At 40.7% G+C, this 132,699-nt stretch overlaps 1 protein-coding gene across 2 annotated transcripts; it reads right to left on the bottom strand.

Annotated features, from left to right (window-relative positions):
• Positions 1-45,722: 45,722 nt before the first annotated feature.
• On the bottom strand, positions 45,723-126,531 carry PTCHD4 (patched domain containing 4). Of its 2 annotated transcripts, none has more exons than XM_069008643.1 (3): positions 125,932-126,531; positions 101,597-102,077; positions 45,723-47,356 (listed from the first exon to the last, which is right to left on the bottom strand). In XM_069008643.1, the coding sequence occupies exons 1-3, from the start codon at positions 126,529-126,531 to the stop codon at positions 45,723-45,725; spliced, it is 2,715 nt and encodes a 904-aa protein (XP_068864744.1). The 2 variants fall into 2 exon arrangements, with proteins under 2 accessions (XP_068864744.1, XP_068864745.1); XM_069008644.1 differs by having other exon boundaries at positions 126,106-126,531.
• Between the last annotated feature and the right edge of the window lie 6,168 nt (positions 126,532-132,699).

Here is a 132,699-nt window from a genome sequence, read left to right as displayed (position 1 = left end):
TCTGCAATGTTTTAACAAAAGAAGTTTGAATAAATACTAAGAGAACTTGCAGAGGTACAAAGAGTTGCCCTTTTACCTATACATTGTTTTGTGCTAATTTTTCCCCAGAAGTTGAGTTCTTTCATTTCTACAGACCTTTCAGCATAAGACAAATTTATCTCTTAACTATGGTTGCAAATTGTGCCCACAAATTGATCCAGAGCAGAAGGCATCTTTTACAGTATTTGCAGACGTGGTTATGAAGACATTAACAACTTTGCCTGCATCTTCCTGCAGCTTTTATTATTTTCTTCATCCAGGCAAACTTTTGTTTGTATCTATAGGTGTTTATCATAACTAAGGTGTGATGTAAATCAGACATACAGTGGCCCTATAAATGAGATTAGCTGAAGCAACACTGTTGGTAAAATTGTAGGAATTACACACTAGTCAGGCCAGATTTAGGGGTAGATCAACTCATAGTTTGTGTATGAACCCTTCCTCTAATTTAAATTGGGGAAGTTTTTCCCTTCATTTTTTTAAAATTATGTACTTTCCTCAGAACTCCTGTTGGGTCATCCCAGGAGTGGATATCCACTTGTGGTAGGGCTAAATTTTATATTTTTAAAGAATGCAAGATATTTTTGAATTCCACTATAGAGAATGTACTAGATACACATGCTACCTAAAGAGTTCAGAGGTTTAATAAACTCTAAATATGAACTTCCAGAATAATGATAAATGTGTTCCATATGACTTAAAGATATTTATTTTCATATTATTTAAATTTATTTATTTTTTATTCAGTGCCATAATTATTTTTGTCTGAAAACTCAATTTTGCCACGACTGAACAGTATCTTGCACTAGAAGAAACTTTAGGACTCCAGCTTGTGCAGGAGTTAAAGACAAGTTTATGCTGAGCATGTGTTCCAGTGAAAGATGTTCCCCTGAATCAAGCAGGACATGCACACTCCAGCATGTGGTGCTTAATTTAAATGCAGAATCTGAACCTAAGAGCAAATGGATCTCATTGGATTCAATGATGAAAGAGAACTGGAGCACTCTCTTTGTTCACCTGTATATAAAGCAGCTCATACAATTTGTGCTCTCTTTGGGATCACAGTGGTAGAGGAGTGAGTGGTCTTATTACGGATTCGAATTTTCAAGGTCAACTTTGAATTGATTGGAAGGTTGTAGCCAGATGGTTCTAAAGATAACACTTTGCCACTGATGCTCAGGACAGAGTTTCTTCCTCTCCCTGTGTTGAGGCTGATAATTGATTATTCCATAAAACTGAGATATGTAACCTTGGTCTGAGAGCATCAAAAGACAGTGAATCTCTCACTTTGCTGTTCTAGAAATCTAAATGTTTTACAAATTTCAAACATACTATTTTGTGATCTGGGCCTTGTCAAAGCACCAGGAGTATAAAACCTACTCAGTGTGATGGATGAGTAAGGAATGCGACTCTGAAGGAAGATTTCTTTATTGCGTTTTCAATATTTCATCCTCCTTGTTATATTAAGAATTTTCCTCTTTTTATGTATAAACATTAAACTAAATGTTTTTCAATGAAAATAGTGCCATCAAGAACAATAACTATAAATGAGGATCTTTTATTATGTAACCTTTGTGTGCATTCAGACTGAGCTGCCAAGAAGCAAAATTCTATTTGAATTCACTGTCCATGACTTGAAGGAAGTAATTGACATAGGCTAAGACTCCACTTAGATAATGAGCTGACCTGGACAGTAAGATTGAGAGTAAGAGAGTAATGAGAGCAATACTGTATTTTGAAGTGATAGTGAAATTATGCAAAGCATGTGGATATGGAAATTTTTTATTTGTCATTTTCAGTCATAGATGAAGAATGACTATAAACCTTCTTCTGCAGACTTGGAAATATGTTGACAATGAAGAAATATCAAAATTTGAAATGCCTGAAGAGACTCTTGAAATAGGAGATTTAAACAAACTCTTATGACAGAAGCTGAAAAAATAAAGTACTAAAAATGTAAGTTATGGTTGTGAGATGTTAGAAGAGAGTAGAGAGCATTTGCATTTGTCCATGCAGGTGAATGCAGCTGTAGCAAATTTTATTTCTAGACCTGTAATAAAAATGAAAAGAACCCAGCAAGTGATTTGTTAAAAATATTTATCACCCACAGCAAAAGACTGCTGATAGCAGAAGATTTTTGGCTTTGTGGCATCGAAAGCAAAAGAGGAAATTGATGTGCCTTCATACAAAGAGAGTGTGATTAATGAATGACAGGCACAATGATAGTGAATTGGATTCCTTGGTGGAACTTTCCTCTTGGCTGACAATGTCTTTTGGAGGTTGTCCCACCTCCACTGTGCAGGGTGATCTTGGTCATGAGAATAAATCTGAATAGCTGCTAAATGACCAGGCACTTATTTCTCCCAGAATTCTACATTATTCATTTTGTTATTGTGTTTGTACCTCTTCTTCCCACCAGGGAACTTTCAGATATGTCAAACTGCATCCCTCAGGAAAGTTTCTTTGGCATCTTTTTAGTCACATTTCCCAGTTCAGGATTTCCCCAGATGAGTTTCACCCTGGGTAAGAGGCTCTTAAAAAATGATGTTCACCGAAACACCAAATTCTCTTCTTCCCTCCTCCCAAGGAAGGTCTGGTTGGTTCCCTTCAGATCTGTATTTTCCCAAGTTTAAGAAGCCTTTGCAGCTCTCTGGCCCCAAGGAAGAACATTTAACTGCCTGATCTAGATTTTCTAGAGAGCTGCTGATATCTCCAATATCATCACCATGTTCTTGAGCTCTTGTGCATCCCACACCTTTTTCTTATCTACATGCTTTGCTTTTCAGGATGGCTCATATTCTCCTTCACTTGGAACACGTTGCACACGGTGAGGGCTGTTTTTGTAACTGCTTGGAATAATCTTCACTTCCCCAGTTACACCTCTTTCACTTTGTAGCTGGGAGAGTGGATCTTGGACCTGCAAGCCAGAGCAAAACCTTTCGAAATACAAGACTTAGTTACATATTGTCATGCTTTTGTTACTTCTGAGCTTAAAGGGAGCTTCACCAGCCACGAATAACGAGCCTTTCCCAATACTAACTGCAGTTTTGTGTGTCAGTTGGGTAGAAAAGAAAACCCATCTGGTTTGTTAGAGATCTATTCTGAGAGACACATTCACTATCAAATCAAGTGACTGCAACAAATGAATGAAAGTTGCTGATAAAGGTTTGGTAGGTTCCCTGAGTCAGTAAGATAGTCATTGGTCTGTATTTTGGATGTAGCACCTAAAGGGAGTTTTGGGAGTAGATTTCTTAATATTTGTGGAATATAGCTAATAAATTTGTGAAATATCAAGTAAACTTTGTGCTGACCAAAACCTGATGTTGCACAGAACATATTTCAGACTTAGATGATGGATACATGTGTGGTACACAATAAATTTTGTTTACATTGCATCAAACATAATCTTACATTAGTGAAAATATGAAACATTTAGGAAATATGTATGTGTAGAAAATAGGTACAAAAATAGAGATGGGAAGACCTTTTTGGGTTCTAAAAGGGCCTACACAGAGGCTCAGCATCCTAAAATCAGAGGCTGGTGTGGAAGTCTTGCTCTTTCTGCACAAATCTTGCAAAACATATCAAGGAAGGGATTTTATCTTACGGCTTTGCATTCATGAAGGCAGTCTGCAACACTGAAAAGTATTTCCCTGGAGCACCTAAAGACCCTCGTTCCTTAATTACAAATCAATTTCTCAGACTGAGAGGTGGAGAACCTGCCTATGTGTCTGCAGTTCTGGTCCCCAAAGCTAAGGGAAGCTTTAGAGAAAGTGTAACAGGGGGGGAAAAAAAATTATAACATATAGGTAACAGAAACTAAGGTGAGAGGGTGACAGGGTTAAGCAAAGTAGTCTAAAAGAGGAAAGGTCTGAGGGTAAATTATATCAGTGTATAAACAACTTTGAGGCAATAATAATGTAAATGAAGGAAGAGAGTTATTTGCAGTCTCAGAAGGTGATAGAATGAGAAATCAAAGCTGGAAGCTAAGGCAGGAAAAACTGGAATGGAACTTTCTGAACTACAGGAACATTCAAGCTTTGGAAGAGTTCTCAAGGAAAGAAGATGGGGTATGATCTACCAGCTATTCAAGAACAGATTTTTTAATCTACTAACAAAAATTGTTAACAATTGGCAGTATTTCTAAACAGCCATTTTTAGTCCTGATACCTGGATTTCTGAGCATTTTCCTAATTTAAACACTAGTAGTATCTCACCTTAGAATCTGCCTTTGCTGCTGAAGCAATGAGTGCTGACCTTGCTGTACAGACAGCTGGATTGTTTACACTGGAACTGGCTTCAAAAGACCACTCACATAGTGAAACTTCACTTCTAATGAAGTGGTTTCAAAATCCAAAGTTGGTGCAATGCAGTGGCATGTGCAGATACCGAGTTAAACTTTATAATGAAAGAAGCAGCTCTGCTTTCACAGTTATTAGATGAGCTTTTCAGAGAGGTATCATTCTGCAACACTTGCAGTTCAAGCTGAAATAAAGTGCTGTAATTACTGCCATGGACAATTTGTCGGAATAAAATATTTTCAGCTGTGCTGTTGAGCTTTTGAGAATACGATAATAAATCTGGAATCCCAGAGTCATTAAATTAAAATACACCAAACAACCACAGGGAAATTACATGAGAAAATTGCCTTCAGAAAAACATATATTAGTGGTTTGTGAGCTACATTTTCATTCTTAGGAATTATATTTCTAATAGAGTTAAATTTACAAAGACACCAATAGACTTTTAGTGATACTGACTCAAAATGACTGAAATGTGATTGTTATCTCAAAGCTTAGGTGTATTAATTGTACAGAAATATATTTCTACTACTGATGGTGTGTCCTATTAAGAAATAATTTCAAGTGTAATTTTTTGTGTATATGTGCTGTATTTATTGTTTCAGTTTGTTGGCAGTAGGATTGTAATCACATATAATGTCCTGATACTGGTCTATGCTTAATATTGTAGAACAAGAAATCACTGGCACGTATTAGATAGATTTCTGTTCTGTTTAGGGGATCAGACTCCTTCCTGCTGAAAATATGTGCACATCTGCTTGGAAGTCCATGGTCTACATCTCTTTCCAGTTTCTTATGCATAAAAAGGATCTTGTGTTTCCTTTGCCTTGCTCATCTCCCACCAGAACAGCCTCAGCTGCCTGGTTGGAGTTGCATCTGGTTAACAACCCCCACACCAGGGAGTCTGGGTCCATAGGGAAAAGGGAAAGGGGGCAGAAGGGTGGGCTTCTTTCTCAGTTAAAGATGAGATTAACCAGGAGCAACCCCACCAAAATCAGGGTACTGCTCTGAGACTGCGACAGAAGTAAAAGGAGAAAATGTCTTTTCAGTTTTGTGAGACCCAAGAAATTCCAGATGTACTGACGACTGTCTGGGAGCTGGTTCTCTAACTCTGATGTAAACACTCAGACCTTGAGCTAAGAGGGTCCTTTTTGCTGAGGAGACTTACTGACTGCACTAAAGATTTAACTTGGCTGGTAGCACAAAGGTGAGGAAGGCTGAAGGCCACTTTGCTCCTGGCTTTGAGTGATTTCAGCTTCCTCCTGTTCTGTGTCATTATAGCCCTTAAAAGATGCACTTGACCTTCCCAATGACCCATTGGAGTACACAGCTGAAGTGTCAGTCATAGCATGTTGGTGTTACAAGCAACATTCAAAGCTGTAAGAAACTAATACAAAACTTCCTAAAATATTTATTACTGAATTTTTTCATCATGTTGGAGCTCAAATCATAATGGAGGATCTAAGTATGGTGATTAATGAACCTCAGAGGTCAGACCAGTAGGAGAGTACATTAACTACTGATTTTGTAACTCACAGTATAAAATTCAATTGTTTGTGTCCATCAATGTTTCCAACACGTTGTGTGTCAGTGCAATGTCCTGGAACTGCAATCACCAATGTAAGAGAAAATTCATGGAGCGAGCCTGTAAATAACTGTGTAAGTTCTCAAGTGGCGTTGCTGAGTTAATATGTTGTTAATATACAATACTGTGTTATGAAGCAGTAAAGAACCTTACTTACTGACTGCACTTAACATCAGGGGACACTTTACTGTCACTGTGTTGGAACAACAGTGGTGATTATCATTTTTCTCTGCCGTTTTCAGTCCCCTAAACACCCCGCCAGATAGATGACATCACAGGCAGACTTCATTTTCTGCACTTTGTTATCTGAATGTGCTTTCAAATAAAGCAAGAGAATGGATCAATGCTGTTACCTGTGGTTTTGTCTTGGGTTTTGATCACAAAATTGTATGTTTTCACATCAAGGCTGCTTTTGGTGACATTTAACTGCAATCCATAACCTGCACGTGTCTGCAGTAAAATGCTTTGTTCTGAGTGAGGGTAGGTTTACATTGGATATTAAGAAGAAATTCTTCCCTCTGAGGGTGGTGAGGCCTTGGCACAGATTTTCCAGAGAAGCTGTGGTTGCCCCATCCCTGGAAGTGTTCAAGGCCAGGTTGGATGGGGCTCGGAGCAACCTGGGATAGTGGAAGGTTGTTCCTGGCCCATGGTAGGGCGTGAAACTGGATGATCTTTAAGGCCCCTTCCAACCCAAGCCCTTCTGTGATTCTATGACTTGAGTGGCTGCAAAAAGTGTGCGAGGACCATTTCAGTCTAATGAGAAATAAGCAAAGCCTACACTTGAGAAGATATTTGAGGATACTCTGAATAAAATGACTCTAAATAAAGAAATAATACTGTCTCCACCTATTTTCTCCCTGACCCCAAAAGACAATTGACACCTCTGGTTAAGGGATCCTACAAATCAAGATCTGGGAGTTGCCATGGTTTGGGCATCCTGACCCAGTGCAGTGGAGTGTTACCTGGAAAGGCTTTCAACATGCTCTTGCCTGAGAGGACATCAAAGTGAGATAGTCTCCTTCTTACTAGTAGCTTTGTCCTGTTCTTTGAGGCATCTGAGGAAAATTGGAAACTGGGGAGAGGGATTTGTCTTCTTTTCTCTGTTCATGTGACTACAGGTACACAGTGGAAAACCCTGCCAGGCAGTGCTGGCATCAGGTACAGAGATACAGGCAGGTGGAGGCTTTTCCTCCCAGACTCATCCTCTCCCCCTTATCCTTACCTGTCTGTAAATCTGACCAGCCAAGGTTCAGAAACCGCAGATTTCCTCAGTGCAAAACTGAGTGCTGGATGCTATTGACTGGATTTGGCAGTGTTTCAATCCCATTTTACTCTGCCCACACAGTGAGCTCAGATACAGCAAAAACTTAGTAGGGGGAACTAGGATTGAGCTGGGAAACGGTGCCAGGCTGCTGCCAGGAGTTCTGGCACACCACATCTGCATCGGTCATGCACAGCTCCAATGCACTGTCCCAGGAAATGTTAGAAGAGGGAAAGAACTGGTTAAGGGCAGCAAAACCTTTTTAAAAAGTGTGGAACAGATTCTGTACAATGTCAGGTTAAATGGACTCATCTTGGAAGAGGGGGAATCTGATGGGATATAGTAGGGGCCACAAGTAGCCAGGAAAAGATGAAAGGATCATATTTACAGGTTTTTTTCATGAAGCAGGAGTTGGAAGGCACCAAATAAAATGTGCCAGTGTAAAACATCAGGCACGAGGCAAAGGGAAGGACAGGCTTTGTCCTGACAGCACATCATTAAGTGGTGAGGAGCATTCATCCAGCAGTGGAATTTGGGCCACTGGCTGACTGTGCAGAGGCGCTTCGCGATCACACAAAGGCAAAGGAACAAAGTGACTTTTCTGTAGGAGCCACAGGAGTTCTTCCTGGCAGGGTCTTGTCCCACAGAGGTGACATAAAGAGTTTCATCTGAAAGAGTGTAAAAGGATTCTCAAACAGACTGGTTTTAATGACCCCAGGGAGGGATGGTCCTGCCCACATCCTATGGGTCCAGAAAAACAGAGCACTTTGATTTCATTGAGGCAGGTTGAGATCGAATGACAGGCACTGAAGAAGGCGTTTTGTCTTTCTTTGAAGGTCGTGCTTATAAACGGCTTAAAAATAGTTCTCTGAGTGAATCAGGTGTTACTTCTATTAGCTTTCTTCAAAGCCAGAATAAAAGAGCAGATTTTTTTTCCTTTCTTTCATAGACATTACTCTGATATCCTGAAAAAGAAACAGGTTTTTTAAAATAAATTATGAGCAAATATTTATTTTTAGATCAGTAGAAAAACTATAAGATCAGAGGGAGCACCATAACAGATGTGCTCTCCTTGGAGATTTGGAGATTAGTGAGGAGCTTTCTGCTTATGGTAAGCTTTTTCTGGAGTTGAAGCTGAAAATAAAAGAAGAATTAAATGAGGATTTAATAAAAAGAAGTGGTTCTGGTGCATCTAACACCTACACATGGATGTTAAAACAACCACAGTTTGCAGTTAGAAATGAAACAGGGGTTTGAATCCCAATATGAATTACTGGTTTTACTGTTGTATTAAACTAAGACTTGTTCTTTATCCGATTTTGATTTTCAGATGTAAAATACTGTGAACCATGAGTACTTCTATGACATGGTGCTGGAGCAGCCCTAAGTCTCACTGAGTCAGTTTGGGCTACCCCTGAGATTTTACAAGCCTATCTTGGCTATAGCTGCAGTCCCTGAGGGTGCAGGGCTGTGGTTTGTGAGAATCTGGGTGGGCCAGAAACATGTTCATAAAATTGCTGTGCAACAAGAAAACAAATTTGTGTGAACCCACCTTTAGTTTTACTGCCATTTTTCCAGGTGTTCAGCATGTAGAAAGGATGGTAGTGTGGTGAAGGCAAGATTTCTCCTACAGACCTAATGTTTAAAGCAGATGGATATTCACCTTGTGGAAGGCAATTCCCTTTTAGGATGTTTCAGGGCAGTCAACAATAATTAAGTTTTGTGTTAGATTTTTTCCCCTCAATTTTTTCTCTTTAATTTTAACTGTCAAAAAGAACAAGAATTAAATTGGAAAATGGAATTACTCAATTGGACAAAATTTTAAGTGGGTTACTCACTGATCTTGTTCATCTGGATCATTATATTTTATATCTTGACTTCTCTAATTTTGATTTTGTGCTGATGGATAGGGACAACTTTTGATTCCAGCTATACTGGTTAAAAATAACATTTCAGAATTTTTTCCTTCTTAAAATATGACAGTCAGAAGGATAACTGTGGTGGACTTAAAGGCTGTACATATCCAGTGGGAATCAAATGTCAGACTTTAGTCTAAATACCTCACTTAAATAGCGAGTGTAATAAAGATGTTTTCCCCATTTTCTATTATGACTTTTGAAAGCTTTACTTGGGATCCGTCATGCTGAGTAGTGTAGGGTGCACACAGAACAAGGGGATGATGGAGGTCCAAGCATCCTTTCCCTCCCATTGGGAAAAGGGATTTTAATCAGGTACTACTGTATTTCAAAGAATCTGGGTCACATGCCTGTACCATTAGTTTCTCTATTTTTCTCCGGTCCAATCACTCCTTAACTGTTTAGACAAAGTGTGCTGCCCATCTGGAGAGAGTGAGAAGGAGAAGTTGAGGTGGATATCCATATCTTTCCATTAAATATTTTTGTGCAACAAGGGCTCTTGTCCAAGGAACTAGACTGTAACCTTGAAAGCTCTACCCCAAAAATCATACACAAACTTTTTTCATATGGATGTGAGGCTCAATTTCTACTTCTCTGAATGTTGTCTTTGCCAAATTCACTCTTAGGGACCAGTATCTTAAACTGTGAAATCAGTCTTTGCTGGAATTATTTCCTAGAATGGCTCTTCCTTACCACGGTGGAAGAAAAGTCTTTTAGCAAGACATTCATTCATTTAAATAGAGATGAATCTTGCAGTACTTAGAATTTCTCCTGGAATAACTGTGTGGGTTTTGAAATCCCTTAGTGGAGTGCCTGGAAAGGTGTTTAGGGTTTTGTATAAATCAATAGCCACGGGATGTAGTTTTGTGCCTATCTCAGGAACCCACATGAACTACTACTATATGAAGAAGAAAATCATCAGGAAAAAGAAAGAAGAACAAAGAGGGAAAAAAAAGAAGAAAATTATACTCTAGGTGAAAGCAGTTTGCTGCTCTGTCCACATGTACAGTAAGGTACATTTGGGGATAACAAAAAAAAAAAATTTAAAGTCTTGATGATTATTGAAAGGAAGTGGAATAAAGGCTAAAGACACCACAAATGACAGAGATAAAACTCCAGCTTTAAATAAAAGAGTTTAAAGTTTGATAGCTTTGAAGTTTTCTATTCCTCTTCCATTCTCATCCAATTCATAATCTTCCAGAGGTGAGAAATGCACACTGGATTTTACTCATGTGGAGTTTTGCATAGAAATTGATAGGAATTAGTGCTCTAATGAATCACAGTCATCTTTGAGCAGACAGTGAGCCATGTTTCATTGGAAAAGAGAGTGAGAAAATGATGATGCCCACTTCCATGGTGTGTTAAACAAGACTTGAAGCTTAAAAGAGCAAAATGAAATTGTTTATCCACTGGTCACACCAAGCTCTTCCTCATGATCTACAGTGGGGCACGAGTGCATGTGCAGGAGCTGCACACTCACTACCTGCCTCTTTCTTCTGATGCCCCACTGCTGGGGCACTGCACAAGCAGAGAAACCTGGATATGGTCTGGCTGAACTCTGCCAAGCAGAAATAGAAGCACACCAAGCTGGCTTAACATCTGTTTTATTCTTGCCTTGTGCATAGAGGGGTGGGACAGCTTCATGCCATTGCAAACCCTTCCAAGGTCACAGTAAATCTCAAAGACAGGCAAGCAAAAATATCTGCAGCACACTAATATTCTGGCTGTACTCCAACACCCCTAGTTTTTTTGTTGGCTGCCATTTTCTCTGTCTCCTCAGGGAACTGCCTTCATTCCAAAGGTTCCTCTCAGTTTCAGTGCCAGTTTGACTTGTCTATATAGCTAGGTTGGGCAATAGTCCATTGGCTATGTTGTTGAGTAACTGTGCAGATTCCTATCACTCATTTCTCTTCCATCTGTATAAAGAGATTGATTAAGATGAACAACCCTGCTGAGATGCTGCTGGGATTGATGCCAGGAAGGACTGCATGGCACAGAGGCATAGCATAGCATAATAAAAGTCATGTTGAGTATCAGAAACTTCACCCACTTTTGGTGGTAGAACCTGTTGCTTCCAGAGATTATGCTTCATGATTTGAAGGAACAGAAGGAAGAAATCAACCTGTGGTGCTATTTACAGAAAAGCTGTATCTCACCAAGGAACAACAACAAGAGAAAGGTTTGCACCTGAATGGCTGAATAGAAAGAGACATCATCAAGTAACAGTTTTGTTTCCACACAGGTGGGCATACAGGGACCTGTATTAAGCACTGCCACAGCCCTGCTGGGAATACATCTTCAGTCTGCCACATTTATTGCTGCTAACATCAGTGGCAGGGACGCTTTCAGGGAGGAATTAAGCTCTGCTGTTTGAAACATGGATGCACCATTCTGTGGAAATACAGTGGACATGTAACTGTGCTTAAGCCCTTTGAAGAAAAAGGGTTTAGTGGGTAGCTGACAAATCACTCAGGTTTGGCATGGTGAGTGCTTTCACAGAGGATGCACTGAGATAAGAAGAGGAGCCATAAATTCTTGTAGTCAAACATGGCCTTCTCGGAAGGTTTTGCCTTGTTTTTCTCTAGCTCGACTTTAATTTTTCCCTTCTCTGGAAAATTCTCCAAGTTCTCATTTGTCACAATATTTCATTCATTTTCTTATTCCCTCATCAGACATGAGCCAGGATAATGTTTTCATTACATTATAGTCTCATTTTTGAAATGTTGCTGTCAACCTGTTTTTTGTAAATAGCTTATATGCTTTACTTAAATATTACAAGCCTGTTAATGTCAGTAAGTAGCATTTTTCTGGCTTAGGTAAATGCTGAAATATATACCAATGGGAAAAAAATGTTTCAGACAAATAAAAAGTGACAGGAGATATCTTATGAAGTGCTGTTTATTAGAATTTCAGTCTTGAAGACTTACGGGAAGAAAAAAATAAAAAGAAGATGCAGTTCATCTTCAAAGAAATTGGTTTATTCTATTTGTTTACCTCCCTGTAGAGTTCCTTTACTTATTAGAGGACGGCAACTGGATACAAAGAAAGTTGTGGGGCAGGTAGGGAAGGACAGGGTGTTTATCTGTTTTCAAATACCAAATGAGCCTTGTGCTCCTGCAAGGTCAGGTTCAGCTCAAGTCAGGAATGGTGTGACACCTCTGATAGATTTGTATTAATAAAAGAAGGATACTTGGCAAAGCAGTGTTTCTGCAAGAGAAAAATCTAGACTCCCAAGCCTATGAAAGTACTTAAGAATGGAAAGTTATTGTCCAGAGAAAAATCCCTTTGCTAGTCACAACTGAATTTCCTTTCTCCTCTGCTGTTAACAGGGACCATGTGTACACCAGCAGTGAAGGAATCGTAATTAAACTTTGATGAATATCATAGTGAAGACTGTGTTCATTCAAGCACTGATATTAAAAGTACTGCCAACTTGGTGGGATCAAAGCTGAGTTGGAATACCCACATTCAATGCGCATGTGTCCTTTGGGATGCTTGCTAGAAGAGTAATAACCAGATTAAGTGACACCAATTCGCAGTAGATGTTTTCAGGGTCTCCATGAACATGCCATTTCTTCTTGTGGAGGTTTTGCTGCAATATCTGCAAAGTCAGAACAAGTCTCCTATACTTTTGGGGCTTCCAGAGTTGAACTGATACTGATAGAGGAGGCCATGGACACATGTCCTGGGCAAACTAACCCTCTTCAGCCAGTCTGAGCTGCCTCCTTGCTTTGGACTGGGGAGACACCAACTCACACCAGCAGGTTAAACAATGGTAGCTGGCTCTTAACTGTAGGACAAGGTGGCAACAATCACCTTTTTCCAGGAGCAGCTGAGTAGGAGCATTTTTCCTCCATCCCAGAAAAGAAGTCACTGTGTCAGATTATGGAGTCTGGCAGGTGTTTCAGAGGAGACTGTGTTTGCAGTGTACAAACAGAGAGCATAAATAATAAGTATAATAAATAATAAAAACTAGGATAATCTGTTTTAAGCACAACTCTTGACTAAGGGTTGAAACAAATTATGGTGGGAAGGGGTGGGTTCCCCATTCCTTGATGTCTTTAGTTCAAACCTGGAATTTTTATATCAGGAAAACAGTTTTTTCTACAGAGCGTCAAGAAGGGAAATAATGGCTTTAAATACTTTTTGTTAGGAGTAGTAATGAGAAAGCCTTCAAGGTTTCAGAAACTGGGGATTATGATTAGGAGCAGAAGAGGTTTGCTGCTTTCTCCTCTAACTCAGTATCTCAGGAAAATTCAAAAAAGAAAACCAGGAAATTTGTAAGGTGGGAAAAGCCTCTTAGAAACAGCAACAATAAAGCTAATGAAACAAGTAGAACAATGTAATTATCTGGAAAATAGAAATGCATATGGATCAGGCCAGCTGAATGGAATATAGCCTAGCATGCAGCAGGGATGAGATAAAGACATTCCTGAGGCCATGCACATTATTTTAGACAGACAGAGAATCAAAGAATTTACCACAAAGCTTAAGAAAAGACAAGGGAACAGCATTTTTCTAGGAGTGAGTGTGATGTTGCTTCTGTCTGTAGCAAATGCAACAAAACTAAGAGGGAAAAACCAAGACCAAGATCTTGGATGCCATTTTTCCAGATGTGTAATACCTGGTTCCTCAAACAGAAATGTTGATGAATGGAGACTCTTCAAAATGTTGGGGTATTTTTTTTTTCAATTTTTTTCTGCTACTGAGTTTAATAAATCATCATTATTCATCACTGCTTCTTTTGTGCAAAATCCTTTAAATTAACCTGTTGGTGTGACTATTCAATAGGCAGCTTATCCATACAGACTTCAGCTCCACTTTAATGATGCAGCAATGGCAAATATGCAGTTTGTATAGAATGTTAAATTGCTGAAAATGCTTATTTTCAGTAACTCACATTCTTAAACGTTCCAAGTTTTCTGTCTTAAGCTGAATCCTGGAAAGCAGCAACTGCTCAGACCTTCAGGTGTGATGTTGTAGCTGGCACAGCTGTTGGACTGCCTTGCATCACAGGATAAACAGGCAATTTGGGGGAAACAGGTTTGCCATGTCTGAGATAAAAATAGGTAATAACTGGAATATGGCAATGCTGGCTTGGATGGAATGAAAATTCAGGATTGAATACAAAAAATCTCTTTGGTTTTGGTGGATTTTTCAAAGACAATTTGTACAATCTTGTAAAATCAGCCCAAGTTCTGATGCCAGGCACTGATTGCATTGTCAAAGGAATGTGAAGGGTTTTCATCTGTAACCCCAAATTCCAGACAATATGTACTTTTCAACCTACATATTTAGCATTAGAAAAGAAGACAGCCACTGAGTGAATTACTCTTTTAATTAGGACTTAGAAAGAACAACTGAAAAGAAAAAGGAAAGAAAATAAAAGAATTTTTTCGAGTCGCTGAACATTACTTTGTTTCCTTTTCCTTTGTGTCAGTTGTATTCCCTTTAGAAATTCCCAATGGGCATGTGATTTGAAGACACACACTCTGCCTCTTGGCTGTAAACTAATACATGGGATATACCCAGACTGACCCAGTGATGGGATAAAAGGAAATTTTCCGTTCCATTACCCTTTATCCTGGCTCTTTAAAAGGCAGCACTGTTGACAACGTGCCAAATGTAGCACATAATGAACCTTATGAATCACAGTCATTGTTCCTTGGTGGTAGAGGCACAGTACAGGGGTTATTGTATATATTAACTAGTTCAGTGATTCAGGTCTTAATTAGGAAGGAAAAGACTTGAATGGTCACTTGGATGTGTGTCTTCTCATGTACATATGGAAGAATTTACTGATCCTTCAAGCATTAAAGATGAGGTACACATGGTAGTCCAGCTGTGGGAGATCCAGCTGTGGGAGATCCAGCTCTCCCCTGGGAAAGCCAGTGAGAATTTAACATTGATCTCAATAAGAGCAAAGAGGAAGAGGAAGAGGAACACAGGAGAAGAACTTTACCATGGCCATCTGTACTCAGCACTGGTGAGGCAGCAGCTCGAGTACTGTGGCCAGTCCTTGGCATCCCACTTCAAGAAAGACAGGGGCTGGAGTGAACCCAGGGAAGGCATCATGGATCTGGGGAAGAGTCTGGAGCACAAGTATTCAGATTTTGTGTTTTAATACTTTATTTTAATATTGTAGACCTGCTCAGATTGTGCCAGTTGACTTCTGCAACAGAAAATGGTCCCTAACACTATTTAATCCTTGTACAGATGTAGCTTTTCTGCTCAAAATTTTGGGCACTGGGTGTCAGAAGACTTTTTTCCTTCCATGTCTTCTGTGGCTATTCACAATGCTTATACATGGGACTATATAAATATATAAAGTATAAATCTGCATCAACAAACCTTTGTGTGGAACAGGAAGGGATTTTTACATTGTTAGGCAAGGCTTTTTCTATTTTTATTTCCTACTGAAAACTTTGATCACAATTAAAAGGAAAAAGAAAAAACCACAAAGGCTTTCATAAGTGTTGCTTTCTATTTTAGGAAAAATTAAAAAGAATGAAAAATCCAGAATCTCACACTATCATCTTCTTAAATATTCAATATGTGTGACCAACTTAATTTAGAAAAAGTCATGAAAACTCTACTGTGTTTCTGACATTCCACTTTTAATTGGATCAAGGTCAGCTAATTGGTATCAAAAGCTACGGTATGTCCAACAAATAATATCTCAATGATAGCAAACATAGAATAATTCCGAGTTACAAAAAAATCTTTCTTATACTCTGTTTTGATGTTGTACACAAAGTGCTTTTCAGGACTTGAGTGTTCTGAGATCTCTTGCAGTTGATCTGTTGACATACAGGCCATGTGGTAAGGGAAGGAGAGCTCCAAATCCCTTCCAGAGAAGTCCTCTCCTTCATGGCACTAGAGCTGATTAGAGAAATCCAATAAAGTGTCAGTGTAGGTCAGGCACATGCTATATGTGTGTAGCTATTTCTTTATTTTCAACTGAGTCAGCTTGGGAGACCACAGTATCACACAGAACCATAGAATCTTTTAAGCTGGAAAAGACCTTCAAGATTAAGTCCTGCCTTTGACTGACATTATCTTGACAACTTAGTGACACATCGAGTCATTTCTTGAACACCTCCAGGGATGGTGAATCCACCACTTCCTTGGGCAGTCCATTTCAATCTTAAACAACTCTTTACATCAAGAACTTCTTCCTGATGTCCATCCTGACACTCCCCTGGCACAGCTTGAGGCCAGGTCCTCTCATTCTGTCCCCTGTTTCTTGGGACAAAAGACCAGCCCCAACCTGGGTTCAACTGCCTTTCACGGAGCTGTAGAGAGCAATCAGGTGGAAGTCAGGTAGTCCAAACCTCAAATAGGGTTGTCTTCAAGGCCATTTGGGTTTCACAGGGCAGCTCCATGTTCAACTGAGCTTGAGTGTTTCCAAATATGGCAATTCCATGACTTCCCTGATCAACTTGTTTCCATGTTTGACTACCCTTATGGTGAAACCATTTTTGTCTTTTTTCTCATCAAAATTTCCTTTGTAATGTTTCATGCCCACTGCCACTTGTCCTCTCATTTTACTTCTCTGGAAAAAGTCTAGCTTTATCTGTATTAAGTAGCCCAAATTAGATTATGGAAATCTCCTGTGAGGACCTGACATTTCTTTTTAATAATCTGAAAAACCCCCACTCCCGCAGCTTCTCTGTGGATATCATGTGCATCTCCACCTTCCTGAACATCTCAGGGACGTTCAGCTGGAATCTCCCCAGTTTGGCAATGTCCTTGTTGAACTGGGAGGGGAGGTATGTAATTCCATACTACACCACAAAATTTGGACCAAATGCATCACATTTTTATTCCTGAGTCCACTTTATACCCATCACAGTGTGCAGCCATAGAACTCTTATGGTGCAAATGGTTCAGGCAATGGGCTCTGCTACTACAAAGAGAAAAACATGAAAATATTTTTCTGTCAGAATTTGGGCCACTGCAGAATGTCAGCAAGTTTAATCCCAGGTTATGAAAGGTATGCATACTTTTTTCAGGTGAACAGAAAACTTGTGAAATTTACCTTGGGTGTGATTTTTATGGAAAACCATAAGTAAATAAATAAAACAATAGGTAAACCAAAATGGTAAAACTATAAAACAATAGGTAAATGGGTAAAAATTACTCTGGTTTATCAACTGTGTAGCTCTACATATTGAGGCAGAAAGAAAATTATGTGTTAGTGAAAAAAAAAAAAAAGCTATAACAACAATCTGGAAAGAAGGTTCATCTTCAGAGATAAAAAGTATGTAATAAAAGGAAAAAAATGGCACCTAGATAACAATAGAAGCAAAGAAATGAAGATGTTAAGATAATTCCTTCTTTTTCTTAATGTGGAGCCATTTTGAAGGTGGAATCATGGGTAGCATACTCTCAGGGAGAAGTGGTGTTTTCCATCCTAAGTTATTCTTTTTGTAAACACTTAACATAAAATATTGTTGGTTGATTTACCAGTCACCTTCACACTTCACTACTTGAGAACATTTTGTTTGTACTTAACAAAGGCAAAGAGCTCTCTGCTGTTTGGGCTGCCTGCTTTAAATGTAAATATGAAGACATATGTTTGCTTTTGGTTTTGACCTTTCTTGGTGGCTTCTGCAGCTGATGAATCTGAAATGACAAGAGGCTCTCTCCCCAGCTGATATTTCTGCTAAAACTATGGCTAATTGTAAAACATGAAGGAAAACAGAGGAGCTGGCTGTAAAATTGCTGTACTCAATAACTTCAGTATGGGCCATTGACGTCAAAACAGGATGATCAATTCCTGGAACAAAGATTTAAAGACCCACTAGAGAAGAATCTCAGTTTTTAAGAGAGCAGAAATCTATTTCTTACTAACTCAGGACTGTTCTATATATACCAGAAGGAGAGTGCATATCTTGATTAGAAATTCATATTTATACATAATGCATAGCAGAAAAATGTGGATTTTAGGGTCCTTTGGAGATCCCAGAGAATTTAGTCATCACAGCAAAGCTGTGCTGAGCAATCTCATTGAACAGTTTTTTGTTTGGAACCCTTATTACTGAAGGCACCGTGATTTGGTGTGCTGAAAACAAATGCTCTGTATCAATTTTCCCTACATTTACTAATGCTGGCACTAATAAATGCAGACCACAGAGCACTGTATGAGGAGAAGATCCCATTTTTGAAGAACATACATTTCCATCAGTGTCTCGGCTGGCAGGGGAGTCTGGGCAGTGGCTGTGTCCCTCTGCTTGTCCCCTTGGCCTCGTGTCCAAGGCAGATTACAGATGCAGGATTGCAACCACTGCAAAATCCTTCCTCACAATGATGCAAAGTGACTGACTTATGAAACTTCAAATGATTCAAATATGACTCTCTTTGGGTACCTTCCCCCATCGTTACACTGATGGGAACCAGTTCACTTGACTTAGGGAACAACTTAGGGAGTTCATCACACCAAACTTTGTGTGGGGAAATCATCTCCTTTCAGACTCCTGTCTGGGTGTTTATGGAGCTGCACCAGAGGTTAACTTTGCATCAGCCATGGCACAGCTGCCTGAGGAGAGAATTCATGCCACCTTTGAGAACTTCTCTTCCCCACAGACAGAAGTCTGCTGGTTACAGTCACTGTGTGGATCCCAATAAAAATTCTCACCTTTATTCACAAATAATTGAAGAAAATTGGTGGGCTCTGCAAAAGAGTGATCTGTTTGGGGTGAAAGCCAAGACAACATCAAACAGGCAACATAGGAAGTACCAAAGCTTAAGTACTATGAAAAATGGCTGAAATAATGCTGATTTTGTAACATTATCTCACATTGGCTGCTGTAATTATCATGTAGGTATTAATTTGGAAAGGATGTCAGAAAACTGATCTTCAGCATTGCAGCTGTTATAAACTGTGGCCCAGAAAACGTGCTGTGACCACTGCTTGGTCATGCTTTTACAGAGATAAAGGATAGTAGGTGTTCCAAAGTGGGGTTAATGGACTGTGTCTGCAAAGAGCTGCCTTTCACATGAGGCTGATCCTGTGGTTTCAAAAATGAAGTAAACCGGAGTAGATAGAGGAAGGAAAAGTGAAACAGAAAATAGAAAATGGGATTAACCTTTCTCTGAAAGGCCAAAAATGCCAGTGTGTCCAAGACTCCTAAAATAAACAGGTCCTTCTGAAAAATATATTTCTGTCTCAAGAGTCCCAGGAGTGAATTTTCTCTCCTTGTGAAAGGGAAGAAAAGAATAGGAATTGGAGGGGTTATTTTGATTAACAGGATCCCACTGGAAGGCTGAGTTTCTGACATGGGTTGTCAGTGACTGATTTTGGGGTAGCAAAAGAGAAGTCTACATCACAAGGACAACGAGATTGTCAATGAAATCAAATTGTGGCAAATTTCACACCCTGGAATAGAATATTTCTTTTCAGATGATTTATGGTCTGTGGAATTCCTGCTCTCAGCAGTACTATGTGGACCATAGTGACCTTCAAAGACGGAGTGAATTATTGCAAGGATAGCAAGAATGGCAAGAGAAATTCTAATAAATAAGAACAAAAAAGCCCTTTGCCTTTGTTAGGGGTTTTGAACCTTGTCTTCCAGACATTTAATTTGCACCTTGTGGGCATTCACTTTTTCTTGATGGCATTGACAAGTCCCTGCCACAGAAAGAAGCTTATGTGGCATGTCTGTGTTTTCAGTAGGACTTGATAAGGAATTTCACCTCACTCATGGAAATCCTGAGCGTGGATTCATCCCATCTCTTATAGAGCAAAATTTTAAGCACAAACCTTGTCTCTGGTTTCCCTGGGCAGTCAGTGGAGGGAGATAAGGACAGGATAATCTGCCATGCACCAATGTAACAGTGATATAATCCCCTGGCACAGCTCTGCTGCTTTCAGAACATCAGGCACATGCATCAAAAAATGGGTAGGCTAAATTTGAATTTAATGCCAGGTTAATCATTTAGAGAGATGGGCCTGTTCTCTGTTTTATCCACATGCACTGACAACCACTTTCAGTGCAGGGCAGTGGGAATGGATGTGCACAGAGCAAGGAAATGCATTGTCACAGCACTTTGCCAATGCAGCCCAACGATTTTATTTTACATGACTGTACCCCAATGACAGAAAATACATGCACACTTATTTTCTTTATTTGATAAATCTTTAATTAGAAAACCAGTCTTTTCTTTACTATAAAATTTCACAGGCTGATAAATCTTGGTATGTTATAGAGAGAATATTTTTTCATGAACCTAATATAAAAGTTAAAATAAATAAAAGCATTCATCAGATTATCTCTTCCCCCTCCCACTATGTTCCCAATTACAAAAAAACTTATAGTCATCAATTTGTATTTAAAAACAATAAATGTATATTGCAGCCTTTTATGACTTGAAGGGATGATATTAATATTTGATGATTTATTAATCATTTTCTGTGACTTAATGGCAGGAGTGGAAACACAGCAAGCTTAGATCTTAACCCATACATGGAATTTTAATGTTCTAAACTCAGCAAAACAACAGCCTGCAGGGGGCACATAGCGAACTTGATGATTATAACACTGTCTTTTTAAAAGGAAAACTCCAATGCTAATTAGCATGAAAACATTGAATCAATTACACAGTCGAGCTTGCAGTTTCACATTACAGATTTGGCACCAGGGTGCTGCTGACGTGGTGCTGGTGTGCTGTGCTGCCATGAGCTGTGGGCATGCCTATGGATGGGGATGCTCCAGCTGAACGCGGCGGGGCTCCAACCACACGGGACTGACACAAAGAGGCTTTGACTGAAGGTGCAGGACTGAAACCTGGACATTTTTATGGAACTGCATCAAAGGACGTGACCACTACTGAACTCACCCATGCGCCGACATGCGAGGGCACTTGGAAACGGCCCAAAGTTTGCTTACAGCATGTTTACAAAGCTGTCTTCCCTGGAAAGAAGAACCCAAGCACTGGAATGAAATCTCATATGAAAAATGAATATACAGTATCTATATCGCCTTATGTTCCTCATTAAAATGATGAACAGTTTATCATTCATATCTAATTAATAGAACAGAGTCTAAAGTCTGGGATTTTGTATCTATTTTGCATAGTCCATTTAATACCCGGTATTTTCTCACTTGCATGATTAGTGTCTAAGAGAAACAGTTAAATAAATACACAGTCATTTACATAATGTCACAGTTTATTTAAAGCATTTTGAAGCTGAAATGATGAAAAGAGGACTGGGTAAATTACTTGGCAAACTGTACATAATTTATTACTACACTGAGCAAGTATATTGCACTGTCTAAAATAGTCACTGTTAAATTACCAACTTTTAGATACTGTCTAGATATTTTTCTGTGATTTTTACCCCCCTCCCCCCAAGCTACAAATATACATACAGTTTTAAGACTGGATTGTAATGGAAGCCCTACTGAAAATAATTAATTGTTGTCACCCCAAGATTGGCATCAGCAATGAACACAGCAATAATGCAGCTCTTCTTGGTAGATACCTCATTGCTGATTCCCTTGTACATATTCAGACCTGTTCTGAGGTGCATTTGTCAACATAGTCTCAGATTGTTCTCTCAGAAGGCTTGTTCTAAAAGCCCACTGATGATCATAAAAATATTCTTGATTCTAGGCTTCAGGCAAGTCTCAGAATGTGCCTTACTTGATCTTTGTAGTTTTCCTGTTATTCCCTGGGAATAAGTTTGTTGATGTTTGGCGGCTGTGCCCATTGTTCCATCTGTTGGCTGTCACCAGAGGAGGTTCACTCCAAAAGAAATCCCTTCGGAATCACACTCACCTCACCTCACCTCTGCATCTATGCATGAACTAGAACATCTGATAGTTCACCTGTGCATGAACTTGAGCTCCCATGCTTTCTTCCTCATCAGCAGAAAGAAGTAGGTACTTTTAGGGCACAATAATTTCTCCTGGTTTTTTTTGACCTTTGTTATGACACAATGGATTGTGCCCAGGAAATGCCTGCTCCTGTCTTTTGGCCAAACATGGACTCTAGAAATGTCCCTGTTTTGGCCAGAAAGATTCCAGGGTCTCATGTTGGAGTCTTGGTTAATACTTATAAGCTTGGTTTGGAAGTTTAAAACCAATCATGATTTACTTGTCAACACTGATCAAGGTCAGACAAAGTTTAACTGCAGAAGCCATGAGGTTGTTTATCTTGAGCATACTGAAAAGTCTGATTTTGACACTTTTCAGGAAACTGCCACCCTGAAGTTGCACAGAGGTTCCTAACCACGTGTTTTGCTGGAGGATGAATTTGTCTTAGCTAAGAAAACACAGTTGGATCAGAGATTCTATCAAAAAAGTAGAATGAAATTGAGTTATCTTTTTTTTTTGGTCACTAATCATCATCAAAAGAATCATCATTATGATGTGCAGGTGGTTTGGCTGAACACATGGATGCATTTCAAGCCCTTCCACATGTTTCAAAATGCTGAATGTTTCATAACTGCAAGTACTGTATACTTAAAAAATGTAAGACAAATTTTACATATTCAAACTTTTGATGTTAATGAGACTGAAGTTTGGACTTCATTGAGCTGGTGCTCAATTTCAAACATGAAATTAAGTTCAGAAGGTAACTTCGTACAACAAATGCAACACAGTCTCCCTTCCTAATTTATGTCCTGAAATTTAAAAGCAGCAAGGAAAGGTCAAAATGAAACAGCTCACAAAGCATGGCATTATCTCCTCTTTGTCCTGAAAACATCATTAATAACTGAATGGATCCTGGGAAAGATTTGGACTAAAAATATAAGGTTGGTATTACCCTGGGTATTATTCTAACATCTGTTCTTGTATTACTGCTCAGTCCATTAACCTCTGTATAAAAGGCTGCAGTCACTTATGTTCCAGTCAAGTTGTACCAATAATTTTGGAAACAGCCTTCTCTTGTCCCCCTACAACTCATGAAAAGCCCTGCAAAAGTCAAAGGAAGTATTTCCAACAGTTCCAGGAGGCTGTGGAACAGCCCTCAGTACAAGGAAGTGAAATATAGAATGAGCCCAAGTGGGAGCCTCTTTCCAAAAGGAGTCAAGTCTCAAAAGCTGTCACATAACAAAGCCTCTTGTAAGCTTTTGCAGTACCCAAAATGTTTGGTGTTCATCCACTCTAGTGATGGCCATGGCACAAATCATGCAAAGAGTCTCTCAAATAGCTCTTTAGTAACACTGCCCCTAGGAGAGTATAATCTAAATGATTTCACCAAAATGCTGTACCATTTAATGCTCAATGGTAACTAATATTGGGAAATGCTGGAGCACAGAAACAGAAAATGAGGAGTTTTCTGTTTGAAATGTACACAAAACATTGCCCTTGCAATGCATGAGCTGAGAAAGCAGAACCTTTTGCTGATTCATACTGTAAATTTTCATCCTCACAGACCATGAACTGAACTCTGGGTCATGAGCTAGTAAAATTTATCATTTGATTACAAACAGCTTTTAAAAAATATATATACACACACATAAATTAATCATTTATTTACATTTGGCAATAAAACATGAGGTTTCTCATCCATTATTTATCCCTGCAGCAGAAAACAAGAATAGGGATGCAAAATTTCACTGAAACTTTTCTTGCTTGTGCTGTACAACATTTTGTTCTGAACTAAAATCCCTGGAGTCCCTCCTCCCTTAAATTTTGATCCAGAGCAATAAGAAAAACTTCTGCACAGATGGGAAAACACATGGTACTCCTTGCCCAGGCTTTCAAGCAGAGAAGAAATGGCATCTTGCTCCTTTATTTTTGCTGTCTTTTTGGGCGCTTTTTGTTGTTGTTGTTGTGGGGTTTTTTTGTTGTTGTTTATTTGTTTGTTTTTGTTGGGAATAATCTAATTCCACCTGCCACAAGAGAAAACTGAAGATAATTATGAAAGTAAGAGGAAGATGTGAGGGTTGAATTCCTGCTTACTTTTTGGAACAATAAATCCACTGCAAAACTGTTAAATTTTACCAATAGTGGACCAATATTACATAGGTAAGATAGTATAGGAATTTTTATAGGAAACTATCACAAGGACTTTCTCATTATTTTTTGACCTAAATCTGTGTGTCTTTTTCCACCTCCCCTCCTCCGAGCTGTAGCAACATGGGTGCAATCTTTGAGCACTTTTGTTTCAAGAGGCATCAGAGCCCTGCGAGTTCTACCCTGTCCTTGTCCTTGGAAAATGCTGTTTTATCAACACTTGCTTTTCTTACAAATGACATGAAAAGTTGGGTTTTACTATTAGTTTTGACTATTTAGTAATTATTTTTATAATTAATTTTATTCCTAAATCCTGAAAGAGATGGATTTATAAATTATTCCTTTTCGTGTGTTTGAAATGGGATCAAGCATTTCAATATTTTTGCCTGAAAATATTACTTTTCTATTTGTTGAACTTAAATTCCTTCAGTCCTTGTCATTGCGACATCAAGCTATATTTCCCTGTCATGGCATTCTGTCTCCTCTTAGGCCTTAGAGCTTCAGCATCCTGACTGGTTCAAGGCTGGGCTGCTGCTCTTTCAGTGCCAACACAATTCCCATGGGATTCAATGCTCCCACGGCCCCTTTCTTAGGGAGATTTATAGACCCCCCACCTCGGCAGCTCACGGGAGGTGCTGTTTGGCTGTAGAGCCTGACCAGTATAATATGTGGTGAACAGATAGACCTTTGTGCAACAGCTCCTCAAGGTACTGAAAATCATCAGCAAACGGGGTCTGACATCGAGCTGATGCTGAAGAGTCAGCTTATGGCATGTGATTTGGGAAACCTTACCAGCTCATGGTTAACAACCTCGAGGGGAGCAGAAACTCCACTGCTGCCTTGAGGGCTTGACAACAGCTCAACCACGGAGTCTTCCCACCCTTGGCTCCTCAGTTGCTTGACATTTTTTCAAAATGTACACAGAAAAACCTTGATAGATTTTGTTGCTGTGTGCAATGGGATCCTAGAATGGCTTGGGTTGGAAGGGACATGGTAAATTTCTCTTACACAAAAAACTTTACTGTCAGCAACTCTTTACACAAAGAATTGACCTTGGCCATGCGCAAACACACACACAATGTTTACATGCCCCTCTCAGGACAATAGATATCCACACTGCCAGTAGGAAAATAACTGCATCCTTCTCTGCAGAAAAAGTTTTCAACAGGTACCAAAGCAAACCTGCTTTGTCCAGGAGAAGCTTGTTTCAGAGTCAAGCAGAGTATTCATGTACTTACAGCCATGCAAAAGCTTTCACACAAAGTTAACACCCTAGGCAAGGTGTAAGAGCAGAGGGATGTGCACACTGAGAAGCACATGGATATCTTTCAAAGAGACAGAATCTCTGACAGGACAAAATAATTCCATGAACTTCAGTGCAACGCCTTACAGAGCCTTCAAGAAGCTGCTCATGCAGATTAACACATTAACAATGTCCTTCTATTCTGTTCTTATCTACTGTATCTCCCTCCACCTCCTCAATACACTCTTTATTGCCTTATCTTACATTTCATGCTTTATCTCTCTCTCTTGTCAAGGAATTATGTTTCTAGGAATGTCAGTCTGTCAGCTACTAAGATGACATAAAAAGAAATTTCTGGTATGCCATTATCTAAAGCCTCAGATCTGGCTCCTCACACACTCCAGAATTTTTGAAATCTTTTGTTCCTATTGATCTTAGGGAAATTAATGGTGTCCGGACATAATAATCCAAGAGCAACACACCACATAAAAAGTTTTCTCTCTGCCATTCCTGACGACAGCATGGATGTATTTATTGTGGCATCAAGTTTCTCCATTCCATGTGGTCTGCACAGTTCCCTCATTTTTCAAAGGTTTTCATTTAGGATGCAGTAAAAATATATTCTTGACAGTGGCCCTTGGTGGAAAAATACTTTGTCTCTTCTGTCTGCTTTATCTGATTAAAAAGTTCCCATTTTGCTTTGCTCTACTTAAACTTTATTGAGTTTTGGGTCACAGGGAAAAAATTGCTCCATTTCTTGGCTTACTCAGCTAAAATGTACTCAGTGACTTGACATTGTTCTGCTTTTATTTATATGGTTTTCAGCTCCTGACAAAAAACATTCAGGTACAGCTGTTCCCAAACCTCCAAACAGAAGGCAGAGGAACAAACCATATGAGGGCATGGTTTTATACCAAATCCCAAAGCCTGTTGTGGATGAAGCCAAATTCCCAGGTCCAGATTGTGTCCACTTGGGAATGACCTAAAATGACAGTATGTGTATGAATAATCTCTTGGATAAACAACTCTGTCATTTCAAGGTGTAATGTTGAAGGATGGTTAGAGGATCAGGGACATGGATCATTGATAAAACCAGATCAATAACAGAACTGTACAAGCAAAGGCCTGCAAGCAAAGGCCTGCATGAGAAAATGTCTGCATGAGAAAATGCCTGCGTGAGAAACAGGCCTGAGAACCAAAAGGGAGTTTTAAGGAGGTACAGTGCTGTGCTGATAAGATGTACTGACCATGAGAAGGGAGGAAGATCTTTGATTTCTCAAGTCAAAACATAAATAATAGAAGCTTGCCAAATGTAGTCTTTTATCTAACCCAATTATGTAGAAGTAAGAATGCGCTTTTGTAAGTTTAAACTAATTAAAGAACTGATAAGCATGTACTCTCACACTATATAAGTGCCTTTGTATTGCCAATAAACGAAGCTTGCTTTATCAATCACATTGATTGTCTGCATGTCTTCCCCCGCTGAAGTCAGCAGTGTAATCCAAAGATTATGGCTCATGCTGAATGCTCTTAAGACAGTGAGATCTGTGAAACAATTCCAGATGACCTGAGACACAGCAGGACAGTGCAGGCCACCTGCAGAACAGAGGGGAGGAGGGCAATTTGCTGCATCAATATTAAAAACCCCTTGTCTGTAGAGGTTCTCTGCTTCCTTCACAACTGTGTATTGTCCCTTGCCTCTGCTCCACCTACATCCAATTTCCACAGAACTGCCCAGCACATTTCCCAAAGTATTTTCTTTTTGAGCACTTAAACTGTGACATATTAAGGATTTAATTTTTGCTTGGATTTATCTTGCAGAATACAGACTTATTGTTTTTGAGGAGCTGATCATGCAAGTGGGTCAGCCTGGGGAGAGCTCTATACAATGTGACTGATTTCACTGGGCCTCTGTCTGGATCAAGGGAACAGAATTCAGGTTTTCCTTCTTGTTGATGAAGGTAGAGTGTTAAGACATCAAAGGGATTCTGGCAGGATTTTAGCAAAAGCTTCTTTAAGTTGACTTTACCTGCATGAATAATGGAACCTATAACTTACGTTATTAAAAATGAATGACTTTTAAAAAAATTAATGCATTTTTAAATGGCTTTGCTTCCCCTTTCCTTCTGCAATACACTCTTCAAAAGCAGTGAAATTTATTTTCTCTATTTCAGTTCTATTTCTAGGCAATTTCACATTTTTGGGTTCTCCCATTAACACTAGGATGGCTAGGATATTCGATTACATCTAAGGATTTTTGAGTCCTTGATTAGATATCCCTTACTGAGTACAAAAGTGATGAAAGTACAAGCTCTGAAAAATAGCCTCCTTAAAGTTCTCTGTCTGGGGAGCTCCGCTAACAAGGCAATCTCAAAGCTGCTGTACAGCCAGGGTTTTCAAAGCCTTTGCAATGATAAAAGTGCATTTCTACCAGATTTTTAAAAAATCCTTAGCACTGAGCCTCAACAGGAACCAGGCACCATCTTTAGGAATCTCTTAAATATTCTGCCTTGTTTCCTGACTTTTGTAGATGTTGGCCACCTTGGGTCATTAATGCTTTGTGGAGGCTGCTTATACTTTTGGAACTGTTTCAAGGGGGTTTCTGTCACATTGGAACCTTTATTTTGGTTCAGCCACATCTGTTTTTAGCAAGTCAGCACATGAATCACATTTTTCAGGAGCCAGCTGTTAAGGGACTACTTGTTAGATTTTATGAGCAGGAGATCCCTTACAGTTCTGCAGTCTTAAAAGAGCTATTCCTCTGGGAATTCCTCTGAAGAATTAAAAATAGAAAGTTGGCTGATTGAGAACATAAGTGCAAATTTATGCTGAGGAACTATTTATAACAGGATGGCCAAAATGATGTGGTAAAACTATTTAGAGAACTTGATGTATAGTGTCACATTGAAGTCTTAGGGAAAAACGCTGTTGTTTGAATGTCAGGGGTTGAATTAAATGCTTGAAAAATGAGGGAAAAATAACATACAGAAATACAGAAAATTTATGTGCTACCAAGCTGTCAGTTGCTACCAATTACATTCTCTTTAAATCCAGGCTTTTGCATTATAGGGATGTCAGAAAAAGAGATGATGGGATAATCTTATTTGTATTCCATCCATGTACAAATTGATTTGGGGAAGAGTTTTAATGTTACAGTGCAGAAATGGATACATTTCTATTTAGAAAGGTCTCTGTCATCTCCATGGCTGAATATGGACAGAGAATATGTGCCAGTGTAACTGCATTTTTATTATCACAGTTATAATCTTAATTTACAGCAAAGGCTGAAACATTGCTGAGAGCAGGAAAAAGGATTTCAGTGAATGACTAATTATTTTGCATGGTGAATGTAGGACAGTACTTGGTCTGAACTGCCTGTACGTATAAACACTTGAATTTAGCTTCATTTGGAGTTCTCAGAGGTCAAACCCTGGTCGCCACTGATTTAAAAGACAGGGGCAGTGTGGCTGAGCACAAGCATCACTGATGACAGCCATTAGATCTGCTGCTGGTGCTGCATTTCTTACCTCCACTCATATTTCAGAGCTGTCATTAGGAAGAAATTCTTGGCTGTGAGGGTGGTGAGGCATTGGATTGCTCAGAGAAGCTGTGCATGCCCCATCCCTGGAATGTTCAAGGCTGGGCTGGATGGGGCTTGGAGAAACCTGGTTCAGTGAAAGGTGTCCCTGCCCATGGCAGGAGACTGGAACTAGATGATCTTTAAAGTCACTGCCACCCAAACCAGTCTGTGACCCTGTGATATGCCTCGGGAGAAAGGGTAAAAGAAGGCAGAGAGAGGTAAATGAAATATGCAGCTCACCCCCGGAGACAGGACCTTCACATCTCCATCCATCACAAGGCTGTGGTGTTATCCAGATGGTGTGGGGTCCTTGTGGGAAAGGGTGACTTGATGAGCTTGGGGTGCTTGAACTTCTGAGTTGGAAGGACAGGTAAGAAGGATGTAGAAGACACCAGGGAAGTGGAAGTATAAAAATACATTCCCAGAGTGGGAATACAATCCTGAAAAGGCCTGTGGGAGACTTCTTGGTTTGAATCCAGAGAGTAGAGGGGACTTTCTTTGAGCCAGAAAAGCTGGTCCCTCCTGCCTGGAAGCTGTGCCTTTCACATGCCTCATAGATGAAAGAGGAGGATACTGAAGAAATAGCTGAATTCTTTATTGATTTTTCCTGCCAACAGAAATGACTGCAACCTCCAAAATACGGATAATTAACCTTTTACCTCTTTTACCTCTTTTTTTTTTTTTTTTTTTTACCGGTGTTAGGCATTATAAATGTGGGAGGGGGGGTGAATTTTCCCTTGCCTTCTGCTGTTACAGATTTACTAATACTCTGAGGGCTGTGGACTCCTTCAGAGATGCTCTCTTTTAAGATGTACTGTGGGAAAATGATTAGGACTGCAAACTTCTAACCATTTGTTAAGAGATATTTGCAAGCATCTTCAAAAGAAAATTCTGTATAACTCTGAAACTATTCTGAAAACACTGGAGCCTGGAGAGGTTTTCTAGAAAAAAGGTCTGTATTGCCACAGGTACACAACTTATTGGGTAGTCCTAAAAAGCAAACGTTTAGCAGTATTTTTCAGTGCTGTTTTTGCTTACCTCTGCTAACCCCATTACCTTCCCAAAATCTCATGGTGCTTTGACCAAGAACTAAAGAAATCAGGTAAAATTTGAGCTGGTCCACACACACTCAAGGGATTACATTTTGTCAGCTACTTAGAAGACACTGTGATCTGCACAGCACAACAGAACAGAGAGATATGAGCCATATTTACCTTGTCTGCAGATAGAAGAAATAACAGCCTTATCTATATGATCAGTCATAAGTCACTAGCTTCAAATTTACAACCATAAACTCATTCATTATATTTGACATTATTTCTTCAGCAAAAAATACACCTTAGATACAAATTTTCAAGTCTACCTGAAAATCTGGTAAAACAGGCTACAGCATCTTGTGAGCTGCAAAGATGGCACTTTAACAAACAGAAGCATTTAGTCTTCTAACAAGAAGCCAAGAAGAACCAACAGCGTGGCTATCCTGTGGCAGCTTCTTTGCATCACTAAATTTAATTTTTAGCTTTGTAGCTTTTTTCCTCAACCAAGAACAAAGCAAATCCCATTTGCAACTGGTCTTTATTCCTGCCTTAGATGAAATTAAACACCCAGCTACTTACATTTAAATAAAGTCTTCAAATCCTGCGTGAACTAAATGAACAAAGCTCATAAGCACGTGTTCTCTCCTACAGACACCAGCAGGATGGGAACATTACCTGGAAGGTATGGGTGAAAGTGGGAATATTTATGCCTGTAAAGCTGTTCCAGGCTATGGACACCAGGGTTAGTTGTGGAGCATCTGAGCCAAGGTACGGGTTTGATTTTGAAAATGGCATGGTTGTGCTGGTGTATGTTACTCCCAGGACAGCCTTGTTTCAGCACTGGAGGGATGAGCTCCAGCACGGGGCTGTGCTGACACAGCTCTGCATCTGTGCTTGCAAACTGCTTTGTTTCCCCAGCACTACTCAGTGTAGAAAATCCCTCTGCAAGGCTGTAGGTTGGCACAGATTTGGAATTCAGTAAGTAAATTCCCTTGCACACTATAGGATGAATCCAAGTAAACTATGCTTACATTAATCAGTGAATTCTTCTACTTTATGCCCTGATTTTGCTATTTACAGCTTTTTCAAACTTGCATGAAAAGCCAAGGGGTTGCAGCCAGAGAGACAAGCAGCAAACCCATGGCCATGCAGCAAAGAGGATGTTTTGGGGCCCTGGTGTGAAGCCTTGAACTGTTCAGAGTTACTCCAGGGAAGTGTCAGTGCTGGCAAGCCCCTGAGAGCATCTGCAGGAACCTTCACCTTCACAAAGTGGTGGGGAGAAGCTGCTGTAGGCTGTGACACAGCATTGATTGCAAGCTGCAATGACTGTGTGATGAGACTGAGTCTACTTGCTCCTGTGGCTCAAAGGGAGCCTTGAAATTCTCAGGGGAAGAATTTCCAGTCTGCATCAGTGATTATGCTTTCAAAATGCCATGGATTTGGACACAGAGGAGCAATGAGGAGAGGAAGATAATGCCTTGGCTTCTTCCTTCCAGCCCCTCAGTACTTGCAAATCTGGTTCTCTCAAATCACACAGAGCAAGGGCATCTCTAGGCTGAAAGCAAAGGGATTGTGCCTTGGATCCTGAACTCAGTATATTTGTATTCCTTTGGAATCAGCTGGATGCTGAATGTCTTCAGCTGAAGAGTAGGAGATTGCAATGGTTCTGAATGAAAATGGCCAATATTAGCACAATATCACACAAAGATAACTTTCAGAATAGAGATGACCTCCTTGTCTATCATAGAGCAAGAAGCATTATGGGATTCCAATTTAATGTGATAAAATGTCATCACAAACACAAAATTTTAAAGCCATCACTCAATAATTATAATTAGCCTATGGCAAACTGCTCTGAATACTAAAGCAACTATAAAAGGTGAAAATTGTCTTAATTAGCAAAGATGCAGAAAATGTGTGAGACTGACTCACGTCAGGGAAGGCTCCAATTAACCTGGCCCAGATTGAGATAATTAAGAGGGCAGCTCCAATTGTGTAAAGAATGAAAAACTTCTGGTGTGGTATGAGGTCTTGTATTTTTCCATCCCTGGGCCTGTTCTTCAGTGCTACCTTCAGGCACATCATCTGTTTACATAAAATTGTTTCCTGAGCTGGCTGCTGAAAACCAGACCCAAATCCAGCAAGCCCTGAGGATACTCTGCAAACCCTTTTGGTTATTAACTCTTTCAGTATTATCTGTTCAGCAAGCTTTCTGCCTGGATGCTACACACCCCTGTCCAAGCTCTTGTTCAATACAGGAAAGTCTAGACCAGAAGGATTCATAAAATTACTACCCCAGACTAATAAAAGGCAAGAAATCATTTCTTTCTATATAGTGGAATTTTGTGGACCCACCATCTCACAGTGGGTCTCTGATCATTGCATTGTAGCTGAAAAACTTCGTAGTCTGGACCATGCTACGCCTAAAAAATTCCTCTCAGAGAAGAAGTGAATGGTCTTTAAGTGGTCAATGGTGGTTAAGCTGTTGGTTGTCAAGGGAAGATTGTGCCAACTCCTTCAGGTCCAGATCACAGGAATTCTGTTCTGACCTGTCTTGCCCTGCTGATCACTGTACAAACCCAGGGTGCTACAATGGGTGTGGGAGCCAAAGGTTCACTCAGTTTTAAGAGCAATAGCAAAGTTACTACTGATAATGAGGGCAGCAGGGATTTCTGCATGGGCCATTCACTCAGGCACTTACACAGCTTCTCATAAATATTTTGTTTGTATCCCATACTCTAAAATTCAGAAATGTCTGTGTGAGCTGCAGCCATATATCGAGATATATGCTAGAAAAAGCACTAAGTTAAGGAGAAACAGAGAAAAAGCCACCAGCACAACTACATCATTCCCAAGTGAAATGTAAATTACAGCTAGAAATCCAAAAGTGGTCATGAATGAAACAGCAGAATATGCTCAAGCTTTTCCAGTCTCTGATATTTCTACAGGCACTAAAATCAACCAAAATACAGGTCATTTCTTGGCAGGTGATGGGCTCTTACGGCATACCTCTGGGACACTCCATTTGCTGTGAGAAGCTGTGCCAATCCTTTGAGCTGAGGAACATATACATTCCTTTTGTTGCACTACGAGCTCATAGAAACTTCAGTCCTACCAGCCACTGCATCCTTTGTCTATCTGTGTGGTGCAAGGAAAGTGCCACCTGACTTTCACACTGTTCATGGGCTTCCGAGGTGCATGGGAGAGAATCAGCAACTCAGAACAGATCTAACATCCATCCATCAAAACACCAGCAAAATCCAGTAGTGTGAGTAAGCAGGAGCTGTTTGCTTAATAACAACAATGAACATGGATTTTTTTTTGGAAGAACTAAAACTAAAATTTCAATCTCTATCTGAAAAATTACTTGACGGAAACTCTCATTAACTGTGATAATTTAACTTTATTAGGTCAAAAATTATGTATTTATGGGTGTTTTTTCACATTTAAATCTATGCTACTTTTTTTTTTATTTCTCACATTAAGTTGATCTGCATTTGCTTTTAGTTTTTAAAAACCTACAAACTAAATTAACTGGACCTATATTATTATTACTTTTAGACAAGAACTGGCTAAAATTCTGAATGAGAACTGCAGTTTTCAGTGCAAATTGAGCAGACCAGAAATAAAATGCTACGGAAGTCTAGAATACAGGTTGGAACAACAGTCTTTATCACTGGAGGGCAGCATAAGTACCAATATAAGCTAAAATAGCAAAACCCCAGTATCTTAAACTGTGACTTTTTCTGCCAGAACAGTAATTGCTGCTTCTTTATAGTGGCCAGCTACAAACAAGAGATGCTGCAGCCAGCAGGTCAGACCTGCCTCTGAAAGACAGATTTGTTGTCGTTAATTTTAGTTAATTGTTGAAATTTTCCAGAACAAATCCAGGTTGGGGGGAGGAAAACTACCCATGGCCAGACAACTCCCGGCAGTGAAATTTGTTTGCAAAACTCATATTGAACTTCTTTTCCCCTGTAATTTTAATAGAAAGTATATTTGCCAAAGCCCTCATCATATTATGGCTACTACCAAACTTGCATGCAGCCTCAAGCCCTTGGGATCTCTCTCTTATAGCCAGACATAGACTACGCTGTTTCTAGGAGCTCAGCAGGTTTAGGGCCTTGCTGGTTGGAATGAGACTCTAATTGTTTTATTTGCAACATGCACAGAAAACTTGGTCAAAGTTTTCCATGTCCTTGGCAACAAAGAGGAGAATTTCATGTCATAGTTCTGGGCTGCCTTTTCTTATTCATAACAATTTATGGAGTTTCTGAACTATTCCTTGGAATACAGTGAAAAAGCCTTTTTCATTCTCTAGGTACTTCTGTAATTTTGGGTGAAATCTGCATCCTCCCTCATGAAAATGAAACTAGCACAGAATCAATATAAGCAGAAATGGCAGGACCTAGCTCAGGACAGGAGAAATAGAATCATAGAATCATGGAATGGTTTGGGTGGGAGAGACCTTAAAAATCCCCTAGTTCCAACCCCCCTGCCATGGGCAGGGACAACTTCCACTGGACCAGGTTTCTTCAAGCCCCATCCAACCTGGCCTTGAACACTTCTGAAGCATCACTGGCTCTCTGTTTTATTCACCTTGACAGGTGACAACACCTTCTCCCAGGTAAAGCTGTGTTAATAGCTATGATGTAATAGAGGAAAATTCTTTTTCCTCTTGAGATAAATCTGTTAGAAGAAGAATAGAGATTTTGTGCTTTATGCCCACCTAGTTAAATGAAACAAAAATGGTTCAGATTGGAAAGGATAACTGAAGGACATCTAGTCCAACCTCCCTCAATCAGGGTTCCTTAGAGCATATTACTCAGGATCATGTTCAGATGACTTTGGAGTATCTCCAGAGAAAGAGATTCCAAAACGTCTCTGTGGACAATCTGTTTCAGTGCTCAGTCACCCTCACAGTAAATAGGTTCTTCCTCACACTCAGGTGAAACTTGCTGTGTTCTGTTTTCTGCCTGTTTCCATCTGAAAGGAAGCCAGGCACATAATCTTAGCCCAGTACGTTCCCTCTTGATGGGGTGCCACAGACCAGGACTTCAGGATACAGAGACTTGAAGGCAAAGCCCAAAGATTTCCATTTCCACTGGGTAGAGGAAATGTAAGTGAATGTGTGAATGATTTCAGGTGTCTTTAGAAGCTCTCTGTTAACTCCAGGGCATGCTCATGCACCTGCACTTTCAAGAGCAAGAGAAGAGGTAGCACAGAAGCAGGGGCAGACCTCCAAGCCACGGCACAGCTCTGGGTGCAATGTGGGCAGATCCACTTGGTCTTCCCAGAGATGGTCAAGAAATCCTGGGAAGGATATCCCCACACCTTTGCACTGGAAGGGCTTGAAATTCCAACTCTGCCACTGTGGGAAGAGGAGCTGAGAGCTACTGTGGGAAGAGGAGCTGAGAGCTGCTGGGGTTGTGAGGAGCGGGGAGAAGGCTGAATGAGAAAGAAGAGAAATCTCAGTGAGAAAGGATCTGTTGGCAGGAGTGTTTGGAGAGGAATGGAACCTGGTTATGTTCTGGGGAGACCATTATGTCGCCAGCTCTGTCTGGGAAATTGAAACATTTGGTTGCATTTCACACAGCTTCAGGGCACCTGTAAATTGCCTATCTGCAGATAATCAGTGAGGGACCATATGCCAGCTCAGGGTTGCCAATTCCCTGGCTCTGACCCACTCTTCCCAAGTCCTGAAATGCCCTGTACATCTTGTGAGGACAGAGGTGCCAGTTCCTGCTGCTGCCTAAGGTCTTAGCTCCACATTTGCTCTTAAAAGAAACCTGTTCATTTCCTCTAAATCTAAATGTAAGGCAACAGGCACCTGACAAAATGGTCCTGTAATATGGATTAATACTGAATATTTTCCTATTGAAGAAAGGGGAAATTCTAATATTTATGAGTAACATATTTTATTGAAGATTTCAGTCTTTAAAAGACATAAGTATTTGGTATAGAATTTCAAGCTCAGTAAAAGGCTGTTATACAAATATGGCCATGGTAGAATGTTGAAAAATGTTAACAGTTTTCAGCAACAAGGGAGCTTTACAAGGGAGGAAAATCAATATTGACTTATGCTGTTTATCAGTAGCATAGTAAAGTTACCTACACTTGAGAAATCTCAGTAATTAAACATCTAATCTAAATTCATACCAAAAAAGAAAAAAAAAGGTTAAGCAAATTCTGCAGCTTAAAGGGAGGTAGAAAAGCTGACCATTATGGGCTTAAAAAAAAAAACAACACACAAGAATTGCATTAAAATAAAAGGGCAAGTGGAAATAAACAATGGGAAAAAATGACTTGTATCTTCCTTACAGAACCTGCTTAATTCAGGCCTTGTTTTAGTGACTCTTGGCTGCTCACAGCTGCCTTGTTTGTGCTGCTCCAGTCACTGAGCTGCCCTCCTGGAGCCCCAATGGCCCACCCTAATTCCCACCAAACAAATAGAACACTCAAACTGATTACTGCCCATCACCCCAAAGCTACTTCTCAGCATTTTCATTGCAATTACAATGAACAGAGATGTCTCAGAGGGATGAGTCTGATTTTATGCCCGTGCCCTCAAGTTTATGGACTGGTTATCCCAAACTATTCCCCAGCTCCGGCAGCTGCTGCCAGACTTGTGCGAGGGCCCTCATCCTAAAGTATCCACCTCAGCTCAAGGAACTGCAGTGCATGTTTCTCTCCTTTGACTGTAGCCTGGGAAGGGACATCTTTAATATCTGAATTTTACATGTCCCTTTCCATCTTTATGGCGCTTCCATAAAGTATTTGCTACAGACATCCCAGGGGAAGAATTACTTCATGAAAGGACACTGTTTGTCATTAGACTCTTAAATGCTTATAGAGACTGTGTACCTACTGAGTTTATGTTTTCAGGCAAAGTTTTTAAAAAAGCATTGTTCTTGGAAGAAACAGAGATTAGTTACACTGAATCTTTCTAAGGGTTTTGAGGAAATGTCTACCTTAAGAAGTTCTGTTTCCTTTTCAAGATCAGAATATCAGTTTATTCCAGTCCTCAGACTGGCAAAGACTTATGTGCATGTTTATTCACCATGTTTATGGCTTGGCAGTTGCATTTGTTTTTTCACATGTAGGGACTTGATTTCTTTTCCTGGTGTACATAACTGTTCCTTACCAGATGCAGCCCCAGGACATGTGATTCCCCACTTCTGTCCTATTTATGTCATCATTCATATTTCATTAAAAAGCAACAGATGATGTTGTGACAAATTTTACACTGGGCACAAAGCCTGCTTTTTTTTTTTTTTGGTGGGGGGTGTTATCTTTTTTTTATTTGCAAAGCTGAATTTAACTTCACTGAGCAATTCCTGTCTTATTTGTAATAGAGGCATATCCAGCACTTCTCTAGTGTGTCACTTGAAAGAAACAATTAATTACATTAAATGAAAAGTTTAATTTTTTCTTTAAGAAATGAGCTTTAACATCATAAAATACTGTATTCTCATTCTGAGTCAAAGATCTTGCTATTTTTTTTTCTCGGAAAAGTGCTCAGCAAGGCTTTGTTCTTGCCTGAGTGTTGTATGACTGTAACAAATCACTAAAATGTCCCTGAGATGTCTTACATCAGGGAAATTGAAACCCTGAAAAATATATGTGCTTGGCACGGTTTTTCTACATATTGTGAAATTGCTACTATAATTGTAGAATTTAGTACGTTATGGGAAAAAAGGCCTTTTCTTTTAAGGCCTCTTTTTCTGCAAAGCTCCTATTTAACTTGAAGCACAGACATAAGTGCATCCTTATTTAGCTCAGTATTTAAACATATGCTTAAATTTAAAGATGTCTCAGTCCATGAGACTCTAGAATTTGATTAACTAAATCATTTACTTGAGTACTCTGCCAGATGAAGATCTTCAGAAGTAAAAGACCACTATGAGCATAGGCTGCATTGCTGTCTAAAGTTATAACTTTGAGAATAAATCAAGCAATGTCAGGGTTGCTCTGCAGCCCTGAAGGAGGCTGATGTGGTCTGTCACTGTCCATACTATAAAACAGTCCTGTAGTCTAAAAATTGGGTAACTGTAAATAAATTGTCTGGTGGGAATTGTCCCTGGCATATAGCAGCAGCCAGACTGTACCCAGGGATTGCTGGGGAGAGAGCTGGTTTTCTGGAGCAAAGCTGTGCCAGGGACTTCTCTAGGTACTTAATAGCTTTGCAGATTAAATTCAATACCTGTGTCATTGCAAAACCTGGAATCACCTGGTCTTAAGAACGTGCACTCTAAGTTCTGTGCTTCAACTTTGTCATGTCCAGGACTTAGGTCAGGCTCCATGATGCTGTTCAGGAGCAGTGTGGCTCTCTGAGGTAGCAAGTAGAGAACAATTTCTTGTTCAGGGCATGATACTGTCCCTGTTTAAGCTTTCAGAGATGGATGAGCCCTCTTTGAAATTCTCACACAGGTACAATAACTAAGGCTGACTCCTTGGACACTCTTTGCTTTTCCACCTCATGGTGAATTCAGAACTGAATTTTGCAATGACCTCTTCTTTTTCAGTAGAGGCAAAATCACACATCCCACTAATCCTACATATTTAGTATTTGGGTCTGCATGTTGGGAACGAGGGCTTACGCCTGGGGAGGTACATACTAACACCACTGCTTGGCAAAATCCCGCAAAATCTCCCTTGACATGGAGCTGAAACCAATGGGATTTCCTCCAAGAGAATGTCTGCTTCTGGCAGACAGGGTGTTTTTGTAGGTCAGGGATTAACTTCAATGTGATAAGTGTGAAAAAAGTTCAGTCCTTATTGATGAAAGAAAATAAGATCAGAGAAGCATCAAGTCAGAATTGCAAGATGTTGTGGACTAAGATTTCTCTATTCATGGAGACTTTTACTCTATTTGATTGACATCTCTATTCAAATTCCCAAGTAAAAAATATCTATCCATGACTAAATCTAAAATAGTTCATGTCCTTTTCTCAAACTGCTTATGGAAAGAAAAGTGATGCTTCTTGCTCTTTACAGAGGAACTCAGGCAATATCCAACACACAGTTGGGGAGCTGAGAATCAGTCTTAGAGCAGAGGGCTGCCATATTGCCTTAGCCTGGGATATTTCCCTGCTCCAGCAAAAGCTGGGCTAATCTCTTCATGATTTTGCTATGTAAGCAGGGTTGACACTGACATGCTGATATTGCCTATGTGGTGAAGAAGACAATTATCAATCCATGTTAGGAATACTGGCTGGAAATCCAGCAGGCTGGTGCAGAGGGTTTGAAATTAAGCAGGACACTGGTGAGGTACCAATCATTTTTCTGTAGTTAAGGCTGTATCAGCATTTCCACTAGAATACTTGTTTCCAGAGGTTTGTACAATTAGCCAGGAAAATGTGCTCTGGACAGAAATTTGACAAAAAATTGTTCCAATTGGGGGCAATAATTTCTTTTTGAGGACATGAGGAAATATTCTTTTTTTTTTTTTTTTTTTTTTTCTGAGACAGAAAAGCAGAGAAAAACTAGGCATTTCTATGATAAAAGTGTGCTGAAAAATAAATGCCTAGAGTAAAGGAATCACAAGAAGTAGAAGTTTATGAGATAAAAACCTCATAAAAATGGAAATATAGACTTAATTTTTTTTTCTGAGTTTTCTTACAGACACTTTTCTGTCTGAAGAAAGTATTTAGCTATTTGGGCTCTGTTATAAATTAGTTAGGTCTGCACCACAGGCTGCACTTTGAAGCATTGAAGCATCTTCTATTTACTTCAACAGTTATGCTCCCAGAATTTTCAAAAATAAATAGGGAAATTTTGAAGAGGTTGAGAGCACACAGAGAAGAATAAAGTACAAAATAAGCTGAGCTGTAAAAGGAAGATAGCCTCAGAGAGTGGGGAGAAGAAACTCTGTTTTAATGAGGAAGCAGGAAGAAAATGAGAATAGTGTTGTGGACACACTGGTATGTCAAAGAGGGAAACAAAGAGAGCTAGGAAAGATGAACTGCTTCACATTTACTTGTTTTCAGCAGGGTTTTGATTGCCTGTGCGGGCAAGAAAGGCAGCTCCTTGTGCTTGATCTGAACATCCATAACCCATCTCAAATTTGTGGTTAATGATATTTTGCATCGCTAGGGGTAGGATGAGCATCCAAGTTTCACAGTGGATCCTTTGCTTTTCAACCATGAAGGAGGTAGAAAGAGATGGAGAAGTGACTGAGTGAAAAAAAAGATTGCATTTGGGAAAAGCCTCTAAGATTAAAAAGAAAGGCTTACAGAAGATTTTCTTTTACCTGACTGCCATATCAGAAGAAGAATTTCCACCTCTCCATTGTTGGGCAGGTGAGGTGATGTGTGGGGCTCTGTAGTGAGAAGTGGGAATCTCTCAAAGAACACCTTAAAAAAGCCCCTAAAATCTTGGTCGGAGTTGTATCAGCTTGTGTCAGCCTGTGAGCTGCTGTGATCACAAATTCCAAGTTACTCCTGGGGAAATGATGAATTCCAGCACTCAACGTGGGGTTAGTACCAGGGGTTCATGGTATTGCTGCTCATGAGAAGGCAGAAAGAGAACAAGTGGGGCATGAAATACCTGTGCTTGCATATTTCAGCTCTCACCCACACAGCTCTGTCAGGTAAGGACACAGCTCAGAATCTTCTCCTCAAGAGTTTGTGAAAACAAACATGGAATCCCTCCCTCCCTGTCCGTGGAAAACAGGCCATGGAGAGGCCCATACTGAGGTGGAACAACCTGTACTAACTCAGTCTGTGGCATGGTTCATGCAAGACTACAGTGAAAAGAATAATTTTAGGTGATGGGTGAGCTGCTTTCCATATCAAGTTTTCTTTCCTGTTCAAATTCCTTTTGCCTGTGTGAGACATTATGAAAGAAGAATAAAAGTCTTATCTGTCTATAATAATTTGGTTACAATACTCTCTAAACAATGTTTCACTTGGTTTCCAGGTTTCCATTTCACCTTAATTTTCTCAGATATCCTGATCATCAGTGTTTAAAGCCTTGTTGGAGGAGAAGCTGCCTCTTTGCGGAGAATCCCTTTTCCCCAGCAACACTACACATCTTTTGCTCACTGACTGCCTAACTTTGCTTCCTTACAATGTTTCCTAGGAGATCAAATGGGAGCTTGAAGTACTCAAAAACCTAGTGTTGCAATGAAAAATAACTTATTAAAGTTTATAATTACTGAAAAATTAATCAGAGACTTAGCATGGTACTTGCATAAAGACAATAAGCCAGGCTCTTGTCATAGTGAAATATGGAATAACTACGTTGAAATAAATCTTAATTATGCTAGAGTTACTACTCAGTGTGACTTAATTAAGAGTAGAGCAGTGAAAGCCTTTGGGGAAAAAAAGAACACTGATTACACAACCACTTAACTGTATATTCTTCCTTCCCCCCTGGTTCTTTTCCTTCCCATCAGAGAAAATTTCAAAACTAAAGTTGTTCAAGGAACTTGAAATAGACATTAATACGTGGCAGGTTGCATTCTAAATAGAAATTGTTTGAAGTAAAAAGTTGAGAATGATAACCCTGAAGATCATCTCTTTAAATTATGCATGTAAGGTGCCATGCATCTGTACCTACCTTGACCTTAAAAAGTGCACTGCTTTGTTAGGAAATAAATTTGTGAAACATTGAATGGTTTGAGTTGGAAGGGACCTCAAAGACTATCTAGTTCCAACCACCTGCAATGGGCAGCATGCTGTCTGCTGCTCCAAGCCCTGTCCAACCCAACCTGGGACACAACCAGGGATGGGGCAGCCACAACTTCTCTGGGCAACCTGTGCCAGGCCCTCACTACCCTCACAGTAAACAATATTTTCCTAAAATCCAATTTAAACCTACATCAAGTATGGACTACAGAGGAGAAGACTTAACTGTAATAAAAAAAGGAAAGACAGAGGAATAGATTAAGGTTAAAATAGCCCACAAAGCAAGGTGTAAAGAAATAGACCTTCACTGCAGCCGCCCGAGTGCAGCATGCAACTATGGCTATAGAGTATAGATAGATATATTGTTCAACAAGCACACCGACAATGTAAGAGGCTCATTTGTCATGGTTTCACTTCTTACCAGACAGAAGACATGCAAAGTCAAATATATCATGGCAATAAATCTGTTGACTTCAACAGAGTTATCTCAACAATGAATTCAAAGCAATATACTTTGAGGGAATGAAACCAATCCAAGCAGGAGATACACACAGGGTTCTTGGAAGATTATCTGGACCATATATAAAATCAGACATTAAAGGAATATGCACTGTATTGCAGGGGATTTATGGTAACTGGGCAAAAAAGCGTGTAATGAAGATCCAGTATGCTGCATGTATCAGTGTCAAATTGCTTGGCATGAGCTATGTTGCTTTCTTCACAGGTGCTTATGCAGCTCCAGTTGAACTGAAAAGGTGCTGTAGAAAAAGGTATAATGTCCTGAAAATAATTGAAAGAAAAAAGCAAAATCAAGTGGAAGAATTAAAATATGTGGATTCTCCATCCCAAAATTATTCCAGTTTTCCTTGCTCCGCAGAGACTGATGTATCTGCAGAAGTAACAGCTGCACTGGTCTTTTTTGGTGGATGTGGAAATTGGTTGACAAAAATAAAAAAATGACATCCATGGAAGATCTGGTTTGTTTTCTGCTTTACTCCTGTATCAACATAGAAATAAAAACCTTCTAGTCCCAGTGTGTGATCAATGTATTTGGTACCTGTTATACAAGTGCTATTGCACATGTGTGACACTGAGAGGAGTTGGTTTGACTCCTCATCAAACTCTAGTTCATTTGTGTGAGCCCACCTTTAATATTGACATCTTCTGATGTCTTGGCTCACTATCCTCTGCTAAGGGAATTCCAGATTTTTAAACAATCTGTTTTGCATAAAACTTCATAACCAAAATATAAAATTTGAGCTGAATTATTCCTGGGATTTATCTCTAAAATTGAAGCTTGGAAGGCATGCTTATAATCTTTTTCTCTTTCTCTTGATATTTTGTCATTTTAAGTGGGGTTAATCTCCCCAGGTCTGGATGAATCTGCATTGCTGCTGTCTGTGTTTGGACTGATTGTGCTGAGCTTCCTTGATCACCAATGGACAGAAATCTGCATTTAAAAAAATTTCATTAATTTACTCCTAATATACAACTACAAAATGGATCAGAAGTGTCTGTCACTCTCTTATGGCCATAAAGGAAGTTCAGATATAAATATCTGCATTGCTAATATCTGAAATTAGATGAGATGAATCCTGGCTTTGATGGCTTTGGAAAGTGCTGTTTCCCTCAATACAATGCATGACAGACATCCCTGGGATACATCTGGCAGTACAAGAGAAGACCAGGAATTTCCCAGGTGACACCCCCAGAAGTGATAACCAAGGGTCACAGTGCTGCAACAGCCCAGGTTTTGTGTGGGCAGTGGAGGAAATCTAAAAAGAGGCACGGGAAGCTTGACATTCACAATGGAGTGTTCAAAATAGGATGGATATTGCACAATGCCATCAAGATGCAAATCAAGGTCAGTAAAGCCTTCCCAGTTAGAGACACATCTGAGCCATAACCCAACATTAAAACATCTCCTGCTCCTAAACCTTACTGAACTATTTAGATCTCAATCCTGTGTCTGGCCCTCGAATATTTTGGGTCAAACCAGCAACCTTGATCCAGCTACCCCTGAAGTTTAGGCTTCAAATTCAAACTTTGGAAGCTTTGCCTGTTTAGAAAGTTTCTCTAAGACATGTTGCACTCAAAAGTTTCCTCAAACAATCCAGAGTTTTGACCACTCCTAAAACACAGAGGTCATTTTTGGCTAATGATAAATGGCAAAGTACAGGAAGTATAGAGAAGAGGTGAAATTGCATTCCTTGGAAACAGAAGCAGCTCATGAACATTAGAACTGGCATTCAAATGGCTTTTTTTTTGTACCGCAGGTGAACTTTTCTGGCTCTCCATAACCATGAAACATGGAAGATGTGAGACGTCACGTAGCAAAGAATTAACATCTTGCAGAGAGCTTTTTAGTAAAACATATGTACACACCCTTGTCAGCAAACTCTGCAGTTTTGAGACTGAGTTATCAGCCACAAATAGACATGTATACACATTTTGGAAGGCAGACAGCTTCCAGATTATCTTTTAAACGTACCCACAAGTAAGACATACAAAGTAGACATAGACGCTCCATATAGTGATATCTTTACATAGTGTCCCCATGGATACTATAGGTTCAGGAAGACATTGCTCATGGAGGATGCTATACATACCATATTCCAGAGAGTAGAAAGCAAGCCCTTTTAAAATACTGAAGGGAGAGATTGACATGGCAAGCTCCAGTGCAGAACTGGGCCAAGAGCAAACTGAAATGGCTAGATCTGTTTTCATCCCTTCCCTTGGGCTACTGAGCTGAGTAGTTTACAAAGCAGAGAAAGTCATTCATAGTTCTTTACAGTACAGTTTCTAGTGCCACATAGTAACTGCGGATTTACTGCACTCTCCTGTGAAATTTCAACTGCCATAACAAAGCTTTATGTTGCAGATGATCAACACTCAAATATTTAGGAATAATAATAACAATAAAAAAGACATTTCACCCTCCCCTCCCCTTCCCACAGGGGACCAATCTGTCTTCTTACAGCTAGGTGTTGATCCAGCCCCATGCAAAGCTTTACAAGGTGGGGGTTTTTTTTTGTGTGTGGCAAGTTGTTGAATAACGTTTTTCTTAAAGAAGGGGAAAATCCCACTTCCTGCAGCATATTGCAGGGACCAGCAAACATATCCCTTCGTCCCTTGGACCAAATATATAATGATAATACTGTGCAGGTGCTCCAGAGCTGACTCAGCTGCTACACGGTCACGTTGTGCCTGTGAAATGCAATCCATCATTACATTTAAAGCGCCTGCTTGATTAATATTCAGTATTTAATGTCAACACCGATAAATTAGGATTCAGAAGTGTTACACTGCAGGAACTGCAAACAGTGCTGCAGTGGCGATGGCCTGGGCTAGTTTTGTGAGATCTGTTCATTCAAGGGGAAATTCACAATTCAGAAATACCAAAATATATGTATGGTGTTAACTACCAGCTGTGACCTCTTGGGGTAACAGTGATATGTCTCAATTGAAGGAACTAAGGGTTAAATTTCCAAATGGCTATGATAATTTCTTCTCCTGTATAAACAGTACCTCTATCCCTTAGCTTTGCCACCCATATTTGCAACAATGCTCTAATTGTGGTGTTACAGGTATACAAGGTATACTGGATTTGGGAAGTACTTTGGCTTAAATAGTTTTAAACATTTACTTCCCAAGTGCATAGGTTTCTTCTTAATTAACTTCCTCAAGAAAATAAAAAATTACCATGGCATTTTCAATCTCTCTTGGTCTTGTAACATTTTCTGATTTGAAATATTGTTTCTTTCTCTTCCATGGACAATTTTTTCAAACAAATCTGCCTTTTCCCCTAATGTTTACTTAATGGTAACTCTTTTTTTTCACCTTTGCTTCAGTCCTACATATGACATATTAAGCAATTCCCTTTAGAGCTACAGTTTGAGACTCAGGAATACTTAATGGCCAACAGACTCTTCCCTGGTGGAGAATGAGGATTCAAAGGAAACATTTGAGATTATTTCACTTTCATTATTTTTGTTAAAAAAAGTTTGCACCTTGAGGTGTCATGAATACCCCTTCTTGATCTTCCTTTGCCTTGTCAGACCTGGCCAGCACAAGCAGCTGAGATCTTTGCTCTATTTTCCCTGCATCTCTGTGCAACACTTTTTTAAAAAGAGGATATACTATTATATTTTTCTAAGCCTTTCAGACTGCTGTAACATGATCAGGATTCTCCTGAATCTCTATGCATTCGATCTCTTCTCGTTCCTTCCTTTTGGCCCTTTTCTTTTTCTTGTGGTGCTTTTTGGAAGGTGGGAAAAAGGTTAGAAAGACTGGCAAAATAACAAAACAGTGCAGAAGTGTGCAACTGCCGGCAAGCAGCAAGCATTTGAACAGTGTGAAGGTCAAGTTTGAAGGCACAAAGAGAAGGGGGACCAACCCAATAAGAAAGGAAGAAACGTTCTGCAAAATGGCTGTCCCATGCTCTTGGAGGGAGTTCTTTATACACTGAGTTCGGGTGTGCTCAGTAGCTAATACAAATGTATAAAGCAGGGGTGCACAGTGATCTATGGCAAAATTCAAAGTGTAGATAAGGCACAGTATAGAAATGCAATCCATGTCTACATTCCATAAGGTCATCAAGCCAAGGACACCCAGCTCTATTGAGGTGACACTGAGAATTAACCAGAAATTTCCCAGAGGGTGGATAACCAGGAAGAAGGTCAGTATTAACACCAGCAGGATGCCAAAACCAGAAATCAGGACAGGCATAGTTACTGATAAACCATAGTGGTCCATGAAAACAAAAGTAGGGTTGAACACAATGAACTTGATGCTCTGTATAAGAGAGAGTGGCCTCAGCTTCTCCAGCAATTCCACCGCTTCCCTCTGTGTGTTTTCACTAGTCCTGGCCACAAGGTACAAACGAGAAGCAATTATGTTGTTCTCATCTCCAGCTTTGGAGAAAATGATGTCATTTTTGAAATGCTGGAACTCTGGCTTTTTTAGAAAAGAACTCTGGAGGATGCTGATAAACTCACTTTTGTTGGTTGCACTGATGTTATCCACTCGAAGGTATTGGTAATACTGTTCAATCCAGGACATGGTGTTGAACCCCTGGCTGAGTGTTTTTAGGTCTTCTTGCACAGTACCATTCCAGTACTCCAGAGGTTCGTAGATGTAGAAGCCTATCACAGGGCTGTAGTTGCTGAAATACTTTTGCTGTATGAGGGCATAGGAGACGCTTGGGGACTCACTGGCAAGAAGGTTGATGATGTTAGCTCCATCATTAATCTGTAAGCACCCCATAAAGGAGAAAGAGGCATAGATGAGATACAGTATCACCACAAATGGCTTGACGTAGATGTTGGTAATCCACTCATTGTAGTGCTCTCGGAGGAAATGCTGGATAAAGTGGTGCTGGTACGGGTTGGTCTCGTGGTGAGAAGTGTGCTGATGGCCATCATTCATCATGGTCTGGAACCACACAGGTTTCCGGTCCAGGTATTCTGCTGAGGGGATTTTACAGCAGAAGATGCTGTGGTACCGGTTCTGCTCCAGCTGGCCAGCAAAAACCAGGCAGGAGCCAAAGAAAGAGAAGATGTAGAAGTAGTTCAAGAGGATGGAGACACACATGTTCTGGCAGAAGACTTTTACAGCTTCGATGTTGGTGAAGGGGCTTGCACCCATGCCAAAGGCTATGAAATACAAGGAGCTCGTCATCGTGTAGGAGACCATGACGTCTGAGTAGGCATCTGCTACTCTGTCCTTGAAAGGCAGATTCTCTCTGGTCCGACGCCATCCTGAAAGGAGTTCAAACACTCCTTTGGTTCCATGACCTAGAATGAGAAAATGAAGTTTATATGTCTGCATATATCAAGAGGGGTCCAGTCATCCCCCAGGTGTTTCATGCTCCAGCAGTAAAAAAATTTTGTCTGCTGAAATTTGTTATGTTTTTGTCACCAGTTAAACAAATGGAAAATTGTGAAGTGTCTATCTAAAGCTAAATACCAGATTCATCTGCAGGTGCCTAAATTAACAGGCCTGATATTCTGAGACTCTCCATGCTCAAAAAAAAAAAAATGAAGACACTAATTGATTTTAATGGACATTGAATTAGTTCCCAAATGGACTGCAAATAAAGGAGAACATGAAGTTTGGTTCAAGTCCGGGGTTCATTCTAGAAATTCTTTGTGTCATCCTACTACATCTTTCAAGGTTTAAGGGCTTCAACTTGAAACAGTTAAAAATATAAGTAACATTTTCTTCCAAAGAGTATAAAGATTATTTGAGAAATGAATGGGTATGACCAAGAATGGGACTACTTGGCTCTTCATACAGGACAAAGGAAAAATTATGCTGTAAGTACAAATAACCAGAATAATTTGTGTCATTATTCTCTGCCTACTGAGTGAAATTGGAACTTCTCAGTGATAGTACATAACTTTGCACACTGTATGAAAATTGACATGTTGGTGGAAGTGATGGAGAGAAGAATACTGGCTAAGCCATTGTTCCACATTAATTGTCTAGAAAATGTATGGGTTTATTTTCTCTGGTTGTCTGTGTTTCTCTCTTTACTATCCAGAGCTCCTCCTGGTGACAAGGAATTCCCTTAGCTCATGTGAGAGGACACTCAGAAAAGTCAGATGTGGTCAGTGCTCCATGACAGGTTCTGGCTTTTTATTCCATTCCTAACTATTTTAGGGGTATGATTTTTTAATAAACTAAAATGTAATACAGACTCATTTTCATTTTACTTGTCACAATCACACTCTAGGAAGTCTACAGCTATTAAAATTTATGACAGAACAGTAAAACATAAGCTAATCTTACTGGAAAAGGTTAACAAACAAAAGTTATGTATAATGTATACATATTCACATGTGTATGTTGAAAAGAATATATGCACACGTGCACATTATTTTCTTTTTTTTTTACCATTAGAGAATTTCAACTTGGGGGAAAATAAAAAAGCTAAGATTAAAAAAAAAAATCCATCCAAAATGGTTTGGTTTTCAAATTACAATTAAATTTGGCTTTCAAATAATAATTAAAACAATTAAAAGCACAAATTTGAATTTGGATTAGGAAGTGCAAAATTCTCTGTGCATTGGATCTAGCCCTGGGAAAATTCTGGCCAATGTAAGGAGACATACTACTGAGCAGAAAAAGAAGTAAAAGTAGATTGCAGATGCTTCTGCCTCTGTCTGTGGGCCTTCACCCTCTGTAGTAAAAGAATTGCATGAACCAAAGCAGGCACGAAGCAAGTTTTCTTTTATTAAACCCAGAAATATGACAACAGGAGATTTGCAAATAATCAAGTGTGTGCAACGAAAGGTCTGTTGAGCTTGTCCTTAGATTCAAATTTTTTGGATTCATACAGCTGCTTATGTTGCCCAAAGCAGACTCCTGACAGCTGTTCTAGACAGGGAAAATTACAGCATAAACTGTCAGGTTCTGTGAATGTTACCTGCTTTACTGCAGATCCATGTCCCCAGTGAAAGATAAACATACAGTATTACAGAAGTCTTGCAGTTAGCAAAAGGCCTGTGTGGAAATGCTGCTTTCTTATGAGCCAGCATCTCAGTTCAGGAGGGACCTTGAATTCCCTGGTAAGTTTAGGGTGAGTTGTTCAAATTCTCAAGGCACAGCTGTCTTGCACACTGTCATTTTTGGGCCATCAAGCAGAAAGAATTGGCTCCTTCAGCTGAGCAAATCTGCAGAACCAAGTGACTTGAAGGCAATTTTTACATGTTTATAGCAAGTGTTTAAGTGTCTTGCTGGGTGTGGCCCAGGCTGGCTGGTCACCACTTCGAGTGCATATGTCCTGGCATGGCTCAATTTAATGGTACAGGAATCACACCACCATTTAGGTTGGAAGTGACCTTTAAGATCATCCAGCCCAACCATTAACCTAGCACTGCCAAGCCCGCCACTAAACCATCCCCCTCAGTGCCACATCCGCACAGCCTTTAAATTCCTTCAGGGACGGTGATTCCACCACTTCCCTGGGCAGCCTGTTACAATGATTGACAACCCCTTCTGTGAAGAAAATTTTTCTAATACCCAATCTAAACCTCCCCTGGAGCAACTCGAGGCCATTTCCTCTGGTCTTATTGCTTGTCACCTGAGAAAAGAGACCAACCCCCACCTGGCTGCACCCTCCTGTCAGGAAGTTGTAGAGAGTGAAAACTAAGCCTCCTTTCCTCCAGGCTGAGTCCCCCCAGCTCCCTCAGCTGCTCCTCATCAGACTTGTGCTCCAGACCCTTCCCCAGCTCCGTTCCCTTCTCTGGGCATGTTCCAGCACTGGAAAGAGTGAAGCAATGTTCTACCAGTTCTATCAACAATTAACAGTAATATGGACTTTTCTTATTCCAAAATCTCACTTATCTACCCTCTTGCAAGTTCATGTTCACAGTTGCACCTTTGCCATTTTTCAATTGCTATTACTTTATAAGTGTTAGCATATCACATTCTCAGTGATGACTACCAGGGTGCATTTAGCCTTGGGGTAGGTACACAATGATTTATAGAGAGGGGCTTTATTGCCAAACACGTGTGGAGAACTACCCAAGAGTATGCACTAATGTGTGTGCCCAAACTCATGATAACATTCAAAATTAAAACCCTGTAATCAAGCTCTAGGCTTTTTTTGCAAATAAAACAAATAGTGTCTTAAGGGAAAAATTATTGATATTTTAGTTTCTTTGAGTATCAAAATTGGCACTGATTTTCTCATGATTGTTATTATACCAATGTCAAATTTCCCCTTATTCTCCTTTTACAAGTAACTTCAGTTCTATCACACAAACACGGGTATTGGGGAATACAGTGCAGTAATTCCTTTGCTGACACAAGAGGAAATCTTTGCCTGATCAATTTCCCCATGTCATTACTCTGATACCAAGTTTTCCAGTCAGCCTCTGTTGCTCTCCCCAGATAAGCAGGTCTATTCCTTTCTCCCAACAAGGATACATATCTATTTTTCATGAATGTTTTCTGGCAGTTCTCAAGATTCAGACAACACAGTCACTCTATAAAATTCTGTTCCTTCAGCTTCATTCCTAATGCCACAACAACATTGACAGTGGAGTTAAGTTCACTGACCAGTTCTACGAAGGTTCAGAGGGCCTTTGGCTCTGGGTCAAAACTGCCAAGTTTCTCTGGTACTAACATGACATGAATGAGGTACAGCAATTTTTTATTTGCTGGACAGGCAATGGCCTATGACTGCTTTGAAGGAAAGGAGACAAGAAATTTTTATCCCGTCGTTTGTGAGTGTAGGAGAGCAAGTAAGGGAGGCTGCAGAGAAGACGGAAATAATAATGCATTTTCTGCCTCAAATTTAAAAACAAAAGATTAATTATTAGCAGATATTTAAAATAAACTGGAAGAGAATAGGGATAGAAACAAAAACAGTGAAATGAGAGATTAAAGGCTACTTGATTGAGTTAAATTCATTCAACCTGGAGAAATGAATCAATTAAAAGTTAAGCCAAAGCAATCTCTGAACAATTAGCAATCATCTCAGGGGATAAATGTAGATGGGACGGTCCAAGAAGAATGGAAAGAAGCAGCAAAGTATCTATCTTCAAAAAGGAGGACTGGGGCACTGTTTTGAAATGGGGCATGATTTTTTTAAATTGAATCATAGAAAGATTTGTATGGGAAAGGACCTTTAAAATTACCTAGTTCCAGACTGCTGCTGTGGGTGACAACATTTAAAAAAAATTGGAAAAAAATAGGGTGAATGCCCTGGAGAATAAAACCAGCAAACAATGGCCTGTTATTGGTATGTGAAAAGCATAAAGAGAAACTGAATGAATTGGACTTTTTCCCCTTATAGACTGGAATACAAGTGAGGACTCAACAACATTCAATATAAAAAAGGTATAATAAGGGCAGCAATCAAGTCTATCTCATTTCTACTTGGAGAAAGAGAAGATATCACTAGTTTCATTTTCAAAAAAAAATATCCCAAAAACCATTTAGATTAGATATCAGAGAAAACAACTCTCTTTAAGCTTCATTAAACTTTGGAGCACACTATCTAAGAAGGCCGTAAAGTCGCTTTCATTGCAAGTCTAAAGGTTAGATTAATAAATGTTAATGTAGGTGCCGGGTGCAGGTAGAAAGGGGCTGGGGGTGTTGGTCGATAGCCGACTGAACACGAGCCAGCAGTGTGCCCTGGTGGCCAAGAAGGCCAAGGGCATCCTGGCCTGTGTCAGGAATAGTGTGGCCAGCAGGACCAGGGAAGTCATTCTTCCCCTGTACTCGGCACTGGTGAGGCCACACCTCGAGTACCATGTCCAGTTCTGGGCCCCTCAGCTCAGGAAGGACATTGAGACGCTTGAACACGTCCAGAGGAGGGCAACAAGGCTGGTGAAGGGCTTGGAACACAAGCCCTATGAGGAACGGCTGAGGGAGCTGGGGGTGTTTAGCCTGGAGAAAAGGAGACTCAGAGGTGACCTTATCACTCTACAACTTCCTGGAAGGTGGAGGTTGGTCTCTTCTCCCAGGCAACAACTGACAGAACGAGAGGACACCGTCTTCAGCTGCGCCAAGGGAAATTTAGGTTGGATGTTAGGAAAGAGGTTTTTACTGAAAGAGTGATTAAGTTCTGGAATCCTCTGCCTGGGGAGGTGGTGGAGCCACCATCTCTCAATGCGTTTAAAAAAAGATTGGATGTGGCACTCAGTGCCATGATTTAGTTGAGGTGGTGTCAGGGCATGGGTTGGGGTTGCTGGTCTTGAAGGTTACTTCCAGCCTGGTGATTCTGTGATTCTGTGATCCTGTTGGTGCTGGGAGGCAGATTCCGTTCAGATCTCTAAGGTCTCTTACTTTAGTACCATCATACCTAACTCTGTCTTGAGATACTTTAGAAATTTTAAGCATGAAAAACAATCTGTCTTCGGTATTTTCTTAACCAAAGCATGCCCATTCAGCATTTAGCTGTTGCCTCTGCCCCAATCAGTCAGCTTCTTTGGATAGGAATTCGATCTGCATTCACAGCTCCACATAATAGCCACTGATGCCCCAGTCTGAAGCCATGAGGCTCTGCTGGAAGGAGAGCTGCTGGCTGCTGCCAGCTTTTACAAACTTTCTAGGAAGGAAGTTCAGGATGACTCTGCACTTTTTTTGCATCAAGACATAAAGAAGATTATTTGCTGCAATAGGTGATTGCAGTCAGTGTGGTGACAACCTGGGTGTCTACATTATATTTCAAACAAACGAAGTGCCATAGCACAGCTTTACTCAGCATTTCTGCACTGAGAAACGAAATTGTTATATTCAGTTTTCATTAACATCCACACATGTAACTTGCTGTGTATACAAAGGACAAACAGGCAGCTTTCTTTTAAATCATAGTGGTGGGAAGCAAGTATATTTTTACATAATCTTTGCCATGAGTCTACTGGAAATAAACTTTACATTATTTTGTCTAGAGGAATAACTGTTCTTTTTTTTTTTTTTCTCTTTTTTTTCCCCTGGGAATAGGCAATTCATGTCCTAGAAAAACTTGTCTAGTTTTACCTAATAAATGCCCCATAATAGCAGGGGCCATGATCATTAGGAGCATACTGAAGTACAGAATCATGGAATCATAAAATGGCTTGGGTTGGAAGGGACCTTAAGGACTATTTGATTCCAACTCCATTCCGTGGGCAGGGACACCTTCTAGAGCACGTTGCTGGCTCTCTACACTCTCTTACCCAGGTTTATTGATTTGAAAACACACTCCATTTTAGAGACCTTAGGTTCACATCATCACCTTTTTTACAGAGGAAAAACTTTGCATCTCAACACACTGCAGTGTAGAATGCATTTGTTCTTGTGCTAAATCACTAATATTAGTATCATTAATATTTGTATCCCCACTTACATTTAAAAACTGAAGCACAGAGATTAAGCAAATTAATCACAGTCACCAAGGACTGTCTGCATCTCAGGGAGGGAAGAAGCAATAGAAAAATTATTAAACTACTTCTTTATAAAGAGTCAGTAAATCGTTAGGGATTTGGATGCAGAATGCAAAGAATAATTGAAGCTCGGTCATACTTTAGGTAGCAGTAGGAAATGTGTACCTTAATCTAGATCCCATTCCATAAAGGTAAATCTCAGACAATGCATCCAGCTAAGAAGTGGACCCTAACCACAACTCTGAGTAAAGTAATTCCCAGCTTGATTAAGAAGAAGGAAAAGATAGAGTACATTTTTAAAAACTAATCTAAAATGTAAGTAGGAAAAAAATGGTTTTACTTTCACATCTCTCTAGGTGCTTGTAAAGTGATTGTAATTGAATTGTTCACATAGTTGGGTTGTTGACCATTTTTTCTTTATTTAGTTTTGCCTTGACTGTTGTGCTGCTTTAGTGGTAACTGGGAGGGTCTGATGAGGCAGCTGAGGGACCAAACCACTCTCACAGTGGTTACTGGTTTACTCTTTCTCCAGAATCTTAGTACTAGAGGTAAAGTCAGACCTCATCCTACCAGTAAGATGCCTGGGATGGTTCAGACTTTGGGGATAGAGGGTCTAACTGTGGAAGTGATGCACTGATGAGTAGCATTGTCCAAAGGGAGGAGCGCCCTTGAGCCATTGGAATTTCCAGTGGTATTATAGTATTTACATCTTCTGAATGTCACAGAGCTTGCAGCAACTACTACATAAAGTCCAGTCAAGATCTCCTGCTCAATCTCCTGCAGAAATTTTGTTTTCACTAAACCTATACTTCTTTATTTCATTTGGTACATGGTATTTTGTGATATTTAAAAGCATTTAAACAGGGAAATTAAATCCTTTCCAAGTCCATTCTTCCGTGAGGTGACTACATGCACAATTTGTTCTCTAACCAGATTTATGCAGAAATGCTGACAGAGGGGTTTTATACCCTGCTGTGCCTTTCTCTGTTGAAGAGTGTTCAGGGTAGAATTCTTCTTTTAAGTAACAGATCCATATCATAATAAATTGTCTAATTTACAAAGCTGGGTTTTATAGGAAGAATGTTTAACCAAGAGCAATGAAACCTCAGCCAGCTGAGCCATCGTCTTTAGTGACAAGGACCTCAGGGAAATCCCCAGTGCTGCACAGGAGATTTCATTATTGCTAGATTTTAGCACTTCAGATAAACATAGAAAATGCACTTAAATCTGTCACAAATATCATCAAGGAAGTCAGTTATATTTAATAGATATTTTGATTTCCTTAAAAATATTTCTGTCAGACTATGGCCACTTTGCCATAGGCCTGAACACATCAATGACTTCCAAATTTTGGTGTATCCCCATTACAATATGAACTTCATTTAAAAAGTAACAGTACATCATAGGACATTCATGTTAAATATACAGACTGCCTTCATGTGTACTCCATGCAATTGTATTTATTTCTGCTTGCATGAGCATTTCTGAAAGCCTTTTAAATAATTCTGGGAATTTCCAGTGAGACCAAAACATAAAAGAGTTGGTCTCCTCATGGGCATTTCAGTGGAGCCTGGCAGACAGCAGCACCATGATTGAGGCTGAAGAGCAGTGAGGAGAGAGGCAAACATTTGATTCTGTCTGGAGTTGGCTGTATAATTGCATTTCAGAAAAGCTCAGTATCAGCCTAATACTGCTCCCATGAAATTCTGCCAAATTCTCGACCACAGCTGCAGCTGTAGCTGCCTGTACAAGAAGAAAATGGTGTAATGATGTAGCAGTCACAGCTGTAGTTCCTCCCTTGCCTTCCAATATCCTAAGAAACACCAACCTATAAATCAGATTAACATCAATCTGTTGGAAACATAGATTAAAAGTGGTAGTTCATGTTCCCTCTTGAGTTAATTTGTTCCACAGTCCTTGACAGCCCCCTCACTCCACTCTTTCCAATCCACCTCTAAATAAATGTCCCAGACAACACACAGAAGCTCAAACATAAGCAACTATGGGAACTGAGCTAAATGCCATGGAGATAATTTACTTACACATCACATCCTTTTGGCACATCCTTGATCTTTCATCAGTTTCTGTCTCTCATTTTGCAGGCTCTCAAGGCAAACACTGTTATCCATGTTTACACAGAGACCACCATGTGGGACCTTGATCTTGATTTAAATTAAGAATAATTAATGCTGGCAAGAATTTGGCATCTCTGATTCTGAATCTTATCCAATTTTGGATCTTTTATATTGAAAGGACCTTTCCAGGGCTTCCCCATAAGCATCCCTGGGTAGAAGCCCAGGATGAGCCCTGGAGATGAGCCAAAGACCTGCTGGTCTAGACACAAACATGTTTCTAACTGAACTGTAATGACACCTTTTTGTATTCAAGGTTCACTTGCTAAAGTTCATTTTAAGGTCGAATTTTACAACTTTTCATGCCTAGAAACTCTTCTTCTTGTTTGAAGGAACAGAAATATCAAATAGCAACCCCCCCCCCGCGTTGAAATAAAGCTGAAGATGGAGAATGTTTCAGTGGATGTGATTAATAATCGGGCTGCACACCTCATTAAGGGAGATTTACATTTGAGCTAATGTATATAAATTACATTTGTGAAAATTGTACATAAAGTTGGAATCCTGCTTAGTTTTCTGCTGTGCTTAGCAATGAATTAAAACGCTTTTCACTGTTTCTCATTTAAGCCTTATAATGAACATTGTAAGTAAGAACTGCACATATGGAAACTGCTATTTATTGATGGGAGTTTAAGTGACATATAGAAGACAAGATAATGAATTTAGATTAAGTCTTAAATGAATTTATTATATACTTGTTTATGCTAAAAGCATAGGATGGATTTGTGACACTGATCAGAACACTTTATCACCTGGATGTGATAATCCAGTAACATCCAAAAGAATAAGGTAATAGTGAGACCCAAGAAAAGAAAATGTTTTGATTAAGTGTAGATTCTGGCATCCAGCAAAAGTAATCTATACTTGAATCATTATAGAAACAATATGTTTGGTCATTTGCTGCTTTCTTTCAAGGATAGAGCAAGAATAGATTCTTTAAAGAAAAGCAGAAAAATGGTTAAATAGTTGGAGAAGTAAATAGTTGGAGAAGTAAATAGAAGGTGTGAAAGAATATATGTCCAAAAAATGATCAGTGCATTTGTAAGTTTGAGCAAATGAAGAGAGTGAAGGAGTATTTGAAGGGAGTGGGACAAATTTCTGGAGTTTTACCCATGAGACAAGTATATAATGTTATCAGTGGTGGGACCCAGTAGTGACAGGAGAAAACTTTTACCTTTCAGTGACAAGATACATTTGTCTGCACAATCTGAAGTTTCTGAACTATAAGATTCCAGGCATAACAAGCAATAAGCAAAAAAGTTCATTCTTCACTTTCCCCAGTGAAATTATTCATTGTAACAACTAACGTCCCCTTCCTGGAGCAGATGGAAAATCACCTGGGCAAAGCTCTCTGGGGATTTAGCTCCTGTTGAAAGGGACATAGTTGCTCTGATCATGAATATTTTTCATAAATTCCCAAAATCTAATGGGGCACCATCTTATCACTCTGACTATAGAGCTGGTGCTGGGGTTGATTTGAAATACACTAAAGAGAGTGAGTGCTGCATCTTGGCTGAAGAAGCTCATTTTCAGTTGCTACCCCAGGGACAAAGTTCTAGCTGAGTAAAGCAGGGCTAACTTCTACCTTGATAGTTACCGGCTCACATCCTGTCAAATTCCTACACTAGTAATTCCTATTTGGAAATTACTCCAGCTGGTGACACTGTGGTGCAGAGCACAACACCTCTGTTCCTCCCCTGGTCACTGAGATTTCCACTTAGACTGCCTATCTTGATGTAACAGCACACCTTTACCGCAGTGAAGAGAGAGCTTCAGAGCAAAAGGAATGAACCTGTCTGCTGACCGGGTGATATTTTTAACAGTTGTTAGTGCAGGATTTGCTGACATTTGTTTACTTCAGAAAAGGGATGGGAAGGCAGAGAGGGAGGCGACATTGGCCTTTTGTTCTGTTTGCTGGGAGTGAAGGATATACGGGGACTGACTCAGCAATTTGAAAAACAGTATTAAATCTCCCTCTCCCTTCCCCAAAAGCCCCATTCCTGCACTGCACAGGAACGTGGAGGAAGGCTGCTCCATTGCCAATGCCGAGCCTGGGACAGCATTTGGATCATTGCAGCTCCAGGGCTCTGGCTCAGGCTGTGCCACCAGTGGTCCTGCTCAGGCTGGGAAGCATCCTCACATCCATCTGCTCCAGAGTCACAGGCAGCTGCCAAGCAGCCGATGCAGCGATGTGGCTGCTGCCCTGCTCTGTGAAACACAAACTGTGCTGCTCACACAGCAACACTCCGGGGGAGCAGCAGCCCTCTACCACATTCCCAGCGTGTCCCTATAAATTTAGCCAGGTTCCCAATACAGGATGTGTAAGTTAACATATATACTGTTTATCACAGCAGTGACAATGATGTGATAAACAGTATATATGCTATAGAATATGCATAGATGGAATGCTGTAGATGCAGGAATTGATTCAGACAAGCTATCAAATGGTTATAAAGGTGCTTAGCACTCTTCTACATGGCCAAAAGCCTTTCCTTGGACCTAAGGTCTTCCTCTCACTAGACAAGGGGTTAAAAGCAAAATGAACCAAAGAGAGAAGAAATGACTTATCTGATGATTGGAATAAAATAATTCTCCTTAAACTTCGTTGTGCAGTTCTATTGAGAAATGAAAACTGTAAAACGTATTGATGCTCTGCCTGCTGCTCCACAGCTTGCAGCTACACTTGTATCAAATTTGTTCAGAACCCTGTAACACTAATATGGACCATTCAGGAAGTTATAAGAAATTGCACACATTCATGGAGGAAAATTGCATGGAAAGGGTCATTAAAGTCAGAGATAACATATTTAGGTGCACAAGTCAATGAGCCAAGAAGCAGCAGGAGCCCGGGGGAGTGTTTTGGGAGAGTATGACTTGATGCTTGACCTGTTGAAATCCTCATTTTTAAAGCACTTGCCAGTGGTTGCTATCAGAAATAGGATGCTGAGCTACATAAACCCTTTGACCTGAGTCAGTCTGAATGATTTTGTGTTCCTTTGTATTCATGGGGTTGACTGCATTAAGATCCAAATGCACGAGAAGAATGAATTAAAGTTGTGCAGCTCTTCAGGACCTTAAATCTGGCGTTTAAGTTTTTGACTTTACTATTTTTAGTATTGTAGCAATACCATTTAGAAATTTGTCTTTGAGTTGATACAAATACTTGCCTCTTTTACTGCCTGGTCTCAGCTCCAGTTTACCCTTGGCAGTTGTGCACAGCAATGATTAAAAATTGATTATTTTGCCGTGGGATGATATAGCAGTGCATGCATCGATTCCCTCCTGCACTGCATATATGAATGAATGTCATGACATCTGTGAGACTGTTATGGGTATTATGCCAATTCTATGGCAGGGAAATTGAGGCAAATGAAATCTAGTTTTAAAGTATCTGGCTTTAAACTATCTAGTTTTGAACTATCAGAAGGATCCATCGGTGAGCTCATGGCATTTACCAGCCTTGTTGTTCTCATGTAGCACAGGATTTTTATTGCTATTTATGTGCTTAAAGTCTGATATCAATCAATATATGCAAATGTCTTACTTTGGGGATTAATACCTTGGGCATTGGACCAAGACACAGAAGTAAACCATACAAACTCATAGACATCTGTTAAAATATGTTTCTTTCCCAATTTTTAAGATAGCACATGACTGCTGCTTTTCCTGCAAGCCCTAGACTCCTTCCCTCATTGTTTTTCAGCCTCTCCAAGAGTCAGAGCTGGCACCAATGAAGGACTCATTCCTTGCATGGGTCTGATTCACTCCCCAAATCACTGACTAGAGGACTTCATGAAGAGATGGAATTAGACCAAAAAGCTCTTTCTCAGTTTTGTAGGGCGTGGCCTCACCTTCAAGCTGCTCCTCATAAACCCTGGTGAAATGGTTGTAAATAAAGCATGAGAGGAGATTTTGTTTCATGGCAAAACTCCCTCAGCCATCTGATGTGCCCGGTGTTGCCATCAAAAACAAGAGTAGGTTGGTCTGTGCAGGGCTCCAAAAAAGCCTTTCCCAGTTAGCAGCATTTATCAGCTCGTTAATGTATCTGAAACCTGACCTTTAGCAGTTCATCCCAGGGGGAGGATCATTAAGATTTTTCACTCAATTATTATTCTGGCTAAACTCAGTCTGAAAATTTAAGGCTAAACTATAGTCTTGGAACAATATATGAGACGCCCGTCTGTTTTGGGGAGCGTTCTTTTTGCTTGGAATACCAGGAACAGTGAGTCAGCTGGCTGCCCTACCTTTTCCCATTATTATTTTGTATATCCATAGTTTCAGATGGGAATAATTTTGAATGTGAAATTAGTTTGAAGACGTATTTTCCTAGCATATCAAGGAGTCTGGAGGAGTAGTGCCTTCTCTGATGAATCTTTTGTTGTGCATACATCCCTGTGGAGGTCATTGGAGATTCCTAATCTGCATCCATTCTAATGAATTAATTATTTCTAGGGTTAATTTTCTGTCACAGGGGCCAGCTGGTGCAGTCTAAGCATGCAAACCATGGTATGTTACTCCTTTAACCTTTAGAACAGAGTGGCCATGCACAAGCGTTAATTTGCACCTGGTAATTATTTGGGAAAGTGCCACAGACAGAGTAAAAGCATGCCAGGGAGCATAGAAAACAGTTAATATTGTATAGACAGTCACAGCCCTGGTTCTGTTCTGTTTTCTAGTAAAGGCTTTAGCCAAAGGGTGATGCTATTCTGCCACTGCAAGTGCAAAAAATCACCTTGGTGCTGAATTTCTGAGTTCTGTTGAGGTACCATGTTTATATCTATAAACTTGGTGGGGTCTGTAAATTTAATACCTTTGTGGACTTGACAGAAAACACAGTGTGCTAATTCAGGTTATCACATTTTTATAGCAATGACTTCCCTGGTTGAAAGCCCTTACAGCCGTATGGTGGGAGGGCCAGGGGCTGCCTTGCTTTATAGGGTCACTGACACAGCAGTGTGTCCTTACTGCCTTAGGACCAAACCCTCAGCTGTTTTGAGCCCATCACTCCCGCTTGGCTTTACTGTATGCATTCATTAATTTCTCTGACCATTAAAACCAGCATGGTAAGAGGAACTGGGGAGATGATCTCTGCCTCTCTTTCCACTGACATGCTGCTCCAGCTACCCTTCCTCTCTAAAAAGTCTGCTTACCCCTTATAAGAAGCCCAGTGCTGTGAAAGAAAAAAGGGGAATGAGGGAACTGCTGGATCATACTACTTTAAACCCTTAGTTTTTAGTGCTTTTGATACACTTTAAAATGTTGCATTGTCAGTCATCACCATGGGGGTAAGGCAGAGATAACCCAAACCCAGACCACAGATGTCATTTAATAGCTTGATACATGTAACTGGGAGATGTAAAAATGTGGAAAGAAGCAGCCTCATAAGTCTGTTACCAAAAGAAGGTTTTGCTTGCTAAACTCAGAAGAAAAAAATTATAATCTACACCAGAAGAAAGGTGCTGACTGTTCCCAATGAATCACTGATCTCATGGAATGCTTTGTTTTATTACATTTATGTCAGCAAAGCTTTGTAAGAAGCACTTCACGATGTGCTCTCAGTACCTTGAATTTACTCAGAAAGGCAAATAACAATAAATATAAAACGAACTATATTTGTAAATCACTATAATTTAAGTGTGGGACAGAATGCAAAGTTATGCTTTGTTTTAGAAAGAGATTTTAAGATTACTTGCCTCTGACAGGAACCTATATATCAGTTTATTTTAGTTGATTACTTCTGAAAATGTTGCCCATTCATCCCAGCGATGACATAGCAAATTGCTCTTTCCCTTCAGTTTTAAAGAACTAAAAATGTTTTTAGATATTGTCATGAGTTATCATTATAAGACTGAGCCAGAAATTTGTACCGTTTCTGTCTATATCTCTCAAGCTGATAAATGGTTGTTATAATGGTGTTTTCATTCATAAGGCTCCAACAGCACAGCTTAAAAGATTGCTAAATACAAATCAGAACACTCTAGCAAAATATAAAAATGTTTCAGCAAAGAATATTAAAATTCCTTTTCTTATAACAGTTTTATGTGGTCTGTAAAATATCCCCTATGTGCAAAGAGAAAGGTGCCCCTGCCCATGACAGGGGGTTGGAACTAGGAGATCTTTAAGGTCCCTTCCAACCCAAACCATTCTATGATTCCATGATTCTGAAATGTATTTTTCAAGAAAAGCAGTAATGAAAACAGAAAATGTTTCCATGAAATGTTCCTACTAAAAAATTGCTGCACAATATGCATGTTTGTAACCTCTTTTTAGATTTAATATTGTTATTTCATATGAAATGCTAATAATAAGTATCTTTTCATTTTAAATGAAAAGATGAAAGCTTTGCATAGCCATGTACATGGGGTTCTGCTGCTCTAGCACCAGATCACTGCAGTCCTGTGCTGTTTTCTCAGGAGAATTGTTGCTGTGTACCTCAGCCTTCTCCTTGACTGGTGTTACCAGTTTGCCAGCTTTTTTTACCAGGGGGTTCTGCCTTCTTTGACCTTCTTTTTCTGGCCAACATGCCTGTAGAAGCCCTTCTTGTTACTCTCTGTGTCACTAGCCAAGTTCAGCTCCAGGTGTCTCTTGGTTTTCCTCACCCCATCCTTACACAACCAAGTGTGCCCTATAATCTTTCCAGAATACCTGTCCTGGCTTCCACTGCCTGTACATTTTCTTCTTGTCTTTTAGTTTGACCCTACTCAGCCATGCTGGTCTCTTGCCATCCTTTCCCATTTCTCGCTCCTGGGGATTGCCAGGTCTTGTGCTCTGCGGAAGATTTCCTTAAAGGTCCTCTAGGTCTGTTCTGCTCCCTCGTCTGTAAAGGACAGTTTCCTGTGGGGTCGTATGGACTAGTTCCTTGAAGAGCTGGAAGTTTATTTTCCTAAATTTCAGGGGCTTACCTTGACTCCTCATCTGACCCAAACCTCCTCCATCTCTGCGTCCCCCCTTTGTGTCTTCTGAGCACCCTTGTAACCAGTGATAGCCATGCGCTGGTCATGGGATTCACCCCACCAAGTTTCAGGAATGGCTACTAGGTCACAGCTTTCTAGCAGCATGGTGGCTTCCAATCTCTCTTGTGTGTTACCTGTGCTGGGTGTAGAAGCTTTCATGCAGATGCACTTCAGCTGGGCGGCCTAGAGGAACACCTCTTAATTCCTTAGAGATATTTCCCTGATATTTTCCTTTTGGCTTCTGTTACGTCAGGGGACTCTGGCTCATTTCTGTAAGATTTCAAGTGTTCTCCAATGTACTCAGCTTATCTCAGATCAACAAGCTGAGGGTCCTGGATAGCACTGAATCCCTCTAACCTTGGCCTGCCATCCCACAGATTGTCATGTGCAGGGCACATATTATCCCCCTTGCCCTTCAAATCTCAGACAACCTAAATTGTCTGTCTGGAGATATACAGGTGTCTGTCTCCTTCCATTGACCCAGAGGAAGCTCAAGGAGACAGAGGGTCAGATGCTGACAACTCAGTTATGCCAGGTGGGATGAATCCAGGAGTGTGTACATAAAGACCACAATTATCTCTGAGGACTTGGCTCCATTGGTGAGGTAGGGATTTGTACTGGATCCAAAGAGGTGTCTGGCAAACCTGAACTTCCACATCATGAAGTGATCAAGCAGATGGTCACATTTTGGCTGCTGTGTGTTGGGGTTGTCTTCCATGGTGTATTCTGAGACAATATGTGCTGATATAGACTGAAAGATGTTGTTGGAATTATTACTGTTAGGAGGTCTGCCTTCTGCGTGCCAACAACAGCTACAAGAGATGCCCTTGCACAGGAAAGAGAGTAATATCAGATTAGCAGGGAATAAAACTGTGGCATCAGCAGATCATACAAATGTTGTGGTTGCAAACTGCCAAGAAGCCTGTTGTCAATTAATTTTCTCACAAACTGTTCTGCAGAAAATTCTTCTTTGCCTTTGTCACTAGCAGAATGATGATGGCAGATTTTATTACTTCTGGAACAGCAGACTGGGAGGTAGTGTGTCCAGGCAGACTTGCCAGAAGCCCAGATGAAGGCAGGGTATGTTCATATATCTCCTCCTTGTCTGCTTTCTGAGCTCTCAGGTATGAACTAAGTAGAACAAAACACAAAATGCTCATTCTCCTATTGATCCTATTCTCTCCTTTTTTCTTTTAGCATAGGTGGTTGACCGACCTTTGTCAATTTATTTTTGCAGATTTATTTATTCAGGTGTAATTTTCTTCTTCTCCAGGGTCCAATCCCTGGTTGAAGGTATCCCCTGGCACTTGATGACTCCCCCTGATTCTTGCAGCTTGTCAGAAAACCCAATCCAGCCTTGGAGTGAATCATCTCACTTCTTCTGTGACCCTTGTTTGTCTCCAAGAGCAAAAAAATTTACTGATGGTCAGTTAGCCCTGAGCTTGCCTTGAAGAGAAGGCAAACTTCTGATGAAAATCACGTTTTTGTTCAAAGAAAGCAGCAATTTTAAACTCTTGGACCCCAAGGATGAAGAATCTAATCTAAAAAAATACAGGTATAGGAGGTTTTTAAGTCAAGGGTCCTGTTTAGCCTACTCTCTCAGGTTTCTTAGCCAGGGAACTTGTTCACACATTCACACCACAAACACTATCCCTTGAAAAAGCACTTTGGAGAGACTCTAACCTGAACAGGCACAATTTGACTTGAATATTGACTTGAAGAAGCAGATAATCAAAATTATGTAACTGTAAACCTTTTTATTGTGGTTATATTTGTGGTTATCCATAAATTTCTATCACTGGTCTTCATGTCTCCTTCCCATATACCTCTTATTTTATATTAAAGTGAAGGAATTTCTTTAGCCTTGTTAGTAAGTATGCAGCATCCAAAGGAGTGTCTTAGTCTTATTGGAGAGTAGATTCAGAAAAATGAGGAATCTTGCTGGGATTTTCTTTTTATCTTTATTCTTTCAGGACTGAATTATATCTCACTTTAGAATCACAGAATTTGTAAGGTTGGGAAAGGCTTCTCAGATCATCAAGTCCAACCATTAACAGCACTGCAACATCCACCACTAAACCATGCCTCTAACACTGCATCCAGACACTTTTGAACACTTCTGGGAATTGTGACCCCATCATTTCCTTTGGCAGCCTGTTCCAATGCCTGACCATCCTTTCAGTGAAGAAATTTTTCCTAATATCCAATCTAAACTTCCCCCAGTGAAACTTGAAGCCATTTTCTCTTGTCTTTTTTCTGACTCCCACCTGGCTGCACCCTCCTGTCAGGGAGTTGTGGAGACCCAGAAGGTTCCCCCTGAGCCTCCTTCTCTCCAGGCTGAGCCCCCCGAGCTCTCTCAGCTGCTCCTCACCAGACTTGTGCTCCAGACCCTTCCCCATCTCCGTTCCCTTCCCTGGACACACTCCAGCCCCTCAATGTCTTTCTTGTCATCAGGACACCAAAACTGAACACCGGATTTGAGGTGTGGCATCACCAGTGCCCAGCACAGGGGACAATCACTGCCCTGGTCCTGCTGCCACTCTATTGCTGGTACAAGTTGCTGTCTTGCACCATAAAGTTTGGTTTTGGTTTGCAATAAATTTACAGAGTACAAATGTAGCCAAGTAATTTTTTTTTTTTTTGGTAGAAATACATAATTCTTTCCTTTCCTGTTCTTAGGAGTTGGCTTTAAAAGTGCCTTTAAATGCCTGAACCAAGTGAGATGAGACAAAGCGAGAGAGCAGAAAATGTCTTGTTTGGGGATTATGTCACTCATCTGGGACTGAATCCAGTGACATCTCAAATCAACCACTGATTTAACAAATATTGCCAGGACAGGATAACAGTGCCTGGATAGGCACTGCCTCCCCCAGAGTGCTCCTGCTGCATGGTGATGAAGAGAGTGTGGACCAAGTGGGTACTTATTCTCTCAGGTAGACAGGGAATTAACCCTGAAACTGGATCTGAGCAAGTGTAGGTGCTCTTTCCATTGATCTACTGAGGAAGGAGATACTTTTCATCATTTGTTAATGTAGGGTGTTTTTCATTTCCTTTGCTGTTTTTTCCCCCAAGAGTCTAAAAATGGGATTCCAGCCAAATTGAACATTTTATGTCTAAACCATTCTCTTTTTTTTTTTTCTTGTCTTTTTCTGGCAAGAAAAGAATGGAGACTTGGATGCAAGTTTTTCAAACTTGAGACACTCCAACTTGAACCTGAATTTTATAAATGCATGAAGAACTTTTCCTATAGAAAATACTTAGGTGATAAATGTAAGTTGGTAGACTTCAGAAACTGAAAAAAAATTCAAAGAAATATTTAGAGAACTGTGAGAAGAACCTAGAAATTTCCCTGTAAAAGAACAGCTTCAGTAAACCCTTCCACGTGAATTCTAGGTACTTTAGTACACACATTCCTACTCCAACATCTGACATACTCTGTTCACATTCATTTTTCAGTCCATAATTAAGTAAAGCAGGAAGCAAACAGCCCAATGGTCCCTCAGTTCCTACCCCCAGCTGATTTCTCTGCAAGGCTGAACATGGTATATCCTGATATTCGTTGTTTACTCTTCAAAGGCACCAAGACAAGGATAGGCCCCTGAGCTTCCTCTTTAGACAAAGAAATGATTAACTGGATCTTAAAATAGGTGGGATGGATTGTTCTCTGGGGACATCCACTTCACATCACCGACTGTTGAGGGAGTCTCAAAGTTTAATTTTCAGGCTGATAACTCCAGGTGAGATGACATTTTATTCACTCAACATTAAAGAGGAAATTAAAAATGTATGTAGACATCTAAACTGACTGATAGACATCTAAGTAATTTCTCCTTCTACCTCAAAGACAATTTTGAAAATTGCACTATGTATGCATGTGTAGATATATTGACATTTGACAGTTTTCCCTTAGAAACTTTTGAAATTTTATTACACTCAGCTTCACAAATGTCACCTTAACAATTTTCTTGAGAATTTCTTTAAACTGAAACAGGTGAAGAAGCACTGATAGAATATATGCAGAGAAAGATGAGTGCACCAAGCAAGTTTAGTATTTAAGCATCTTTTTATCTGCTTAGAAATTTGCTGCCAGCCATCTCTAATTTGCTTCAGGTTTCATGCAATAAAATATGATTAGAAGCCCATACTGAAAAGTCCATCACGATAATTCTGAGGTGGGAAAAAGCTTTGAACACTGCAGACATTTATCTTATAACACCTTTACAGAAAAGCACTAAGAGTGAGGCTTTGGGCTTTCACAAATTCTAATCAATAACTTTCATATTAAATCCTAAGGATTTTGGTTCTTCATAAGTCATTTTACTGAACAGTTATTTTTTTCTCTAAATAGGGCTTTTGAATGTTGTGTTTTTTTCTGTAAATCAAGACACTTTGTGTTTTCTTCTGTACCTCTTTGACGTCAGTGTAGTTTAATGATCACAGCATTCTGAATACCAGTGTAGGTGTTGTGGAAATCAGGCTGATAATATCAATGATTGACTGCATCAGGGATTAACTGGGAAATATTACCCATGATAGACATAGGTGTAGAACTGTGATTTAAGAAGGGGGAATCCCTCAAGCACATGAGTAATTTCTCATGGTGGCAGTACTTCCATCACACATTCTGGTATGAATGTCTCTTTTTGTTCTTGCCAAGGTATGGCAACTACTGCAGGGTGTCAATTAAAAATATGACATTTTCCTGGGAAATGTGCCACACATTAAACAGAGGCATTTGACACATGCAAGACATAAAAAGCTCATGAAGAGGTACTAATGATCTGGCATCCATTATTTATGAGAAAATGAAAATATAAGAATCACTAAAATAAGTCACCTTATATGTCTTTACAGTCAACTTTGTGCTTCTTCATCAGGGAAGAATATCAAATTGATTGGATGTGACCTGTTCTTAACAAATTCATGTTAATTCGTTCTTGTCACTTTTATCCTGCCAGTGTTTGCAAACTGATTGTTTAACAACCTTCTTCTCTGTCTTTCCAGCTTTCACAGTTAGGTTGGCCAGTCTATAAGTTTCTGGATCCTTCTGGTTATGCTGCTACTTAAAGATAAGTATTATGTTTCCCCAGTCCCATCCTCTGGGACCTGCCTCCATGAATTCTAAGGGAATAATTGATAAAGTTTGCAAGATTATTTGAGATAGTCTCTCAAACCTTTGGAAATTAATTTTCATCAGGCTCTGCTGGGTTGGAGCCATTTTCTTACCTGACAACATGTGGTTACACAAAATCAGCAGGGAGTCCATTCAGATGCCCAATCAATGATGACTGGGACTGGAGTATTCAAGGTACCCAAATATGACTCTTAGATTCATACTCTTAGAAAATTCATACCCTTAGATTCATAATTTTAGAACATTGTACTGAGTCCTGAAAGTGGAAGAGATTTGTGGAAAAGTGGAATATGTTTGATCAACTGAAAATCTCTCTTGGCTATGTTTGTTTACTAGTGGTGAAATCCAGTGGTGGAAATGTAGATGTTCACTAACATTTGGGACACTTTGATACATGTTTCTTCATGTCCTTTTCTTTCAGCAGCTGAAAGCAAGACAGACTATATCCCAGGGCTTTCTAAACCACACAAGATACCTGCAATAAGCAGATGAATCCCAGCTTTGAACTCTGTTGATACAGTGGGAACCAAAAAAGCCTTATCTTGAATCAAGTTGTTTAAGCAGCTGAACCAAATTCTGTTGCACAAGAAACACATCTATAGTTCCAGAGTAGAACTTGTTTTGCATTTTTTTCATTTTCAAATGTAATTTTTACTCTAATGCTATTCCTCTATGAAGAAAGCTTATATTTTGCAATAATCCTACTGTATGACTTAAAAATCATGGTGATGTTAGGGAAAGCCAGGTGGTAACAATGAAGGTCTTGTCCACTGTTCCCCAATCTGGATTTCAATCTCCTTGGCACTCTCCTTGAAAGTCTATTTTTTCACATTGATCAAGATATTTAGTTCGTGTTATGGTTGGTGACATTCCTATTCCACCTATTCCCACTGAGACTGGGCCTGAGTTGTCAGGATGCACCCATTGCTAGACTGGACCCCTTGCTGCTCAATATGCAATACTGTAGAGCTACAGATTTATCCTCTTCTTAACTTAACAAATAAACTATAAATGTAGCCCAATGTTGTAGTGATTGATTCATGTCTTATATAAAGAGATCAGGAATAAATCATATATTCATTTTCTGTTCTTCCAGCCTGCTTTGATTTCAGTTTTTTGACAGTGATCACTTTAATGCCCATTTCCCATTGATTGTATCTCCTATATTCATATATACTCGGGTTATCCAGTATATATTCCCCTTTATCAGCACCAGCTGTCAGTCATTCTCACTATATTATCACATTCCTTTGTAACTCCCAACTATATTTTCGTATTTTATTGAAAATGGAGACAAGATAACTCAGACCTGAATCCAACGCACTGAGGTATTTTTTTGCCACTGTCTCTACTGAAATGTGCAGGCTATTGTATCCCAGGTTTTCAAAGCTGTGCTATGCAGTCATTTTCAGTGGGTACCTCTATATCATTACATTAAAAAATGCCCTGGAATGGACACCCCAAAACTGTTTGCCATATTTCTGATTGTCAGAGCCGTTTGATCTGGGCCAAGTATCATTCTCATAAATAGTTCCCAGGCACAGCTGAGGATGTATTATAGGCCAGGAACTGTTCCCAATAGGAAATTTGGATCTGGCCACTCTCTTTTGAAGGCTATGAGAATTGAAACATATGGATGTTGTCAGACAATGCCAGCTGGCCTCCAGAATAAAGAATAAACAGTGGCACAGCCTTGCTAACTGCTATGGATACAGCCACTGCTTTCAGAGATGTAAGATGCAAGATGAATAAAACTCTAAGACAATGTGAATCCAAGCTACAAATTATTGCTATTTTTTTTGTTTGTTTGTTTCCTTGCTACATATAGGTTCTACTTAGAATCAAATAGACTCCATTTTCTTCCTTGGAATTTCATGCATTTGCAAAACATCTGGAGTGAGGTTCATCTGAACACATGTAACTCTGAGCTGTTTAGACACTCTTTTTATCCACAGAAGACGAATGCTTCTAGAGGACAATTCATTTCAGTCTAGGAGGGCTTTTAAATCAGATCAGATGAGTTATGACTCAACAGTACATATTTCATCCCATTGACTACAAAGAGAACCTACAGTGACCTGCTGAGGGAACCATCTCAGACAGTTGTACTGTGTATAGCTCATCCCTTATTTCTTCTGCCTTCTGTGAGTTTCAGAATTTCAATTTTGCCTTCTAGTTTTTTTTTTTTTTAACAAAGCTTTTGCTGCTCAGCAAGAGTTAGTTGACATCATAATACTGAAACTAAGAGACTAAAACAAAATAAAACAAACTCAGGATAAGTCTGCTATATTTCAGGTTTTCTGTGATAATAAATGATTTTTACTGTGTGATTCTTTTATATTCTTCATTAAAAAAATTTCCTTCATGCAATTACCTTATTTCTTTCCTTTTTTTCTGGTTTGCACTTTGCATAGGAAGTATGACCAATGTACATCTTACCTATTCTCCTTCAGAATTTCCCACTATATTTTTACTGTCTTAATGATTTTGTGTCTCAGAGCCTGCCTAACAATTCTAAGGCCTTCCCAAATTATTCTTTTCTGTAGATGAGAACCAAAGAGCTACAACATAAACTTCTCCTCAGAGTAGTAAATTCAATCATGTATTAATAAACACTCACTCTCAATTCACTCCTTGCCTTTAAACTCTGGAATATTTCTCTCCTATTAGCCAACAGAGACTCCCAAGCTATCTCAATTCAATTGCTTGTTCAGACTGTCAGAATAAATAATTAATGCAGTTCAGTAATCCTGTGCTTTTTTCTCCCTGTAACTGATTGGTAGAGGTGTCTTATGAATAAAAAAGCCTCTGATTTTTCCTAAATCTTTTAAGGTGCAGAAAAACTTAACCCTCACCTATCAGTGTGCTAAGATATCCAAATGCATTTTAGTTTCTGTGTTTTTGTTATATTCAGTTATCTTTCCTGGGCTGAGGGTCATTTCCTCTCTGACTTGAAGGTCTAGAGAAGATGTTTGTTTTATTCATAGGTTTTTCTTTCATGTTGCTGGATGGGCAAAGCATAAATATCTTTACTGATACACTACCCCTTGGGAAAATTTAAAAAAAGACAAATGAACTCTTCAGGGAGGCTGCAATATCCTGCAATGGATGGGGTTGTCTGTTATCCTTTAAAGTAGAGGGGAGAGACGTAAATCTCATTTAATCCCTTACTTTGTTTCAGCTGGTTCATCAATCCCATTTTCTCACTTTTTTCTCCTCCCTTGTTGGTCATGATTCTCTTTCAATGTTTGCAAATGGAATTTGTCAGTGGTTCATACCAATATCATGGTCTGGCAATGAAGTCCTGTGTAACTGCTGCATGGGATGCCAGACAACCCCACAGGCCCTCTCCAGTTCTCCCACATCAGGTACTCTTCTGGAGCAGAACCCCCATACAAAGTTTTCTCCCTGTCAGGTGAAACTTTTTGACTTACACTCAGGCATTCCAACACTTATCAGCTTGACATTAAGAGTCCTGGAATATTTTAATTACCAGACCTGGCACCAGACTGAATAATTTTATACTGCGGAACTGTTGGGATTGTTCAACCATTGGAAACCATTCACAGAAATAAAAGCTTTCTTCCTGGAAGAGCCTACTTGGAGTTTGAGCTTCCTTGTCAGGGCTACTGTGACAGACTTGGCATAGCAGAGGGGTTTAGGTACTCTCCATGGGTAGATTTAATTCTTAGGAAGAGAAAAATATGTAAGATGAATATTTGACAATGACCAGAGAATGTTCCAGGAGTAGAAGCAGATAAAGTAGGTAAGAAGTTAATATTGACAGCAGTGGCTGTCAAGTAGGAAATACAAGTAAGTGTGATTGGGTTTTTCATCTTGTCATGTTCTCTGTTATGCCACATTAAAAAGCTGTGGAGGCAAGGACTGGATCTTCTGTTTCCAGAAGTTTGGAATGATCCAAAGGCTCACTGGTTTATGGGACTGCCTGAACGTGTTTGGAAGCCACTCTTAGCAGCATGAGCAGGCACCAGGTTCCATAAGTGATGTTTCTTTAGCCTATCCACTTATGGGTGATGTTTGCTGCTGCTGCCTGCCTCTCTCCACTACTGCAGTTCAGAGAAAATGAATACATTTGGCCTTGTTCCTCAAAAGGCAAGAAGGTTCTCCACCTCTTTCCTTCTTCCCCTTGCACTTCAGCTTGCCTAGTTAATTTTCTTACTGCAACACATTCTTAGGAAGAATAAGCTGCCATTGCAATAGAAAGTTCTTGGTTCAAGATGACAATGTCCCAAGGTGAATTTTTTTTAAAAGGTGGTGTATGCCTTATAATAAAAATAGCATCTATCTTAACTAAAGTGTCTGGGAGTCAAGTTTTCAATCAGTATCCAGCAAAGCATTTTTGTCAGGTCAGCAAACATTGGCAGAATCTTGTATATATCAGGAAGAACAAAAAAAGTAAATATAAATTGAAAAGTTTAATTCAGAAGACTCAGACTTTGCTTGATTTGTAGCTATGGAAGAGATCAAACAATGTTTTCTCATTTCTATCTTTCCAAAGATGAGGTGGGGATTTGAAGGAACGTAATTTTTCATATTTTCTGCAAGTCTTTAATCTAAACCTGAATTTCATCTTGGAGAAGAATTTACAGCATCTTAGAGTGGTTGTGCACTTAAGATGAGTTCAAATCACAAAAGCTCACACATTTACTAGAGGGGTTGGCATCTGAGAGAAGCAGAAGTGACAAAGGATGTCCTGCCAATACCAAGGTACAACCCCTGTAACCCATGGGTGTTACATGAGGCAGGCAAAACTTTGTAGCCTCTCTTGTGCTTTTCCCTTTCCCCACTCCATTGGATCAGGTTGCCAGCAATCTTTTTTAAAAGAGGAGATAGGGAAATCCCAAAGAATTTCTCTTTCAGATATAATACCAGCCAAACATTTTGCAAGATTTAATAAAAATGGTTTGGAAAACACTCAGATTTAATCAACTTTTCACTTCACTGTGTGTTTCTCCTGAAAAACAGATCAAGTTGTCCTAGTCAAGAAGGTGTAAAATGAAAACTAAAGCAGGATACCACTCATAGCAATTCATTTTTCTTTCTGATGAGGTTACATTCTTGCATGGTGAAGTGTCCTAAATTCAGAAAGAACTCAAATTACCATGAAATACAATTTTTAACAATGGACCATTACCTTTGAAAAACCATGTGGCAGTAAATATATTTTACTAAAATATTGTCCAAAGACATTTGTCAGGATTAGAGATACATTAGCATAGGTTCTTTATAGCTCAAAGACTACATGTTTTCTGAAGTGATTTAAATGCGGGGGAAGAAAGAAATTCTCTTCTCCGACATTAAGCTAAAAAAACCCCCTAATTTGCAAAAATAACCAAGAGTATTCAGCTGCAGTGTTGTGGTAGTGGCACCAGCAGTGCCATCAGCTCATAAATGTGAGGGTGTAGAAGAGCCTGAAGCATGAAGAAATACCAGCCCACTTTTCTTACCCAACTTATCTCTAAACATGTGAAGGTGAACACAGTAGATGTGTTTCCACAAAATAAACTGCACACCCACAGCAAATCTCATTCAGAATAAAACTGCACAGTATTTCAAGAAGCTGTGCTTAAAAATAACAGCTCAGACTATCAGAGTCAGCGAGAGAAAACAAGTTATTTTCTATCAGAAAATTCATATTTTGGTAAGTTTTTCAAGAGATGCCTTAACTCTTTATGGTTTCCAGTTTCAGGTAACTGGAACTTTTAGTAATCTCAGATTGGTTAAAATTTCAGATGTCTCGCTATCAAAATGTTTTTTTGTTTTGTTTGTTTGTTTGCCTAAAAACAAGTGTTTGCTGAAAAGCAGAGTCAATTGTTTTCTTTAGTTTTTGTCAAACGAGCATTACCCTCAGGGGAAAAGCATGTGCTCTCACATAGAAATTCTTTAGCTGAGTATACTTTGAACAAATTGTTTTCTGATCAGTGAGGCTTTAGAAAGAAAAGAAATGAAGGAACATAAATGCAAATCCCCAAACTGCCTTGCATAAATGCCATAATGCAGCCTGACTTCATGTCACATTTGCTCAGCTTGTGGTCTCAGGGCATCTGGAAGTGCCTGGAAATAGAAAGGTCTTTACTGCAGTAATGGATAAATCCATGGCAAAGATAACATCGAGGGGGGTTGGGAGTCATCATCCAAATGATCATCCATCATCCATCATCATCCATCTTCAGCCAAAAAAGAGGAATCTAGTTCCAAATGACCATCCCATCTCATCCAGTGCTCTCTCCTTGAGCACTGGAGAGAAAAAGGAGACCCTCCAAATAGCTGATACAGGGACATCTTTTTATTGAGAAATATTAAGAAGTGATTGTATAATTATTATGGATAATTTAGTTCAAAATAATATCCAAAGCCTTAATCATGCTAGACAGTACGTAGGGTATAGATTATTTTTCCACATTCTCTTCCCTGTAATGGCTGATCTTCTTAATCTTTCAAAAGAGTTTTTGTGAACACTGATGTGTAGGCAAGATCTGAAATTTAAAACTATCACAAATCTTGCAGTTCAGAGTCTGAGAAAAAGTAAATTGACATTGTGTTTCAAGAGAGAGCTTTGTAAATGCTTGGATGTGGAACAAAAGTGGCCAATCTCAATAGATAACACTTTGGACTTGAAAAGGTATTCCAAGAGAGCTTTGAAATTCTGTGTACATTGTTCGCCATGCAGCATCGTTTGGGTTGGAAGGAACTTTTAAGGATTGTCTAATCCACTCCCCTGCCATGAGCAGGAACATCTTCAACTACCTCAAGTTGTTCAGAGTCTCGTCCAACCTGACCTTGAATGTTTTCAGGAATGGAACATCCACCACCTCCCTGTGCAACCACTTCTAGTGTTTTACCACCCTCTCTCTAAAAAACTTCTTCCTTATATCTAATCTAAATCTGCCCTCTTTCAGTTGAAAACCATTACTGCTTGTTCAAACATAAAATATCTGCCCCCATCTTTTTTATAGGCCCTGATTTTCCTCACCATCTTTCATGGTGCTGTCCAGACCTATTGACTAAGAGTTCAAAACACAGGGTGAAGTAACTGAAGCTGTCTGGAAGAAAATAAGTAACTTGAATTATATTTTTAGTAGAAAAGAAAAGTTAAAATGGTCTTAAACACAGAGACATAAGCCAAATCTGCATAATAAACAGGAAGGTTGTTCTAAAACGTTACTACCAGTTTAATTTTCCCATTCTGAATGCCTGTGAAGTGTGGCATTACTTAAATATACTGCACATCATAAAACATGAACATTGCTCCAGAGTCTAGGCTGTGATTCAAGAAAGAATCCTGTTGGGAAATATTTAAGCATGTATTTAACTGATTGGATTTTAATGCATGTTTAAAGCTAAGCATGAACAGAGATGGAGTTATGTCTGTGCTTAAATACTTTTCTGAATTGTCATTTCAATTATATTGTCTTAAACCCAAGTACATCTGCTACAATTTCTTAAATTACTTTGGATTCGCTCCTGTGCAAAAGACCTCCATTGGTTCAGCTTCATTTTATTCAAAGTTGGTCTCTAGTCATGTAAGAAGTTGCACCAAGGATGTCTGTCCTGATGGAAATTAGGGAAGGGGTGATTTTTTTCTGTCACATCCCTTAGACAATATAAATACACTATCATTTTTAGTAATTCTGTACAGAACTCTTCAAGCATGTCTATGGTGGAAACCAGAGGTAAAAACATTCATGAAAAACAGCCTAGGGAGAGCAAAATGATTTTCAAGCAAATTTAAAATGTTTGGGGTTTGTTTTGTTTTAAAAACCCCTGAGAATAGAAACATTCAGTATACAAGTTGGCTACTGGAAAAAGTCTTCTTTCGTTTTTAAATATATTGAATTTTAGCTTCCTTATGAAATGTTTGTTATGTTCTCAGTTCTTCTTTTGAGCCCGTAGGGATTTTTCAACCTTGTTAAAATGTGCCATCTGCCAGAGAGATCCATTATAAAATTACAACAGCATAAATTTATGTGCCTGCTTCATTCTTAGGAGAAACACCAACACCTTGAAGTTAAAAGAAAGCAGCAGGATTTTACAGACCAGCTTTCTTAAATTAGGTTTCCTCAATTAGCGCAATACAATCAAATAAGGCAAGTTCTCACTAGCACTAAATAGAGAGAAGATAATTTCCCTTGTGAGGCCAGCTAAGGTTATTTGATTACTCCCATCCCAATTTTCAGCTCAAAAAAAGTGAAATTTTTGCTTGGCCCTTCAAAGTATGGCATAAATTAAAAAAAAAAAAAAAGAAAGAAATTTGATATAAATATTACCAACTACATAAAGGATTGTACCTTTGCTACTAATGTTATTTGACTATATGGCAGTCAAAAACTTGTGCTGTTTTGCAAGACCACAGATGTGTTGAGGTATTTTTTAGTTCACTGCATTTATACCTTCTTCCATGAGAGATAAATAGCACCAGATCCCCCCCAGGGTGTTACAAAAGTTAACCCTACAGTTAACTAGAAGTATTCCCATTCAAGTCAGTCAAATAGATAATCCATAGATATTTTTTTTCCTTTTGGCAAAAACTGTAAACAAAGAAATGGATTAAAGTGATAAATTACGGAATATTCACTGTTTGTGGTGAATGATGCTGAATACACTTACCACAGAATTCTACAGAAAAGATTAGATGAGACCTTTCTCTCATATTTTAGCCTCCCATGTTCCAGCTTCATTGCTCAGAGTTGTACATAATTAATTAATTCAAAAATAGAGGAAAAACATTTTAGAGAGACCAAAGAATAAGAGATCACCTTCACTTTACCAGGAGTGGTGGGGGCTCTGTCTCACTGTGAAGGAGATCATCCCTTTTCTGCCTGTTTTCTTCTAGCCTGAGCTTCCTGTGTCTCAAAAATGCCACCAGCAAAACTCAACAGAATTATTTCATGGACAGAAGAAGTCACAGTGAAACTTGTTAGGAAAATAGCAATCTGATAGCAAAAAGGAAGACAAGATCCAGATACTCGTGTGAGTAGTGATGGAGTAACAAGTGATGGTTAATGCTGAAAGAGACCAGATCTAGAAGGTGATTGGTTGTATTGCACGGTTGCAAAGAAACGCTCATCCAATTTAGGTCAGCACTAGCCCAGGGTTGGGAAGGGCACAATACTGCATAACTTCTGCATGGAGTGTGACATTCAGTTTACATGCTGCTTCCTGGCTTCACCCCACCCAATTTTAGCAATTAAGAGGCACCTACATTAGTATTTTTCGCACTGGTCTTCCTTGTAATCACTGGGAAGAGCGGGTCGCTGAGATCAGGAACACCAGCTGGGGATCCCTCTTTGCCTTTGGCTATAAAGAGCCTTGGGCAAGCAGGAATCTCAGATAAGTGTCTGAAGTTAGGAGAGAGCAGGTGGAGCCTCAGGCTGCACCAGAGGAAGGTGTGGAATACATATGATAAGTTTCCATCTCATGGAAACTAGCCATGAGCTAAAAAAATGGGTCTGATTCAGAGGCTGTTCCTGATGACTTTCTGTCTTCAAAACCCAGTGAAGGAGGAAGTTTCTGTATCATGCTCTGAAGAAAATAAAAAATGAGGCAAAGGGAAAGAAATATCAAATATCAAAAAGTATGTGCATCAGGGAAGGAACAATATCCAGTCATACTAACTTCACCCTCATTATTTTCCCTGTGCAGGGATGAAGTACTTAAGAGTTGCTTTTCTGTTCGAGTAAGGGCTGTGTAATCATTAGAGCAGTGAGGTGTAATGCTGTGTGAGCAGGAATTAATGACAAATGAACTCTCAGCAGAAAGAAGAAATGCATTTCCCAGCAATGACTGGGATGTCCTGCAGCCTCAGCCATGCCCTGCAGCCCAAGGTCTGCAGGGGGAATGGTTGTACTAACAGGTGCTGAAAGTGGGGAAACATGCAAGCAGTGATGACAAAGGTGGGATTTTGGTTTTCAGCGTGTGTCTGTTGATTGTCAGTGTTACAGGCTCTGAGGTAGTGAGAAGCCTGGAATGTGTTTTCCTCATTGTCATCACCTCCATCTCTATCTGTTCGAGCATCATAGCCTGTTCTTAAATAAACTCAGTCTTCCTTTCCCTTTGGCTTATCCTTCTCTTTATGCAAGTTCCTTCTCTATTTTGTTTTGCTTTGTTGTTTTTTGTTTTGTTTTGGTTTTTTTCCCTCTTTGCAAGAGCCAAGTTTCCTTTGGAGTGTCATTACTGACAAGCTCACAGGAACTCTACCTGCTGCTGGGGCTTCTCCCTGCTCCCATCCCCTCCTCATGACTGTGTTTATTCCTCACAGTCACATTCCTTCCCAGCTACCATCTGCCTATTTACTGTTTTCCTTCTCTTGGGCCCAATGCAGTGTCCTTGGAGAACAATAAGATTGAAGTCTACATTTTCAGATGTTTTCATTTATTTTTGGGTACCATCTTGAAAAAAATCTTCATCTGTGCTTCTGGCAAGGGCCATGAATCAAGGGCTCACATCAAATTCAGTGGAGTTAAGGTAAGCAACAGCACAAGGAGGATGAGAACATTCTGTCTTTCATTCTTTTCCTGCTTTATTTCCTTGGTTCCAGAAATGCAAGAATTTCTATTGTCAGTCCTGGGAGGGAGGTCACATCAGAAAAACACAATGGTACTTTTGGTATTCTGCCCTGCAAAGAGTTTTGCTTGAAAACTGCCAGTGTCAGCTGCTTTTCCTCATGGAGGAAGGATCTCTCAGCACACATCAAAGCAATGTGGCATTAAAAACATTCATAAAAACCCCAGCCTCCAGCAAACCTGAAATAATACTCTCCCACCTCTTGGGAGTGGAGCAAGTTACCATTACTACATCAGGAGACCTTCAGCCCCACTCTGCCAACACTGTGAAATTTGCTTGGTTTAATCAGCTGAGAGAGCATGTTCCTACTTTGTCAGATCTCAGATTCAGCTGCAGAAAAAAAATGCAAAGCTCTCACAAATGAAACAAAACTCTTTAATTCTATCCTCAGAATTACAAACATGTATTTATATAGTTACTTCTATTTTAAGATTGTTTTCCCATCTCATTGAATAAAGTAACTAAATGCCAGTCTGATTAGGGAATTTAAAATTTTGACATCTAGTTCCACTAAGGGGGATGTTTATGGCAATTAAAGACGAATCACATTATTTTGCTCTCGAGCAGAGCTTAAACTCTGGAATGCTTGGACTGTTATTCCTAGAGGTGATTTTTACAATGATTTCTAAGAAAACAGAGAAAGATGTTTGGAGGAAAAAAATGAGAGGAGAGGGTTTTTTATGGATAAATTTCTGTCCTTATTCTCATATATCTGTTTCCTGAAAGTAAGTTTCTTAAATTGCCAGCTGATTCCTTGTTAAATTCTAGAACAGACAGTTTTTCTATGACCTGTTTTGTCCAGCATTGTGGTTAGAAAACTGAGCCCACCATACTGGGTAGTGATACCATCTTGATGCATATATGGACACAGTGCTGCTCTGTGTGATTGGGTCCACAAGTCTTTGTGAGGCAATGGGTTCCAACAGAGCATCACCCAGGGCTGAAAATAATGATCAGGGAAAATATACTTGGGTAAAATAGCAGAGCTGAATTCATGGTAAGCTTCATCAAACCAAGTATGATTGATATAAACTCCCCCACACGTTTGTGTACTACTTTGAGCTGGAAATTCCAGCCTTATAGAATTGGAAGTGTTTGTACCGTTCCTCAAGAGCACGAAAATTCAAAATAGGAAAGATGGTATGGACATATTGCTGCAGAATTTTGTGTCCCTATGTTGTGTCATGTCTTCTATGTTAGTATAATTGTAGTTAAGCTGATAGTGAAATTCTTTGGATTACATTTTCCTATTTGTCATGATCTAGCCCTGCTTCATTGTCTCTCTGGCAACTAGGAAATTTGGATAAAAATATCAAAAGTGCCACAGGCAATAACTGGACTAAGCTCAGGAAGGCATTTAGAAAATAAAGTTTGCAATTACTCTTAGAATTGAGTTGAGATTTTATCATCTTGTTTTCTTTCTTTGTTATCAGCTGGCATTTGTCCTCCTGTGTACAATGCAAGGGAAACCAAGGCTGCCAGGACGTTTTTCAATGCAGCCAAGATCCATTTAAAGCCTGTATTTGTATCTTTATCTCTTACAAATGTTTACATGGCATGGCATGAGGGGATGGTCTCATGAGCATGAAAGCTACACAGATCTCACATTATTCTCAGAGGAGTTGCAGAAGAACAATGACCTGGTACAAACCAGGTTATTCAGGCTACACACTGCTGGAGGTAAAACCCAGAAAAGATGCTTAGGTAAAAATATCGAGAGAGGATCTCTCTATCCAAACAGGAAAGTGAGGCCAGGTGTTTATGATAGGGATGTTAGCACAAAAACTTGCTGGTGGAGGTGGCACTCTGCCCTCTCAGGTACCCCATGGTGAGATGTCCAAGCTGAGGACAGCCTTCTCCTTTGCAGCAAAGGAGCAGCAGCTGCTCTGTATCCTCTTGAGACCATAAGAGGGATGACTGACCCTTGCAGCTGTGTCCTTCTCCCCACTGACTGCATGAGGAGCAGTTCAGGCATATCCTTGGTCTGTTATATCACCTCTTCATGAGAATGGTCATTTCATTGTTCTCATGTCCTCTGGTGTTCTCCAAAACACCTTAATTCAGCACAGCCATTAAATATATGCTGAGCCCATTCTTCTTTAGGAGACTTCTGTCATATTTAACATCAGTACTAAAGACTTTCATTAAGGGAGACATTTCATTGGACTAGGGGTGTCCTGATGTAAATACTAATTGAAGTTAATAGGTTTTCTGCTCACTTCCACATTATTAAACATTATTAAATGGTATTAAACAACCCAATTTGCAAGCTCTTTCAGGCAGGTGTTATCTTTAAATGGCATTCATGTTTAATGTCAACAAGCTAGAAATGTCAATGTCTTGCCAACCTGTGATTTCATAACTCCTCCTCTACAATATTTCAAACAAATCACCCCTTCCCTTTCCCCCCCAGCTTTGAATGGAGTGCTTTAGAATACTGAAGTAAAAATATATCCTTTCTCTGCTCTAAACACAATGCAATTTTAAATTTAGGAGCACGTGGAAGTTCATCTACTGCATCAGGCTAAATGGGATTGATCTCACTAATTTTAGAGGTCTGAAAGTTGTGCATCCGATCTAGAGCAGTTGTCAGAGTCTAGCTAAGGTCAGTTGATAGAGACCATAGCACTAGGTAGGTAAAATATGAAGGATTTATCACTTTCTAGGGCAGCTGCTTGTAACAGCAATTATAAAAAGAGTAAGACAATTAATTAGTCTCTAAAACTAAGTTTCGAATAGCTAAGATGAACTTTTATGAAGGCATTTACCACTCTCCACTGGGTCTAAAATCTTTCTGCCCTGTATAATAAGGAGCTCAAATTGCTCTTTGAGCTTCAATCTCATGTTAGTTGTTAAAATTCATCTTAGACACAAAGGTAAAAAAATCTGAATAAAACTCTGAGAGTATTTTAAAAATGGTGGATTCAAATCAAGCAAAATTGCATTGACTAGATCAAAAGCTGATGTGGTTTTATTTATCTTATTCCCAGTGATGGCTTTAAAACCAGAAAACACAGACTTCACCAATTTTTTTTTATAGTAGAAACTTTTTCCTCAGCAGTCTTGGTGACTCAGCACTCAAATTACCATATTTCGATATATGACCCAGTGCAATTAGGACAATATTTTTTTCAGCTGGTTGTTACTTTTGTGCTGTAGCTCAGTCTCCAGAATGAGCAATTTATCTCAGTGATGAGCCTGCCCTCTTTTCAGTATTAAATGGCTTAAATGTTGTAGCTGTTACGTGAAGCAGCAGAAATTGGGAGACTCTGGACTGTTCTTTGGAAACCTCTTTTCTGCCAAATCCTCTCATTTCTGCAGTAGCAGATGTTTGCATTTTAAGACCTAGTTTTTTTCATGAGTTTTTGTGTTTAATAGCACTTTCTCTGTGCGTGCATAGAGCGTGTGAGAGTATTTCAGAAGACCCTGAGGATGAAATTAATCTCTCTCAACTTTAGCCACGCAGAGTTTAGTTTATACACAAAACTTGTTCTGCTTAGCTCCCTCTCTTGTCAAACACAGAGAGATGAGAACATCAGTGGGGGCTCAAAACTGTTTCCAACTCCCACCTGGGTGTAGGGAGGAGCATTTCCTGGGGGTACTGCTCTACCTGGCCATGGCACGCTCGGCCTGGACACCCAGTATATGGTTTATAGCCAAATGCTTTAGTTTTAAATGGTTAATGTTAGAGAAGACACATTCTTGTACAAATCTGCTTTACATGGCAAATCAGACCCTCTGCTGCACCGGGCTTGGGAAAGCCTCAGGGAAAACTGTGTAAGCCTTTTTCCTTGAGGCTGCAGCTCCTGACAGACACACGGGATGCAGCAGCAGCAAGGACATGATCATGGGGGGACAGACAGGTTGAAAAAGGCATCCCAACACAAGGGGACAGACTAGGGACAGGCAAAGCACAGGGAAAAACACCCCAGAGCATGAAGATGGGATGTAAAAAGGGTACAAAAGCAGCAGCAGACCTGCCCCTTTCTGCCTTGATATGAGTGACTCTGGCTGGCAGTTAACAGGGTCCTGTTCTGCCTCAGAGCAGTGGGGCAGAGGAGAAGGCAGGGAAGAAGGTAAGAGACAAGAATCTACAAGCTACAATATTCTTCTCACTCGAGGCTATGGGACAAGAGTGTGGGACATCAAACAGGTTCCTGACTCACAGTTCAGTAACGGGATCTTGGCAGTGGAGGAGGACAGGTCTTGCCTTCCTCAGCTCACAAGCTCTTTTGATCTGTACCTTGATCACAAATTCTCAGTCCAGCAAGGGAAAAACATCCAATGATTTGATCTGCAGTGTCAGCCCAGCCAGCTTCATTAGCTTATTAAAAATTGATTGATGCAAAACCTCTCCCCAGTGCTCATCCCAGCATATATGTGGATACAAAGTATCATGCAAATTAGGTAATTAACTGGGTTTTGCTTCATTAATAGATAAATCAGAGCAATAAGAATCTTCCTAAATACTAGCTATGCATTTTTCCAAAAATAGGACATCTAATGCAATTATTTATATTAGATCTTTTGTATGTGATCACAGAGTATAAAAAGAAATTAGAGTTCCATGTTTATTATTATTAAAGAATCCCCCTAGTCTCTTTATTTCATTTGGCTTAAAATAGACAGTGATGTTTCTATTGTGATTCATTAATTATCAGACTCACATTTTAAATCATAAGTCAAAGATTCATTCCCACTTTCAGCTTTCTCCTTTTTATACTGGAGTTAAGGGTATGTTGGAAGGACAGAAAGCCAAAGCTGAAATTATGATAAACCCTCAGATAAGCAAAGCAGAAAGATTCCATATACTAATCTGTATTTTTGAATATTTTATTTAGAACAAATAAAAATGAGTGAATTGCAGCTTTTGAGCATAGGCCCTTCCATGGAGCTGAAATGCCATCTGAAGGAAGGTCCCCTAATATTTAAAATTCCTGGCTTTGTTTTCCCACCAGATCTGCCAGTATATGTGATCACTTCATAACCATATATGATCACTTCAAAAGTTTCCAAATATATATTCATAGCTGTACACTTCATTATATAAAACTGCTGGTAGAGGGAAATAGAATTTTAATTATGCTGTAATTTTTAAGCTGTTTTGATATATCTGTACTTTAGACTAAAATTATTTTGTTACTTCTTCTATGCCACAAACTGGTTTATTAAGCAAGAAACAAACAGTAAAAAATTTGATAACTCCATCATGTAGGTGAAATGTCAGTTATGTGAAAAATAGGCGTGAAAATTATCTCAAAGTTAACTGCAATGTTATTGTCTCATCATAACTACAGTGCCATCATAGTAGCTGTTCCTGAGAATATATCACTTGTGCCTTTTCTTCTGTCAGGGTAGAAATTTATTTCTATAGAAAGATATTTAAAATATTTTAGCTAACACAAAGAAGAAATTTAAGACATTAAAACTTCATCAGAATAGATAAAAGTTTCAAGTTGTCTCTTTTGGGGTTGTTTGTTCTTCTTCTTTTTCTTTTTTTTTCTTTCCTCTCCTGAGCTTCATCTTGAATATCTTCACCCATCCAAGGACACACTTTCAACTAAATTATTTCTCACCACACTTCCTCCCTCTTAGATAGATGCTTCACTTTCATACAAGGAGGTATTACTGGCAGAAGAGCATAAAGGAGCTTATTGTTTCTTCCTCTGTGTCTCAGGCTCAGTTCTCAGATCAAAAACCCAGAAGTTTTAACCTCCTTATCTACTCAGAAAAACATGCTTAAAGGAGAAAATCTGTATTTAATCCATATTTAAGTGGTAACTCTGGAGTTTTTTTTTACTTAAATACATTGCAATGCTGGAGGATGAAACAGGATAAAGCCTTATCAACAGTCTTGCAATGACGGCTGCTGTTTGCCCATCCCAGATGTGCTGGCAGCCACTAAGCCAAAAAATGAGAGTCTCTTCATAAAATCACTATATGAGGCAGGAACAGCTGTGCAAAACTTCCTGCTGGTGTTTTCTGGGGAAGCAGTGCCTTGCCTGGTGTGAAGGCACATGGCAGTGGAACTGTGTTTTAACGAGGAATACAACAAATCCGTGGTACCTGGACAGCCATAGTTCCATAGTGCATTACTCCCTTGGGGACCTCATCCCACTGGTGACTCTGGGTGCATTTTGCACCTATCCCTGAGATGATAAAGAGAGTTCTCTTACAAAGCCTCAGCCCTTATATCTCATCTTTAGCGTATTCCATTCCTATAAACGCTCGTTTATCTGTGAAATGCCATATGCTAACTTTCTGATAAGAATTTGATGTGATTTTCCTACTCATATATGTGACAGTAAATATCCTTTCAGTGCAAGTCTCTTCAGGACATTGCTGATCTTATAACACAGGCAAGGTTAATTATTCTGTGACTTCAGTTGGAGACTTGAACAGAAGGATGCTGATATCAGCTAGGGATTATGAAACTATTTGCCGTTGCTGTTGCTACTTCTCTGGTGAAACTGGTGCCAGTAGCAGTTTTGCTGGTGCCGGGGCTGATCTCTTGCTCATTTATCTTTTCATTGAGCAAAACAGTTTTCTTCTACTCCCCTTTATCAGCCAATGTCTAGTGTGTCTGAGGTATTTCCAGCAATATTCTGACCTTCCCAATATCATTATGGCTCTCCAAAGTGGATATGGTTATTCTTTCTCACTTGTAGCTCTTTGGGTGAGCCTGTCTGGGTGTAGACCAGCAGATGAGCCAGCTGCTACCCTTTGTTATCCTCTTTAAATGCTAATCTGCCCTTGAATGGAGGTCCCAGAGTGCATAGTATAGACATATATAGCATTAGAGCAGCTGTCTCAGTCCTTCTGACAGAGTTTTGATGGTGGCTTACAGCCAAACATGAAGGAAACAGCTCTACCTCAGTGGTGCAATGCACCTCCACCTCTGCAGCAACACCCTCCTCAGCCAAGTAATGCATGGCCTCAATACAGCCCAATTCAGCTGCATCTGTCTCAAACAAATGCTTTCTAGTGAGAGAAAATATTTCAACCACAAGTAAATCAAATTACAAAGTAGTTTTAGTGGCTTCTTCTCTCATTTTATGCAGTGGTGGCAGGCCTTGGGCACCTTCCCAAGCAGATATCTGGCTTCCTCTGTGGTTACTCCCACCCAGCTTCTGTAGCCCTTGGATGGTGTGGTCCCAAACCACACCATGCAAGGGAGTCACAAGGGACATGTTAAATTTCTAAAGCCTGGTCTCCTCTGTGTCATTGATGAAATCTTTCAGTTCTCCTTTCTCTCAGACTCCAGAAGGATTTTGTGTTGCAGGGTCCTCAGAGCCTGGAGTGGATCTCGCACAATAGGGACATGCTACGAGCACAGCAATAATAAAAGCAGAAGCCAACAGCACATCTGCTGCAAGATATCCCAGAAAAATTAATTTCTGAAGCAATTCCGTTGACTTTGATGGACTTATCCTGTGAATTCAACCATAACAATGAGAAGCCAGTGTGAAAAGGGCATGATTTCTGCCATTTCCACACCGATTTGTTGAGAAGAGTTTTTGGGAAGGAAAAAGATTGACGAAGGATGAACTAGAGGAATCCCTTCTCTGTCACACCACATACATATTTTGCCTGACAACAAAGCCAGCAATATATTTTTTTTCTAACACAAAAAATACAGATACATTTTAATCAAGTATTTTGGATTATCTGGTACAAGGAGCTCTTCTGTTTCATGCTGCTGCCATTCCTCTGCTCTTACCAGGACCAAACTAGCAAGTCTGTCCAGACAAAGGCATTGTGGGACTCTTCAGAGCTCAGTCCAGCCAATGGAGGACCTTCCTGTAGACACTTGTTTACCTGTGATCAGATAAGATGGGGCTCTGAGAGACAGGTAAAACCTATGAGCTGGACTCTGCCTGAAGGAGGAGGAACAGACTCCACCTGGGCACTCAGGAACACAACTGCTGCAGCCCATGGCAGGTTTTCACCCCTCAAAACCCAAAAAGTAAAGTGCAGATGAACAGTGTAACTAGGCTCATTTTACCAATTACGTTATCTGAAGAGCAATGAGAAAATTTCAAGAGATGTAGGAAAAGGGGTCAGGATGCTGAGAACCAAGTATCTTCTAGCCAGTCAGGTCCTTTAGTGCTCCTCACAACAGTCCTACTCCCATCCCTCATACAAAACTGAGTTTTCCCAGATCCTTGGAGCTGGTGTGGGCAGACACTACAAACCAGGCTGTGGGTGAGCAGGCAGCACATCTCCCAGAATTGCTGGGATGGGGCTGGAAGCAAATTCCTCTTCTAGCCTTACTGACTGCTAGGATCCTCTGCTGCTCCACGCAGATAAGCTGAGGCCTTAGTTGTCACTTGGAAGATTATTGTGTTTGACTATTAAAAGAACAGTGTTAGCAAATAGGAAGAGGCAACAAGGAGACTATGGATTATGGTTTGACAATGTCACCTCGTGTGGGGATTACCAGCACAGGCAGCAGGCAGCTGGCACAGGGATTTACAAGGATGCTGCCTGTAAGAAGTGTGGGGAAACACTGTTATCCTGAGTTCCTTAGGAAAACCAAAGAAGTGATTTGCAAAGCAATTTGAGGGGGCTCATAGCCACATGTCATACACTTGATGCAAATAGGAATCAAATACTGTAACTGAAAACAGAAAAAAGAAAGACTACAGCTTCCTTCTAAGAAGCTAAGGACATATAAGGTTGTGGGAAGAAAGGACAAAGGAAGAATATTTGATGAACTACATCGACCAGGGGAAGCCTGGAGTACAGAAGGCAAAAACAAAGTGTGGAAAAAAAGGTATGACTAGAGGAATCTGTGAAAGCAGGGAAAAAATATGACCATATCTCTAGGAAGTGGTCAGCAGCAAGTAAAATGGCCATAACAGGGATAAAAAGGAAAAAAAAAAGCAATATAACTGCTTTATTTCCATTTCCCTTTGAAACTGCTCTCTACTGCAAGTAGTTCTAAAGATAGACTGCACTAAGAAGCAGTTTCTGATTTCCAGAAAGTACTAGGTTCCCAAATGGTTTGGATATTGACTTAATCTTTTATACTGGAAATCCAGTACCCAGCATTGATCTGAGGAATGCAAGCTACCAAAAGAAAGCCATAAAGAGTGAGCAGTGATGAGAGAAAACTTTCAGTAGACTATTCCTGCCCTGCGTTGGAATCTGAGTCTCTGCATATGGGTTCAAATCTGTTGTGAAATCCTGGTTGTGATGATCATAGAACCAGCAAGTGTTTTAAGAAGCAAGTACTACAATTTTGATGAGGAAGAGCTTGAATTTGAGCTCTTACTGAGACTTATTCCTTCCCTGTATTTCATAAATCTGAAATACTCAGCCTTCTCATGTACCATAGCAGTGTGAAGGGCCAGTGTCACTGAATCACTACCAGTTTGTACTGGAAAGACATAAAAAAGGGTGTCAAAGGACTGAAGATGTGAAGAACTAATCATTCTGTTGACCCTAAGAGGTAGAGTGCAGCAATTGCTAACCACAAAAAACAACTTTTATGTCTAGGAAAAAGCAAATATCAGTATAAAAGAGCAATATTAACAAGATACCAGATAAGGGAAGTAGGTGAAATTAATCTCTGTGCTGAGAGGCAACACATGGTTTATTACACACACGAGCATCCACCAGCTCTCTGTTGGGACAGCCACGAGGTAAAACACTGGAAGGGTTTATGGAAGAGCAAAGTTTTTAAGACCAATGTGTAGCAGGAAGTGATATGAAAACAAACCAATAGAAGACACAAAGTATGTCTTCATTAGAGAAAATCCCTGTGACGCAACATCTCATGGAGTCCTACTGTTTGTTGTGTGAGTTCAGGAAAATGTGGTCAAAAGCCAGTGAGCCATACGAACAATAATAGCTTTCCAGTATTTTCTGCACATGTTGAATTTACATGAATAAAAACCACATAGGCCTGGAAGAGTTTGTTGTGTGAACTAGAAATTTTCTAGAACAAATGAAGTAAACCACCAAACATTCGTGTGTATCAAGTGGCCAGTGGACCTTGTGCACTCAAAATTTTCTAAGAAGAAAGGGTTTGGAAGTTAATTTGGATTTTGGTTGTAACTTGACAGTCTTACAAAATGCCATGAAATAGCAGAGGGGTTTTTATTATCAGTCTTGCAAAACAAAGGATATGCAACAGAGATATAAACAGAAGATTATTCTGCAAGAATATTTGTAGGAGTCTGGTGAGTAAAGACAATTATCCAAAGTTCCCTAAAGGCAAGCATAAAATAGGAATAGTGAGATAAGGTTGAGAAGCTGAAAATTTAGGCTGAGCATAAGCAAATCTGATTTGTTACACAGACAGAAGACAAAATTCATGTTCTTCCATAACAGAAAATTCATGGTTTTGAGACTTGGGAAAACTATTTTGATCAGATGCCAAATCACTGCAAACTTTCATTTCTGCATCAAAATCACAGTTTTGAGATCTAACCTGCACACTACAAAATGAAGTCTTAGTCTTAATTTTTATAATCATAGAGTCCGTCAAGCCCAGAAGAACTGGCTCAGTGATGAAATGCTTTCCATGTAAAAGAATTGTGTCCTTATTCTCATATGAAGTGATTTTCCTGCAGCTTCCACACATGGGGCTCCTGCTATGCCATCTCCACCTGTCCTGCACGGCTGTTGAGTGCTACATGAACATATCCCATTCCTCCCAGTGAACTCCAGTTTTCCAATCTGTTTTGAAATGTACTCTAGGAACGGCTCAGCAGTGCCACAGAGATGCTGCATACATGACAGACATCTGCATTTCATCAGGTGAGTCCACACAAAATGCCAACCAACATCTTCCTAAAGTTGTTCTCCTAACTGATGTCACTTCCCATTCTTTCCCTAGCAGACTTTCCCCATTTTTTCCTCCCATGTTAACAGCAGCATCACACTGGGTATTCATATTCATTGTGTTATCTACTGTGATCTCATTGTTTTTGTTCTGGGGATGCAATTGCTCATCTTGCAAATGTGAATACATTCTTTGTTTCTAGATGCATAATCCAGCACTTAACTGTGATGGAACACATGTTGACAAAATGAGCTGCTTAACGATGTGCTGGGGCTGCGTTTTCATTATTTTTTAGCTGCCAAACCTTGCATTATCCAAGAAGTTTACTACTATTGATTTCTTTTTCATTCCAGAACATGGGGAAAGATGTTGAATACCATAGTGGATTTTTTTTCCCCAGTTATTTATGTCTTTCCAGCAGGAAGAGCATGCATTTATGATTTAATATTTCATTATTATATTTAATATAAGCTATGATGATTTAATGTAGTACAAATACGTGCATGTATCAAAATGTTGTGCAGGAGTAAATCAAATTACCATTATTTAAATAGACTATACCAGCATGGTTTCTTTTCTCCTGTAAGCTTGCAGACTAATTTTTAAAAATCAGGTTTATCTAATAAAACATATTTCCCATAATATCATGCACACTTAAAAATAATTTTATGGCATAAAATTTAATAATTTTTTTCTAGATGGATGTTTGCTTTAGGGTGTTAAAACATCTGTTGCCATTGTATATTGCAGTAAGATTTTTGAAAATAAAGTTGTTGGAACTTTTGTGCTTAAGTCTTTTATCTAACAAAATGTATTGTTTTCTTTTATTTGTGTTGACAATTTAAAAAGAGAAAGGAGCTACTGGATGCTTCCCTTTATTCATTTCCTCACACCCTGGCTTTTTTCTTGCCCTTTTTTCTCCATTTCCTTTTTTTCCCCCAGAGAATATGTAAAGTGATATTTTAGATTGGAAAGTAAAGAATTTGAAAATTACAAAATCTAGAAATTTATCGCTTCTTTTTCCTAGGAAACAAAAAGTTTACTACACTTGAATTACTGACATAATTCTTGACCATTTGTTTTCAAAGGAATTTATGAGAAATAACTGTCTAATTTTGCTGGAACCTGGTGATATTTGAATTGAAAACTTTAAGGTAATTGTATTAATTTAGAGGAGATGGTGTAAAAGCTGGAAAGCTCCTCTTTTGAGGAGCACCTGAGGTCTGAGGGATTTCCAATACAACCTGTGTACTCTATTTGCCAATTTAAGCTAACAGTGGATCAGTTCACAGTTCCACACACCACTGAGGGAAAAGTGAAAGAACCTGATCTGCAGGTTAAAAAACCTCTCTACTATTCAACAATTTCCATGATGCTTTCACTTTTCCTTACTAATATCAGGTAAAACAATTCCTTCTAGAAATTAAAAACCTTGCAATGTGCTCCAGGAAAAGACATTGAACAGGACATTTGCATCACTGGTTGATGAAATTAAAAGTATGTTCATCTTTTCAAATAAACATTGAATGAAGTCCAAGGAGAATTTATCAGTAGCTAAAATATAAGGTTTCCTAAGGAATGCATTATTTGCTGTGCATTTGGCAATACACTGGCAGGTCCTAGGGAAGTGGAATGCAAACATGACAGGGTCTAGTAAAGGAGGCCACAAAAGACAAGAAAAGGTCTCCTGGAGCACTGACAATGTTCTAGAAATTGAAAAGCTGATAAGTGTCTTTTTCCACTTGTGAACAAAACCCCCAAGCGCTTAAGATTTATCAATTTCACTGCTATAAAACTGAACCACATATACAGTTTTTGACATTTTTAATATTAAATAAATGGATTGCCATTTTTGCCTTCCTTTGCCCAGTTTTCTATGTTTATGCAGTTGGTCTTGTTTGTCTGTCCTTGACCACCAATTACTTTAACACCTCCTGACCAACTTTAAAATCATCATAAATATCTACACTTTTTTTTTTTTTTTTTTTTTTTTTTTTTTTTTTTTTTTTTGAATAGTCCATAAAGGGATACTATCTATTACTTTCCCTTCAGGCAAAGAATCAGTATATTAGAGGTCAAAGTCCACGTAAGAGAAATCTTTTGAGACTTGCTTCATTAACTGCGTTGCCTGACTCCAAATAACCTGAGAAAGAGTTAGAACATCTCCATCTATGATTAGTAAAGCCTCCCCTACTTCAATATCCTACCAAGGTTATTCATTTAAAAGCAGGCTAACTGCACGATAAAGTTCTTGCTGTTTCTTAGCTCTGATGGGAGAGACTGAAAGTCCACATAAAGGAATACAAAAGGCACAGAGCTGCTTGGAGAGGGATTTTGACAAGTGCCTGTGACAGGACAAGGGGGAATGGCTTTAAACTGAAAGAGGGTGGAGTTAGATGGTAGAAAAAAATTCTTCCCTGTGAGGGTGGTGAGGCCCTGGCACAGGTTGCCCAGGGAAGCTGTCGTTGCCCCATCCCTGCAAGTGTTAAGGCTGAGTTGGACGGGGATTGGAGCAACCTGGTCTAGTGGAAGGTGTCCCTGGCCATGGCAAAGGAATTGGACCTAGATAATCCTTAAGGTTCCTTCCAATCCAAACCATCCTGTGATTCTCTGGTTCTACTTTTGCAGTAGAAGATGAGGTGAGTCCAGCAGCTCCCACTCCAAAAAATGGTGTCTTGAAGTTGACTGTGAGCGTGATGGGAGGGGTGTTTGCACTGGTGGTTCTTCTTCCACAATACTCAGTTTTTGTACAGCTCCAACACGCACTTTCTGGTAATGCTTTCAGCAGTGTAGTCAGCATCTCTCCTTTGGAGCCTTCTCTTTCAGCTTCTGCCATGAGAAGATTGCTCTTTAAATGGGTTTGGGTTTTGCTCTTTTCACAGTGTCCTTTTGCAGTGATACCTACTCTAAGCACAAATAGGCTTTTTGTTCCCAGGTCTCCCAGTCTAGTTTTAGAAGGTTTAAATTGCATTAACAGAAAACTTTGTGTTAAACACTTATGGCAGAAGGACAGAAGGTTTCATTGCTCTGCACTCAGCATACAGAACACCTCCCTGCTTTCAGCTTCTTGCAACTCTATGTCCTCCCTGGAGGATAATAATTTCTCAACAGTAACAGCAAAAAAATCAACTAGAAACTCAAAGAAACAGAACTTTTCACCCTCTAGGGTGTCACCAGGTGTAGTAATCTGCCACTAGGTCCCCCTTTATAAAGCAATGCAAGTGCTCCCTCTAGTAGGTTATAGCTGTGGTTTCTGAGTTAGTGCAAGGTTTGCAGAATACTATAGTACTAAATGGTTTCACGGCAATGCTAGCAAAATAGTTTTCTTTAAAAGCAGAATATCAACAGCAGTGGAGTTCATGACATGAGGAAAGTCTATGGTATTTAACATTTTCAGGGCAAATTTGCATTTGAATATGGATTGGGATATGTGGGTAGGGCAGGTCTGTGTCATTTCAGGTTGTAGAGGGATACTTTTCCTCCTTGGACTTTAGGAATACAGAGTATGAGAAAAAATTTCCTAGTGTTGAAATGCCAGGGATGACTGCAGGAAAATGCAAGGACAATGTGCCGAGGCACAGCTACATGTTCTCAGGGAACTCAGAATGGTTTTAGAGACTGCTGAGCCACATAATGTGGCCATTGCATTCTCCAGTGAAATACAGCCAGGTCTGGGTAAAAACCAGCATCTGCTTACCAGAGCAGCACCTGCACAGTGCTTGGAGCTAGGCAGTGCTCACCAGCACTGCATCTGACCTGCACAGCAGGAGCAATCGGAGGAAGAGACAAATGCAATTATCCTCACTGAAAACCAGCCAAGACAGTGGGGACAGTGTGCTCACTCTTGCAAAACAAAACCTAAAGAGCATTTTTAGTGATCCACAGCAGCAAAGACCTGAGGTTTTCACCCTATTCACCCCTGTGCCCGCATCTTCAGCTGCTGCAGCTCTCCCTGCCACTTTGGGCATCCAAAATAGTATCTCCTTCCTCACCTCACCGTCAGATGAACGTGGATGAAATGTGACCTATTTCTCCACATGCAGCAGGACCAACACATGGAAAGTTACAGCTGTCATACCGGGAATACTTTTCTCTGAAGGGCCAGGAACATGAATAACATGGGCTGCTGCTGTCATTTTTTACTTCTCATGGACAAGTGAGCCCTGAGCCAGTGTGGATCCTGCATGCTGGATGTGACTGCAGGCAGTTATCCCACCAGAGAGGAGAAGTCACTTCTTGAGAAGGAAATGGAGTGAAAAAGGATCAGAAATGGAAAGATAAAACTGAATTATTAAAAGCTCAACTAGCTAGTGGCTGCACAAAGGACATATAAATGATACAATACTGAGTAAGGTCTTTTTAGTTCGTTTGGTATTTGCAATAGACTCCTTAAGCCTTTGATTCTATGCAAAGTTTTTAATATTGTAGATGAATATAGCAGATAAATATTGATTTAGAACATTTGGCAAATGGTCTATTGAGTTCTGTATCCTTTTTCGAACTCTTCAGGGGAAAATTATCAGACTAAAAGAAGGCAGCTATGGGAAAATTTCTTCACAAGTGAAATTCCTTTGTACCCATTTTTGAACTAGGTTTTTTAGCATGGTCATTAATTTTTATGCTTCTTCCTTATGGTTATGGTTTAGTGTTGTAATATTATTCAAAATAATGAAGATGCTTTAGCTAGCTGCGTAAAAATCCAAAGTTTTTTTCATCAGTCTGAATTTTGAGCCACAACCACATCTCACAACAGTGTATTCCAGTAATGATTTGCACACAAAATGTATTCCAGGAGAAAAACAAATACATTTGCTGCCTTTCATTTTTGCCCAAAACCCAGAGGCACAATTTTGGATTTCCCTGCAGAGGATCACAGTATCTAATGCAGGCAGACAGCCTGCTTGATGGAGCATAGAGTATTCACTCTGTGCTTCCTTGGGTACCTGAGCCCACCTTTTCTTCCCAGCTGAAAAGAAACAGCAGTGCAAGACTGAATTTTTCCGAAACACACCAAAGAACACAGGACACATCCTCAGCCTACCCCACAGCTGCTCTTTCCTGCAGATCCACCATGCTCCTGCAGAGACCAGAAGCCACCATCAATCTTCCTGTGTGTATGGAGCTCACAGGAAAGTGTGAACTAATAGCAAAATATCAGGGAGAAAAAGATCTGGCAGGAAATTTTATCCAAACTGAAATAAGCACAGCCCTACATATAAAATATCCTAAAAGTATTTGCATAAACATAGATACTGTGAAAAATTACACTCTGCAGTCAGGCTAGACAGACCCTGGAGTTATAGGTGCAAACTGCAGCAGTGGAAATGTTAAGAAATACCTTTATAAATGTGTGGATTTTTAATCCCTGGAAGAAGCTGTCAAGGCAGGTTGTGGAATTGCTGTTGGTGCTATTCGAGGCTGGATTTATCAGTGCCCTATTAAGGATGATACATGTGGAGCTAAATTTTTTCCATGATGCAGCTCCTTTCCAGCCCAAATTACCAAAGGTAAATGTGATGTGCATCGATACATACTAAGCACGAGGAATGAGACTCCTGCTTTAATGAGATCAACACGCAGAAAAGGTGCAGCCAATAAAGAACCTTAAATAACCCAGTTGCAGGAATGAACATTGCCATGAAATGGTAGAAAAATGAAAGCAAGAGGTGCTCAGACAAATGTGGGGAGCGTCTGAAGAGGAAATATCCTTTTCTATCAGAACTGAATTGGTATATTGATTCAGTAGCAATCATACATTTGAAGTGCAAAAACATACCATTCTTTTCAGCCTTTGACTTTTTAGGTTAAATCATTCTCTCTTCTCATGTCAAACCACTTTTTTCCAAGGATTTTAGAAATGCTTGCAACAAATTAGAAGCAGTTCAAATGACAGCTACCAGCCTGTTAGCTGCAGATGGAGAGCTGAGGAAGATGTTTTAATAATAACAGTAACGAACAACAGTGTTTGGAGACTTTTCTTAGGATAAATGGGTTGAGTTCCAATTAGAGTTAGAAGGAGGAAGAGTTTACCTGGCTTTTTTCAAGAAACAAACCCAGAGAATGTATTTTGTACTTGCTCTGTCATTACAGATCTGGCAGGGCTGGTCTGTGCTTGGGCAGTGGTCCACGGGTGAATGCTTCAACCTATGCTGAGCCACAGAGTCACTGACCTGCAGCCCTGCACTCCTGCAGCCCCACCATCCCTGGAGGATGACATTTGTGTTGATAAGAGAGCTTCTGAAGAGTCTCTACAGGAAAAGATGGACCAGAATTCCATCTCTAAGGGATTTGAGGCAGTCTGTGCATATCTACTGTATATGCATCCACATGTCTGTGTCTTAGAGCTTATGTATATAACAGAATCACAGAATCACCAAGTCAGTTAGGTTGGAAAAGACCTCTGAGATTTTGAGTCCAGCCTGTGACTCAACATCACCATGTCGAGTAGACCTGAGTGCCTCATCCAGTCATTCCTTAAACGCCTCCAGGATGGTGACTCCACCACCTCCTTGGGCCTGTTCCAGTGTCTAATCTCCCTTTCTGTGAAGAAAGTCTTCTTCATGTCCAACCTAAATGAGATCAACACGCAGAAAAAGTGCATCCAATAAAGAACCTTAAATAACCCACTCGAGGAATTATCCTGTTTTACCACCCAAAACCCACAAAGCCTCAGGCGTTAAAGTCTAAGAAGTCACGCTTTTTCAGAGATGGATAGAACCTTCCAGAGATTAACACAGCTTATCTCAAATTGTTCAAATAGCTGTGGAGTTTCCTATTTCTCTCTCTTGGCTGCAAAGGAAATTGAGATTGTGTCACTCAGTTAAGGGGGGAATATTTGGGACACATGAATTGGTTGCTACAAACCCCACTGCTGGGACTGGGGCTGGCTGGACTGCTTTGTACATCCCTTTCTGCTGGGTGTGAGAAGGCCCAAAGGACTTGGTCAGAGATAATCTCCCCTCAGATGTGTTTGAGGAGAAGACAGTCTCAGTCCAGTTGCCTCTCCCTAACCATCACCACTCCAGGCCATAGTTGCAGGACCAGGCTGCATGGTCCAAGTGCAGCAGATTACCCCAGGATGGCTTTAGTCTTCTACTCACATTCCAAGAAAGACTGTTCTTGTGTTGTTAACCTTTCCTACAGAAATGAAAAACTTGTCAGGAAGTACACTATGTTATGGGGAAATCAACTTTACAAATATGGATAGTTTCTAAACCCATTCATATGAATTATTTGTGTTGGATGTCCATCCAAAAAATAAGTAATCTTAAACATTTTTAAATCTTCTAATTTATTTCCCTGCTGACTCTTTTTTTTTTTTTTAATTCCCATTTTCCTCTGTAAAAGTCAAGAACAGAATTTTATAATTAAGGACAAGGTGCTTCCAAGCCCTTAATGATCTGCTGAATGAGTAGGGACATGAACTGCTGTTACATCTAAACGACAGATTCACTGCATTTCTGCGTCATGAACAGGTAGGGGTTTATGTCAGGAGGTCTCTTTTCTCTAAAGGGTCGTTCTCTTGCTCTTCATCCAGATAGCAGGTGATCGTATAACATGAGATTCATATGGGATTTGCTTTACTGCTGCATCAAAAGGACAAACCCAAAGTCTGAGTCACTTGTGAAATGTTTCTGTCACATTTGTAATCAAAAAGTCCATTGCTTGAAGGAAAGGTTAGAATACTGAGATACTTCATGTACAGGTAAACTGGTGACAGCCTGTACTTTGGCTCTCACATTTGTCTTCTGAGGTTTGAAAAAAATAATTTCTCATCTGAACTAGGACTTTTTTTTCTGCAATTTTCCATGACTCTGCCACTAATATAACACTGTGACATCTCAAATTTACTGAAAGGTGATCACCAGTCATTATTTCAACAACTGCCATCCAAAAAAGGTTAGATGGCTTCTATCTGAAATGCTAATAACTGCCCGGAGTCTTGTCTGCCTTGATTCCTCCTTCCATTTGAATAAGTCCAGGGAAGGAATAATGGGAAATTTTAACAGAAAAGTCTGCACTGAAAATACGATCTCTGCCATCCGTCTTGAGCTCTTACATCAGTCATGGGGCTACTGCTGGATACATGTAGCCTATTGGTTCTTAAAGTTTTTGTATCTGTTTACTACATCTCTACCAACAGTGTGGTTACTGGCAGGAGTGGCAGCAATATTGGGTAGAGCACCCACTGAGAAGTTCTTTATAGAGTCAGTCACAAACAGCTGTTCCCACAAATATCTTATGGACTTCATGGTCTGGCCTTACAAATGACAGGAACTACTTCTCACATCCACTGTGAATCCAGCCTTCTAAGAAACACCCTTTATAGTACAAAAAGCATAATTACACTATAATTACATTGTATATGTTTTTTATCGTAAGATTTCCACTAATCTATATAATGAAGCACTTCATGGACTGGCCAAAAATAATTACAATGTAAAATGATGTAATTGGTACACCTGCATTTAAAAATACACAGTCAGGACCTCAGCTGAGTTAAATAATTATCTCCCTGATGATATCAGTCTGGTTCCTGTGCATTAAAAAGCAGATCATGGGAGCAATAATATCTCAATTATGTAGTTAACCTTCTGGTTATATTAATTAGTGATGATTAGGCATGGGAAACCATAATTATGTCACGTACATAACACCCCTTTGAAATTGCATATGAATCCAAACACAAAAGGCAGATGTGAACATCTAACCAGGGCCAGAACAAATCTGAAACTTAATTATGTGACCCTCTATCTCCTGTCTGAAACACAGCCAGTCATGACAGCCCTGCTGATGTTAAATTTGTAGAAGAAACTGCAAGTTTTATTTGTCCCAGAAGAGAAATGCAAGGTAGAACTGTCCCCTATTCTGATTTCACATAGAGGTTACTAAATTCTGATTAAAAAAAAGACAACTAAAACATCTAGGCCCAGTTACTTAATAAACAAGGAGGCTCTGAGAATAAAGAAGCAACTTTTCATTAACTCACAACATTTATCCATTTGCCTGGGTATGAACAGGTAAAAATCAGGATCCCTTGCTCCTGTTTGCAGGAGATCCTGGCAGCCAAAGAATTGTTTGTAGGGGACCTTTCTGAAGAGTTTCTCCTGAATGACTTCAAAAATGCAGTGGTAGACACTGTACTGAGGAAACTTTTTCCTGAGGCAGCTGTCTGAAGAAACTGTGGTGTTGGGAAGAGGGAAGATTTTCCACCACTGTCCTCATGCCTAACTTAAGACTGAAATTTTTCACCTTCAATGATAAAGAGGAGAAAAGCCAATCTGAGCTAACACTCTTCCTCCAGTTCAGCAGAGATGTGCTTTATCCCAGCAGACCATTCCTTCACAGCAGGACTGTGGTAAATAATTTTGGTAGAGGTCATTCAGTCTAAATTTAGAAAAATATTAAGCATTTCACTTTTCTGTAGGCTTCTGTCACCTACTGAAACCCAGAGCAGCTCTGCACTGCAAGAGGAATTGTGAATCTAAACATCCAGGGTTATTCCTGTCATTCAGATGGCAGCATCCTGCCACCCTTGCAGGAAAAAGGACAAGCCCAGAATATCACAAAATTTCCATTAAAATTAATCCTTTGAAAAGTGAATGTTAGAGGAAACTGCATATTTTTGACCAAACAAGTGTGTTTTAAATGGATGGTTTGCAAATGTCAGGTTGAAGTGTTCCAAAGTTGGGAGCTGCCAGAATTAATGCTGCCTGTGTACTCTGCATTGTACTTGCAGGGTCTGTGTCACTGTTATCGCCTGGTTCTGTTTTGTTTTTTAACCTAAGTAACTTGAATTTGAAAGTTTGACTTGCAAATCTGGCATTTTCAGTTCAGGGAAACCCCACCCTGTGTACTTTTTCTCCTGTATTCACTCAATTTTTATTTGATGTGCTGTTTGCTTTCTGCTGTGCCAGCAGCAAGGGACACTGGTACAGCATGGGCCAGGGTTTTTTATTGACCAACAGAATCAACAGTCTTGGGGTCTTCACTGTATCTACTCTGGTGTCAGACTCCAGGTCCAGCAGAAAACTGCCCAGTGAGGGCCCAGGTCCGTGAGACCCTGGGGGTGTTCTGGGCAGAGCAAGGTCTCATTAGGCTGCAGTGTCCCTTAAGGGACTAAAGGCACACGATACTTTGCAGAATGTAAACCCCTTAGATCTTGGTAAGACATTCTTCCTGTCTTTTCCTTCATTAAACTGTAAAAGTGTTGCCTAATATTTACAAGCAGCAGTTCCCAAGCACTGCAAGCTGTTCTCTAATGATATTTTCAATTTTTCAATTCAGTTTGAGTCCCCTGAATGAAATTTCTGAAGAAGAGTTACATAAATGCTTTCTTTTGCAACCTGAATTGCATTCAATATAATATTATAGAAACAATTCTTGCAAACATCTCACTTCAAGAGAGGTTGTTTTTTCCTTTCCTTTTGCTCTTGGCAGTGGCTGTGACAAGAATGACAGCGCAAAACACAACAGAAAGTTATAAATGTCACTTTTCCTAAGACAGCAAACAAAATCATGGACTACTGAGGTGGGAAACTGAGGCACTCAGAAATTCTCACCTCTGTCTCACCCTGGGGCTGCAGGGAAGGTATAAATTGAGGAGCTCCTTGGGAGTGAAAAGTTTGGGACCTGTCAAGCAAAGAGAATGTGCTATCCATATCTCCAACCATCTAAAAAGAGACACCAACAGAGGAATGTACAATTTAGGGAAGGTGCTTTTCATCCCTACAGGAGCCTTTTGTCTTTACTTCAACTTGATGCACAAGCAAGGCAGTGGCCTTTGGTTCCTGCTTTGATATGCACCTCCTGACACACCAGGAAAAGGCTGCCAAAATCTGATAACAACCATAACCCCTCTTCTTCACTGTCATCCTTTGTTCTTCTTCATTGTCATCCTCTGTTTTTTGTTTCCTGAGCCCACCCCTCACACAGGTCAGGAACCGTTCCTGTCACAGCCTGGCATGTTCTCTGCTGACTTTTTTCCTTTCCCCATCGCAGCACTTTCTTTCCATCAACTCCCCTGATGCCACAGAGCCATGCACAACATCTGAAGAGCTGGCACAGGGCAGCCCATGTTAGGGGCCATTGTCACAATTTAACAGGGCAGATGACTGAATTAGGGTCTTTGGCACAGCCTTGTTTATCACTACTAATGAGGCTGAACCAAACATGCATGTCCTTGGGGTTTTTTGCCTCACTCTTCCCTTTCCCTTCTGGAATCTTGACCAACCCCTCTATTCCACTCCTTCCCACCTCAAGTAACTGCTCCAGAGATTTTGAAACCAGGACTGATGACACCACAGCTCAGCCCTTTTGTTTAGTGACACACATGCATTATTAGAGGATGGATTAAATATGAAGTAGGGATTGGGGGATGTATACACCCACAGGAGTTTTCTCAGGAGAAGATAAGAAAATGTGGTCTTTTGGGTGGTTCAGGTTTTAAGAAAAGTATAAGACCCTTCTTCAAAGCTTGACTCCAGCTTGTGGCTTTCCATGTTTAGTTGTCTCTTACCATACTGTACTTGGTCTTGAGAACTAGAAGTATGAATGGAACTTAAGCAATTAGCTGTAAGAATGCAGCACTCTGGCCACAGGTAAGATTCCCTACCACTAAAAATTCAGTATGAAAATATTTAAGTCTGGGCTGCCATCACTGAGATTTTGCTCAGGGTAATCCCTGGGGTTCAGACTCATGGTATGGCAAAACTCTGACAAAAGGATGTGAGGGCACCAAACAACACTGCCTCCATAACTGAGCTGGGCACCTTTCCTTCTGCCTTTCCAATGCAACTTCCCAGCAAACTCATCAACCACATGGATGCACTAAAAGTGCTTGGAACCAAACAGTAACAGAAGGAATGAAAGCAATTCTTCTGCCTAAAGAGCTGGGTTTTACATTTGTTCTTCTTCTGCACCTTCTCCTGTCTGGGTGCAACACAAAAGAAATCTCAGCAGCTGATCTGGGATTTCACAAACCAGGGGATTATGCACCACAGATCCTGACAGGCTCCTGTGCTCACAGCCTGGCAAACACCACAACTGTAATCTCCTCTTTGAGATAAAGTCCATCAATCTTATTCTTACACCAACCTGTCCCACTCTGCCCCTCAGGCACAGCTTGAAGAAAAGCCCTCCTTGGGAAGGATGTTAAAATCTGCCTTTCCTTGGTACCCTCCTGTTTAACTTACTCTTTTGGCTGGCCTCCCATCAGAGTCGGGTCAACACATATCCATGTTGTCTGCTGAGCCAACTAGTTTTCAATAACAATTTCTCCTTCATTCTGTAACAGAGATCAATAAAATTGCCCCTCTCTCATATTGGCTGAGATTCCAGGAATGTCATTTGCTTTTTGTTGTAGCTACTGCTTTGTTTTGTTTCCATTTTTCTTTCTTTTTTCTTTTTTTTTTTTTTTGGCAAAGCACAGATCAATTTAGCAAGATGAAAATGACTTAGACTTTCACTCAAAGTAAAATCTGCACTTTATAACCGAGGATGTAATTTACAATCCTGTCATTAAACTCTGTTAATCCTATTATTATGAAGATAAATAATTACCCATAGCGAAGAAAGGGATTCCCAACAGAGTAGAATTATATTTTCCATCAGTAATGAAAAATATCCCTGCCGCAGTGACACTGGAAATACAGATAGTGAGTACTCCCAGGAGTCCCAGGAAAGGTTTGCTACGCAGGCAGTCCTTCATGGAGCTCGAGAGGGTAGCAGTCAGGAGAATCAGCATCAGGCTCACCAAAATCTTGCCCCTGGCCAGGAGACTGGTCTGGTGGAAGTCCTTCCAGAGGCTAAAGGATGCTAGTGAGTAGAGCTGCAGATCCTGGTGATCCAGCTGCATCTTGTGCATCAGTTTACAGAATTCGCTCTCCCACTTCTCCCCAATGAGGTCCTGGGTGACAGAGCCATATGTTTGGAGGTAGTAAGTGATTTGGATGGCTCTCGCTGATTTGACTCTCTGGTCCTTGCTGTTTGGCACTTCCATGACCCCTCCAAGCTGGTGGCCAATGAAACTGCTCCTTCCATCCTGGGAGAGAAAGCAGAAAAGATGAGCATGTGGTTATCGTGCATATGCCGTGATGCAGTGATAGACTCTGTCTCTTCCACAGACATGCCGAGAGCTCTGCTCAAACACCACTGCACTCAACAGGAGCCTTGCCATTCACCTCAGTGAGCTCTGGGATCTGTCCCTGCTCCCTGCCACAACTCTGTCTTACTCATTATAGGCTCATTTGCATTTCTGTGCTGCAGTTCAGGGACTGCTCAGATACTCGTTGCAGCCTCAGATGTTCCCAGATGTCCAGGATCATCCAAAACATTGCATGCAAGCTCCTCACCCCATGGGAGAGAATGACCTCCCACACTTAACTGATGGGCAATGACAAATCTCCAATTACTATGAAAAGTTTGAGGTGAAGATTAATTTCTGGAAGATTTGTGATTTCTTGACACTTTGGAAACGATTTTTAGAAGTTGGATGTGTACAGAAATGAAGCCTGACTCCTCAGTATGCAGGCAGATACACAAAGTTTAATAGATACTCTGTCTCCCGAAAAATATAATTAAAATCAGACTTTTTGAATAGTTTATTTGAGATTTGATGCATTAATATCAGTGTCACAGAGAAAAAAATCTACCTTAACACCTCAATCTAACCAGGATTTGTTTTTTTATACATTCCAAGAGTATAAACCTTATTCTGGTCTCAATTATTTCAGTAAATGCTAGGACATATAAAACTCCATGACAATCAGTAAAGAACACATCAGGCCCACTCAGGATCAGCCTCTGTCTGTTAACAAGACCAGGCCTTTTTCTGTAAAGTTATCTGACCCCATTTAAATATTTGTTTGGGGTTATTTTCTGTTGTTGTAAGATGGATTTAATAAGAAAGGTCCTGTAAGAAAGGTCCTTGCTCTGAGGCCACTGGCTGTGGGATATCTGTATGTGCCCCTTCCAAGACAGGGGAAGCTTGTGTGGGTTTAGAAGATCAAATCCAGTTGCAAACTGAGGAAGAAGACTCAGTGAATAAAATTGTCCCAGCACAAGTAATCTCCTTGATCAAAAAGTCTAAATCCAGGGATTAAGTGTCTATTGCACACCAAATAACATTTTGCTTTCTCCCCCATATAAATTGGATTATAAATGTTCAGATTTATTTCCTCTTGCATTTAATAAAAACATAAAATTATCAAGGCAGTTGATGTCTAAACCACCTTGCAGCAGTGAGTTCACATTAGATAACATTCTTTCCCTAGTCACACTACTGGAATGAGCTGACAGCTTGAATTTGGGAGAGGCTCTGCCCTCCACACACACATGGAAGCAGTCATCTGCAAAAGGCCAGAACCTTTTGGGGGAGACGCTTAAACATCTATTACATCCAGCATTAACCATTTCTAGAAGCACCTGTGCTGCATGCAGGTCATTATCTGAAATTGCTAGATAGTAGTAATGATTCCCATCCTAAGGAAAAATCAGTGAAATGAGGCTTTATGAAACATAGATGTCTTCCAGCATGTTGACTGATATTTTAAATATCAGAAATTGGGAGGCAGTGTTGAAAATGTTTTATGTACTCACCTTGCCTTCAATCAGGTATGTAAAGGAGGTAATCCTCCCACTGAGAAATTTCTGCCTATGCCTACTTTCATGGTAGGAGCTCACACTGTTCCCAGCATTTTCCTGCCACAGCCCAGGGAATGTGACAAAGTGCTTTTCAGAAGTTCATTTTTTTTCCTATTCCCAGTTGTTATTTCCCACCAAAATTGCGGCTTCTGGCAAGGGTATCCTGGCACGAGCTGACATGAAAGGTGAATTGCAGTGTAGTGCCAGCTTCCCAAATCACCTGGAGCCTCATTGCAAATGTCACATAAGCAGAGACAGCTATCACAGAGGGGCAGCTGCTGCTGTTCAGACTCCAAAAAATCCTTGTCCCCAGAATTTCATGCTCGAATCCTGTTTGGATTTTTTATTTCTACTCTTTCTAAGGAGAGGTCATACCTAACACCCACACACTCACAAAAAGTGCATTTCCAAGCTGGCAATTAAGGCTTGAGCAATGCAGTCCTGGCTCACATCGGATGCAACTTTGCAGCTAAAAATCCCCACTTGGCACCGCTTTGAAATTTTGGAGAGAAATTTCACATTTCCTCAGTGTCTGGACAGTGCTGACATTCAGAGGCTTGCAGACACTGCAGGATGCTTTAGCAGCACAGCTCCCAGCCCAGGCAAAGCACTGTAATTCAGGTTTCGTTGATTCACTATGCAGCAGGCATGGCAAGGTTATGGGAAACTTTGTGATGACCATCTGCCTTCCCCTGCGAAAGGTGCAGCGAGCAACGGCAACGTTTCAAAGGAGGCAGCAGAGCAGGCACAAATAAATCATGTTCTGCCATATCTCCCATGAAACAGCAGATAACAGCTATTTTTTACACTGATGTACAATAGGGCACCCAGCTCATATGTCAGCAAAATAGAGAGTAAGCTTTCAGATGGAATCGAGGAAATTGCAGGCGCTGGATTGCTGTGAGGACACTTTGTCCATTCCCTTCCTTCTGGAGGCAGATTGTTTCCTATCTAAGCAAGGGTTTTGCCTTTGCTGCTGTTACAGTGTGCAAACATGAACCTGGCACCACAGCTCTTGGGAAAATGGGGGTCTTCTCTAATACATCTCTTGGAGAATCATAGAATCATAGAATGGCTTGGATTGGAATGGTCCTTAAAGTTCATCTCATTCCAAGCCCCCTGCCATGGGAAGAAACAACTTCCACTAGTCCAGATTGCTACAGACCCTGTCCAACCTGTCCTTGAACATGCCCAGGGCTGGGGCAGCCACAGCATCTCTGCAGTTGTTACAGTCTTAGCAAGGAAAACAGAAGAAATATGGGGAAAAACAGTCTTTCATTTATCCCATTTTATGGATGGCAACTGATGTGTGAAAAAATTGAGACCCAGTGCTGCCAACATGACTTTCAGCATCTCCCAGAGTCCAAGCCAGGGACCTACCTACTTGGAGTCTCATGGGAGCTTCAGGGGAGTTATTCACTGCCCCAAGTTCTCTGTTGTCCTCCAGGACAGATTTAGTGAAAGAACGAGGCATGAATGGCTAAACTCCCGAACTAAGCCTAAGGTTTGGGAAACAAAATCTGGCCACAATGACTTGTATAAATGTTGTCTGAAGATCCAGGCAGGTTTTGAACAAGATTCCACAGAGTCCTTAATGAAAAAAGGTGCTTTCTGCTGATAACTACCACGTCCTTCCTGGTATATGCCTACATGCTGCTCTTTTTAATTCATCACAATAGTTTAATGTTTCAGACTACTGACTTCTTACACCTTTTACCTACATCTGCTGCTACTCTCTGATCCTATATGCAGAAGAACACCCGCCCCCCCCCCCCAAAAAAAGTAATAATAACAGTTATTGTTTGTACATTATTTTATACCCATGTATCTCCAGAGATTCTACAACAGAAGATGCTAACTATCTTTAGCAAGGTCACTTGCATGGTTGGAATCTTGTTTCAGATTCCCAGTCTGTGTCTATGTGCCTTTCTTTTTCCTTTTTGAATCTTTTTTAAAATGTCTGATGAAAACAGTGTCTGTTCTCCCAGATTCTGATGGCAGATAATTCTCTCCAGATCTGACCATCTTTAAAGATGCAATGAAAAAAAATTACTTGCTGGGGCATGTTATATTTCATCTAAAACAAGGGCCAAGCAAAATTCTATGCTTCAATGGACACTATTAAATTGTTTTTTGTGTTATCCCTTCTCCTCTTCTAGATGCCCCAAAGCCATTTGATATATTTAGATTCTGAAAGGGAGGAGAATGAGAACTAAGATGATAGGCATGAACAGGTTCACACTCCTTTTCCCCCAGCATGATGGAATTTGCCACGTGTTTATGCAGACCTGACCTTGCATGTGGTTGAAAATCCAAACTCCTTGTATTTTCAGCAGTAAGATTCACCAAGTGTGAATGGATGGATACAGAATAAACCCCTACCATGTTTCAGGCTGGAAACTTATCTGTAAAGGATGCTTGGACCCTTAATTTCCTAAGAAGATATGTAAGTGGCATGGGAAGTTTGACTTGCTCGGGAGCTGAGGGCCTCTCAGGTTAGAGAAAACCAGCTGCTCTACTGAGCTACATATCTTCTGCTAGTGATAATAGTAGTAGGCACAGATCCTCTCAGCATGCAGCCCAGAGGGACACTAGAAATACTCCCTCACTACTAAAATTACCTGTGACCTTTTTTTGGGTTTCCTTAATATTTTCAGTGCAGCTGCTGCAGGCCCAGCTCCCACCTGGGGGTTCTGTGTGGTCACTGCAGCCCCAGCCCAGGGCAGGGCCTTATCATCTGCTGGGGTATTTTCTTTGTCCAAGATCACATTAAGTTAGAAAGAAATCAGGACTGTAGTCACTGCAGCAAAGGGAGAGCCAGCTGTGGGGATTGGCACTGAGGGACGTGGTTTAGTGGTGGGGCTGGCAGTGGTAAGTCAGTGGTTGGACTCAGTGATCTTAGAGGTCTTTTCCAACATAAATTATACTCTCATTCATCTCTGCTTTTAATGGCATCAGCCTCCTCTGGGTTTCTTCTCACAGAAAAAAGGGAGGGTTTGAGGTATTTTTGAGAGGATGTGGCTCTTGCCTTCTTAGTGCCCCTCTCAGCAGAGGTGGGGCTGGTGAGGTTTTTAAAACATTTCAGATCCCTGGCAAGGAGGAAAGGAGCCCTTGTTCCCTACTGCTTGATCACTCATTCAAGTACAGCTACAGGACCTTTGCCAGCAAATTTATCTCTATTTCTACTTTTCTTTAACTGCTACCTCTCATCAGCTGGAGTGATGGATCATTATTAAGCTATATTATAGAAATGTTAGGATAAAGCATGCCATCCTGGTTGCATGCTATTTTATTTTAAAAGATTAAAGTGATCAACAGAGGGCAACCAGGAATGTCTGTTGAAATACACTGTGTGGTAAACATCCTAGTGAAATCAGTGCAGTTGTTTCTCCCTCTGATAAGGACATTCCTACTCTACTGTAGGTCACAGTAAGTATTAAGCAAAAACCACAGAGGTTAGGATGAAGCAAGTTGCTTTTCAGCCAGCTGACTGTTTTCAAGGTAAAAAAAAACAATGTAAAATTTAAATCCCCTTTCCTTTGAGGTTTAACATATTGGGCTGCTCGTTCCCTTCAGCCTCACTGCAAAACTTTAGAGGGAGGTTTTTCCTCCTCAATCAAACTGATTTTTCTGTCCCTGACCCTGGTACAATTATGCATGGAGATCTTGTAGCAGTCGATCCCTGTTACACAGCCACCAATTACCAAAAATTCTCGCAGCATTCCTTTCCAGCACAAAGCACGTAATGCTGATTCATGTCAGCATTTTCCCATAAATTTTTATGTAGCAGTTTTCCTGCCCTTGCGCTGTGCAGCTGTTATGTATGGATGAAGGATGGAGGGAGTGTCCAGAGCAGGTGAACACTGAGGGCAGCACATTTGAGGTAGAGCTGCACCTTGGATGGCTGGGAACAGGGACACCAGTGATGGCCAAGGGGTCTGTTCACACAGCAATAATGAAATGTATGAAAGTGGCTAGGAGAAGCTATCCAAGAAGTAATTGTCTAACTCTCTGCTGCAATAAAGAAGAATTCAGTTATTTCCAGCTACCCAGCAATGATGAGGCTCAGCTCACCAGCTGGTCAAGCAAATTTGGTTTATAGTCACTGTGAAGAGTCAGGCACATCCAAAGGATGATCTGCTCCATCCTGAGGTACAGGTCAGAAGCAGATTTTTTCTCTGCAGTTGCCTGTCTCTCGCCATTTAAGGCAGAGGCACGAGATCACTTAAGACTAGACCCCAGATTTTATCATGCTGAAAACTGCCTGATCAGCCTTGCCATTCCTGACTCAAGCTGGCCCGTTCAAAGACATGTCTTGCAGGTTAACAAACCCACAGGCATTCATCCCCTTCCCAGGGAAACCATGGACCACTAGTGTGATTTTTATGTGAAAGAGATAAGTACATAGAGCATCCGATAGGGAACCATAACCATTTGGCACCTCTTTCTGATGACTCTGGGCCTGTGCTCCTATCCTCAACAGCTTTGGGTTTCTAGTTTTCGATAAAAGAGACAAGAACAGATGAGAATTGCTCCAAGAGACTTATATATTGTAATATTAATAACAGAGAATAAGAGAAATGTTCCTAGAACTAAATCAATTTATGGAAGAATTCATAAGGGTGCAATAGCAAAGTGTGACTGCTGTTAGAGAGCTTCTCTTTGGACGAGCTTCTGGCAATGGACAGTCTGTTTCTGAGTGGCTCTCCTCACTTTGTTCCTTCAGTATCAGCCCCTCAGGTTTTCTGAGAATCATAGTGTGGTCAGGGTTGGAAGGCACCTTTGAAGGTCACCTGGTCCAACCACCTGCAATGAGCAGGAACATCTTCGACTATATCAGGTTGCTCAGCCATGTCCAACCTGGACATGAGTATTTCCAGGGATGGGACATCCACCATTTCTTTGGACAAGTTGCGGTGTTTCACCACCCTCAATGGACATCTCTGTCAAGGCAAGGGAAGGACAGAGGAAAGGAGAAAAGTCTCTAACTTCACCTTCTTTCTCTTGCACATCCCTCTGGGATGAAAATATGAGATAAACCCTCTCCCTCCTAGACCAGCTCCACTCCACTTCCCTCCTAGACTGTATTTCACATTTACATCCTTTCCAACCCTCCTTCATTCTTTGTTCTATCTTCAAGCTCTTCATTGCTCAACTGACCCCCTCACTCACAAGGTCAGATTCCCATTTGGTCCATCTCAGATCCCGTCCCAGTTCCCCTTGGAAGAGAGGAACAGATTAACTGCCCACCAGAGCTTTGTCCCCAGCTGTCCTGAACAGCACCCGTGCACCCAAGGACACAGTGATGTCCTTGAAGCTGATGAGCAATACCCACGTGGGCTGTGATCACTCACCTCCCTCGGTGGGAAGGGTGCTGGGAGACAGCGGCAGTCACAGAAAACACAAAGGGAACTGCAAGCACTGGGAGATCATTTTGTGGCACAGTTTGTCTCTCTGCCTTCCATCAGGAGCAGTACACAGGCCCAGCAGTGAAACAGCTTCGGCATAGACAGTTCAGAGAGGTGAGCTGCTGTCTGCACCCCAGCCGCATGAGATGGTTGCAGGGGTGAAGGGCACAGCTTGCTTTGGATGCCCAGCAGCCTGGGGATGCTGGGGTGGCTCTCTCAGGAGGAAGGTGGGTGGCTCAGCAAAGTTTGTTGTAGGTGACACAAGTTCACCTACCACAGGAGATCCGTGTCAGCAGGACCTCTGAAGTCGTAGGTTACCCTGGGTGTGTAAATCTACCAGGTCAGGTGTTAAAACATGACCATCTTGTTTTCAATAGGAACAGAACCTATCCAACCTAGGACAACATCTAAGCCTCTGGCAGTTGCTAAGCCATGAAAAATGCCCAGGTACAATTAAAAAAAGGAAAAGGTGCTTGTCTCTGTCGTCTTGTTCACAGCTAGTGTTCATCCCAAAAGATTTTGTTTGTGCCAAGGAGAAACACAGGAATGAATCACTGACAGCAATGCCTCAAGGGAATTGCACAAAACACCAATATTTGGATATATACAGTTGAACGCTCTCACTGATATATGCAGGAATGTGTTTGAAGAATGCATTTACCATCTCTCATATTTGGCAGTCTCTGTGAATCTATACCATGAATACTTTTAATCAATGAATGCTCCATATTAATTCTGGTTTCCTCCACAGCTCAAGCACAATATTAAAAATATTCAAAGGAAAGGAAGAAAATTGCAAAGAGCATTAAAAAAATAAGAAATGCTTTTTTGGTGCAGACCAGTGGTCCACCCAGCCAAATTTTCAGTCCCTGTCCATTTCTAAGCCATGATGCACCAAGACAGTGTCTTCCACAACACAGATGTAAGATGCCTTTGGGACTTTCAGAGTATTGTTGATTTCCCAGATCTTCAACAAAAAAGAAATGAAATGAGCTGCTTGGAAGAAGGAGAAGGAATGGAACTGTTCAATTTTTTAAATAGAATAATTCTTCTCCTAAATGCAGTGATTTAAATTATATTAGCAACAAAAAGTATGCAAATTAATGAATTAAATCTGTCTTGTACCCCAGTGAAATCCAAGACAGTTTTGTTATCTCAAGAGGGTCCTGACTTTCTCCAAATTGAATAAACAGGACATTTGACCACCATTCTTTCTATCTCTTGAGAATATTTAATCTTAAGATTTCTTGAGGTCCATGGAGATATAGGTTAAACAAGATTCTAATTACTAAATTTAAAATGACAGCAGAATGCACCAAAAGTATAGAAAACCTTCTTTCTTGTCTACTTTTTGTATCAGCAAAAGCAGAAGACATAAAACTGCCTTGCAAAACTTCATCACATACCCCATAAGCCCAAGCTGAAGAGCTTTGGGTGAGTGAGAATGGGATCCAATGACTATCCCTAACAGGAGATTCCAAAGAGAGGACACAGGTTTTCACTGATATATTTGTCGGTCCTCTTGCTTTATGAGCATCCCACTGTGTGCCTCTTCTAATTGCTTTCCCTACGCCACTTGAAGTCAAATACACAGAAGCAATAGGAAGAAAACCTACCAGAAAGCAAAAGGGATTGGATTTGCCTGGTTTTATTACTTCATTTAAAGGAAATGTTAAAAAAAACAAACAGCAGAGAATAAAAAGTGAGCAGTAAAGCAGATTCACAGGAATCATTTAAGCTCTTACAATCTGAAGTTTCAATAATGACACAGAAAAGGGTGAATTTTTTTCTTTTTAAATTATGTTCTATGTTGGTAAATATCTCTTTAATTTTATCTCTCTCTGCTCATCCTATTTTCTCCGGGGACCAGCAGCCAAAGTACTGAAACACTGCAAAAATGTTCTATCAAAGGCAGGAAGAAAAGGAGTAACTGAGAATCAGACAGAGCCAAGTGTGATGTGGCAAGATTTTGGGACTAGAGTGGTTTTGAGGTTAATTTACAGCTAAACTGGATTAGCTAAACCCAGACTTTGAATACAAGATGCTGCTGTGCTCTTATCCAAGTCCTAGCAGGGACTTCTACTTTCACAATGCTCAGTGAGATATAACAAGGCACTGCACAAAGCAGATACAGTTGAGGACACTTAACACTTATAGTTAAAAATTCTTCTTTTCTAAGAGATAATTAATCAGTTTCCCCTCTTTTTTATTATTCTGAAATTTGGCATTGTGAAGCAATTTCTCTGCCGTGAAGCATCCCTCCCTTCTCTCCAGCATACACTGGTTTTTAATGAGTTTGGCCATTTGTTAGATGGAGAGAGCCAAAAAAATGTCTCGTTTCAGACATTTTTCTTTTTTATTCTTTTTTTCTTTTTTTTCATGGTGCTGGACAAGAATCTAGGAAGGGGAAGTGAGAAGGAGGCATTTAAGTAGGCCTGTGTTTATGCATTAAAATCTAACTAAACTGGGGTTTAGTTAGAATCTAGCCCAGGGTACTTTTGAATTCAGTACATTCAAAGAGATTTTTGACACCCACGCATGAGCATCAGCAGGTAGCTTTTATATTTGTAAATTCTGTCTCAAGATCACCTTGTAATGTGTGCCCTTTATGGTGAAATCCTGTGTTCTTAGTAGCCCATAGTGATGAAGACGTTGTCATGTGCGATCCTCTTTAATTCTTATTCCACTTAAAAAAGTAAAGCCCATGGCATCATCTGGAATTGTTCAAACACATGCAGATGTGGTGTTTGGGGACATGGTTTAGTGCTGGGCTTGCCAGCACTGGGTTAATTGTTGGACTCAGTGATCTTTCCAACATAAATGATTCTATGATTCTCCTCTTTGGGCTTCCCATTGCCTCTCCTCACTGCAGAGCTCTTAACACTGCAAGTTCACTGACACTGTCAGGGCTGGATTTCTGTGTTTTCTCAGTCATACTCTGTGGGAGAGGGTGTCTTGCACTGTATCAGAACAGGGCACATTGCAAAGATAAACAAGTGTTAAACAACAGCATGAGACAACCAGGAAATTTTACACCATCCCAAACCCTTCACCTAGAGACTGCAGGGGCTGCCACTGAACAAGCTCTGCATGCCTGGAAAATTATCTCGATGCAGCCTCTGTGCTGTGGAGGACTGGGAGGACACAAAGTCCAGCAGATGCTGAGGTCTTGGTTCAGACCACAATCACTGGCCCCCGGTGAGGTTCTGGCAGGGCCCAGGACCACAGTGTGCAAGGTGCTGTGGAAACACACAGCTGGAGAAGCTGCCCATGCTCCACAAATCTTCCCATTCTGGTGCTGGACTTCCTTTATTTGCTGTATTTCACAATGTGAACTGGTGATGCTGCCAAAGGAGAGGTCCCTTCCCTCTTTGTCTTAAGCTTGCATCTCCTGCCTGCCAAGCTTGTGAGCAGCTGCTTATGTGGTGTGTGGTGAAATGGATTGGAGAAATAATCCAGGTTTATGCAAACTGAACAGGAGGGGGAAAAGAAAAAAAGAAAAACCAAGTATTTAATCCCCTCATCCCCTCCTTGCTGCCATCTGGCAGAAGGTTTCTTTAACATCTCTGCTCAGACCCCCCAGTCTGGTGGTGATATCAGCTGTGCCACACCTCCATCCTCAAGGTGGCTGTATTTCACAGCTGAGTATTTGTCCTCACTCTGGGTACACAATCCCTGTTATCTTCAAGGAGAGTTTCTGATTTGGATGGGCTTCTTCAGCCAGAACAAAGCTCAAAACATGAGAAGTCAAAATTTAGGCTCTGAGGTCCTGAGTCAGGCTGCCTAACCGAAGCATCAGCTTGGAAATGTCAGGACTACTGTGAAAATGTCAGGACTACTGCACTGCCTGCTCCAGGAAAAGAGAAGAACAGGGCACCCATGGAAGGCAACTTTGATTTTAAATGGATTGAACCTCATTCTTAGGGATTTTAGCCCTCATAAATCCTGTGATGCCCTAAAGCCTAGTTTAGGCACCTTCATAAAATGCTTGAAGTTAGGCTATATGTGTTCCTAGATGTATATGTTAATGTAGTGCTGCTGTTAAGAATGAGATCAAGATACAAAGTAAGATGAATATTTAATTACCATGTATAAGCACTTCTGGAGAAATGCAGAATATACTCTGTAAATAATAATAGCGTTAACAACCATCTTTTCAACTTGTTTCAGATGTTTCCCTGCAATGCATCAAAGCTTTTCTTCCCAAATATACATTTTACAATTACTTTAATGCAATAGATGTTAAAAAACGAAAAAGGCTTTTCAAAATTACCTGCTGTGCAAAGTGATTTTTCAATTTTATATTAGTATAGTCTGTTTGGAAAGGTTTTGGTTCTGGCAGAACAGGAAGGATTGGACTTTTAATTTTAAAACAAAAATGCTGCAGATGGTGGGACCTTGTGGTATCTAGCCACCTTTGGATTTCAAGCAAATATTTAGGGAAAAAATTCTGATAGAGTAAGCCAAAGAGTAATCAGATGGTAAAGCACTTCCAGATGATGGAATTTCAGCATTTGTCTTCTGAGTACTCTGCAAAATCTCTGTCTCCCTGCTGCAATAAACTGCCAATATCTGGCAATCTGTTTTGGAAGAGGATGGCATTTAATTCCAGTTCCTTCAGTGGGAGCTAATTCCTTATTCAGATTAATGTATTTTAGTTCTTTTGCAACTGTCTAATAATAATTTCCAAAAAGAGATTTTCAAAGTCCTGTCAGAGACTTGGAGTGAAAAAAAGTTGCAGTGGACTTGAGAAGGACCCTAGATTTTCACCATGGTTATTCTCGGAGGTTTTTTCTCATGTCAGTGCAAACACAGATTATTCCCTAGGATTTTTGGAAGTGCTTCACCTGACATGAGCCTTTTCTCTAAAGATCTCTAGATTTAGCATATCCTCATGCTTTCAGACATTTCATGGAACTTTTTTTTGGGTGATTTGAAATAAACATAGTGGCATTCAGCTCACCTAATTTTAACCATCTGAAAGGCTAATGCATAATATGAATATTATTTATCTGGTCCATGATGTTTTTGAATGGTGAGTTTATCCTGTCCTAATTAAAATGTTTAGAAAATTAAAATGAATTACTCCTGGAGGTTCACCCTTCTATCCTCTTATGCACTTTGGGCCCACTTTAGATTAGATGCTGAATAGAAAAGGGCTCAAATCAGAGGAAACAGATGTGTTCCTATCATGACCCTCTGCATGAGCACCCACAAATTGCTCCATCACGGACCCTCAGTGGCAGGGCCACAGCCTGATTTTGAAAACAAGACCAGGTCCCTTCCACTGCAGCAAAGGTCCTGATGTGGACAAAAAGAGGAGAAGAAACGGCCTGACTCCAGAATCCTTTTCATAAACATCACCAGCCATTTCCTAGACACTTGGTCTGCAACCATGCTGAAGTTGGACAAGAAACAGTAGGAATGACCCAGCTGAATATTTCATAACTATCCTGTTCAACTAAGTTTTAGGACTGTCTGCTAATTCTTCCCTGGCACAACCAGAATACAATTAAGAAATGACAAAATTCAAGAGGGACAAAGCAGAGCCAATTTCTGACATTAGGGGGATGAGGATTTTCAAATTTGAAGTGCTGGGGACCAATCAAACAATGCACAACATGGCAAAAGAACTTTTAGAAATCATCCAAATCCAAATCAAATCACCCATCAAAAATCCACAGTCAGCACAAAACTCCAGAAGACGACTTGTTTCATTCTAGAAAGAGAACAAAAGGACCAAAGAAAAGAAACATTCCATCAAGGCTTCCCTAATAATTTAAGACATCCTCTGCAGCCTCCAAAGCACTGTTCAAGCCCTACACAGGGAACTGTGTGTATCCTGCTGAGCTTGATCTGCAAGACGGTGAAGGAGGAAGGAGAACATTGAGTACTGAAATGTCTGTACTTGCAAAGCAGTATCAGAATCAGAAGTAAAAGTAAGTGCCCTTTCTCTGGGGGCTGCAAAACTCCAACTTCAACTTTGTGTTTGACCTTGGTCATGTCATTTCAGTGCTGCACCTTCACTTTGAGATCTGCAGAACTCAGCTAACAGGAATCAGTTCCAAGAGAGGACCCTACTTTGCCCTTTGGACACCAGAATGCAAACAAAGCTCTTCAGAAAATGATATTATTTTCCGCTCAGCTTTTTAACTGCTCTGGATCTGTCTGTGTAAATTCTGTGACTCAGCTGCTGCTGACATGTCCTCCTTGCTTAATATTATCTGTGAACTTCACTCCTGTGCAATTCAATTCCGTTTCCCGATAATTAATAGAGATGTTAGATGAGACCAGACCTAACACAAATTCTCCAGATACCCTGCAAGATACCTTCCGTAAACTTGTTACATTATCATTTATCATGATTCCTCATTTACAATCTTTCAGCCAGTTTCCAACCCACATGACTGATTTCCCACCCAAGCCAATCTGAATTAATTTCCCTATTAGGGTTTCCTCATAATCCTGCACAGGCCAGAGAATGGGTTAGACTGACCTTATAAAACTTTTATGTCTTTGACCTCTTGGTGTTACACAGAAGAGGGTCATAAAACTGCAACAGCTCTTTGGATTTCTCCAGCAGCACCACAGCTCTCCTTTATGATGGGAAAAATCAATGTAAAGGAGATATCACAGCAGAATATGAATTCTTGAAGGCATAGCCCTACACCAAGACCACCATCCCACACCCCAAACTGCTCCTTTACCAAACAACATCTGAAATGTTGTCCCTTGTGTCCAGTGTATCCTTATTGAAGAGGCTGCGGGAAAAGCCAATTCAAATGGTTTAGGTGTGAATCTGAGTTTTTTGAGCTTCATCCTGGGCTATTCCCTATCCTGGTTACCTTTTTTTAGCTGCTCTAAAGGAAACGAAAGCACATCCCATTCTGCCTTATTTTTCTTTGTTATTTTTGCTACTTCAAAATGTAATTGAGTTCTCCACAACAAAAGTATCAGAAAAGCTCCTAAAGGAGCTTTGTTCAGATCTGTTAAGTAGTGACAAATGACCTGTTTTAACTTGCCTTTTAAGGTGAATTTTGTGATGAAAAGACCATGGATCTTGTGCAATTACAGCATTTGGCATTTATATAAGACAAATTTCCCTTCATGGACATTCTCTTTCTCCCACTTCCAATATTTGATATTTGAGGCAAGAAGATGGTAAAAGTTGTAATGATACAAGCTTTACTCTTCTAGGAGTAAAAAAAAAAAAAAAAAAAAAAAAAGCCACCCTTTTCTTTAAAATTGAATTCCCCAAATCAAAACATCAAATGCTTTATGAGATCAGGGGAACTCTTAAGCTTGTCAAGCTTGTGAAATTTATTTTAGGGTATATACCTAAAGCCTAATGCTTGTGCTAATCTCAAAGCCTGGGGAAAGAAAGGAGTGGAGAGACATTTGTAAATCTTCAGAAATGTTCACATTTCTCTGCTGGTGTCCTGAATTTCTATGCAATTTACAATGACAAATTTGTTGTGCACCAACTAGGTGACCAGTGTTTTCTACATGCAGTTGGGAAATCAGTTATGGGTAGGAAAATTAAGGTTAGTTAACAAAGAAACACCACTGTTAGAATATTTACTGACAGACATTCCAGCCACTCCTGAAGAGAAGTGGGTTTGTCATCTGGATGCAAAAGTCTACATGGTGAAATCTCTCAGGGAATTTTTTATGCTTAACTGTGAATAAAACCTTACTCAAGGAGTCAAGAGCATGAACAAACTGAACTGTGGATTGTAGGGGAAATATGCCCATGAATATTTCCATGTTGCATCTACTCAGCCCTGAGTGTGTTAATGTACTTAGTTAATGTATTAAAATCTACACTAAGAAATCATCCTGGAAAATGTTTAGGAAAAAGGTGATTTATATTTAAGTCACAGATTCTGACAAAGAGATGGAATTGCATCATGAAATACTGCTAACATCTTTCTTCTTAATGAACTGCACAATTTTTCACAAACTAAACTGGCTTGGAAATGGAAGCCAGGATCACTTGTCCCATCAATACAGTGCCTTGGTCTCCAGTGTAAAACTGCATTAACAAGAGGCAGAGCACTCTCCTGGGGGGTAAATTTGTGTGCAGGGGGACTGGGCTGTGTCCTCAGCCAGTTGGGTGACTTTATTTTGCTGCAATTTTCCTTCCCTAAAGTTTGAACATGGGAAAACACATCCTCTTAAAGTGACTTTGTTTTTTTCCTCCTTTATTTTCTAATCTAAGGTATAACACGTGAGAAAAATATTTTTGGAATAATTTTGAAAGAGTACCTAGAAACAACTTTAATACAAAAAAATATTGGAACATTTTGTTAGGGGCATGTCAAAATGAAACTGTGGGTATCCCTTTCCATCCTCCAAAATGAAATCAGGGGCAGCATGGACATTGTTTCAAAAATGCTTTTGGTTTCAAGAGTACTGGAAGTTCAGATGGAAAAAGATTCAGCTGAAGATTTTTGGGCCAGCCAGGTCATGCATGCTTTAGTCCAGGTAATGCAGCATTTAGAACAGAAGCAGCAAAACCCTCCATGGCCAACTCTGAATTGTAGCACTCTTTAAGAAGCTGTTGACACATGCAAAAATGCAGAATGCATGTGGTAAGAATAACACCTGCCCATCAGACTGACAACACTCATGTAATGCTGGGGGAAACAATTACAGGAGTTGTAAGGAAAGCAAGACCCTGTCTTATACGAGGGCAGATTTTCTGTCTTGTTTCAGTGCCAGACTTGGGCATGAGGTTTGGATGCCCCCTGAACCGGCCCTGTAGGTGATCTTTATCTTTGCATATTGTGAGAGGCTACATGTCAGGTGTTTGGGCTTCCCTGTGGAAGAATTTAATGGGGCCTCTCAGGCCTCCCACCATTAGCACAGGGAAGTGACTGTGGCAGACTGGAGACAGATCTTTAATCCCCCTTGCATACCCTTGCTTACACTGCACTGCACTAAGAGTCTCAGTGGTGTGTGTTGCCTTCAAAGGTGTGGGGCAGGAAGGCAGGACTGCCCTTTACCTTCTCAGATGCCCTCAGCACAGACAAGCAGGCTTTAGGGCTTGTGAAATTTGTAAAGAAGAATTTTTCTGCAAACCAAATATTTGCCATCATACGTACTCAGGAAACATTACACACATGCGGTGCCAACTCATTTTTTTAGCTATAGACCTTTATCAGACCAAAACTTTCTGCAAATTTTCCAGCTAGTGACATGCCAGTCTCACAACCCATGATCACCCAGCAGTTCACTGGCCGTGATGCCAGTTTGCTGGCAAGAGTGGACTGGAGGAAGGTGTGTTTGGTGGCAAAGCATGAAACTGGGGAGAAAAGCTGATCTGGCCATCTCACAGCTGTGAATGCTGTCTGGTGTCTCGCAGAGTATCACAGGGCATGCAGAAATGCTGTTGTTTAGGAGTTGCCTACCAATGTGTGAGTGGTGCGACAGAGAAGAAAAGACTTCAGCAAAATTTCATACCAGAGCTGCCACCAAAAAAATGATTGTCAGTTTGCCCTTGAGCTGATTCCACAGTAAATCTTTTTAGCTGGAAATCTTCCTGCTGCCACCAGCTCACCCTCACTAGTCTCATCAAAGATCTCCAGTACCTCACCTTAAGCTCCTGCTCCCAAGTGGCCTGACCAGTGTAAAAGTGAGGCTAATTCTCACCCAGCGAGTCCAGGACTAGGGCAATGACATGTGCCACTGCATGTGATCGTCTCTGCAATGCTCAGGAGCTCAGTCACTGCTCTCTCCCTTTGTAGGATGCTTCACAGCCTCACTTCCAAGAACTTCCTTTCCTGCCTATTCACATGAGCACCTTGAACCTTGGTAGGTAGGAAAACATAGAACAAGACAAATACAGTGAGAAAAAGAGGTATAAAAGACTTTATAGCTTGCTCCTTCGGCCTCTCATTGTCCTCCCTTCTCCTTTCCATCACACACAGCATCTGCTTTCCTACATTGTTGAAGACTTTCATTTGTATTTAAAGCTGTTTTACTGCTCAAGTCCCAGACACGTCTCACTGTTTGCAGTTTGAAGGGGCAGTGGATGTGGGGCCTGCATAAATTAAAACTCTTCAATACAAATGCGAGATCACGGTTTCCCCAACTCAATTCACTTCTCCTGGAAAACCAGTCAGCAGGTTTTTTTGACTGTGACTTCTGTAAAAACCACTGCACAGAGTGCATAGAGGTCTTTTATCTCAATGTCTGAAGAGGTTTAATACAGATTTTGCTCTTAGATTATTATTTTCCAAATACCTAGCCCAACCCTCTCCTCTCCTCTCCTCTCCTCTCCTCTCCTCTCCTCTCCTCTCCTCTCCTCTCCTCTCCTCTCCTCTCCTCTCCTCTCCTCTCCTCTCCTCTCCTCTCCTCTCCTCTCCTCTCCTCTCCTCTCCTCTCCTCTCCTCTCCTCTCCTCTCCTCTCCTCTCCTCTCCTCTCCTCTCCTCTCCTCTCCTCTCCTCTCCTCTCCTCTCCTCTCCTCTCCTCTCCGAGCCTCTCCTCTCCTCTCCTCTCCGAGCCTCTCCTCTCCAATATGTCACATCTTCTAATCCATTTTATTCCCTTGCCTTGCTAGCATGGTGGTATCTGAATTTGTTTTAATTCTTGTTACAGGTACCAAGAATACCCATTTGTTGTAAATCTGAAGAGAGAAGTTCAGAGCCCTCCAAGGGCTCCCACAACCAGTAGAGTAAGGGCCTACAAAGATATTTTGGGAAAACACAGAGATGGCTGTTATAAGAAGATACCATGTGAGTGTAGAAGCATTGGCAAGCATTAACCAAATATTTAGGAAATAAAGGAAATAAATGGGTTTTTATGTCCACAGAGGACTATCTTTTTTAGGAAGAAGGTAAAGTTCTACTGGACTTTCTCCCTTTGGCAAGCAGACGACATCCATCCCAGATCCACAGGGATGAGCCATTGTTACTAGCAGAAGGGATTTGTAATTGGGTCTTGCTCTTCTCTCCTCCTAAACAACCTTCCAATTGCTTCTTTATTATTATTCACATCAAGGCCTGGCATTGCACAAAAGGCCATGTCCCCCTGCAAGTGCTGACAAAACTAAAAAGTGGAATAGCTGGGAGAGAAAGGCAGGAAGCAGATGACCAAGGTCATCCAAAAGGTCAATGGAGAATATTTTCTTTGCAGTCTTCTATATGGCCACTGCTCTCGACTGCTGGATGCGAAAGAATGAGCCCCACACCCAAAGAACTTTCTGTCTACACCCCTGGTCAGCTGAAGGTGGAATTTCCCTCAGAGACTGACAAGGAAAGTTAAGTTCCAAACAGAAGAACGGCAGTGAAAAGACCACCCAAACACTCGTTCTTGCTTTGATAGGTCTCTGCTGCCTTTCTGCTGTTTGTTTATGTTGGAATAGCTTATCATGGTACAGGTTAACCTAGTTTCATGTCCCTGGTGCAGCCAGGACTTATAGTCTGGCCTTGCTTTTACAAAACAGAGTTATCTTAACACTTGGTCTATCGGAGCCAAGGAAGAGACCTTTCCTAATGTACTAAGCAAAGGAAGGAGTGGAGAATTCTCCTAAAAATGCAAGGAAAAGCTTAACTTCTTGCCCACACCGAGCAGACAGGCTGCCTGATCACATGCTCAAGAACTGATATCTGCAGAGACATCTCCCAGCAAAGGCACAGCTCCACTAGCCCATCCAAGTGAGGAGGGTCAGGAGCCCTCCCCAGTGCTGCTGGACAGTATGGAAACACAGCTGGAAGAGTAAAAGGGTCTTTTTTTTCCCCCAAATTAGTTTCCCAATCTGTGAGCCAGAAGATGCTCCTAGCCTTCAGACATTTTCCACTTGCTTTCATGCTACTGAGCAGCTATTCCAAGCTCAGCCTGCCCCATCCTGTCTTCATCTGAGAGGCTGAGATGAAAACTGTCTGCAGCCTCCAGCCTCCCTCTTCTGATCTTCTCCCTGCACATGTTTCATTATTTTGACTTGGTAGATTTTTTCCAGCCACAGAGCACAAGATCGTGAGCCACATGCTTTGATTGGGACAGGTGGTATCACAAATGGGTGCAGAGCCACACTGCCTCTAAGGAAGCATCTGCTCATTGGAGTTAGGGCAATCTTACACTCTAACTGATTTTACTGAAGGAATAATCAGGGTGTTTTATTATTGGTGCATAGATGCCTACTCTGATGTAGGTGGGCTCTGGTTTCATGTCTCCCCCGTCCCATGGAGGTGGCCTGTGCCTCAGGGACATCCAAGGAGGGATTAATCTTAGAGCAGTCAGAAAGACTCTGCAAATGTAAATGGAGAAAGACTCATTTAAAAATGCAGCTGTTAATGTGAGAAAAATTGAGAATCTGGCCAGTAGCAAAACTGCAATTAGCGGTTTCAAGATGTTAAGTGAATGCAAGTAATGCTTCAGCTTAAGCAAGAGCAGATTCAATATCCAGCTGATGTGTTTATCACAAATGTGGTAATAGAGATTTCTGGTTTATTGGCTGCTATTTCACCTAGTGTTCATAAATGACTGATACTTAATTAATTGAAGGCAGTATTACAGAAACCAATCTGCTGACAAAGGTTCCTTTAAACCAGCAGTTGACATATTTATTTTGATCTCAGACAGGCAAGTTCTCAGTTATTATCTTTCTCAGACACACTAGCAAATAAACATGAAAAGAAATAAAGAAACAGTAAAGATGAAATGCCTGAAATAATGTTTTTATGCTTTTTTTTCCCTTCCAGATAAGGACTCTGTTCAGAAATAATTTTCAGTATTTTTATTTGCAGGTTTTTTTGTTTTTTTCCTGGAACAGGACAGCAAATTTTCTGAGGTTATAGGTGAATCAGGGTCAAGAAGCAATCTCTTCCCTCATATTTCATGGTACATGAGAAATAATCCTCATGTAATCAATAATTCTGTTTATACCAACATATAAATGGTGCCTCAGACCACATTTTGAGGGCACTATGTGCTCACTTCTAAGAACACTGTGCACCGTTACCGGCAGGATGGAGTAGATTTACCAACCCGGAGTGGGCTCGTTCCCATGCTGTCTCCCAAGTCATGCCCAGTCACTGTTCTGGAAGTCTCAACTAACAGAAACAATGCTGATATATGCCAAAACTTGAGATTTAACAGTTTGATGACTGATGATGAGTGCTCAGTGTAGGTTTGCCCAATCTATGCAAGTTAGGGCACAGTCCAGACCCCAAGCACAGGAACATCATTTTTATGTCCTGAAGTGAGGAAAGCATGAGCAGTGTTTCTCCAGGAAGTATCTCAAAAGTCTTCATCAAGGCTTCATGCATCCAGCTTTGTTTTCCTGCTCTGCCACAGTCTATCTGCATGACCTTGGGCAAGTCACTCTCTGGCTGGGCTGCAGACTGCAGTGAACAGGCTACTGTGTCCCCAAAGCAATGGGAGCTGGCGTTTTCCTATAGCCTGGTTCACCTGCACTTGCCTTCAATGACCCCTGAGTTGCCAGAGTGGGCTTTAAATCCATCTCAGGCATTGGAAACCAGCCTGCAGTCTCTGCTCTGAATGTGAGTGCTGTGTCTCTGCTCCTTCTCTGCTGAGTGGAGACACCAACTTCCTGACTTACAGAGGGATAGTGAAAGTAGAAGTATTTAGGGCTCTAAGTTCTTCCAACACTATAGCAAGTAACAGTTAAACAATTATCCTTCGCATTCAGATTTCCTCAGGAAAAGTCAAGCACCTTCATCAGATTTTGCAGCCCAATAACAGCTGCTTCAAAGCCAGAGCAGTTTGCTGAAACCTGCTTGAGTGGTTCCCACAAAGTTCCCATGGGAAACCTGCCAAGAACTTCAGCCAGCCTCACCTGAGATGTTTGAACCTATTTGGCCTTCATCAGGAGATGAGAAGAGAGACAAAGTGAAAGCCACTCACAAGTTTGGGGGAAATATAAAACTAGAAGAGGTTTTTGCAGCTCCCAGATTCAGCAGGAGTGGAACAGCTCAACACTGTCATTGTGGTTCCCAGACCGGCACAGTTTGACACTTGACCCATGCCAGCTGCAAACTAAACACATCTGGGGCACCTTCATGGTTTGTAAATTCCCATATGGTTCTTAGAGGAATTTTGTTCAGTCTGAGGCCATTATCAAAAGAACAAATCAGAGCAAAACCTACCAGTATTAACAAAGCAAATGTGACCTTTGGAAAAATGAGGTAACCTAGAAATCCTGGTGGGTCTTAAAGGGTGCAAGAAAGTTTAGCTGAGAAGAATCCCAAGAGCATGGACCAGTGAATGTGATGAACACTGGCCCACACTGAATAAGGGCAGGAAGATTTGGCCCTCTTGTTTGCAGTACCATGAGGTTTAGCCACAACTTTTCCTTAGTGTCACAACTCAAGTACAAAGAAATAAAAAACCCCACAGATACAGCCACAGGGGTTGTTTCCCTTCTCTGAACATACAGAAGTTCATCTACCCAAGTGGGTGCAGCATCTGAGATGTTTCTGGTTAAACATGAGACACCTCAAAACAAGAAATACAGGCCTGAGTTTCTACAGTCTTTGCTCAGAGCTGCAAAGAGAGGAAGGCCAGTAAACAGTGTGGGAGCTGGGATTAAACCAAAATTTTACCCATAGTTTGTAGGAGATCATGAGATGTTGCCTACAACTTCCTAACTGTTGGTAGATGGGACAACAGAAATGACAGAGATGAACTAGTGAACTAATTTATGCAAAACAGTAATTTAATCCCAGCAGCTGGAGTCAAAGAGACCTGAGAAGGTGAGTCTCTGCAGACACACTGTTGCTGAAGACCAGCCCATGTTCAGGACTGACCACAGCCCCATAATAGAGCCCTTACCACATAAGAAGAAGGAAAATAGTGGAAAGGTGTGTTTCTCTTTTTAAGTAAAAGCAGGAACTCTCCCTATCCACAGAAATGGGTTGTAATTGCTGGCTTTTCTCTGAAGTGCAGTCACAGACTTCGGCAGCTTTACCTTCTTTCACTGGGAAGGGGGCAGAAAGCTGCCTGCCCTGTCCAGCTTTAAACTGAGATACTTAAGGGCATTTATTCCCTCACCCAGAAGATGGTGCACAACAGCTCCTTGGGGGATTGAAGGTGCTGGGCTGGTGTTTGGCAGTGGTCAGAGTTAGACTTCTGTGTTATGGGAAAACCTTTCTCTCAGTGTGAATTATCTGGAAATCCAATAAGTAACTAACCCAGACCACATTATCTTTTCCTTTGCTTTTCTCTTTACAAAAACAGGAGCTGTAGGCAATCTTCTAATTATAAAAACACATTGCAAGTGACCGCATCCTAGTTTTGACAAGCTCAGTTAGGGTTTCTCTACAGATTCTCTGGATTGAGAGAGTAGGGTGACTATTTCTGAATAAAGCTGGTTTATAACACTGTTAGTCTAGATTATCAGTGTTCTCCACTGAACTACCTTAATCTTAATTTTAAAAATAAGCAAAATGTAGAGGGTACAGTTTAATTCTGCAATAGCGGAATTGCCTTTGCAGCAAACTAGAAGATAAATCTTGTTCAGGGATATTTAATCCACAATAACTTCTTTTTCTGAGCACTCTTTGCACTCAGGACTTTCCAGCAGTGGCAAGGACACCTTTTCTTTTCCACACACTCAACTCAGGCAGCCACAACTCTGTACAAAGAAATTACTGTAACATCTACAGCCACGGAACCAAATTGAAGCTGTTCCATCTGGCACTTTTACTGAAGAAAAAAGAGTAATAAAATCAATCTATGTCTCTGCTTCAGATTTCGGAACAGGGATGACTTCATGGGATTTTTTTCTCGTAAATATATTGTAAGAAATGAATCAAACTTCGGGATCTTAGTGCTGGTACTTGCAAGAGTACCTCCCTTATGCCCAGGGAACTCTTTGAAAAAGGGGCAGTGGTAACCCCAGAGATCTCTGGTTTACAAGAAGAAGCATATCCTCTTCCCTATGACCTGAGCCATGAGTAAATAGTGTACTAGGGAGTTTGTTACACTTTGTTAAATAAATCCTGCCTCTGGTGCAATGCCCAGGGGAGCATGCAGATATATGGTAATCCACAGAAACTTCTTTCATGAGCCACCTGCAAACTTTGTGCCTTATTTACTCACAGCAGGCTAATCCTGGTGAGCGGAATTGCTCCAGATGGGAGGGAAAGCAGATGGGTGCTTGTGTGCCAGGGAAATAGTCCTGAGATAATTTGTGCCAAATTGCTTATTCTTTCAATTGGGGGACTGAAACTTCTTTCACCTTTTACCTTGTTTCAGCTTTGCTGGAAGCGTCTAGCTGGTGGGATCCGTCCCAAAACTCCAGCCCATCCATCAGTGACAGAGTTAATAATTTCCACACTGAGAGAAAAAAAAACCAACCCACTTCCCTTCACCTTCTTTGCATGCACGTAAAGAAGTCAGGACACCTGAAATTGCTTCTGGCCCAAACCTTCTGCTGCTCCTACAGCACTGGCAGGGGCAGGGAGACACAGGACCTCACTGCCTTTGAGGAAAGATTTTTCTGGCCACATTAAAGACAAATTATTCCACCACAGCAGGGAGGCTGGAAAAGGTGATTGTGCAAACCAGCTCTCAACCCCCCACCGACCTCCTGTCCCTTTTCCCGCAGGTATTGAACCTTCAAGGCATTGCAAGGTCTCCCGTTGCTCAGGCTCTTCTCCGCTCCCTTCTTGTCCTGTTCCAGCAGCGTCCAGTCCCCCACCCTCCCTCCTTGCCCAGAACAAAAGCAAGGCACCGGATTCAGCTGCTTCATGAGGAAAGCCCAGATCACACACATTTCGATAGAGAGAGATAGATATGAATATATTTCTCTTTGCTGTTTAGGACAAGAAATGAAGTGCTGCCTCTTTAATTGGCAAAAGCATGCAGTAAGAGCATACCTTTAATTTAGTGTTGGGATAGCTCACTTGCACACTGGCTGTTGTCTTATTGGAGAGGGCAGCCTGCCTCAGATCCTCTAGCACTGAAATAATATCATCCAGCACGCATTTCTTATCCTGATTTCTCAACACACACAGATGGGAAAAAGTATAATTATAGCCTTTGTAGTTCACCTTCATTTCCAGCACGGCTCGGTGGATCTGCAGGATCACATCAGCCTGATGCAAAATATTGCCTCCGGGTTTGGAGAGGAGAATCACCCTGCCATACCTCCCCGGGGTGTGCAAGTCCGAATACAGCTGGCTTTTGGATTGATCGAGGGAGAAAAGGCTGCTGGCTAAGCTCCTCTCGATCTTGGCCAGGCTGTGGCTGGGGGCTACCAGGCTCTCCAGGTCAGTGTCAGGCTGGAAGCGGTTGAGCAGGCTGAAGCCGAAGATGATGGTCAGGACTGCGGGCACAGTGAGGAAAAACACCGGATGCCTGCTCACGAATAAGCCCAGCTTGTAGAAAAACGACTGGAGCCCTCTGTGTATCACCTGCCGCAGCATCCTCCACCAGATCCAGCCTGCAGATGCTCCTGGCCGTCTTAGAAAGCACATGTGACATGTGTAGCTCCTTACCCCTTCCTGCCAGTTTCCCTTTCTCTCTCCCTCTCTCTCTACTACTCCTTTAAAAGACTGCAGCAAGTTGCAGCAAGACAGCCAAATATTGATCAATGGGGTGTGTGTGTGCGTGCGGGTGTGTGTGTGTGCCGGAGATGGAAGGGACCGGGCAGGGGAGGGAGGAGGGGGGGTCCTTGCCTTTTTTTTTTTTCCCTCTTTCTCTCTTTTTTTTTTTTTTTTCCCCCGCTCTCCTCCCTCCCCCCAAGCCAGGCAGCATCGCCGCTCCCCTTCCCCTCCCTCCCCTCCCGCCCGGTGCCCCCCTTTCTCCGGCGAGGCTCGGGCGTTGCACCGGGAGCGCTGCCGGCTCCGCAGTGCCCGCTCCGCTCCGCGCCCCGCGCAGCCCCGCGCAGCCCCGCGCCCGGCCCCGCTGCTCCGGGAGGTGCGGGCAGCGCTGCCACTTTCCCCCCTCCGCCCCTTCACACACACACACACGCACGGAATTCGCCGGGGCCGGAGGATGATGCTGCATTTTAACGTCCCCCGACCCCTCCGTGCCCCTCCCTCGCTCCCCCTCCCCATCCCCGCCGGTTGCCGGAGGAGGGAGGGCTCGGCCCGGAGACTTGGCGATCCGCTTTCCCACAGCAGCAGCAGCAGGCACCGCGCTCCACTCTCGTCCCCCGGCTGCAGCAACCCCACGCCGTACTCCTCTCTCCATGCCCCGGTTCCGCGGCTGCTGCATCTCCTCGCCGCGCTTCGCTCTCATCCCCCTGTCCCACCGCATCCCCCCGTGGAGCTCCGCTCTCATCCCGCTGTCCCACTGCGTGCCCCCCGCCGCGCTCCGCTCTCGCTCCCCGGTCCCACCGCATCCTCCCCGCACTCGGCTCTGCCCCATCCGCGCTGTGGTTCTCGGGGGGCGGGGGGACACGCGACACACGGCACACACCGCTCCAGGCAAAACTCCCAGCCCAAATTTCTCCTTTCCCCCAGTTGCTGCCCGGGGTCGCCCAGGCGGAGCTGCCCCGTGCTCCTATGAGGAGGAGGGTGACCCTGGGAAATGCTGGACACAAGGGGAGGAAGGGGAGAGGAGCTGGTCCTTTCTGCTGCCCCACACCCTGGCACATGTCCCTCGGCCAGCTGCTCTCTCAGCAGTGACCCAGGAGAGGTAGGACATGTCTCTTGACACCCTCCAGCTGAAAAAGAGATTTTCCAAGCAAAGACACCACCAGACCATTACATAAGAGGAGGAAAATTCTGCAGCTCCTTCGGACCAAAGGAGAGCAGCAGAGAAATGCATTTGCAGCAGGCAAGCTGCCCACCAACTCTCCAGACAGCAAGGTCTGCTCCTCTGGGAGCCTAAGCCAGGACTGCCCGGGACAGCAGGTCCAGCCCCAGCAGAGCTGACAGGAAAGGCAGGAGGAAAGGCAGGCTGGCTTTATACTTGTAATTCTAAATCCCAGAAATGTAATTAAAAAGCAAAACCCAAAAATGGAGATCTCTGCTTGGTGTCTCCCCTTTCACCAAATTTCTGTTATGTTTTAGCAAGTTTTGTCAAGCAGAAATTATTTATTATGGTATGGGACCAAGGACACTGCAAAGTCTGAGAGAACAAAGCTCTTCCATAATAAACCCCTACAGAAACAGGAGGGTGAATGGAAACTGGGGAGCCCAAAAATGTCAGTTATCAGCCGCTGTCAGATTCAGTACTAGACAAACAGCAGGCTTCACTCAGCTTGAAGTATTTATCAGTGTTTTGTAGAAGAAACAGCGTATTCAGCAGTCCCTTTCACGCTGACACACCTTCTACACATGCTTCTTCTGCTACTAATGGTTGGACTTGATGATCTTTGAGGTCTTTTCCAACCTTAATCATCCTCTGACTCTATGACACTGTGGATGAACAGGACTGGAGGAGAAGGAGCCCATCTGTGACGGCTTTGGAGGGCCTACATTAGGGTGCAGAGACAGTGATTCAGATTGGGAGCCTGAACTCCTTCAGAAGTGTGTAAACAACTGCCTTGGTAAAACTGGCTTAGTTTTTAGGTATTTGATTGGGTGCTGCAAGCACATCATGGCTTTCAAAATCAGGCTTTTTTTATTTAGTGGCATAGATATTGTTGATGGTCAAATGCGGACTGGAGTTCTTACAGGCAACATGAAGGAGAGGTCTAAGGTGGGAAGTTCTGTAGAAAAAACCCTGTCAGCCATCTATTTGCTCATCATAAGGTACTGCCTTCCTCAATAACCCCAGGAAATGCTAAGCTCCGTTGGTACATATTACAGCTCTTTGTCTATTTTATGATGTACTTATGCCAATGGTTGAGTGCTCCCAGTGAATAAAGTCTAAATGCAAAGGCTTTATCGAGCCTTTGTACTTACACACAGAAGTGAGACCTTCAGTGGGAACCCAGAGCCTGATTCCTAATTTCTACACGTTCAGGCTTCTAACAGCCCTTGACAGAGTATGTGACCATGTCTAAGCTTGGGGTGGCAGAGATACCTGAGCACTGTGGGCTTGGAGCCTTTGGATCCTTGGCACTTACTGTTCCTGTGACTGAGATGGAGTTAGGAGCTGGCCTAACAGGGAGAAACCTGGAATCACTTCTCTTGGTTGCTGTGGCCTTGCCCAGTGGGTCCTTCACAGAGCTGATAATTGCTTAGGAGCTTGGCCAGATCACAAAATGATAGAATGGTTTGGGTTCTAAAGGACCTTAAAGAACATCTTGTTCCAACTCCCTGCCATGGGCAGGGACACCTTCTTCTAGGCCAGATTGCTCAAAGTCCCATCCAACACAGCCTTGAACGCTTCCAGGGATGGGGCAGCCACGACTCTGAGCAACTTGTTCCAATGACTCACCACCCCCACAGTAAAGAATTTATTCCTAATATCTAATCTAAATCTACAGGTTTTTGACCTTAAAACCATTCTCCATTGACCTGTTAGGTCACAGACAGTAATTGAGATGATTCATTACAGCTGGTGACCACAGGAACAGTTCAGGAACACAGCACAAGTTGACTGGACTACCTTGGGACAGGCAGGTCCCTCTAGTGCTTGAATAAGATACAGCAAAGGATGATTTTTTTCTGCAGCTTCTTGAGGTCTTGGACAGTACCAGGACAAGAACTGCCAGGATGCTGCAGTGGAGCATTCCAACACAGCATGGCTGAAATGAAGACCATATAAAGAGGGGGCAAATAAAGATGTGCAGCAAAAGGTGTGACTGAGTACATGGTGCTCCCTTCCTGAGCAGGAAGATAAAGAATAGTGCCAAAGGACAGTGCCATTTGGTCTTGCCTGTCCCTGGGAATACATGGTAACAGCGTGTAATCCAGCACTAATGCCAGTAAAACTGGCTTAATTTTTAGATACTTGAATGGGTGCTGCAAGCACATCATGCCTTTGAAATTCAGGCTGGTTTTGTGTAGTGGCCTAGATACTGCTGATCTGAAGGCGCCTGCAAGTGTTACCCCACAGGTAACGTAGATGATAAAGTGAGCAATGTATTATATTGGTCATCCCAAATGGCAAAATCCATGGAGGATCTAAAAAGTCAGCTTGAAGTACGTCTCAGAAACAAGCAGGGCATCAGCACCTTTTCTGAGAACAGTGCTGGGATATGCTGATATTTATATCCTCCCTAGTGTTATCCAATGAATCCTCTTTAAAGTGGAATAACAGACGTGTCAGGGATGTTAGCTGGGGGAACTGAGTGATGGTTCACAGAGTCTGGAGCTCAGAGAAATAGCAAACCACAGACAGAAACTAAAAACACTCCGGAATATTTGAGACGATTCAGCTTGGAAAAGTGCAGATCTGTCTGAGGAAAATAATTGAAGCTGCCTATTCCCAGAAAGGAGACAATTTTGGAAACAATTGATTCAGCACAAAGAAAATAACGGGATTACAGCCCAGGGCAAAGTAGACATGGTTTTGGAAAAGGCTTTGGAAAAGAGTAGAAAGTCAAAGCAAATCAAATTTACTTGCAGGTAACCTAAAGCAAGGAGGATGGGAACAGTCCATCTGATTCTCTGATGAGGCTGCACTGGTGGACTGTGTTCAGCTCAAAGGGCTACTGAGTCAAAATAGTGTAAATAAGAATTGTCAACAGGCTTGAGGGAGTGGCATAGGGGTACTGAAAAAAGGTATACTGGGTGTCCAGGAGCCAGATTGCTGTATGGAGATTCAAAAACAAGTAAAGGCACAAACAATCCTATTGACATAGTGACTTTAAGTTATTATGGTTTAATAGCTGGGAGGATATAGTAAAAATCAGTGGTATAAAAGACATTAAATAGTGAAAAAATAATGCAGGGGGATAATTCAGAATAGTGACAGAGGCTGTGTACATACGAGTAAGTAAAACAAACTTCAGACCAACAAGCAGTTCATGTTCACACACTTTTATGATTTTCTGCCTCAAACTGGAAGAAAAACTCTAGTGTGCTATAGAGTTTAGTTTTAGAAATGTGGATCATAAGAAAAAATCCCTTAGGAATTCTCATTTCAGTTCTGGATTTCATTGAACAGCAGGACCAGCACTGCACAGGGAAGGCAGGGATGGGAAGGGGGAGATAGAAGAGGTTTGTTTCTACTGGGGGATGACAGCAGTGGAGAAAGGATGAAAGAGCTGGGGTGACCTTCAGGGAAAAAAATACAAAGCAAAACCAGTGCTTACTGTGGTTGAATTGGCTGTTTTGTTTCTGTGCTATGTAGTGGTCTTGAAAATAGTTGGGAAAACCCTTCCAGTTGAAGAAGGGGGGGGGAATGATACACTGAGGTGCCTTTTATGTGCCTTTTATGTCAGGCCCTGCAAGACCAGAAACCTGCACCCATTGACACTGGAGGTTTTATACAGAAACACCTGATACTGCTGAAAAGCGTGGACAGCCAGGCTGTCAGAAGAGGCACAGGAGGCTGTAGTGGTAACAGGAAAAAAGTAAAAGCTAAAGAGCCTTTGAATCTCTGGTATGGGAGGAAAAAAGTACTGGATCATGTATTGATATATTTTTAAGTATTCAGCTTTATTGCAAAAGTTTTATTCCCCATGTTGGGTTCTCTTTCCTGAAGTAGCTGCAGAGCAGTTGGAGAAGTCACTAAAATACTGCTCACATAAGTAACGAATGCAAGACAGGGTTTTCAAAGGATTAATATTTGTTGGATAAACTTGGCCAATCCTTTCACACATGAAAAGCAGATTTGAAAAATATTGGATGTAAACCCAGTGCTTTATTCTGCACATTGAGCAGATTGCTTTGTGTCTCCTACAACAAGTTACTTTAGTTTTGAAAAGAAAAAATTGTCAATTAAAAAATCCAGCTTTTTTGAATATATTTTAAATATCTTTTCCCCAATTAATTCTGAAAATCTTATTAAATTTCAGGAGTTTTAACCAAAAATTAGAAGCTTTCTTGGAAATTTATTAGAAAGACACAGACATGTTTTTCTCCCCATTAGTTTTTTTTTTGATTGCAAAATCATCCTTGCCATTTTCTAAGCTTTTATATCTAATTCACACTGTAACCTGATAAAAGCTCCCAGTGTTAGAAAAGAACTGCAGGACCTGTAACAAGTAAAAGCAACATAAAATGCATAATGTTAATGTTATTATATTTCTTGAGAGGGCTGAAAAATTAAAATGCTGCAAGAACACAGCTTGCGAAGATAGCTGGGAGCAGCAGGCAGTTAAGTAATATGTTCTGTGTGGGTGGGGAGGTTAAGTTGTGGTTTTGTTTTCTTTTGTTAGAGAGAAAATATTGATTCATCTGGAGAAAATGGAAATGACTGAGGAAGCTACTGCAGATGAGAGAAAAAATCAAACAAATGCATTCCCACATGTGTTCCTTATCACTTCTGCAAAAATTAAACCTCATATTTTCAGCTCTTGCTGCTGTGCTTCCTACTATCATAAAAGGCAAACAATGAATATTCATTTCTTCTGTCACCATATGACTTGATTCTCATGTCCCTGCCTATTTGGAAAAGTACTTTGAAAACAAAGGTGTCTGCTACAACCCATCCCTAGATGGAGATCTGTGGCTCTGTCAATTGTACCTGCTATCCACATCCTCCATGAGGGCTTTACACAGCCACCAAATTTATGTTGTGAGTTTTCAAATTGACTGGGGAAAGTACTGCAATGTATTTTTAATGTTGAGGTTCCAGAG

This window comes from Aphelocoma coerulescens, chromosome 3 (assembly GCF_041296385.1).
Source record: "Aphelocoma coerulescens isolate FSJ_1873_10779 chromosome 3, UR_Acoe_1.0, whole genome shotgun sequence".
Taxonomy (NCBI): Eukaryota; Metazoa; Chordata; class Aves; order Passeriformes; family Corvidae; genus Aphelocoma; species Aphelocoma coerulescens.
The sequence above is the reverse complement of the archived record's forward strand: the minus strand, read 5'-3'. Positions and strand labels throughout refer to the sequence as shown.

Coding starts and splice junctions, on each gene's coding strand:
- PTCHD4 (XM_069008643.1), bottom strand. CDS start 126,531: ATGTGCTTTCTAAGACGGCCAGGAGCATCTGCAGGCTGGATCTGGTGG. Junction 102,078..125,931: donor ATCCCAACACTAAATTAAAG/GTATGCTCTTAC, acceptor TTTCTCTCCCAG/GATGGAAGGAGCAGTTTCAT. Junction 47,357..101,596: donor AATCCCTTTCTTCGCTATGG/GTAATTATTTAT, acceptor TTCTCATTCTAG/GTCATGGAACCAAAGGAGTG.